Source organism: Nesoenas mayeri (genome assembly GCF_963082525.1).
Source record: "Nesoenas mayeri genome assembly, chromosome: 23".
In the NCBI taxonomy this organism is placed as follows: Eukaryota; Metazoa; Chordata; class Aves; order Columbiformes; family Columbidae; genus Nesoenas; species Nesoenas mayeri.
The window spans coordinates 4,866,906-4,970,154 of NC_137574.1; the positions used below are offsets into that span (position 1 = coordinate 4,866,906).

Here is a 103,249-nt window from a genome sequence, read left to right on the forward strand (position 1 = left end):
CTCCCTCTTGCAGAGCACATTGCTGGGCTCCTAAAGGCACGATCCAACCCTCCTGGCTGGTCATCATTTGCATTTTCTACACACATACCTTTTATTTTGCTGTTAATAAACCCATGGACTAAATAGAAATTAAAACAAGAGCGAAAAGGAAGATAAATTATCCTGCTTGTGCAATAAAAGTCTCCTTCAAAAAGCTGCCGTGGCACAGAGGTTGCATCGGGGCTGAGTTACAATTCATTGTAATAGAGTTATAAAAAGGGCATCGATTGTACAGACAGCTCTCTTGGCTAAGAACAAAAATAACGCCAGGGCAGCGAGGAGTGGAAAATCCCCAAGCCTTGCTTGTCGAGGTGGGATGTGGCCAGGCAAGGGAGCAGCACGGAGAAGCCATTTGGCAAGCAAGGAGAGCCCCGTCTTCATGAAATATAGATAACCGGCCGCAGCTTTGGATGCTGCTGCCCCTTCAGCTGTTCCTGAACCCGGTACAGAGCGAGGGAGAGAGGGGGGGACCCGGCACAACAGACTAAACCCGGTGAGCGCGGGGCTGTGGGTACCGCAGGAAACTGGCACGGAGCAGATGTCTCAGAGGATAATAAAGCAGCCCTGTGCATGGTTTGGGAAGCTCTCCTGAACCCCAGACAGGCTCAAGGCAACTTGTAAGGAGATTTTTCCCTGTTATCCTTATGGGGGAGATGCGCCGAATGGTTTTACCCATTCTCCCGATGGATCTCCTGGTCCTTGCTCTTGGGCTGAAGCCCAAAGGGACTCGCCGTCCCAGCGTGTCCCAGTTACACCAGATGACAGATTGGAGGTTGTGAAGGAGCTTGGAGGAGAACGTTGCTTTGATCTTTTTTTGCTCGTTCTAAGGATTTTCCGATCCAGCTGTTGCAATAAAAATAGTTGAGTGACAGAATAATTATAGGATTGGGCCAGTAATTAAAGTCATGTCCAGGACTTCTGCAGTCCTGTGATCAGGTCATGCTGAACAAAGCTTTTTGAATTACTTCTTTAGTTTTCTGTCTAAGGAAAGACATCATTTTGATCTGTAGCCTTCATTTTTTTAAAGTGGTTCATTTCTCCAATTCCAGCTTGAAATGACTAATGGACCGGCTGGTTTTATGCCTTTCTGTTCCTAAGCACGAGTCTGACTTATGAACCAAATCAGCTGATACTGCAACCGGAGATTCAGCAAGGCTGAGATTTCTGGTGTCCTTTCTGTGCTCATGCCCTGATGCTTCACATCACCATCATAAAACGCTTTAAGCCCCTCTTGTAGCCTGGGAGGGAAGGTGAAAGGTAGCATGTATTTAAATAGCACGCATCCCTACATGCTGCTTAGAGCCTGAAAAGCAAAGAATATGTTGTTTTCTTTAAGTAGTGTGAAAGAAATGGCTGTGACACACAGGAGTAGGGTCCTGGCACAGATGCTTAGGAGATAACATGCATACGTAGGCGATTTTGCATAAAATGGGAGTTCAGAAAGGCCTGAGCCCAAGCACTGGTAAGCACAGGAGGCATCTAATTGATGCAATAGATTATATCCTACCTGTGGCCACAGGCATGGGGGCTAGAAAAGCAAGGGCTGTGCGTAGCAGGAAGAGAGAAATTTGCAGATAACTTGAGCTGCAAAAGGGAGCAGCAGGAACACGGCGAGTTTGGACTGAAAACATGGGTGGAACGATGTGGGAATGACCTGGGCGCTTGCAGCACCCGTGGACCGGCCAGGGAGGATGACACGGGCAACCGCATGTCCACGGAGAGTGGCAAATAATAAAATCCACGACGGAGCACACAGAAAATGCATCCCCGTCTTCAGAAGAGCCAACGCCGAGGCTGCTCCAGGGCCCCTTTGTCTCAAGGGGATGTGGGTGCATCAGGAACAATTCGCCACCGTGCTTGCATGTGTAGGTGGCTCCCGGGGACGGGCAGTGCCGCGAGCCCCCGGCCATGCACAACACAGCCCACATTGTCACGGCTGCTCCTCGCCCGGGGACAGGGACATGTCCCCACCACAGGGGGCTGGAGTAGGGGCACAAACGTGCTTATCTGGGGATGCTGCGAGTGGTGATGCTGCCTGATGTCTTCAGTCTGACACCCACTCGACCCAAAACGGCCCCTGCAAAGGGGCAGATGAGAACTGTTCTCCCCAGAATATTGCTTAATTGTTGCTCCTGCTCTCATTGTACAACACAGAAAAGATTTGATTCCTGCCCAAAGAACAGAACAAGCCCTTCAACCTCATTTCTGCAGCCTCCTGCTGGGGTGGGCAGAGCCTCCTGGGGATGCTCATGAAGCCTCTGAGCTGGCTGGACCCAGAACTGACCTGAAATCTGGGCCCGTAACATTCAGTAAAATGACAAAACAGGTCAAAATCTCACACAAATAGTTGTGAGGTTGTGATGCCATCAAGCAGGAATTTGGCTACTTAAATATATTTCTCATCCAGCATTGAGCCTGCACCCAAGCACCAAAGCCACGTCCCTGCTCCGCTTTCTTCCAGCTACAGACAAGACACAGCTATGAGATGGACTTGGATGCCTTTTTCCCCAAATACTTAACCCAGAGTTCAGACATGTTTTTCAGCCCCATCGGTGCTTTCCATGTCCCTTATGACCTGTTGCAACATCAGTTCTCACAAGCTGTGTGTCAGGGTTGAGAAATACATCCCAGACCTCGGCCCAGACCTCCCTCAAGATGCATCAGATACTTTTGTAAGTATATTTTTCTCCAGACAAAAGCATTAGCATCCCCAGGATATAACCTTTAAAATTAGGGACTGCTCCTCTTGGCAAAACCCAACCAAATATCCATACAGCACAGGGCACATGTGAAATCAAGATATGGATGTGTAACGTTAACTCTGTGCGCTCCAGAGCCTCCCTCCTCTCTCTGAGCAGGCGCTGGAGGGGAAACAAATCAATGCAAGAAAGACAAAAAAGGGATGGACACCTGGGAATGATGGAGACACCCACGATGGGGCTGGCACTGCCTCCTGGCTTTGCAGCGCCTAGGGACACCAAGCCAGCACCGCGGGCTGGGAACCAGCCTGGCAGAGCTGCAAACCTTCACAGTCAGAGAGAAAAGAAACTTGGATTCTCCATTTCTCCACGCACAAGTCGATTTAACATGTACATTGCTTCCTCCCTGCCTTGAGACGGGGGAAATCTCTCTCTCCCACAGATGGTGGAGAGCTGCGCTAGCGAATCCTTGCATCCCAGCCCCGGAGCATCCCTGCATCCCCCCAGCGAGCCAGAGCTCCCATCTGCTCGGCACCAACAAGTTTCCAGTTGGCTTCGATCGGCAGGGCCAGGAGGGGGAAATTGCCCATCGCAGGCTCCCCCCACCTGCAGAAAGGGGCAGGATGACGCTGCTGACATGCTCCGCTTATTAGCAGAACATGAACCACATGCAACGTATGGTTCTCCCGCTGAGCTCCAGGCTCCCCCTTCGCAGCTCCGCAGCTTTGCTAGAGGGCAAATGATATGTCAAAATATCTCCTCTGGCTGCAGAAATGCAGCCGTCAGTGAGAACCCACTCCAGGCCAAGGCAGCAGAAGCCAGGACACCAATATCCCCCAGGATGGTTTGGCCAAAACTTGGCTCTTTGCCATAATTCCCCAATGTCCCACTGCCCTTACGCAGAATCACAGAATAGACCAGGTTGGAAAAGACCTCAGAGATCATCCAGTCCAACCCTTGGTCCAACTCCAGTCCATTTACTAGATCATGGCACTAAGTGCCATGTCCAATTTCAGTTTAAAAACCTCCAGGGACGGTGAGTCCAGCACCTCCCTGGGCAGCCATTCCAATGCCTGACCACTCTCTGCACAGAATTGCTTTCTAATCTCCAGCCTAAACTTCCCCTGGCAGAGTTGCAGCCCATGGCCCCTTGTCCTATTGCTGATGCCTGGGAGAAGAGCCCAATCCCACATGGCTAGAACTGCCCTTCAGGTAGTTCTAGAGAGTGCTGAGCTCAGCTCTGAGCCTCCTCTTCTCCAGACTAAACAAGCCCAGCTCCCTCAGCCTCTCCCCATAAGGCTTGTGCTCAAGTCCCTTCCCCAGCCTTGTTGCTGTTTGTCCCACCCTGGGGACACTGAGCAGAGCCCCAGGACTTCCCCACATGTAAAAATCACACTGGGAAAGGGCTGAAACTCATTTCCTTCTCAACAGCTTAATGAAATGACACCTTCCGGAATAACGATGGAAACAAATCCCTTCCCTGCAGCCCCACGCCTGTAAAACGACCACGGGCATGAACTCAGATGGAGGGATGCAGAGCAGACACAGAAATGGCAAGCAAGGGGAACCTCTGGTTGAAGTTAAATAAAATTAAATAATTCCACAATGAAGAACTGGTTTTAATCAGCTCATTAGGTCCAGCAGGACGCTTTCAGTAGCAATTAGGCATTTATCCTTATTTACGGTTGTAAGAGGAACAGTAAAACTCTAGCAGCTAGTGTTCCCAAGAAGATTCCTATGGCACCATTTAATGCATTTCAAATGCTTAATTAATACTGATTAAATAGCACAGAGCAACATTTCCACAAAGAGAAAACCCTTTTGGTTTCAGATAATGAAAAACATTGATTTAGAGGGAATATATGTCATTCCTTAACAGTGACTAAAGGCTTCATTTTGCTCCTGCTCCGTTCAGGTTCTCTATGGGCTCCCCCCATAAACATATCAGATGAGTTTCTGAGTTGGTGACTTCCAGGCCATCAGTCTACACCTCCTTTTTGTTTAGCAGTGATGGAACCTTCTGTCACATGCAGATGGACACATCCACACACTTTTTGGTGTCCTTGGTTGTACGCAGACACACACCGGTCAACGCGCAGCTGCATCCCTACAAGATGCATAAGAAACCATTCAAAGCAAACGTTGCCTTACAGCGCAGAAGTTAGCGGAAAGGAGGAAAGAAGCTATCATCAACAGGCAAAGAAATGATCGTGAAGATGGCAAGACATGATGATTTGGCATTTCCATCTCGCAGGACAGCCGGCGGTGCGTGGGGAGGGCAGCAGCTCCCACTTGGGAGAGAGAAGCGCTTTGTGTCTGTTCCTGAGCTTGGGTACAGCTTTCACAATTGTTCTGGGAAACAACTGTCAGAGCAAACACCAGCAAACTCATTTGCATCTCCTCTTCTCCCCCTTAAAAAAATCAGCATACCCATCCTGGCAGCAATTAATGCTTCAGACCTATGTACCCTCTAGCACAGGCAAGAAGGAAAGTCAGGCTCATCACGGGAAACAGGTCTTAGGCTAAAATTATTGATGTCCTAGTGTCTATCAACAATAATTATTGATGTCCTAGTGTCTATCAACAATCATTTTCTATACCCACTGTAGCCCCAAAAGTGTCTCCAAATGCATCTTTGCTCCTGTCCTCTGAATAAAATGACATTTCTCAAGAGATGACCTACAGCAGAGCTTTGCAGAGACAAGCGCTTTCAACACCTTCACTGCCAACCCTCTGTAAAACTCCAGGCGGACCGATTTGTTGGGGATAACTGTTGATACAGTCCCCCCGTTCCATTTGCAGCACATCTTTAAGAAAGACATTAGGGAACACCCACCTAGGCTGTTTCCCACAGCCCCTGGCTTCTTGTCTCACTCCTCCACGGGATTTTTGCCGTCTGCTGCATTTTCCTTTCACTCCCTGTCCGTCTCCTGCCTCGCATGTGGGTGAGACCTCAATCCCGAGCCCCGCAGGCTGAACGCATTTTAAAAGAACCAAGAAAACACAAAAGCATTGAGAGAAAGCGCCGTGATGTCGCCAGGAATGAGGATGGCTTCCCAAAGTGTGACTTTAGGCACGTGCCAGGAGGAGCCGCGGAGCATCGATCAACCCCGCACAGGGCACAACATGGGAAATGGGAACAAATCCATCCAGCCCCTGAGCTTTAGAGCTGATGTCGGCAGTAAGGAGATTTATATTTTAGCTTTTTTAGCTACCAACCAGCCAGCGCTCACCCAACGTTCCCCCTGCAGCATCCTCCAGTCAGCACCAGCTGCACCCAGGCTTCCATTTCAGAACTATTTGACAAAAATGCAAGAGGAAAGGGATAATTGCACTCGCTGTTCAGAGCCCTGGCTGCGTTTTGCAGCATTTGAGCGCAGACAGCGGTTCCGTTTCCAGGAGGTAACTCATACCCACGTGTCATTACCGAGAGCACCGATAACTCCGGGGATGGACTTGTAATCTATTGTGGTCGTATCTCAGCACTACATAAATCTGAATTAATTTATCATCCTGTCCTTCTGGTAATGTAAGGAAATACTGCCATTCTATTACACAGAGGGACTCTAGTCCGGGGAGGTTAAGTGTTACCCCAAGGTCAGAGGAAAGATGTGACATGTGTGGGAAATGAGCCGAGATCACCAGAGCACTCAGTTTAATCAGAAAATACCATTTAACCTTTACAAACCGGTCACAGTCAGAGGAGAAAAAGTAAACCCATGAAACTTTCCATAGACGCTGAGGTTGTGGCCATTGCCAGCCGGCACATCACCCGGTGCCGCGGCCCCGCGGCAGCTGGGAATTGGCCCCGCGACAGCTGATCCGACGGCTGCTGGGACCCGTGGGGCACCGGGTCACACCGGCCCCACTAATCAGCTTCCCACCCTCCCCGGGAGCCGCTTGTTTCCGCGTCTTTTCCTTTCATTAGTAAGAGTGAGAAGCAAGTAAGGGGGAAAAACAAATCATTGGAGTTGTCCTTGGTAGAAAACAAAGGGGCTCCAGAGCATTGTTTCGGCACAGGCTGCATCTTGGGCTGCTGTTGTGGGGGGGCATGATGGGATATTTAAGGAATATGAGGTGGGTTACAAGCTAATAGGAAAAAGCAGTCAATTTTCCTTGTTGTTTTGGGGGAAAATATTTAACAACTCTCCTTATATTGCAAACTGTTTGGAAGAATACACAGTCGTTTATTTGATTAGGGTGTCACTTTGTTTAAGAGGGACAAGGATGGGAACTGGTGTGAAAAATACAGATTAGAGGCCAAGACCATATAGGATGCCCCCAGGTTCTTGGGTCTCTGCCCTCACAGCAAAGCTCCTTTCCCAGGCCACCCATCCCACGCTGCTCGGGGAACGCAACACAAATGTCTGTCCCCGCGGTGTCCCCCGGCCACCCCTCGCAGGAATGGCAGCATCTGGCCCCTGGTGATTAGCCAACTGTTAATCACGCGGAGCAATGGCTATAAACAGCAAGCGGAGGACAGTTTGTACAGCTCTGGAAAAGCCGCCTTTCCCCTTCTGGCTCTCGTGTCTGCTCAGCAGAGTCCAGACCACAGCACAGGTTCATCCCCAGCATCCCTGAGAGCTGCTCTGGCCCTGCCCAGAGCCAGTGTCCCCAATTCTCTGGTTCCAATGGCCCACAGGTGACGCTGGGGACATGGATGAGCTGGGGGAGCAGTGTGGAGGAACCACGGGGGGACCCAGGAGAGCCCCGGTCCTGCCTGCACCTCTGCATGCAGAGACTGCTCATTCCGTGGGTTTTCCTTCCTAAGCAAGTCACCCAGATTTTTTACGTAGTGGCTGGAAAACAATTGCATTAGTGCAGACTACCCTCGATTTTATTAAGCTGAACACTCCCTCCATCAGGGAAATGCAGTTATTTCAGCAGCACAGCCAGAAGAAAGGTGAATACTTCTGGGTTTTAGGCTTGCAAAGCAGAAGTATGCACTCTAGGGCAGCCATCCTAAAGCTGAGCAGGCAGCAAGGCCAGGCTGGGGGCAAAGCTGGGCTTTGCCAGACCCGCTCGCAGTCGTGGGTGATGCTGAGGGTGCATTGAATGGGTGCAATTATTCAAGTGCTGAACATTCCCCGCTGGAAATTATAGTATTCAAAAGTGAAGGATTCAAGCCTAAAAGCTATAATTTCCATGAGGTGCTGTAAGCCCAGAATTAAAGCTGGGACAAGAGCTACCAGCAGGAGCAAGGAGAGTTTTCCCTGCAAGAACAGGAGGCAGAAATGGCACAGAAATGCAACCATAATGGGCGGCGTCACAGGGCGAATCCTTCTGTGCCTCCTCCGAGGGCTCGGGGAACAAAGTGGGACTGTGCGGCCGCCCACCTGCGCAGGAATGAAGCTGGAAATGCCACGTCCCCAGCAGGAACACGACACAGCCCAGGCTGGTGGGGATGCTGATGTCCATGGGGACCCACCTGCTGCAGCCCCACGGGGGTTTCCCTGGGCTCAGCTCCTCCTTTGCAGCCTCCCCCATCCTTTTGGCTGCTTTTAGCACCGCTCCCAACCCATTCCCTTCAACCATCACCCCCCCGGCAGGTCCCCAGACGCCGTCTGTAACCGGATCAAACACACAGGTGTCACCGACAAGGCAAGAACACGCCTGCTGATGATTAATCCCGTAAGTGAGCTGTATTTACAGACAGCAGCTCTTCCCCAGAGCCCTCACGCTGTTGTATCACCTTACAGCGAATGGTGACCAGACACCGCATCCTCCATCCACCACCCTTGGACCTCCAGGGCCACATCCTCACCCTGGGTACCAGCGCAAACCCCCAATAAATCTCCCCAAAAGCATCACTGGAGGTAATTAAGCTGCTTTGCTCTTCCCAGACACAGTCTTGCAGCGCATCTGGTTCCCACGTTCTGCAAAACGCCTTTGACATTTAATTTCGAACCCCAGGCGCTTCGGCGGTGGTGATGGAGCAAAGCAGCAGCAAATCTGACGTTTCATCCCTGAGCTGTTTGAGGTACAACCTTTAGATGAGACTACGAGCACAGGACGGTTTGGAGAAACAGGAGGGGAATCAAGGAAGATGGGGCAACCCTTTAAAACCTCCTATAAAAGTGGAAACAAATCTGGAATTCCGCTGGATTTGCTTTTGCAAAAATGCTGCGTAACAGGTTTTCCTTGCCCTGTGCACACTCAGATCCTAATTACATGTGGGGAATCGTGGGGAGATCATTACCTCTCCTCTACACTCCCTTAATGAGCCACATTACTAATTGATGGCTGGGAAATCTGATTGTCAATGAATGCCCACCTGCCATAGCTTCCCAAAAAATTGTACCAGACTATTCTACATTCACAAAGCATGTCTTGTAGTGATTTTCCAAAAAGGTCTAAGCAAGTCCCACAAATCCACATTTTCAGCTAGTTTTCCACAGGAAAAACCCTCTCCACACTGCCTGGCTTTCTCTGGTCACATTTTTAAGTAGCTTTTTCCCCCAACATAAGCAGCTGATGATAGCTGATGATGAATAGTCCACGTGTCTCCAGCCACCCGCATGTAACATTTCGGTGGTCCCATCCTGTCCTCGGATGTAAAACATTGACAGCCCTCAGCGACAGACGGCACGTTGAGCCCGGCAGAGCAGAGATGCTGTGAAATCACACGTTATTTATTACCCTGAGCTCAAAACCAGAAGGGAAACACCATTCTCCAGCATTTCTCAGTGATGCCTTCACAACTTTGCCGGCACGTTTTCACATTACGCTGCATAAAATTCTCACCCTTTGCAACACGGTCATTAATATTGTCGGCACAGTCACTCCATCTGCCTTTTGAGCCCCCTCCAAACCAGTAATAAGTTAATTGGTAGAAGCATTTGGCTTCTACATAATGAAGCTGGCACAGAAGCAGCTTTTAACCTTCAGGACAGAGTACAGCACGCAGGATAGGGATTACTGGCTGTGTTTAAATTAAAAAATCATTTAAGGAAGGCCAATGGTACCTGGGGTGGGTTAGAAGGGGGTGGTCAGTAGGTCAGAGAGGTTCTCCTGCCCCTCTGCTCTGCCCTGGGGAGACCACACCTGGAATCTTGTGTCCAGTTGTGGCCCCTCAGTTCCAGCAGGACAGGGAACTGCTGCAGAGAGTCCAGCGCAGCCACCAAGATGCTGCAGGGAGTGGAGCATCTCCCGTGTGAGGAAAGGCTGAGGGAGCTGGGGCTCTGGAGCTGGACAAGAGGAGACTGGGGGGTGACTCATTCATGTCTACAGATATATAAAGGGGGAGTGTCAGGAGGATGGAGCCAGGCTCTTCTGGTGACAACCAGTGACAGGACAAGGGGCAATGGGTTCAAACTGGAACACAGGAGGTTCCACTTCAATATGAGAAGAAACTTGTTTGGGGTGAGGGTGTCAGAGCCTGGCCCAGGCTGCCCAGGGGGGTTGTGGAGTCTCCTTCTCTGCAGACATTCCAACCCACCTGGACACCTTCCTGTGTAACCTCATCTGGGTGTTCCTGCTCCATGGGGGGATTGCACTGGATGAGCTTTCCAGGTCCCTTCCAATCCCTGACATTCTGGGGTTCTGTGAATCATTTTGGTTGGAAAAGACCTTTAAGACCACCGAGTCCAACCCAGCACTGCCCTGGGCAGCCTGTTCCAATGCCCAACAGCCCTTTGGGGAAGAAATTGTCCCTAATATCCAATCCAAACCTCCCCTGGTACAACTTGAGGCTATTTCCTCTCATCCTATCACTTGCTACACAAACCAGCATCCTACAAATCCTTGTAAATACAAATCTCTCACTGACAAGCCTGGAGGCAGGGTAAAACTTCACTAGATAAATAATGGAGTTAAAACTAAAGCAGAAAACAAAGAAAAGGAAAAGGTCAATATTTAACTAGCCCACTGTCTCCCACCTCATCTAAAATTCACCCAGCCGAGCTCTGCATCATGGAGGTGAACTGCTGCAAACGCTAAATCCAAAATATCAGCCTAACAGCTATTAAAACATTATAGTTGACAAGAAACAAGGGGTCAGGAGAAGGGATTTGGAACCCAGAGCTCACTCAGCAATTTTCTAGAGCTCTGCATGGCAAAGTTTAAGCTGCAATCTGGTTTTGGTTTTCTAGTAATAGACTTCAATGCGTTTCCCTCTCCGATACTGGGGGAGTGGAGAAATGATTCCAATGAGTAAGGAGGGAGCTCAGCACTGCGCAGCCAAAGCGTCCCAGAACCTGGCCAAAAATACAACAGAACCAAAATAACCACGACCAAACTGAAACAAAGCAAACAAAACTCCCCACCCCCCAGAACAACCAACCGAACACCAAAAACCCCCACAAAAACCAAACCACAAGACAGTTTCCAAGCTCCTTCTCTTCATCAGCCCAGGACAGAAACGCGGAGCGTGTTCCGTGTTGGCTGAAGTGATGCGGAAAGCAGTAAATGATTTTTGTGTGGTTTTGGAAAGAGTTTCTCTCTTGTTTTTGATTCCTAGCACAAACTGCTGCCTTTTTCCAAGCACCATTATTCTTACACTGAAGGAGCTGTGCGAGCTGGGGTTTTATACAGCGGCTTTACAAGTGGAATGGAACCCAAAGGAAAGCTACACGTTAACTTTGCTTTAAAAATTAGACTAAGCTTGAATGTCTTAAATGCACACCAAGAACCACGTGGAGCTGGATTGCTGCAAAGGGAAAAGAATATATACAATACACTGATGCCAAAATTCATGGTAGTGAAGGTTGGTTTCTTCCACTCTACCATAGTCATGCACTAATCCCATCAAGAGTTAACGGCACTGAAGAACCTAACCCATTTAGACATTTCCCCACTTTATGACTTTGTTAGTAGTGTTGATAAGGCAAGCATACGCTTCAAAGATAGCTACATTAAAATATCATCTCTCCCCAGAGAGATTTTCACAGCTCATTTATTAAACCCCCTCAAAGAACAGAGCGGGGAAAGCCGCCTTCAATTGTTTTCAAGCCATAATAAGCAATGAGAGAGTTTGGTTTTGCCTTCCAGCCTCTCTGCTGGTTCCGTTCCTAACCAGCTGCACTTCAGGGCAATGCACTTATCCCATGAGCAGCTTTACTTCCAAACCAGCGTGAACAAAAGGGGTAGTGAGCCACAAGTCCCATCACTTCTGGGCTGACCCTGTATCCCCCCAGCTGCATCTTTATACCCAATTCAACCCAACTCCTGGCTCACGAGTTACACTCTTATTTAAGGATGGGATTTTCACGCTCATTTGCATGCAAACCCGTGCTCGGTAATACAAAATGGTAAAGCAACATCAAAGAGAAGCTGCTAAATTAATGTACACTGTGATTAAATTACAGAAGACATACCCATCGTTAACCAATTGACATGATCAATGCTTTCTGACCACCTGCAAAATGAGGGGATATTTTTCAAGTTTTAGATCCTTCTGCATGACAAGAGGGAGACAGAAGATTAAATAATACATTGCTTAGAAGCAGAGTGCTTAGTTTATATTTAATAATAGATGTATTGTAGGTAAGAAACAAAACAATTATAACTAACATCAATTATTTCCTAGTACAGATGTACTGTATGTCAAAATTTCTAAAAATTGTAATTAATACGCAATAATTGTGTCAATATAAGCAACGCAAGAGCATCCAGTCATTGGAGCACTTATGGAGGATGATCCCCAGAGCTCCACAGTGCTGATAAAATAAAGATGATGCTTAACAATATATGACTCTGCTGTTTCGTTTCTTTCTTTGTTTCAACATCAGAAGGTAACAAGGGGCTTGGTCCTAAGCAGGACCACTTGTTTTTTCATGCCTGAATATATATAAAAGCAGCATCAGCATTTTCCAGGTGCTCTGGTCGGCACGTTGCTGCCTGGCAAGTGCAACCAGCAGGGCTGGGAACTCGTCTCCGAGTGTTGGGCACCGCCAGAGAATAAAACACATTTGGAAAAACCCGATGGCAACGTTGCTTTTCCAAACGCAGAGGAATTCAGTCCGTACCATTTCAGACATGGAAAGATGCCCAAATTCTCCCCCCCGAGAACCTCAGCCCCCTCGCACTTGGCAAACGCTTTGTGAAGCAACTGGGGAAATCACAAGCCTGTCAGAACCCAGCCCATCAAAGGAGCTTGAGAAAGCCAGAAATGTGTTTTCGCTGCTCATAAACCACTCTTTTTTATCATCTCACAATTACAAACAGCTGTTTATTTTGCTGGTTAGCTCTTTTAAAGCATTCTTCCCAACGCATAATGAAAAGTGTCAGGCGTTTTCCAGGAATTTTCAGAGCAGAGAAAGTTTGGCACTCCGGTATTTGAGAATCACTGAAAGGGGGCAATTAGCTTCAGAACAAACATCTATTCTGGGTGGCAACCTCAGGATCCTTCCCCTGGCATCCCAACAGGCAGCATGTGACGAGCGGATGCCGAGCAGCCTCCCTCCTGCTCAAGCATGCATACAATTCCCATAATATCTACCTCCCAGCCCTGCTCCGGGCTCAGAAAGCTGCTCAAAACCTGCAGGCATCTGTAACCCTTTGTATGCTTTGCATATTTTGAGAAGGCGGCAGAGGAAGACGAGCAAAGCCCCACGCCAGGTGTAGTTGGAGGTGTAGTTGGAGGTGTAGTTGGAGGTGTAGCTGGAGGTGTAGCTGGAGGTGTAGCTGGATGCTCGCTGCCCACTGCAGCAGGAATGGGGGTTCTCCCCGAGTCTGCCCCACCACCGAGCAAGCGGGATCAAACACACAAGTCGCCACGACTGTCAATTTGGGTGGAAAAGGGGAGGACAAACCCACTGCAGAAGGACCAAGAGGCACAAGCACATCGGGGAGGCAGCGCCGAGCGGGGCTGAACCGCCAGCATCTCGGCAACCAGACAAAGAGGATTAAATGACGGGGGCATCAAATCAAATCAGCCCCTCAGCCAGCCCAGTTAGGAGGTTTCCACTGTCAAAAATCTTGAGGAACGCAAGAGGGGTGAGCTTTGATTTTTGGAAAAATTAGGATTTCCATGAAGGAGGAACAAACCCTGCAGGAGCGAACCCTGTCCGGGAACACGTGGGTATGCACCCCAGGCATTTAGGGTGTCGCTGAATCGCACCCCCAGATCAGAGCAGGGCGGTTTGGAGCTATAAACATCCTCACAACGGGGCCCACATCCCCATCAGAGCCCTTTTCGGGGGTCACGAACCCCCAGAGCTCTCCGCGGCCGCATCCCCCGGGAGCGCAGCCCTGGCGCGTGGCCATGGCAACCCGCGTGCATGCGCAGAAACACCCGCCCGGGCGAGAAAAGGGGGGGAATCCACTACCCACCTCAAAAATTATTCATGAGAAATTAGTGAGAGCTACAGCGAACCCTCTGAAGCGTGTTCCCCACCAGCCCTGCCCGGGAGCGGGCGGGCAGAGCACCTCCCTTCTCCATTCCCCTTGCCAAAACGCTGTTAATTTTGTATTTAAAAATAGGGCCCTTTCTTGCCATGTCAGTTCTGAAGCATCAGTTTGAGCACCTTTTACATTTTGGTGGTTGTTCTTCATTAGAAGAAAAACCTTCTTGCATGGAATCTCTAAGCCGTTGGCCACCCCACTACTGCTTTTATATCCCACTGCTGCTTTCATACCCCATTGCTGCTTTCCTACCCCTTCTCCTACCCCTCTAGTTCAGCTCCCATTGCAGCCTAAGCCCCAGCAGAGATTTCTGACCCCACTGCGATTCTACTTTTTAAGTTTATTTTGTTGTTACTCCCAATGCCAAACCTTGATCTTGCACCAAAATGTAACCTGAGGCTGGGCGCAGAGCCTGGCAGGGATGCTGCGGTGCTGTGGGGAGACAACCGGCCTTTTCCCAGCCCTTTTTCTGCTTATTTTCATCTCAGCCCCCTTCCTGCACCCCCGTGCCGACCATCCAGCGAGGGACAGAGAAATCCCGTTACTCACTGCAGTAAATAAACTGACCTGGACAAGAAAATACCCACTCAGAATATATAATACGTTGATTCAATTTAAAGGACCATGTTCTGCCACAATTATGTGCTGGTCGAGAAACCAGAAACCTCCTCACCATTCCCACCCCACCAGAGCTCAATAAGCGTTTCCCACTGGGAATTGCAGCCGGTTCCCCCTGCAGCTCTGGGAATTCTACCGTTCCCTCCAGAGCACGAATTGCTCCACGCTACACGCCCAGGAGCCTTTACCCATCCAACAGCCTCATTGCAACCATTTTATGCTAATTATTTGCTATACAGTTCTATGCAAATTCTTCCTACAGAGAGAGAGATGCATGGAAATGTATTTGCCATACCCTGAGCGCTGGCAGCGCAATCAGCTCCTTGCATCAGCTTCTCTCCCCCTGGTCCCGCTGTTAATATAAAGCCCTCCTGCTGGGTCATTGCTGGGTGCAGGGGATCTTGCCACACGTTACGCCCTTTTCTCCCCAGTTCCCAGCAAATTTACTGCTAGATATTACAGGGTGACTAATGGTTCTTGTTGCATCTCCACCAGCCCAGCGCAGCGTGGAGCCCGGCGGGTATAATTTTGACTTGCCTTTCAATGCTGGGGCCGTACTGCACAATTATGAGGGTTGAAGGAAAGATGCCAGGACAACAGGAGGATGAACACAGAAGAGTTGAGCTTATCCAGAGACTTCAGGTTTTTCTTGCCCGAATTCAGATGCTTCACAGGCAGGAGAGAAGCTGAGACTTGAGCTACATGTAGGGGAGAATGACCTGCAGGTAATTCTGGGTCCATGAAAGAGAATCCCCCTAACAGATGTCTGCTGGAGTGTGTTCTGGAAGCAAACACCGAAACGCTGTTGTTGCTATCAGGGTCTTGAGGATAGGTTTCCCAGTCAATCCTGTGAGAGGTTTTCACTTTAATCAGATCAAATGACAGCAACAGACAGGTACCACTGATGTATAGAACTCGACACAGCATCTCCAGAGCAACGCAGCTGCAATTACACCCAAACCATCCGACCATATGGCCTGTGTCGAAACCCGGAGAGCTCAGAGAGCAGCTTTCCTCTGGAAAAAGAGCCTGGATTTGTGCGTGAGCCACTGCTGGGGGCAACGGAGATGCAATATCGTCCTTGTGCTGCACAGCTCACAAATCCACCTGGGCGCATGGAGGAGAGCAGGGAGGCAGATTTCCAGGTCACCAGCTCCAACGTGCTGTTTTCATCCCTCCGAAGCACAAAGCCCAGCCCAGCGGGCTGCGCTCTCCTCCGTGCACCGAGCTTTCCAGGGCCTGAGAGCCAAAGCATCTTAGTGCAAGGAGGGTTTGTGCAAAGCGGAACAAAGCCAGCCATTAAATAGTAATGAAAGTGCCCAGCACAGTTATTGGGAGGAAGATGACACTAATCACCTCCCCAAGGAGTTCAACTCCATCGTCTCCATCTCCTCATGCCCAGAGGCTGCAGGGTGCTTGAGTCTTCTGCCATCACCCTGGGGCTGCCTGCAATGTGCTCTGCTTGTTGCCTGCACCCTGGGGAGCACCCATAGGTGCTTTGGAATAACCTCCTTCACACACCAGCTTGGACTCAAACAAACCCACAGTGCAAGGGGAGCTACAATCAGCTTACACCCAGATTACTGCAGAGCCACCAACTACTTTTGCAAGAAAAAGCTTATTAAGTAATCCCAGAAGTCAGGATAGCACTTTTACATCTTGCCCTAAAGCTCTCTGGATTAAAAGAGGAGCATCCTAATTAAATCAAAAGGTACATATGTTTCTGCTGAACGCTGGTATTTACGCCACCGCCTCCCCCCCGCAGAAGAACGGGCTGTTTCCACCCGAGCACAGCGACAGCGTTATTCAGTTATTCAGCTCCATCTCGGTGACAAGCGGCCCCGAGAGCAGAAATTAAAGGGTTAGATGCATGTGTCATCCTTGCCTGACTCTGAAAAGGACAGAAAGCAAGAAAGTCAAAAGACACACTGCGATAATAGAGATCAAAACCCAATTAACTTGCCCTGGGCAGCATTCAGCCGAGGAAAATGAGGCAATGGGAGAGCAAAGGGGGGTCAGGGTGCAGGCGGGGTGAGGGTTCTCAGCTGCCAAAGCAGGACGAACACACATGGATGGAACCACTACAGGGCTCAGCCCCAAGGTGACTCACACGGGGACACACGGGTCAGCCCTCAAGCAGGACACCGTACCAGACTTTCCTGCCCATCCTCTTGCAAACATCTCAGCATCCACGGCTTTCACAGAAAACCACTTCAACCACCACCTCCTCACCAGTCACTGCCCGGGCAGAGAGCCGCCTACCTTTGCCTTTCCCATTTAAGACACGGGTTTTTCCCCCTCCAGAGCTCGGGTTAAGGTTTCTCTGTCTCCTCTCTCCCCAACGCTACGTGTGTCAGGGTGCTGGGGAGGATGCGCTCAGCCCCTGGCAGAGCTACGAGCCCCGCGGCTCTGCCAACATCCCCGGCCCCGGCGCGGACCCAACCTGCCTGTAATGAGCCCAGAAATCACTGGGTTTCAGCCCAAGACCCTCTCCCTGTGTCCCCCCACCCCCCGGCTGCATTATCTCCAGCCCACCCATCCCCATGGGCCAGGGAAGGGGAGAAGGCACAATAACTGTTATTAATAACTCCAACTTTCTTCTCCCTTCCCTCCCTGCTCTTGCTGGATTTTCCCTTATGAATAATGCAGGAGCTGTGGTTCAACACTGCCCACTCTGTCCCCCACTCTGTTCAAGTGCCAGCCAGGGCCTGTCCCCATGTCCTGGGTGCCAGCACCGCTGGTACGATGGGGTTTTGTTCCCAGATCCTTTTGTTCCAGCCCCACTGGCAGCAGCAGCCGGGGCGGCGAGACAGACCCGCACATCATGCGGCAAAGCTGAGAGCAGAGATCTCCCCGACAGACACTTCCTAGCCAGGGATTTGTAAGTATTTCAACCAGTGTTTCAGCACTATTTTCTCCCTCTCCAGCAGCAGCATCTCCATTTTACAGCTATGGAAACTGAGGCAATAAAGGTACAGAAGAATGAGGAGCATCGCAGGGAGCCGCATCTTCTACTGCACTCATTCAAGCGACTCTCAGATTGCTCGGGTACCAACTCTGCTGGTACCAAACTAAAGTGAGGGGGAGTGATTTAATTAAAGCACAGACCCCTCTTTGACCTGTAGCCACAGCCCTGATACGCCCCAAATGCAGACTCTGCCACAAACATTATTTATTGCAAGGTACAAGATGAAGCCTAAAAAGTGTGAACCCCTCCAGTTTAAGAAAAAGAAGCCAAGGAGGAGGCTGGTTGAGAGGACACGCTTTGGACAGCACGGGCTTTCCTGCCCTTCTACCAGCTGGGGTGGAAAACAATGAACATCCCCTTTGAGCTCGCAGGTCCTGATCTTGCAACGCAAAAAGCACAAAGCAAGCTGCTGAACCAAGCTCCAAACATCTCCTAAGCCCTGCTTGCTCCCAAACACAACATGTCCTTGAGCATCCGTGCCCGGTGCAAGGTGTCCTGGTGTCCTGCATTGTGCTGGGAGCACACGGCCAACCCCTCAGCCCCCCAAACACCCACCGGGCTGTGATCCATCCATCCATCCATCCATCCATCCATCCATCCATCCATCCATCCATCCTCTCCCACCACAACACTCTAACACCCCCCGAGCAGGACCCAAAACGCGGCAGAGCGCAAGCAAACAGAGCAAAGCCGCTGCCTGGTCCCAAACCCGCCTCGCTCCAGCCGTTGTGCTGAATCACTTACTGCACTGCCAGCACGGCTGGAGGGACCTGCCTGGAGCCCTGCGAGGCTCATTCCCGAGATGCAGCGCCAGCAGCATCAGTTGCGCGTTTAACTCCTGGAGCATCGCGGCACACCAACGGCACGCGGAGCCAGGGAGGGGATAATTACCTCCCAGCAGGTTTCAGCAGAGCCCAAACTGTATTTCCCTGCTTATAATTAACAGCATCTCTTAACAGTTACATGCTTTTCTGCCAAGCAGGCTGCAGGTGTCACGAAAGAAGCGCTGTCCCTATGAGTGAGGCTGCTGGGGTGCACGGGGACCCAGGCGTGGTGGGAAAAGGGGGAAATCCCAGTGTGAGGGGGAGGCAGACGCGTCTCAGCTCCTTCCCCCCGCGCCGGCAGCGTGGGTTGAACAGCCAGACGTGAACAGGTTTTCCTCCTCGTGTCCCCCGTGGTGCAGACAGGGTGACTCAGAGCATAGGGAGGGCAAGGCAGAGGAAAATAGAGGGTGAGGAGAAGGGCAGAGCGGGGCGAAGAGCGGGGGGAGAAGGGAGCAAGGATGCCGGAGCTGGGGAACACGAGGTCGTTCACATCTCTGCACTGAGAGCCAAAGGCTGCGGCAAATCCTGCACCAAGCGGGCGTTAGTTCCCATATGGATCCCCAGTCCCCATTGCAGGGCGCTGCTCCTCCTCCCAGTAACACCAGTATGGATGCAGCGGCCAGCCCATCATCACACAGAGCCTTTAATAGGAAGGGAGAGCTCACCGGCACAGCATCACCAGAGCTTCCCAAGGGACACAGGATGGGGTAAGCAGGACAGACTGCACAAGGACAGACGGACACGGAGATTTTTCCTTCTTGAACAGAGAAACGGGAGCTTTCTCTCCTCCTCAAACTGCTGCCCTGCTCCAAAGACAGCTTATCGCAGAGCTGCTCCGGGCTGACACCTCCTCCGGGGTCACTCCAAACGACTCGTCACTTCCAGATCCATCAGAAGGATGGAAATTATTCCACATCCCAGCTCTGACATGAAAAAGTTCCCCAAAATGTGAACCTCAAGCCCTTTTCAGGCTCACTCGCCTTCATGGTGCGTCCTGTGTCTTACTGGTTTGCCCAATAGCGAGATGCAGCTTTTAAAGAGCCAAACACAAACTATTGAAGAGAGGTGACTTCATTAAAAGCAATGGGCACACTCTGCATATGGATCCCAGTTCCACTGGTAATTAGGAAACAGATGGGGGAAGGAGAGGAGAGAGAGCGGAATCTTTGTTAGGTTAATTGTTTGAAGTCACTAAATGAAATATAGGTGGCCTGATTTCCCTGGAGGATCATATACAAACTTCAGGATAGATTTTTGCTGAGAAGAAAAGCGGGAGTTTCCCAGTGAAGGACAGCAGAAGATTACGACTAATCAGGCAAGAACAGAAGCGATAAACTCAAGGCAAAAAACAAAGCTCCCCTTTTGTCGCTTCAAATGAGGCACCGACCAATCTGATCCACAACTTCATTATCATCTTATTAAAATGCTCTTTCCATTTCCCTGATTAAATGGGTGTGAGTAGCAAAGTGTCTGTGGTCTTGGCTGCCCTCCCGGGGGGTCCAAACCCCAGGGACAGTTCGGGTGACACCTTTTTGAGCAAGCTCTTCAATTCTCTTGCCTCCCCAAGGTGCCCTCCAAGGACGCACCTTCCTCCCAGCTCGGATGTACCCAGAACCTGATATTTTGGAGCTAATACAGCAACATCTCCCTTGTTTTCTGGCTCCTGTCTCCCAAGTGTTGGATATTAATGTTATATGCCAAGGGATATGTTCTTATCTCCATCAACAAGAGCACACAATCCACCCCACACTGCTGCAAAACTTACCCTTTAGTAGTAATTATTGTTCTAATAACTTCAAACCTCAAACAGCTAATTTCAGCACAAGCACAATGAGACTTGGTCTCCACAACCCCCCTCCCCAAATCCTTTCTCCCCCACAACAGGGCAGGGTAACCACCGCGAACTGATCTCAGTTCGACTCTGCTCTCTGTATTTCTCATTAACCCAGAGTAACTGCCGAGATAATTACACAGTCTGCCTTGCTGATCCGGATTATTGAGATGGGGCAATGCCTAACGGGCAAGCCAGCAGGTCCAAACGGATTTCAAACCACTAGAAAATTAGAGCCAGGCTGGAAGGGAGAGGGATAACTGATCCAATGCAATGGGACAATGAGGGCAGGACCAAGCCTTGGGATTTGAAACCATAAGCCACGTTCCTACTCAATGATTAGTTACTTCTCTCTGGTTTCCCCTGCATTTGGGCAATGCCTTCCTGTTGAAATTAAAACATGATCCGGCCTCTTGAGTAAAGGTTAAATAGATAGAAGATCTGAGTTTAAAAGCTGAATTACTTCCAATCTGCGTAGATCGCCGAATGCAGACCTGCAGCTGAACTGTCACGATACCCAACAGACTAAATGTGATGCAGGGACAGGATGGAGAAACAGCGGCGGGAGCGGAGAGCTGTGGAACCAGCATCGCTCCCCCAGCGCTGAGCAGCTGCCGGGGGGCTCAGCCCCAGATCTGGCACTGGAGTGGGGGAAGAGGCCGATCGGGCACATCTGGATGTGATCTTGCCCCACCTGCCCCAGGACTCTCTGTATCTCACGCTGCCTTAAGGGCTGATCATCACAGAACCCGTCCTCCCACAGGGACATCAGACCTCCCAGCACTCAGAGCCACCAAACTGTGCCGGTTGCCCTGAATTGCCAGGTCTGGCCTTACTGTGGTGCCCAGGCTGGTGAGAACACAGCAGGTTGGGCTCTGCCTGCACCTCTCTGTGGGATCTGGGTGGCATTTCCCCATGATGCCCCCAAGACGTTACCCTGCAGAGCCACCAACCTTTGCTGAGCACCCTCCATCCTGACCTTTACTCCCCCAGACACCCACACTAGCACCATCATCCTCCCGGCACAACAGCAGCCTGAGCTCTGCTCCCCCCGCTGCTCCAGACAGCAGCAGGACGCTGCCAGCACCGCAGGCTGAAAATCGTCCCGTCGGATGCTCGGATGCTGTCTGCTCCGTGATGGACAGACCAGACGGCGCGTTACGGAGACGCGGAGCGAGAGATGCAGAGCCCGGCAGGAGGCGGCGGCCTCGGATGTGCCATGGAAAGCAGCGGCGGGGGGTCAGAAGCAAGGCTGGTCGCCAGCAAATAAATAAATAAATACATAAATAAAATCAACCCAGCCTGAAAATGAATCAAGTCACCGGGGATTAACTCAGTGCAATATCTCTATTGCTTTATGTTGGGGACAGCACAAGCTGCAGGCCATGGAGATGGGGAATAATGAGGAGGAATAAAAGCTCCCCAGGGAAGGTGAGCCATGTTCTCTTTTCAGGACCCTTGAAATCCCATTGATTGCTTATAGGCTTACACCGAGCAAGAAGAGTCCACTGGAGCTGGTTCTTTTTCCCCCACCAGAGAAGCCCGAAGAGGCTTTTAGAACTGGGCATCTTTCAGGGATAATGGGGAGGGGACGGGTTTTGGAGGCCCCCAGGTCAGCAGTGATAGAAGGAAACCCCTGAGCTCCTTTTGCAGCCCAGACTTGGTGCTTTATCAGGGACTGAACAAGCCCAGGGCAGCAGCCAGCAAACAACTCTAACTCTGCATTAAGCGCCTCTCCAGGAGGAAGATGCTTTTTATCTGCCTGATTAACACTTGAGGCTGTATTCTAAAAACCTCCAAAAGTCCCAATTAACCGTTTGGTGCATCTTTAACTTGCTCTTGAAACATTCTCCTCTGCTTCCAGGATCCCATCTGTAGCTGGTTTTCATTTCAACTGTATTTTCCAGCTTAGAAACTCATCACGAAACCTCAGATTACATTGCACATACACCCCCTGGCTCCCAACCAGAGGCTCAGCTGCAGGGCAGGACCCTTTGCACCCAAGAGGCACCTGAGAAGGGGGTTTCAGCCGCTGGCCACAGCCCAGATGTGCACAGAGGTGCTGAGGTTGTGGTCAAAACAGTGGGATGAAGTGATGGTCCCCGCTACTCCCTCCCTCCACCTCTATAATTAGCGATGGGGCTATAATTAGCCACGAGCACTCACTGATGGCGACCCAACTCCAAAAGCCTTTCTTTTGCCCTCTAGAGCCCCGTGCCGAAGATGACGATGGATTTGTCACAGATCGCGATTCAGAAATAGAAAGCCGGCAGCACACGTTGCTCCGAGCAGCGGAGGGGGGTCCCTCGGCACCGACACAATTAGGATTTTAGTCAAGTGTCAGATTCACTCGCCCGAGACCACGTTTATCTCCGAGGTCCGTCCCCACCTGCAGGCTCGCTGGGAAGGGTTTGCCCAGGCTGAACCCAAACCCTCACACCAGCCCCACGTGGCATCTGGCCAGCGCTGCCCACCCCATCGCGGGAGGTAATTGCGCTGCAGGGCTCCATCTGCCTTCCTGCATCCCAGCAGCTGTTCCGAATCAATAGCAGGAGCATTGTCAGCACAGCTCCGCAAACCCCTCCTTACCGGACAATAGGCAGCATCAAGCACAAGCTGCATTTCCCTTGTAGAGAGGCATTTTTTTGCTCTCTGGCATGTAACTTCCATGTACCACATCCCCACCCTTTGCCTGCTCTATTTTATTCTGCGAGAGCTCGTTCTGATTGAGAACCAGGATTTATTGCAAATTGATTGACATATGTTGACTTGAACCAGGCAAAGGCAGTGATTTAATACCTTCAACAGCCCGTGGAGTAAATAGTTTGTGCTTACCCAGGGCCTCAGGGTTTATTGATGAGGAGAAAACACCTACCAGTCCCTGCAACATGGACAGTCCTCCTCACCCACATACAGGGAAACTGAGGCAGAGCATCTAAATGGCTGGTTCAGGGTCACAGCCTCCTGGTAACAGAGCTGGCATTGGAATAAAGACTTAAGGGTTTGTCCTACAGGATATTTTTAATAAGGTTTTATCTGCATTTTAGGGAGTAATCCTGCAATAACAACCAGAGGATGAAACTGGGTCTTGAAACATGGAGAAAGAAGAAAAGCAACACTTGGAAAAATTCTCTTTTCAGTTGTTTCGCTGCTCTCTTGCTGCTTAATCCACCTCGTTGCTCAGCCGGGCTGTGTCTGGAGCACAGCCCTTGCACACCCCCAGCATCTCCAAAAAGCCACCCCCGGCATGACATTAATGCAAAGCACTTTCCAGCCTCCAAAGCCTTAAGTGTGAGCTCCGCGGATGCTCTGCCACCGCAGGCAGCCCAAAGCCATCCTTAAGTCCAGACACAGCACTCCTGCCTAAGCACGTCAGGGATTAGACACTGAAAAGTTCGTTAGTGCCATTTCCCTGCTTATCCGGTGTTACTTGCTGGTCAGCTGTGAGGCCACCGTCCGTGGCTACGCTGAGTGGAAGTGACACGTTGCTGCTCACTGTGTGTTGCTCCAACGTGGAGCTGACACCGCGTGTGTGCTGGCTGCCTCAGAGAGGAGCATGATGCTGATCGCTGCCCATGATACCGAACAGGAGGGCGATGCTCATCGCTTCCCATGATACAGATACCAAACAGGAGGGCGATGCTCATCGCTGCCCATGATACCAAACAGAAGGGTGATGCTGCTCACTTCTGATGATACCGAACAGGGGGGTGATGCTCATCGCTGCCCAAGATACAGGACAGGAGGGGGATGCTCATCGCTGCCTGTGATACAGGACAAGAGGGGGATGCTCATCGCTGCCTGTGATACAGGACAGGAGGGGGATGCTCATCGCTGCCCGTGATACAGGACAGGAGGGGGATGCTCATCGCTGCTCATGATACAGGACAGGAAGGGGATGCTCATCGCTGCCCAAGATACAGGACAGGAGGGGGATGCTCATCGCTGCCTGTGATACAGGATAGGAGGGGGATGCTCATCGCTGCCCGTGATACAGGACAGGAGGGGGATGCTCATCGCTGCCCAAGATACAGGACAGGAGGGGGATGCTCATCGCTGCCTGTGATACAGGACAGGAGGGGGATGCTCATCACTGCCTGTGATACAGGACAGGAGGGGGATGCTCATCACTGCCCGTGATACAGGACAGGAGGGGGATGCTCATCGCTGCCCGTGAGACAGGACAGGAGGGGGATGCTCATCGCTGCCCATGATACAGGACAGGAGGGGGATGCTCATCGCTGCTCGTGATGGGGCCGTGCTGGGCACTGTGGGTTAAACACCCACAACACCAACCTGCTGCATGGCTTCCACTGGTGGAAACCAGACACAGAGCAACCCCCAGCGGGACTGTGGAACCGGGACGTCCCCATGCTCCTCCCACAACTCCTGGCTGTGGTCACACATCAGCCTTTTCCACAGAGGCTGAGTTTTGGCTGCCAATACACCCTCACATGTGGAGTGATATCCCACACCCACAGACCAAAACCTCGCGGGAACTTCAGAGTTTCTCCTTTCCTTCTTATCTGCTCATTCGGCGGAAGGAGGTTTGCTCCAAAGGGTCCCTGCCTGGCTGCCTCAATCCTGAATCACATCAACGCTCCAATAAACCACCTCAAAATACTTCATCATCATTTACCTTCAATTAACGTAGCTCTAAATGCACGTGCTGCTACCCAGAGGACCAGCCGTGAAGCACAGAACTTTCCAGCCACCTATCAGAACAGAATCAGCAAGCTGCAAATGTGACATGATTTTCTTCCCATCCAAGGAATCTCCGGTTGTCCACATGTTGCCAATTCCCACCTTGACATCAGCAAATGGAAGCCTACCTCATAAAGCACACGTATCAGCACTACCCCAGCACACCGGTATCAAATTCTACAAGTGAGACCACATTGAAGGTGAAGCTAAACAGGAGCTGAGCTGGCAAAGATTTCTTAGGACAAGGAAGGAGAAGATCCCGCCACGGTGCTGGGAGAGGGAAGCGCCGTTTAAAACCAGGCACTGCTCTGGTAAAGCCCAGATTGAGTGAAGACTAAATCAGAGCTGACAAGCTGACATTTGAAAATGCAATTAGCTGCCTTGTAGAGCCACCTCATTTTGTTATTGTTAATTATATGTTTTCTCTGTCTAAGAGGCAATATACTTATTTAAAATGCATTTTCAGCCTCTCCTGCTTTGCCCAGTCCCTTCAACCAAGAGCAACTGTCCTTCCCCCACCCCAACCGTAACTCACAGCCTTACGGTGGGGTTGATTTTCACAAAAGGACCACGCTATCGTATATTATATAACTGCCATTATAAACCATTCTTGGGGAAGCATCTAGAGCAGCAAGTGAATTCCCAAGATAAGGGGTGCTTGGGAACTACTGGATGTCAAGGATAGAGCATAATTTGCCATTTATGCAGTTCCAGGGAACTACCATCCCTCTCCAGAGGTGACAATCCCAGTCACCCCCCCAAATTGAACTAACCTGTTTCTGCAGTGCTTGATCCAAGCTCTGCAATCAGAGATGTGTTCATTCTTATACTAGCCCTTAACTCCTCTCTTAATTACAATAAAGTTGTCTTTTAAACCTATTACTGTGCATCATGGACCAGGGCTATTTTAGGGACATAATTTATGTTTGTTTGTCTCACAAGGTGAGTGAGGGGGAAGGAAGAAGCATCACAGCTGAGCAAACACAGCGATCTCCTGGGTAAAAAGCCTGCCAGGAACATTTAGGAAGCACAGGCTCTCCAGTTTATCCCCTGGCGCTCACAGGAACCCATCCCACCTCCATCCCCAAAGCCAAGCTCTCTAGAAAGGGTGGTCTATTGGGAGAGGAAGGTTAGAGCAGCAAGATAGGCAAGGAAACTGGAGCCGGTGGAATACAACATGAGAGCAAAGCCTGTTGTCCTGGGCTCAAGCCAGATTAGCCTCACAGCTGTCACAGTGGCCAGGAGAATTCAGACGAGGTCAACCAAAAATACATAGTCAGGGACCCAGCTGCTGATATTGCTGGAAAATGTTATAAAACCCCATGGGCCTTGGCATCCGAGCTGTCAATAAGAGATGTCGGGCTGTGATACGTAATGCAATCTTTTGAAGGACGCTGCTACCGTACACATTTTTGCCTTGTAATAAATGCAGCCCATGTGTTTTGTATAAATACACGTATGGATTGGCCTTAACTTCAGCTTTTCTGGGCATAAGGGAGGGAGTAGTTACTTTTCACAGAAAGTTCAGGCTTAAGAGGTTTTACATTAGAATCCAAATTCAGTAGACAGAGTGGGAAAAGGAAATAGGATTATCAATTCAAGCACGTTGATTTGATACGGTTTCCAAGAGGTTGTTCTCCGTGCACGCTCATATACACACCCTGTTGCCCTGAAAATAAGGCCTACCCTGAAAATAAGCCCCAGCATGATTTTCAGGATGCTCGAAATATAAGCCCCACTCCAAAAATAAACCCGAGTTACAGTTCATAAAGAAAGTCAATTTAAATAGTGTCCAAGCAGCTATACATGTAAAAAAGTAGAATTAATTGGCAATAGAATTCAGCAGGACGGATGTGACAGAATGTGATGACATGACTGTATTTGAATAAACATTGATTTTTTGTTCAAGAATAAATGTAGAAAAATAAGACATCCCCTGAAAATAAGCCCTAATGCATCTTTTGGAGCTAAAATTAATATAAAACCCTGTCTTATTTTGGGGGAAATAGGACAGCTTCACTACAAAGGGCATCAAATCCTAGCTAGCTACAATATTTTGAATTTACACTGAGAGAAGTAACAATAAGCCAAGATTTAAGTCTCTGGACACACAGCAAGGCTTGCAATTCAGCTACAGACAGACTGCTCAAAATGTCAGCGCCAAAACCGTGGTCTGGAGCATGCCAGATGTGTCATGAAAGGAGGGCTGGCCTGAGAGGAGCTTCAGGGGTCCCATGTATGCTGTCACACGTGCACGGCCACAAAGCCTCGGCTCTGTCACCCTCCTCCCTCCCACTTGCCTGCACACATCTGTGAGCACGTCACAGGGACCCGAACAGAAGCCAATGAGCTCGCAACAAGCAGCCTTTGTTGCTGGGTCTGGGAGGAATGTGAAAGCAAGATTTCACGAATCCTGACACCATTTAAGTGACAGCGAGAAAGAGAGCTTTTTCTATGCCCTTAACTCAATCAGGGGACAGCTCAGCACACAGATGTGTCTTTATCAAGTGCAGAGCCACGCCGTGCTGTTGGGCGTCTTAGTGACTCTCCCAGCGATCACAAACAGGGCTGTGTAACTAAACGCGAGGCGGCTGGTGGTACCATACCCTACTGTGGAACTGTTGAGAGTCCGAGGAACAAGATGCAGGCTGGCTCCAAGTACTAATCATCTAAATTGCTTGAAGAAGAGCGACATTTATCACCATTCACACACTGCAGCACAGGCAGCTCCTCATTAACTGAGCAGACTATGTGTAAAGCTTCCAGGAGCAAGTCAAGAGTCAGGGCTGGTCTGTGCATTTTCAGTTCAGGGGGTGTAATTTCCTTCCCTCCCTCCTGCCTCGAGGCTGTGTGAATATCCAGGAAAAAATGCCATGAATATCCAATAAATAAATGGTGTAAATATCCAATAAAAGCCACTTCACAGTGATATGAGGATGGTCAGTCAACCTTTGTACATGAGAAATGGTTCTCAGAGAGGGAGCAGATTGCTTTGCTCCCTCCTAGTCAAAACCCTTAAGGTAACAGGATCCCAAAACAATTCTGTTTGGAAGGGACCAGAGAAGGTTACCTAGTCATAGAATCATTTTGACTGGAAGAGACAATCAAGATCATCGAGTCCAACCATTAACCCAGCCCTGGCACTAAACCACATCCTTAAGAACCTCACATATATATCTATACATCTATATATCTATCTATACATCTTTTCCAACCGTCTGCTGAAGGCAGGATCAGCTACAAGGTCACACCAGCTTATTCAGGGCTTTACCCAGACGGGTCTTTAAAATACACCGGTGACCCCCAGCCTCTCTGGGCAACTGGTGCTACTGCTTGACAGCCACGCTGGAGAGAGCAGGGGGGACTTTTCCCTCCCACCTTGCATCCTCTTGTTTCAATCCTTCTCCTTAGCAAGGCCAGAAGGAGCAACAGGGGGATCAGCAGCGCTGGGAGGGGTCGGGACCCCCCCAAATCCAGCGGGGCGGCGCTTCAGGACCTTGGAGAGCGGCTGGGCTGGGGGAAGCTCCTGAAGCTCCTGGTGGGTCCTTCCCCCACCCCAACCACTCATTTCCTTAAAATTCCCCGAGGTTTTCATTCTCCCTTGCTAATTCCAAGTAAATCACCCTTTAAGCATCTCCCCTCATTGAAATCTACGCCCAACGCATATTTATATCTCGCGTGGAGTGAAAACTCTTTAGAAAAGCGAGGAGCACGTGTCCCGCTTGTGCGCTCAACATACGCAGGTGGCATCAGGACACCTTGCAATTTAAACATAGAGCCTGAATGCTTGCTCAAGAGCACTGCTCTCTGGGTAACCCCTGGAGCACGACAGCCGATTTTCCTCCTCGAAGAGCCACAATTTAATATAAATTAAAAACTTAGCATATTAGGTGGCCCCCTCAATTTTAGAGGCACTGCATTATCTTGTAACTTGGAGCCTCTTGAGGTTAATGCAATAACTAGGAAAAGTAAGTGCTTCATAAGAGAAAGGGGATTTCGCTACATTTTCTGCGGATTCAAAGAGAGTCCTCTCCATCTCGCAGCTCACACTGCAATTGCCAGGCCTGCCCACCCATGCCAGGGCATTTCAGGAGGAATATAACATGCAGGTTGACAGTGTCATCCTTGCTGTGATTTAGGTGGTCTGTAGGAACCCATCACTTCCCATGCTGGAAGACAGGAAAACCTACTGCCAAGGAGGCATGAAGTAGTAGAAAACCTGCCAAGAATTCAAATGAACCTCCAGGTTCACCTTGCACCAAGCCTCTCCGTAATGCTCAATTTAACTAGCCATCTGTAAGGACCAACGTTTGTTTCCAAAGGTGGGAAAGCAGCAGCTGGGGCAGCCCATGCTGGTGTTTATCAGCTATACCTCTATCATGTTTTGAACATGAGGTTTGGTTTTGGCTTGGTTGGTTTGTTTTTCTCCCATGACAAGGAACAGCAGTGTCCATTGGAACAGGGCTGGCAGGAGATGGGGCCACCCTGGACTGCATAGGCCTCCGTGTATGAAGTTGTCAAACCCTCTCAGATCCCACGGGTGTCACTGGGACTGGAAAGTGCTCAGTACCATGCTGGATTAATGGTACAAAGCGCCCATTTCCCAGTGCTGATGCTTCTCCAGCAACCTCAGAAGTCAGCAGCCTTCAGTTTAGACTTAACTGAGTGGCGGAGGCAGAGTGATGCTAGCAAAGGGTTTCCAGACGCTGCTTTTTGAGGCCAAGTCCCCATTCCCTGGTCCCAGGACCTGTATCCTGTGTGTGCCCAGCTCACCAGGACACGATGCTTCACTTTCCTGTGCCCTTGGGCTGTTCTCTGTCAGCCACATCCCTACACCAAGAATCATAGGACCTGGTTATCACCAGCAACAAGAGGATGGGATGAGTTCAAAAGGACTCTGAACTCAGGAGCTAAACGGGCAAGACCTGTCCCTGAACAGCATCCATGGGAACTTCTACCTGGTTTAGCCACAGAAACCATCTCTATTTGTTCAGTTGTTAATCCTCCTCCTCCTATCTCATTAACTAGGAATGGTGATCCCTATAAGCAGGACTGAGGTCTAAATCCTCCTCTATTTTAATCCATAATAACACACCATGGTTTCTTACAGATCTGGATTTAAAAAAAAAACAAAAAACAAAAAATGAAGAATTATTTAGCATAACAACAACTTCAACCAAGTTCATTCTGAGCTGCATCTCCAAAATTATGCAACAATTATCCTGGACAGCAAAGGTAAAAGAATGAAGATATGACTTACTCCAGCAGGAGGAGGAGGGGAATTTAAAAAGTCATCCAACAACATTTAAAATAAGGGAAATGATATTTGAAAGGAGTTACCCAGAGGGCAGGGAGACAAGCTAGACCTCTCTGACAAGATTTGCTAGAGCCCTTCAAAAGCTGTAACTGAATACAGCCCTTGGTTTGAGCTGCCTGCTCCATTTTAAGATCCAAGGGAACATTTAGATAAGGGCAAATAGAACCCAAGGAGTAATAAAAATCCAAAGGGGAAATAGCAGAGTTTAGGTTTCTTTCTTGAAACACAGATATGAAGAAAGAGACCTCATTTCTCACTGTTATTATTAAAGACATTTGCCCAGCTTTGATGCTTGTGCACTGCAGAAAGCCTTTGTGGTGGCACTATGCCAGCAGCACCATCGATTTTATACACAAGACCCATGAAGATGAAGACAATTAGATCACAGCTAGGCAAATAATTCATTATGAATTAATACCATTTGAGAGCTTGGGATATTTTCCATTTAATCATTAGCTGGGAGAAGAGATGATTGGATTGACTGACTTAGTTTAAATCAGATCCCCAGTCACAGCCAAGACAACACAACTCGGGTAACACTGCGGCCCAGAAAGACTTATTGAAGATGATGTTGGAGCTTTGTTATTACAATCACCAGCACTATCATACAGCTCTAGCAAGACAAAGCCAGTCCCCGGGTCTCAACCCCTGTAAGCAAAGTCCATTTTCAAATTTAACAACTTGAGCCTATCCTCCGTCAGCTGAGAAGACCTCCATGCATTATTTATGTTGTGCTCACATTACAGCTACACAAAAAAAGAGGAAAGTCAGCGAGGGCCCAGGCTGAAGCTGTTAAATAGAAAGGATGAGATGCTGAATTTGAGCAGCTATCTTACAAGGTAGGCCATGCAAAGAAGTTTTCTGGGAACAAAGCAGTCGGGCTGAGGGTCAGTTTAGCTGTCTGCCAAAGGGGAGACATTTTACAGGAACACGGGCAACAATAAAGGAGCCGTTAAAGTAAAAAAGGAGTCGTTAAAGGAGTCGGCATCTCAATGAAAGTCACTGGATTCTTGCTTTTGTCCCCAGTATCTGCAGGGAACGCTCCGGAAATACCGACGGCACCGCAGTATCCATCTTAAAACAGTCAGGCATCTGGTCTGTATTTCAATATTCGAGTTTTTCCTGCAATATCCGTGTCCCCCTGCCCCTTCCCACCGCAGAAGGACACAGCCCCGCCTGACTTTCAGAAGTGCCCCACAGCCATCCCAAGGACCCGACCTTGAAAAGCCATCTCAAAGACAGCATTGAGAAGGAAATAAAGGGAAACCCCTCCGAGCAGTGAACCCCACATGCCTCCTCCAGTTTTAGGAGAGAAAAACCTCCCTCCATCCCCGTGACCCCCCCACATCCTTGCAAAGGCCTCACTGGGATGCCATGGTGCATCTTCCCCCTACCTTGTCCTCCAAGAAGCAACTAAGGCCACGGAAGAAGATCCCACCCTGTGCTCAAGCCCCACGGTACCTCTGCCAGGACTGCCCCCCAGGACACGGCCCCGCACACGCAGCCCGAGTTCCCTTCAGCCTCTGCAGCCCATTTCGGAACATTTGCCGGAGATGGGGAACAGCTGAACCGCCCGTACAGCCGGGAGTACAAATGATTCAGCACTTTCTCCACCTCCAGGAGCTTGATCGATAGCAGCGAGCTGCTCTGCAGGCACAGCCGGAGCATGCGGGTCCAAACCTCGGCAGCCGCTCAGCGCTGAGGCCCAGCCAGAGCCAACGCAGCATCGCAACCCAGGGGGATGGATTTGGAGAGCCCGGTGGATGTATTTTGCCAGCCCAGGATGTTTCAGACGGAGAACACGAATCCGTTCCCAAATACGAGAAGCGGGGTGAAGCCTCCCCGCAGAGCAAACCTGCTTCCCCACGAGCTTTTGGGGATCCACATGCCCCAGCACACCAAGGTCTGTACCTGGGCTGCGCTTCCCTTCCTGCACCCCGTCCCCTCCCGGACTGACACATCAAGATTTTATCCCATCCAAAGCCACGATGTCATGACGTAACATCAAAAATTGCCGTCACATGCCCGAGCCCGGTACCCAGCTTCCCCCCACATGCGGCTCCATCCCGCGGACAAAAAATATGGGGTGTGGAGGTGGGAAACCCCGCAGGCAGCGGGGTCCCAAACCCGCCATCAGCCTGCGGGGCCGATCCCCCCGCATCCCCAGCCGTGCCCCGGGGCTGCCGCGGCTGGCCCGACCCGAGCATCCCCCCGAGGGCCGCCCACAGCCCGGTACAGTCCCCCCCCCCGCCCCGCTTACCGCTCCGGGAGCGCCGGGCTCGCCGCAGCCAGATCCGTGCGCCGCACTGCGCGCTCCCGGGCGCGGCCGCGCCGCACTGCGCGCTCCCGGACGGGCGGGTGAACGCGCCCCGGGAGGAGGCCGGGAGGAAGGCAGGGGCTGGCGGAGAGGGGGCGGGATTCATTAGCGGCGCCGTTAATTAGCAGCAGCAGCAGCAGCAGCCCCTTAGTGCGCTGCCGGCCGGCACCGGCTCTGTCGCCCCTGAAAGTTCGCGTAGACACGAAAAGCACAAAGCGGGGTGAGAAACCAGGCGGGTCCCGGACTCTAAAGCCCAGCTCAGGTTTCTTTGGGGCAGGAAAGGACGAGGCTTTGCTGAGCGCTGGGTCACCCGGCTGAGGAGCTGCGGAGGAGCTCCAGGTTACAGCACGTTTTGCTGTCCCCCCACCTCAGCAGCTGTCGCCCTCGGGGTGTCTTTGCCAGACTGGATGTTGCTGAAGAGGAGCAGAAGGTCATAGTGTTGGAATTTACTGCAGGCAGCCAGGAGTAGGGAAAGAACAAGCTGGCAGGAACTGGCAAGGACAAGAAGTGTGAGTGCAGCCATTCCTTAACGAGGAAATGCTGATGAACTCAATGGGAGTTGAATGAAACATCTCACCTTGTCAGGGAGCAGCAGGAGTGGGGCTGCTCCCCAAGAAAGGATGAGCTGGAGGTCACTTGGCCACAGGCAGTGCCATCACTGGAAGAGGCTGCCCAGGGAGGTTGTGGAGTCTCCTTCTGTGCAGACATTCCAACCAGCCTGGACACCTTCCTGTGTAACCTCATCTGGGTATTCCTGCTCCATGGGGGGATTGCACTGGATGAGCTTTCCAGGTCCCTTCCAACCCCTGACATTCTGAGATTCTGTGATCACCAGCCAGGGAGCTGGGCCAGGTTGGCAGAGCTGGGATTAACAGGGGCCATGGACAGCCCCAGGCAAGGTGAGATGATGAATAAGGTGCTGGGTCCAGCCAAGGTCTTCAGTCAGGAGCAGCAGGAGATGGGACTGCAAGCAGGAGAAGCTGCACATTTGAGGTCCACAGAGGAGATCAGGTTGGAAGGAAGTTACCTGCAAACTAGGTCTGAAGTCTGTCCATAAAATAAAGCCAGGGCAGACCTGAAGGCACATCAACCTACAACATTGCTGTTGCTCAAACGGTCCTCCTGGGCCATGGGCAGAAAGTGTGGGAGGAGGTCCCAGGTGAGGCTGATCAGAGCAATTAAGGGATTTTGATGCCCTCAGGACCATGGAAGACCTGTAGCAGTGAGGGAAGCAGGACCTTGGGTTGACTGCTTGAGTGTTCAGCCTTTCCTCAGCCAGTGCAGCTTGTGCCCAGCTCCCTGCTGGGGGCCTGGCCATCTAAAGTCTTCAGTGGGAGAGGCAGGACCTGACCCAGCCCTCAGGAGCAATTTTCCGTGTTGTTGGGACTGGAGGGGAGCAGGAGAAAGAGGCGGCAATGCAATGGGGGAACGTAACTTTGGAGCAGTCAGTTGGGATGGAGCTGCTCCTGTGTGCTGCTCATCCCTGTCCCTTTGGAAAGGGTGACAGAGGAGGAAGAGGGTTTTGCTCATGTTGAGGAGGTTGTTAAACAGAGAAGAGTTTTTTGTGCTCTGAGGTTGAACTTCTGTGGATCTACTCATGAGTAAGAAACTCAACAAGTGGTGCTGAGCAGCTGGGGGAGCATTAGTGTGATTTGGGGGTGTCGTGTTAAGATAATTAATTTAGCAGAAGTTAAGCCCTGTGCAAGGCGGTGGGGCTGAACTCCTGAGTGATGCAAATAAGCTCAAGTCAGCACTACAAGTCTAATTGTGCTCAGCGACCAGCCTGGTGTGGAGATGAGTAGTACAGTGTATGCTATAAGTCTGAGTGCACTAACGCTGAATTTGCACAATTAGATTCACAAATAGTGCAGGACAGTTGCGATCACTGAATCTACGCACTGCACAGATTCACAAATAGTGTAATATAATCTACACGGATTCACAAATAGTATAATATATACTCTAGATCTGGGTGCATTCAATGAGAAATTCTCAGGACTAGATCCACAAATAATGAGGTTTATTAAAGCAACAGGTGCAAGTTCTTTTAGATGCTGTTGATAAACACATTGTCTGCAGAAACACACTTGCAAAAATACACTTTAGTTGAAATAAGATGTTAGTTACAAGAAATAAGTACTGATACCATATACCTATACATTCAAAGATGACTATATAGCGCTATTAATGTGATTACAAATACAATCTTGAAGTCTCGGTGTCTTGGGGAAGACGTGATATAACTAAGTGTGCAAATGTTACCCAAGAGCGGCCTCCTGAGGGCAGAGAAGATAGGCTCAGCCTAGCTGATCCCAGGCTCGGTCATGTTATGGTGTTCCCTTGACTTCTCAGTGATGGTGTCTTTCCCCCACCCTTCCGCTATTTTTAGGGTGTTTTGGCTGTTTTCTATGTTAAGGTGACTCTAGTAATACATAGCTTTGTTGTGGATTGGTTTAAAAATCCTCACCTCGATTTTTAAGGTCCAAACCTCACTACCCATGCTTGAAGGTAGGCTGGAGGCAGGTATCCTTTGAGATGGAGGCGTGTTTTGGAATTATAATGAGCAAAGTTCATCTATCAGAAGATTTTCTGGCTCAGTAACTAGCACTTTGGACAGAAATGAATACTTACCCTTTTTAATTGGCAGCAGCTATACCTTATCTTCAAAACTGACAGCAGCTGAACCATCTGGTTGTAGCACCTGTGCCTCGTCAACAGGCCCCCTTGATATCTTCATATCACTCCGCCCACTGTATCTTTTAATTGATACTACAATGAGCTTCATCAGGTGCTACCAATTAAGGATGCAGGCCAGGTGTGTGGGGTGAAACCACAGAGCAGGTTTCTTCCCCTCTGCGCAGCTGCCTTACATGCTGAAGATGTGGATATAGCTTTATTCTCAATTAGTGTAGCCTTGATAATTAGTTCCAATAAGGGGTGCATGGATGAATTAATGAGGTTTTTGTTTCCTCCCCATTTTGTAGCAGGCAAAGGGCTGTTCCTGTGTCCCAGCAGTGTGGTCAGGGCTCTGCCAAGCCGGGGCAGCGCTTCGCTGTCGTGATAATCTCCTGGTTAAGTAATTTGCCTGATGAGACTTAAATGAGGCATAGAAAAGGGGTTTCTGCTGCTGGGACACAGTGTTTTGTAGGTTGTAGTGGTTAACCAGAAGTGGAGATTTGCATGTTGCCTTGTTAAAGGATGTGTAGCCAAGTGTGTGACACTCCAGGGACGCTCTGATCCCTGGGGATTTACTAACAACTAAAATATGATACTTGGGGAAATCTTTCCCAAGCCACAGAGCCCTTGGGGTCTCTGTGGCTCCATGTTAATCGTATTTACGTGTCCTCTTACTCCCTTGGCGTCAGTAATTTGGCAGGTTTTTGGCTCTAAAGCTTGTTTGCACCACGTGCACTGTCTGAACTTGGGCTGAACTAGGCTGCAAGTGCAATTAAAGCACAACTGTGATGAAGAAATCCTATTTTAATCTGGGAGAAAGAAGCTGCCCAGCGCAGCTGCTGGGATTTCCAGGAGGCCTCCAGTTCAAATGCCTCTCCTGGTCCCTTACCTGCCCCTCTAGGGTGTGGGAGGAAACACTTGCTGGAGCTTGTGTAGCTGGAGACTTGAGCAATAATTTGGGAAGCTATTCCTGCTAAATAGGGCTCAGAAGCAGCTGTTGATAACATATTCTGTAGGTTTGCCTGTCATCAAATTTCAAATTACTTTGCTCTATGTTGCTAGAACTAAAGCAGATGTGTATTTTTAAGGCTTCTATCTTGTTCTGGACATGACTGCCATGTGGGGGGTGGTTGTTCCTACAAAAACACTCACTATAAACCCCCCCCGTGCACATTTGGGGTGTCTGGAACTGAAACCCATGTGGGGCTCAACCTCAGGAGCTGCATCAGTGTCTGGAGCACCGTGTGACAGCAAGAGGGACAAGCAGGTGGCTCTTGGGTTGGAGACTCTGGGCGGAGCACGAGGGACATCAGGGCTACGAGGACATGAGTTGTGCTCTGCTCTGTGCTTGTTGAAGAGTCAGTGCTTCCCCTGTGAGCGGGTGTGAACTTGTGCAATAGAGACACACTGCATGTGGGCTCTTGGATGAACCCGTCATCAGCTCAGGAAACTGCCAGGAAGAGGGAAGGAAGAAATTTAGAGCATTTTCCTTGTGGGTCACTCGCAGGAAAAGGGGCTTTGGGGTCTGTGCAGGTGGGGGTCAGCCCCAGCAAGGGAACTGCAGGTGAGAAGGATGAGGCTGGACCCAGCTCCAGGCTGGTGGCTCTGTGCAACTGAAAGGACTTAAAATCAGAGAATCATTTTAGTTGGAAAAGCCCCTCAAGATCATCGAGTCCAACCATAACCCACCCCAGCACTAACCCATGGCCCTGAGAACCTCATCTATGTGTATTTTAAACCCCTCCAGGGATGGTGACTCCAGCACTGCCCTGGGCAGCCTGTTCCAATGCCCCACAGCCCTTTGGGGAAGAAATTGTTCCCCAGATCCAACCTCAACCTCCCCTGGCGCAACTTGAGGCCGTTTCCTCTGCTCCTGGCGCTGGTTCCTGGGGAGCAGAGCCTGACCCCCTCTGGCTCCAAGCTCCTTTCAGGCAGGGGACGGTCACTGCCCTGGGCCTGCTGGCCACACTATTCTTGATGGCACTCTGGCCAGAGCAGGACAGGGGTCCGAGGGAGGCAAAACTGGGTGTGGTGGAAGTGATGAGGAGACAACCCATTAATAACCTTCATTTAATTTTTGCATGACATTTGTGTGTGTAGAAATGTTACAGGCTTGTTTACAATACTGAATAACATCTGCGTTGCTGTGTGTGTTAATAGCAAAGCCCTTTATGTCGGGTACAATACAATCACTTCATAATTTTTTTAATATAAAATAAATGCTTAGAAATACCAACTGTTATTGCTATTAAATTCCTGAGTTATGCTGAGAACATGTTCTCTTCACCTTCATTAGATGCTCCCCGCTACCAGCAGTGTCTGCTCATCAGTCATGAAGCTCTGCGGTGTGTTATAAAGGGTTTGTCCGTGCAAGCTGACAACTGCACGCAGGGAAATTTTCTATATAGGAAAAAGGAAAGAAAATTCAATTTAGCCAACTTGCTGCTGTCTTGGTGTGGGCAACTTCAGGAGGAAGATGAAAGACTAAAATGCAGATTGACTCCAGAACTGTCAGCCTGGCTCCCAAGCTGTTCTCCAGGACTGACTGTATTGTTTTGCCTTGCAATCCCTATGACTGGGACAGATACTGTGAGTGAAGCTGGTTAGTCAGATCATAGAATCATTTTGGCTGGAAAAGACCCTCAAGATCATGGAGTCCAACCATTACCCACCCCAGCACTAACCCATGGCCCTGAGAACCTCATGTCCGTCTGTCCAGCCCTCCAGGGATGGTGACTCCAGCACTGCACTGGGCAGCCTGTTCCAATGCCCCGCAGCCCTTGGGGGAAGAAATTGTTCCCCACATCCAGCCTCAACCTCAACTGGCGCAACTTGAGGCCGTTTCCTCTGCTCCTGGCGCTTGTTCCTGGGGAGCAGAGCCCGACCCCCCCTGGCTCCAAGCTCCTTTCAGGCAGTTCAGAGATCAGAAGGTCTCCCCTCAGCTCCTGTTCTCCAGCTGAACCCCCCAGATTCCTCAGCTGCTCCCATCACACTTGTGCTCCAGCCCCTCACCAGTTCTGTTCCCTTCCCTGAACTTGCTCCAGCACCTCATGGGCTTTCTTGGTGTGGGGGGCCCAAAACTGACCCCAGGATTCAAAATCAACACTCCCACCCAATTGGTGTCATCTTCAAACTGTGCTAACATAGCAGGGGCAGGTTCTGCTGAGGAAGAGGGGGCTGCTCAGTGCTGTTCATGCTCTCCCAATCTTGATGATGGACAATATAACACAGCCCATCCTGCTTCATGTCAGGCTATTCAGAGCTTGAAGAAGAAGAGCGCTTAATGTTTATTTCACTTTACCTGAAAGTCACGGATATAGGTGAGGAAAAAGCTGAGGAAGGAGAATGCTAACGACCACTCTGAGACGGTACTGATGATGTGAGCTGTGTAGCCCTGGGGAAAAAAGAAATAAAAAACAGTATGAAAAGTTCCTCTTGAACCTACAATAGCACAAAGAGAGCTTGCACGTGCCACATTCTGCACCCACAACTGTTCCCTTTGGAGAGCAAAACTTCTGAGCATATCTGAGCCTCCAAGAATGATGTGCAGAACTCAGCAGCAGAGACTGACCAGGAGAACATCTGCTCCTTATGCTTTAAATAAAAGGAAGGGTGGGAAAAACCCTCAAAACCAGCATGTGTGGTGTTTCCTCCAGTAAGTGCCACGCTCCAGCAGTGCCTGGAGAGGAGATGGGCAGAGTTGTGAAGACCCATGAGCCTGTTCTCTGTCCTACCTGGGACCCCTCACCGCCCAGCACTTATCACTTCTCTGGCAGCTCTTTCACTTGTATCCTTTGGCCTTTTTCTCCTCCTGACCCACCAGACACCCACCTGGTCGCTGTCAGGAACTCTGCTTGGCTGGCACATGAGATTCATTATTTACAGTTATCATGTAACAGTGACCAGCACAGACCAGCCTGGCTGATAATTTAGCAGTTCAATTACTGCCCCCAAGCGAGATTAATTTAAAATAACACTTCAAGCTGCAACTGTTTTGGTCAGAGCTGTATTGCAGCAAGCAGCTGCACGTTGGCTCGAGGAATAAAGCTCCATTGGCCTCCCCTGTCCCCACCACAGGAGGTGCCCAGATGCGCTTGTCACTGCAAATCATGCAGAAGGTTGTTGTTCTCTGTTTATTCTCTCCACTCAATCGCTTACTTCCTCCTGTGGGTCCCAGTGCAACTTCTGCACTAGATTCGTTCCGTACAGGCCGCTGTATAAGACAACCGAGGAAACAAACACTGTGAAGAAATATGTTAAGGAAGATTCAAGACCAAGAATGAGTGACTTAGAAACTCCAGACTCGGCTCTGGCCTGTGTCAGGATGAGGGTGTAGGGAGATCTCTGTGTGTTCTCCACAAGGTCTCCTCAGCGCTACAAGCAGTAGTGGTGACATGGATGCTTCACATTGTTCCTTTCAACTCACTGGTTGTGTTCATCTGACCGTAACTAGTCCCTTGAAAGGTGAATTCTAATTTAAATTCATTATCTTTGTATGTGGCATCTTGTTATACCTCCTTGATCAGCCCCAGCATCCTTACAAAAGCATTTAAGCTATGATCAAATGTGAATACTTACACAGCATTTGGAATTTTTTTAGTGGTGTTTTCCAGGCTTTTCGACTTCTCAGTCCCCTTAAATTCCTGATCTGTGGGTTACAGGTTGGAACACCACAGCATTTGCAGCAGAGAGGGGTAGCAGCTCAGTTTGCTAAGGCTTGGTAACTGCCCCAAGACAATGATTCCCCATTCGATCACAGACCTGGGCTCTTTCTAGGGCGGTCGAAATGTCCATTTTTCAACATCTTGCAGAGGCTACATCAGTGCTACTGCCTTTGTAAATGAAACTTGGAGCATTAAGTTATAGAATATGTGATTTCCATAGGATTAAGATATTAACTTCGTTAATGAGATTAAACATCAAGAGCCTCCTGATGTGGAAGATTAATTTTGGTGATGCACAAGGCTGAACTTACTGGCACAAACATGTCTTTGAGAACCCAGACTTCCAAAGCTTATTAAAAAATTGACATGAGTGGTCCAGGGAGCTTTGGTTACTGATCTGAATGCCAGATAATAAATTCTCTGCTAATTAATATGTGCAGCTTTAGTAGCTGTTAGTTACTTGACAGAGTTACTAGTGCAAAGGAGAGAATTTAATCATCGTGATACAAAAACAACCTCCTCTTGTTACAGAGCGAGTAATTAACTGCTTTGCTCCGTGTTGGCAATCCTGCTGTTTTGCTCCAGCAGAGGATCATGAGCATTTTTAGGTTTCCTTCTGTCCTCCTGGACCAGTTACAACCATTTCACCTGTGACTTCTGTTGCCATCTTTCCCTTATTACATTATGAAATGCTAGTTTAGAAAATAATGACAATTTCCGTTTTCTTTGCCTTCTATACACATATATGTATATATTGTTATATCCACAGCTGTCTTTACTTCCCCATAATTTTGGTTAGGCCACGCTGGTTTAGAAACCTCCACAGATTTGGGGCTTGTGGGCTTTTTTTGGCAACTGTAAAAGGCTCTTAACGTGCAGCAAGTTCATATTGTTCCATTTTAGTCTTCCCCAATTGTATTTGGCTCCTGACCACTCAAAGATGAATATCTGCTTCTTTGCTAGCACCAAAAATTTCTGTAATTCTCTAAGTTTAGATTATTTCTTCACTTCATTTCAAGCCTTCTCAGCAGGCAAGGATCCTTCTCGCTTCATTAGAGATAAACAGCCCATACCTGACTATCGCTTCTCGTCTGACTCGGACAGATTGTATAATCTTGCAGTAGCAGGAGCTCAGCAAGATGCTCCGTCAGTGGGAAATGGGGCATCTGGTTTAGTGTCGGTTTTGGTTGCCAGCCTGGAAATAAGTGAAATTGGTGAGGATTAAATCAGTGCCCTTGATTCAGCTGTAAGGAGGGACAACATTTAAGCACCGATTTTTGCACTCATGTCTTTGCAATGTAAATCTGAAAGCTTTAGCACTGTAGTTCTGTTTGATAGAAACTGAGTCTTAGTTTTCAAAATACAATGTTTAGGCCCATCAGGGCGAGCAGAGGAGCTGCTGCCATTCAGTTTCCTGATCATTAAATAAAAGGACTTTCTTTTGGGATGGGTTTGCTCATATTCCTGTAAAACCCAGAGCTGCTTCCAGCACTCAGAATTCACAGCTAAGGGAGGCGATGGATTCCAGAGCCGAGGGAAGGTTGTAGGGAATGCTGGTCAGAAATGCCTTGTCTTCTGAACTCCAGATCAGAGGTCAAACATCTCCTCTGACTCAACCTTGGCAACATGCTCCAGAATTGTCCCTGTGACAAATGCCAGCACTTCAAAGCTGCTCTGGGAGCTGCCGGCAGAGTGCAGCACTGCTGCGCATGGCTTGCTGAGTAGTGTTTTATGCTACATTCTGTATTTCTATTTTAGTTGTACCCAACTATAAAACTTGTGGCAGCATTCCTGTCACCAGGGAACTGACACTTTTATTTCTCACCTGGCTTCTTTCCCCCCATTAAACACACCATCTCTTGCGTACTCTTCCCTTTCTCCCCATCCTTCAGAATCTACAGTCAGAGTTCTTTGTGATAAACTCTTATTTTGCCACTTTCAGCTTCCTGTGTGCAGGAGGAAAGGAGAAGAGGTGCTACCCATTCCTCTTACCTTTTTTTTAAATTAGCCAACAATGCACTTGTGGGTGTAACCTGATGGTTCCCTTTTTTCCTAAACTTCCCAGGCTGCAACACAGAATATGAATAAATAGCACAATACGCGCTGTACATGTAAAGCTCATGGGCTGCCTGTGGCACAGCCTTTCACCTTGGTAGGTTAAATTAACATAGATGCAAATACTGTCATTTGTGAAGGCTGTTCTGTTTTTATGGTGCTGATGCACAGCAAAAGGATACTGCTCACAATGCTTGAACAGCACCAGAGCAACAGGGTCAGGCGGATCCAAAAGATGTCTTTGCTGTGGACTTCTGGCTGCATCAGGTAGGACAGGATGGTCTGAACCAGCATATAAACAGCCCCAACTCCAAACGTCAGGCAGGCTCCAAGCACGTGGACGTAGTACAGAATACATTTCTAGGGAAAGAAATTGCTCATTACATTGCTTTTCCCTGGCCCTGGTGCTTCTGCAGCCTCTAGTGGCTAAAGGCACTGACACAAATCCCCCAAATCCAGCCGGTAATTAATATGACGAGGCCGGCAAACGCACAACTGTCTTGCGTGTAACAGCCAACGCTGTAGAATGTGGCGCTGCTGATGGGGCGATATGTCAGATATCAGATTTTTGTTAAACCAAAACATAGTTGTAGTCTTTTAATCTGGAGCTGGTGCTTTCAGATCTCCGCTAAGGGGATCCAAGAAGAGTTTGCTTTCTGCAAAACTTCCGAGTTTCTTAATGTTTTGGAATTTCATGAGTGGCTGCTCACAAGTCCCAGTGGATAGAGCAAATAGGGAATGGGCAAGAAATTCTAAACCAAAACCATGTTTTTGTGTTTTTTTGTAGAGAATTTGACAAAACATTTGCCCCCAAAAGTTTTGCTCTCAGTAAAACCCCCGTTTTATCAGATATCTCAGTAAACAAACAAACCCTGGACAGCTTCAGAACATTGCAAGCAAAGCACAAACCTGGAAATTTGCAATAATGCAAAGTCCAAAACAGCTCATCAATCCCAGCGTAAGGCCAATCTTGTTAAGCTTGATGATCTTGGATTTGTCTGGATTCAAAGCATAAACTTGTTTATAACGGACATACACGGTAGCCAGGCCTGTTAACGAAGAACCCAAATGCAGTAAGATTATCAGCTGAGGAGTAGATTGTCCTTTTTTAATTAAAAATATGCTGAGTGACAGAGGCAACTATTTAAAACACAAAAACTGTCTTGAGACTTAAACAGGAAAGCTGAGAATCTAGAAGTCAAAACTGAAATAATATAACGGTAAACAAGTCAACTTAATAGATTTTTCAGATCTCTTTCACTTGAAACATCTACTAGATTACATTTCCCCCTCTCCGTAATTGCAGAACCATGTGACTACCTTGAATTTCCACTTCTATTTCTTTTACTATTCACTGGAATGTTTAAAACACATTTTTAGCCTTCTGGAATCTGCAACTGTCGTGCTGGCTTTGTGGAGAACATCCCTCACACACACTTTCCTCTGAATTGTTTGAGAGAATTAAGATTCATTGCTTAGAATTTAGTTTTTGACTGAGAATTACGGGCTGTCTAATGATCTGAATAAGGAAATTAAATTGTTTAAAACTGTGTGCATGCCAGAACTGTCTCCAGTTCACCAAGGACAGCTCTCTATACTCACCCAAGAAAGCCGAAATATTTAACATGATCCCAAATATGCATCTTTCAGGTGGTATTGTCCCTGTATCACTGGAAGAGATAAATGAAGTGATACGTATCTATCTATACTAGAAATACTTACAATGCAACTTATTACAAAGGAACCATAAGAAACAGGTTTGAAAAAACCCTTCAGATATTTTTCACCGAATATTTCATTACTCAAGCTATACTGTGCTAGTTGCTGTAGAAATAAGCCTGGTAAAGACACGCTATCCTTACAACAAGGAATTGCTTGACTTTGATTCCATAAAAGGTGAATAAAGAGTATTAGAACGGGAAAAAGGAATAATCTGGAAAACTGAAAGACCAACACTAAAGTCATATGTACAGCTTCGATGCGACGGAGTTGGGAATATAGATGATGATATGGATTGACTGGTACAACCAAATCTGGTGACAGCACAACGCTTTACTCTGGACAGCAGGTTGGAGATGCACTCCCAGCTTTCTCGTTCTTCATCATTTTAAGGACATATTCAAAGAGCTACAACTTAAAGGTTAGACTTTTGCACAAAACCAGCTTTAAATAGAGTTACAAATAACTATAAAGAGCTAGAACTGGAGCTGTTAGGTAAGAACTGCTGCTTAAAGTTTGGCGTAGGGGAAGAATTCCCAGGAGTGAGAGGCCAGTTTGATCCTACAATACGGTGTGAATGTCACTGACCTGATGTAGGGCACCAGCGGGTCGACGTGGTGCAGGACGATCGCGGTGATGTATGAAAACACAAACGATGCAGCTGACCAAACCACCAAAGCCACAGGCAAGATGGAGAGGCCTTGCTGAAACCACCACATTTCAGTGCTGGCTTCTAACTCCAGATGCTGTGAGGAATCAAATTAAAAGGTTTACTGAGATTTCTCAAAGGTTTTGCTATTTTTCAGGCAAGGTGCATCAAGTGCAGCAATTTGATCTTGCTTTCAGTCCTGTCCTGCAAACCCAAAGTGAACATTTGACTTCATGGCACAGAAGCAATCATAAATAAGCAGAAATAATATCTCATATCTACATTATCCCTTGTTATATTTCATTAAATTTTTCCCTGCCCAACTCTCCAGTCTGTCCGGGTCTCTGGATGGCAGCACAGCTTCCAGTGTCAGCCACTCCTTCAGTTTGGTGTCATCAGCGAACTTGCTGATAGTACACTCTATTCCCTTACTCAAGTCAAGGTAGATCATGTCCACCGCTCTGCCATCATCTATCTATCTTGTTATGTCCTCATAAAAGTCAATGAGGTTGGTCAAGCACGACTTCCCCTTGGTGAAGCCATGTTGACTGCCTCTAATGACCCTCTTATCCCTGATATGCTTGAGATGGCACCAAGGAGAAGTCGTTCCATCAGTTCCCCAGGGATGGAGGTGAGGCTGACCGGTCTAGAGTTACCCGGGTCCTCCTTCTTGCCCTTTCTGAAGGCTGGAGTGACATTTGCTTTCCTCCAGTCCTCAGGCACCTCTCCCAATTTTCCAGGACTTGGCAAAGATGATGGAGTGTGGTCCAGCAATGACCTCAGCCAGCTCCCTCAGCACCTGCGGGTGCATCGCATCTGGACCCATGGATTTATGGATGTCCAGATTGCCTAACTGCTCCCTAACCCATCTCATCAACCCAGGCAAGCTCCTCCATTGTCCTGCCTTCCTCTGGGGCCTCAGCGGTACGGGGCTCCTCAGGACAGCCCCCGGCAGAGTAGACAGAGATAGTTTGGTAGCAGAAAAAGGTGTCTAACAGAGACAAAGTGAGTTAGAGCAGAGTGACAGAATTAAAGGTGCTTGCTTTCTTACTCTGCTTTCATTTTTAAGCTAAGTATACCATTTGTCCTCTAATGTAATGCAATAAAAACTAGTGAGGAATATAACTTCACAATCCCATCTTTTGTATGAGTAAATTGGGAATCTGAAAGAGAAATGTGTATTTCACACTGTGTTCTCTGTTACTGATGTCATGAGCCTGGGCCTGTAAATCAAAACTTCAAGCAGTCAGTCTGAGGTTTAGATTTTATGTTTCCTTTAACATTTAAATGTTAATTGCACCTTAACTTTATTTCTGAGCTAATAGATTTCTGCCTGAAAACAAATAAACAAACAATATGGCACATACCTGAGAACAAGGGCATCAGAAGAAATGTCACCTCAAGGGGAATCCAAAGTCATCTTTGTGGTGAAGTTCCACATTCGCTTCATTTTTTGTTTTTCTAAATCCTGGAGATATAAAGGAAAATAATTAAGATGTGAGGTATTCCTATATCTCTTACTCTACAGTATTTATTTTCCTTCTTAGCATCTTCTATTAGTTACTGCTGCTGACTGGACATTGGATTAGAAGGACTATTGGCCTGACACAATGTTTTATATATGTTCCAAGTGGTTTAAAGAGTGAAACTTGTGCATAGTGGGATGACAGAAATGGAGAAAAACAGGTAGTTAAGACTTTTTGATATATACGACTTGCCTACACAAAGATTTAACTTCAAATGAGAAGCTTTCAGGAGAAATAAAAAAGAGTGCAGCTGTTTTAATGCAATTAAAAGCTGTGCATACGATCGCTGCTTTCATGTAGGGAAGAGGACAGAGCATGGAGTCTTCCTGTTTCATTGTGGATGAGCATCCCAGGGTGGTGCTGATGCTAAATTAAATATGTGGCAGGAAAGGTGCTGAAGCAACCTGAATTGAATCTTCTCTTCACATGAGCAGCTGCCATTTCCAAACACTGGAGAAGTCAAGAGAGGAGACACCGTGCTGTGTTCCTGTCCGCGGGTGATATTCCTAAACTTGCACAGATGTTGGTAGCGTTCACCTGTTGGGATTATTTTCTTGCCTACGCAGATTAATTTACCTGGATTAAGGTGAGGTTAGGAAAGCAGAACAGATATTCCCAGTTTCCCCCTGGATATTGCTCTTCACGCTCTCTGCAACTGCCTGAAAGGAGGTTGGAGCCAGGGGGGTCGGGCTCTGCTCCCAAGGAACAAGCACCAGGACGAGAGGAAACGGCCTCAAGTTGCGCCATGGGAGGCTGAGGTGGAATCTTGGGAACAATTTCTTCCTGGAAAGGGCTGTCGGGCATCGGAACAGGCTGCCCAGGGAGGTGTTGAGCAGTGTGGCAGCTTCATCTGAACCTGAGAGCTCTGGAGAGACAAAACTTCTGACTGTAACTATCTGCAGGCTGGTGCATCCCAACGGTGCAAGGACTAGAGCTGCTTTGGGCTCTGCCAGAAAACTGCCTCTCTGCTCCTCTTATTTTCAGAGACATAAACCCCTGACAAACTCCTACACATTTTGTTTTGTAATTTTTTTTCCCCACTAAATTCTCTTTCTTGTTTCTTGTCAAGATCTTCCCCGAATTCTTCTCATCTCCCTTCATCTTCCTTCCAAATTTAATTTTCAAGAGAAATCAAGTATGTTTTCACGCAAACCGTATGTACCAAATATGGGCTCCGTTCTCTACATTTAAAGTGCCGTTTACTCGAAGCCGTTCCAAACTTTGCGGTGCTGCAGAGACATCATGTCACTGCCAGCTCACAAAGCTCTGACCACGGAGCATCTGGGCAAGCTCAGGCGCATAAAGAAGCGTCGCAAATCACGGGGAGGGAATTGCCTTGCAATTTGCCAGCTGGAAGGTCCTAAAATAATTTATTATTAACACCTCATCCTGTCCTATTGTTTTCAACAATGAGCAAGAAAACACACTCAACCTCCCTGGTTTTTTTCACAAGGTTCTTTGCCAACTGATTATACAACAGCAAAGGCTAACGTCTCTTCTCCACAAAACTGCAATTTTCTTTAACATTTATCCTGATCTGCAGGCACTTCTGTGTCCTAAGGGGGTTTTTAAGCCCCAGATTAAGTATCACAGATCTTTCCTGCAATAGCCATTATCAAGAGTAACTCAAGGAAGTGTTTCAGAAACAAAGATTTTAACCATCCCCGAGGTTTTTATTTAAATGCAGGAAGTGCGCAGCAGCGTTCCACACATGCTTGAGCGTGCAGAATAGAAACTACACATGAAAACGAAAGGTGGCCAAGGCCATTAACGGCAGCAAGTTAATGTTAACTAGAGTGATAACGCTGAGAAGGCAGTCGAAAGTACAAATGGAAAAGGGAAATTTCTAAACTAACGCTGATATCCTGACTGTCAACCTGCCCCGTCCCTGTTTTCTCAGCAAGATAAAGCTGTGCTAAGGGATACTCCCTTTTTTTCTCCAGTCAAACCCACAGACGCTGTGCTGAAGGAAGACAAAGCAATTTGTGCGCACTCCTAAGCAAACACAAAGGTTGGGCAGGGCTGAGTCAGAAAGCGACAGAACGTGTCCATTTGCGCAACTTATCAGGGTCAAACTGATAACCACAGTTAAAGGTTGCTAATCCTCAAAGGAGGAGAAGCAAATAAGTAGGAAATGTGTCACCTTCGTTGTTCCCACTGCAGGGTAATGACAGATGACTCATTTTCAGCGTTTTCTTGGGACAGGCACCAAAAGTCGCTATGAAATCTTTTGGATATGGGGGTGAAGTTTCAAAGAGAGCTGAGGATCTTTACGCCCCGGCTGAGCCCCTGTTACCCAGCAGGGAAGCAGCAGGATGGCCCAGCACCAAACCAAACACACAATCCCGTGACACGAGGGTGTCCTGACGCCTGGTTTAGAAACCTGGCCAGTCCCCAGCACGTCCTGCGGCTCCCGAGGAGCTCGGTGTCCACGCTACCTGTCAGTCCAACCTGTCTAACCAGGGAAATCACCTAAAAATACACACCCTCCAACAGGGGAATTGAAGGTACCGCAAGGGAGAGGGGCTGGAGGTGCCTGGGGGTTGTTCAGGGAGAGGGAAAAGGCACCAGCATTTGGGGGAAGTTTAGGGGAGCGGATGGGCAGAAAGGAAGGGGAGACGGAGGGGGAAAGGTAGGGGAGACTGAGAGGGAAAGGAAGGGGGGACGGAGGGGGAAAGGAAGGGGAGACGGAGAGGGAAAGGAAGGGGGGACGGAGAGGGAAAGGAAGGGGGGACGGAGAGGGAAAGGAAGGGGGGACGGAGGGGGAAAGGAAGGGGGGACGGAGGGGGAAAGGAAGGGGGGACGGAGGGGGAAAGGAAGGGGAGACGGAGGGGGAAAGGAAGGGGAGACGGAGGGGGAAAGGAAGGGGAGACGGAGGGGGAAAGGAAGGGGGGACGGAGAGGGAAAGGAAGGGGGGACGGAGGGGGAAAGGAAGGGGAGACGGAGGGGGAAAGGAAGGGGAGACGGAGAGGGAAAGGAAGGGGAGACGGAGGGGGAAAGAAGAGGGAGATGGAGGGGGAAAGGAAGGGGGGACGAAGGGGGAAAGGAAGGGGGGACGGAGGGGGAAAGGAAGGGGGGACGGAGAGGGAAAGGAAGGGGGGACGGAGAGGGAAAGGAAGGGGGGACGGAGAGGGAAAGGAGAGGGAGATGGAGGGGGAAAGGAGAGGGAGATGGAGGGGGAAAGGAAGGGGGGACGGAGGGGGAAAGGAGAGGGAGAGGAAAGGGGAGGCCTGAGGGCAGAGAGGTGGAAGGACACGGGGGCTCGATGTGGTCACTGGGAGCCATGGGGGGGTCGCTGCGGCAGCAGGGACAGCGGTGGGGTCACTAGGGCTGACGGGGGGGCACGAAAAGGGGTGACAGGAGTGGTTGTTAGGGGAGGGAAGGGGGATACCTGAGGTAACCGGGGGTCTCGGGGTTGGGGGGTGGGGGGGGGTGTCTCCCTCTCCCCTCCCCCCACATTTACCTCAGCCGCTCCCGCGCTGTCCCCGCGCCGGCCTCGCGCCGCCCCGCCCCTCTCCGCCAAGCCCCGCCCCCCTCGCGCGCCGCCGCTCCCGCCCACCTTCCTTTCCGGCCGTCGCAAAAGGGGCGTAAAAACGTCGCCCGGTGTGTGGGGGACTGAGGTAAATGCCGGGTGTCTGTCGGTGGCGGGCGGGAGGTGAGGGGATGGGGGTTGTTTTTTGGGCTTTGCGCCTCCCTCCGAGGCCAGACGGGGTCCCCGAGGGAAAGGGGCGATGTGTGGGTGAGTGGGGAGGTCTTTGAGGTCGGGCCTGGGCCTGTGCTGCGGGCTGGGCCGGGGGCTGGGGTGTTCCCGCCCGGCCTGGCGGTGGGTGGGTCTCGGCCGCCCCGGGGCTACGTCCTTCGGTTGTGGGGGGGCGGTTGTCTGGGTTGAGAGTGGCCCTTGTCCTCCCTCCCCCCGCCCCTTCCCCGCTTCGAGTCTTTGCCAACGAGCGGCCAGGCCTGGGTGAAAGTTCTGTGCGAACTGGCCAGTGTGGGGTTGGTTGTTTTCGAGTTTTTGGTGGTTTTCTGCCCTCGGGGTGAGCGACCTTTCGGGAGAGGGGAAAAGGTGATAGTTTTCTGCGTTGGAACTTATTTTTCTGGTCATTCGGGACAACACCCACAGGCACTTCCTAGGTGACTAAGTGTGGTTTCCTGATAAATGAGTGAGTGCAGGTCTGCCTGCTCCCAACCTGCTGAGTTCCTGCACAAGCAAAGCCTTGTTTGCTTGTCTCTCCTCCCGTCCCTCTGACAGTGTTTTCCGAGGCTGGCTTTTCACTGTTGGAAATTGCCTTAATTAAGCTGTGGAGCATGGAAATGAGATCACTTGTCCTTATGTCACTATCGACCTTTGATGTACCCAGCTTATCTTCCCTGACTAGTTGCTCACAGCTTTAGAGAGAGCTGTCATTGTCCCCTCTTGTCCCCTCTCTAGCTTTGTTCTGCTGGACTTCACAAATAGTTTTTGGTTTGTTTTTGGGTTTTTTTTTTCCCCTTTTCTCTTTGGCTCTTATAGTTAAATGGCAAACTTTTCTTTTTAGTCTCCTTTCTCTACTGCTTTTCCTCTAGTTTGTGTGGAGAGTTACATGTTTCTAGTCACCTGCCATTGAGGGAGGTGGAATGTTGTGAGGGTCCTTGTTCATGCTGGAAATGCTGTTTCTGCCCCTGAGTTTTCTTTTCACAGCTGCCTCGTGCTGTTGTCTTTGACCAGATAAACCTCTCTAGCTGCTGCATGTTTCCTGCGTATTTTAAAAGTTGAATTGACAATAAACTTTCACCAGAGCTAGGTGAAATTTAGAGAAGAGAAGAGCTGCAGCAAAACTGAAATGAGGAACTGCGATTTAAAAAAAATCGAAAATGAAAAACCAAACACACTTATAGCTGCCTTTAGGTGGTTGCTCAGCTTTACTAATGATGCAAAGCTTCCTCCAATCAGTTAAACTACCACTGCAAATGCAGAGAAATCTTTAGTGACATCAGTTGATAAGCTGAAGTGGTGTCGGGCTCTTCCGTCCGGCTCTGCTGTGAGTGAGATTGGAGGAGACCGACTGTAACATAAGTCAGTGCTGCGGTGTACGGTTCTGCTGCTGCTGAAATTTAGGCTGCTGGCTGCAGGAGATTTGCTTCGGTAAGCGGCAAGGAAAGTAAACAAGTGCAACTTGCTATTTTATAACCGCATTGAGAGCACTTGTTTCCTGTCTTTCCCTTGGTATTTCTCCGAATATCCTTTCTAAGGGAGAACTCTTATAAAATCATCTTGGTTTGCTGATGGTAAATAAAACTCTTGATGTCTTAGAATCTCCTTTGTGCTCTTCACCTCCAGTATGTCTCAACCCTTTATGTTGCAGGATCTTATGATTCTCCGTAACAGCTGCTACCTGCCAAATAAAAATTCGGAGGCCACCCAATCCATGAGTGGGCATCGAAACATCAAGCGGCGATGTGGGGACTCGCACCTGGAATCCCCCGCGGTCTGCGGTCACGGTCCCGCTGCTGGCTGCGTGTTAAGCAAATTAGTCCAGTTGCCAACGCCTCCCTTGTCAAAGCACCAGCTGAAACGGTTAGAAGAACACAAATACCAGAGCGCCGGCCGATCCCTGCTTGAACCCCTCATGCAGGGTTACTGGGAATGGTTAGTTGGAAGAGTTCCAGCCTGGATTGCCCCGAATCTGATCACCATCATTGGACTGTTAATAAATATATTTACAACTCTGCTATTAGTATATTACTGCCCAACAGCTACAGAACAGGTAAGTTATGGACCTCTGACAATCTCTGCTTGTGGCTACTCTGATCTAGTAGCAGCTGGCACCATTTTCTGGTGCGTTCTTGTCTTTGTGGAGAACTGTTTCTCATTGAGCAGCTTGCAGTTTTCATATATTTAAGCTATTCTCTATAAATATTTGTGATGTGTGTGCACGCAAAAAGAGCACGGATGGATTTTGGGATCAGCACTCTGCTTGCTGAGAGAAACAGCAGCTCCTTTGGCCAGTGTGGAAGGACCTGCTGCATGAAAGCTGCAGCCCCACAAGACTTAAGTATGTGGGCAGACAATGAAGAGATGGATTTGCAGCTGTCTTGCATGGTATAGGGAGTTTTTGCCTGTTTACATTCTCTGTTTGCAACTGGATTGGTCACCTTCCGCTTTCTGATCTAGTGTTACCACATGCCAAGAAGCGCAAGGTGACTCGACTGGCAGCGAGCTGAGGCTGCCCCGTGAGCCCAGCTCGAGTTGCACCACAGCGAGGAACTTGAGCTCAGACGAGGGACTGAGCTCCAAAGTGGTGCAGCTTGGGAGATCAAGGCAGGCAGGTGTAACTAAACCCAGCTCACTAAAATAAAGGAACCTGTGTGGCAGTTGGTCAGATCGGGACTTTGGGTACAGCGTGTGATGAGCTGTGGGAACACAGAATTGCCCTTGTGTGTTGCCCGAATCGTCAGTGAGATGAGAAGGCTGCATGAAAATCAGTAGCTTTATTCTTTGTTCTGAATGCACTAAAAGCTCCTGACCTGTCCTCAGGAGAAATGTCTGAAATTCCTGTTTCAAGGATATAAAAATCTTTACAAAGCATTCCAAGGCTTTTCTCTCTCACTAGGGTTACCTCACGTGGCACTTGAAGACTCTTGATTTTGTACATGGGAAAGGTTTTGTTGCTTGAATGTTGAGTCTTAAAAGCTACTTGTACCTGTATGCACTGAAAAAGAGAATTATTTGGTACAGATGCTGTATTACATATCAAGTAGCTGGAGAATGTCTCCAGCTTTTAAAATACCTGAACTCCTTCATAGCCAAGTCTCCCAGGTTGGGACAATGCTTTGTAGTCAAGTGGAATCAGGTTGTTTCCACCCAGGCTCTAAAAACACTCCATGTAGGTTGGTACATGCAACGCTTTGTATCCCAGTTCCACATAGGTAGTAAAGGGATGTTTGCCTCTTCTAGAGATCTGTTGAAATAGTCTCAGAATACCTTGTGGAATTCAGCAGGTGTAAGATAAAAAGTGAAGATGAAGTTTAAGCAGAGAGTACTCAGAGCAGCTCCTTCCTTTTTCACTGTGGAATTGTTGTGTGACTTTTGTTTAACTTGCTATTAATTCTGATCACAGAATTACGTGGGGGCCAAGTCTCTGGAGAGACTTCACCCTGTCTCTATGTCATCAACTTAGCAGCTACACCGAACCAGAACATAATTTATAATTTAGAGTCCAGTTGTATTTTGGTTGCTAATTCAACTTGTGAAGTAAACCCTAAGCTACGCTCAGAGCATCAGGAAGTCGCAGCGTTCGCTGTTGGCTGCTGTATTAAACCACCGTTCCGTGTTTAACAGTTTTAGGGTTGCTTTGTGCTAAGTGAAGGGGCTTTTCTCACTTCAGCTGTAAAATAACTTTCTGCTGAGGCAGCTTTCGACCTGATCTGATTTGCCATATGGCACTGCAGCCCATGTGCCAGCACGGCGGGGAGGCTGCGGCGTGCTGCTTGAGCTGGGAGCTTGTGCTTTTAAGTGTCAAAAACTGTCTGGGAAAGAAAATGGGGAAGCACTATTGCTTTCAGAAGTAAATTGTCTTTTCCTTGTAGCTCTGTCTTAGTTCTGCTTTTATTTGTCTTTTCTTTTTTTTTCCAAAAGTGACTTGTCTCTTGCTGTTAATGAACAGTGCAGCCCTGGGACTGTCTCTGTCACAGCCTCACCGGTGGCCAAAAAGAAAATGAGACACCAGTATTTCTAGTGACTGCTTAGTTGAGGAGAGTCCAGCCGGCAAAGTGCTGAGCAATGGAGTGGGACCTGGATATTTTTAATAAATAAATACAAAGATCTGGATAAGAGAGGGAACTGTGAAATCTTACGCAGATGCAAATAATATCTAAGTGGGAACACCTACACTCGTAATGAAAATAGCATATAAGAAAGAGTCAGCAACCTTTTTATTTTTTAAAGTTTATAGAGGGAAGATTGCATGATGCTAAAAGGTAACTTAAACCTTGCGTGTAAAATCCATCTGTAAGAAATAGAAATATCATCATGGAATGGAATTCTGTAGCATCTAAACCTTGTCTAAATGCAATTCTCTACTTCTGGGGAACACATTTCTCCCTTACCTCTCTTTTCACAGAATCCCAGAACATTAGGGATTGGAAGGGACCTGTAAAGCTCATCCAGTGCAATCCCCCCATGGAGCAGGAACACCCAGATGAGGTTACACAGGAAGGTGTCCAGGCGGGTTGGAATGTCTGCAGAGAAGGAGACTCCACAACCTCCCTGGGCAGCCTGGGCCAGTGTTCTGTCACCCTTACTGAGAAGAAGTTTCTTCTCAAATTTAAGTGGAACCTCCTGTGTTCCAGTTTGAACCCATTACCCCTTGTCTTATCACTGGTTGTCACTGAGAAGAGCCTGGCTCCATCCTCCTGACGCTCACCCTTTATATATCTGTAAATATTAATGAGGTCACCCCTCAGTCTCCTCTTCTCCAGGCTCCAGAGCCCCAGCTCCCTCAGCCTTTCCTCACACGGGAGATGCTCCACTCCCTTCAGCATCTTGGTTGCCCTGTGCTGGACTCTCTCCAGCAGTTCCCTGTCCTGCTGGAACTGAGGGGCCACAACTGGACACAAGATTCCAGGTGTAGTCTCCCCAGGGCAGAGCAGAGGGGCAGGAGAACCTCTCTGACCTACTGACCACCCCCTTCTAACCCACCCCAGGTACCATTGGCCTTCCTGGCCACAAGGGTCCAGTGCTGGCTCACGCTCATCCTGCTGTCCCCAGGTCCCTTTCCCCTACGCTGCTCTCTAATGGGTCATTCCCCAACTTATACTGGAACCTGGGGTTGTTCCTACTCAGATACAAGACTCTGCACTTGCCCTTGTTCTATTTCATTACATTTTTCCCTGCCCAGCTCTCCAGCCTGTCCAGGTCTCTGATGGCAGCACAGCTTCCAGTGTCAGCCACTCCTCCCAGCTTGGTGTCATCAGCAAACCTGCTGACAGTCACTCTATTCCCTCGTCCAAATAATTGAGGAATATATTGAATAATCCCGGCCCCAGCACTGCCCCTGAGGCACTGCACTGGATACAGGCCTCATCTGGACTCTCCCCCATTGAGCACGACTCTCTGGCTTCTTCCCTTCAGCCAGTTCACAGTCACCTCACTCCCCGCTCATCCAGACCACGCTCCCTCAGTTTAGCTGTGAGGATGTTGTGGGAGACTGTGTCAAATGCCTTACTCAAGTCAAAATAGACCGCGTCTACCACTCTGCCATCATCCATCCATCTTGTTATGTCCTCATAAAAGACAATGAGGTTGGTCAAGCACGACTTCCCCTTGGTGAAGCCGTGTTGACTGCCCCTAATGACCCTCTTATCCCTGATATGCCTTGAGATGGCACCAAGGAGAAGTCGTTCCATCAGTTTCCCGGGGATGGAGGTGAGGCTGACCGGTCTGTAGTTACCCATGTCCTCCTTCTTGCCTTTTTTGAAGACTGGAGTGACATTTGCTTTCCTCCAGTCCTCAGGCACCTCTCCCATTTCCCAAGACTTGGCAAGATGATGGAATGTGGTCCAGCAATGACCTCAGCCAGCTCCCTCAGCACCTGCAGGTGCATCCCATCCGGACCCATGGATTTATATATGTCCAGATTGCCTAACTGCTCCCTAACCTAGTCCTCATCAACCCAGGCAAACTCCTCCGTTGTCCTGCCTTCCTCTGGGGCCTCAGCGGTGCGGGATCCTCAGGACAGCCCCCGGCAGAGTAGGCAGAGGCAAAGGCGGCATTCAGTAACTTTGCCTTATCTCTATCTTCTGTCACCAGGGCACCTACCTCATTCATCAGTGGGCCTACATTGCCCTTTTGGGCTGGTTTGTGTAGCTGTGTTGCTAAAACCAGAGCATGGTGCCAGCTCTTGAGGCAGGATGAACTGTTTTGTTAAAACACAGTAGCAGGAACAATGCAGGTGGTAGAAAGAATATATTGATGTGTCACAAATGAGTCATGGTTGTGTAGACCAAACGCAGCTAGACTCCAGAGCTTTTCAAGAGCCAAGTCAGCTTGATTAAGCTGCTTTGCTCTATTTCGTCTTTACTGGCATGGTCTGTAAAATAAATGCTCGCTTTCTTTAGTGTGTTAAATGCAAAGACTGCAAAATATCCAATAATATCTGTTTTATGGCTGTGTAAACTGAGACAGACTAATGGCAACCCTCTGGCTTTTGTGGTCATAGTGGTTTAAGCTTCAAATACTGAAAAAGGCTTGAATTGTAGACCTTGGTCGACCAGAGAATTTGGTATAATTTTTATTTCTGTGGAAATAAAAATTGCTATCCAGGATGTGAATATTAAGGGTAATTAACACAGATTTGGCAAAGCTGCTGATACCTGATAATAGAAAAAATGGTGGTTGTTGGAGGTGCTGTACTGCAGAGCTCTACACATCTTAGAAAATGTAGAAGTTAAACCTGAGAGCTCAAAGTTTGAGCACTTTGCAGTGCTGTAGTTCTCAAATGCCGCTGCAGGCTGGTGATAGCATGTACTTGGCAGAGTTGGAGTATGTGACACCTCGCTGAGGCCTCGTGAAGATGAGCTTCATGTTTGTGGCACCATTGCGTGTTTTAGGGGCTAAGAAGGTTTTTGAGTTTCTAAATCACGCGCACAACTTACACATAATACTGCTGGAAAGAGAAGCAAGATGAACTTCATTGTGCATGCTGTACAAGAGTGTGAGATAGTTCAACTTCAGGCTTTTTTACTGTCATTGACTTTTCTTTCTTAGGCACCTCCCTGGGCATACATTGCTTGTGCATGTGGCCTTTTCATCTACCAGTCCTTGGATGCTATAGATGGGAAACAAGCAAGAAGGACGAATAGCAGTACTCCGTTGGGAGAACTTTTTGATCATGGCTGCGATTCGCTTTCCACAGGTATTGTCATTTTTAATTGGAGTATGAAGATTAAACGGTGGTTTTGGGGATTGGATCTGGAATACAGAAAAATTCTTCTGTACTGAAGAAGAAGGCAACTGAAATCATTGAATGTGTAGCTTTTCAGTCAGCCTTTCTGTAGACAGTGGTCTTGATCAACTGGATGTCTTCTTATGTATCACACTGAAAAAGAAAATTAAGCATGTGACTAATTTAATCAGAGTCAGCAGTCTTCTGTGTATGCTTTATCAGAGTCTTGGTTCTAAAAACAAATCCCGTAAGAAGCTGTCAATTCTCTTCTCTATTATTTTAGATTGAATCTATATAAAGCGATTGCAAGGCAGGTATGAAGCCTGAAGAGTGGAACAGTAGAAATCTTGAGTTTAAGATTAGAATGAGCAAGATGAGTTCCTAGGTATGTAGAATTCATTGAGCCAGCCTAAAACTTAACCCTGTTGCAAAGGAATGATCAGATGGTTTTGATTACTTAAATTCTAAAGGTCTTAAGGAAAGCATAGATACATTATGAATCTTCAGTGACAGACCTTGGATTTTCTTAATAAAAATTCAGATAATGGGAAAAAATATGTCCAGCAATTCTTGGATATATGAGAAAACCCCCAAACTGTGGCCGCAGGTTCCAATTGTACAAATCACTTAAGTCCCTTGATGCCTAATCTCATTAAGCTCAATAAAAATGTAGGAGACTAAGAAACCCTCAATATTGAGGACTTCTGACAACTGATACGAATTTAAAGATATAATTTTACAGTCTGTACTTTTAAAATGGAAGTGTTAATCTCTTAGAAATAAACCACATCAGGGTACATTCGCACTGTCTCTTTGGTGTCGTTTATAGATTTGTTTCTGGTAAGGATCTTTACGCACATATACACTTGATCTTTTTACTATGTGCCTGATTTTCTCCTGCAGTCTTTGTGGTTTTGGGAACTTGTGTTGCTGTGCAGCTGGGAACGAACCCTGACTGGATGTTCTTTTGTTGTTTTGCTGGAACGTTCATGTTTTACTGCGCGCATTGGCAGACGTACGTCTCTGGAACGTTGCGCTTTGGCATGTAAGTACCTTGGCTGAAAATAAAACTGAAAGTTAGGCTACTTTCCTGTCTAGCTGCACTTTGTGATTGTAGTTCAGATCCTTAGAGCAGTAATAAGTTGTTTATTGTCATATATGCACATTAAAAGCTTGTGATGGCTATTCTGTGTTGGATCCGCAATTAATACTGAATGTTACTTAGCTTGTTTTAGAAGTGATATAATGTGCTTTTGTCATATTGGTTCATTGGGAGCTTCTGTTGTGACTTCCCTTATTTATTTAGGTTTAAAGTACCTGGTGTTTCATCCCCCCAATGTAATGTTTTTGTCAGTTGGTGGCAGTCTGGCTACAGTATTCAGTTAACTATGTCTTGATATTGCTTGACTTGGGATGATATATCTTCACTATTAACCATAACTCTTAAAATACAGTGTTTTAATTGATGTTGTGCCTACAGCTTAAAGTTCTGATTCCCTTTTAGTTAGTATAGACTGTGGTTTTGTCAATAATGGGACCAAAATTGCGATGCTAAGACAATCAGCGGCTAAATTGCCATTTACTGAATGTTACAGGGCCCTGATAACCCCAAGGAACACGAAAAAATCAACCTTGGCATGTGCTTGACTTTGCAGATGCAAGTATCAAAAACCATTCAATTTGCCTTTGTGCTGCAGACAAATGTGTAATTACTCCTGGTATTAACTGTAACTTTTGCTTTTCGTTCTTGTGAGGAGTCTTTGTATTTTGGGGACAGCATTTTGTAGCTGATACTGTTGTTCTGCATGGCCTTCTGTTATGAAAATTTGATGATCCATCAATATGAAGCTAATTTAGAGGAGGCAATAAGCACACAGATACATGTGTATCATTATGTAGGTAACGGACAGCACTGCGTAGTAAACATATTTGTTTCTTCATTCGCCTCGTGTCATAAGGTTAATAGACTGCCAGAAGCTGACATTCATTTCTATGGCAAAAACTGAGATTATTTATCCAGATAATTGATTCTCACTGTTTGCTACTAGTTTTCTGCAGATTTCATCTCACCAATCATAAAACTGAAAAAAAAAGTCTATATTTTATCTATCCTTTCAGATTCCCTGGAGTGCGCAGGCTTAGCTGTTCTTACTGTGGAATAAGTGGAACTGGAGACAGTTGTTGGAAGGAGCCAAAAAAGTCTTAGTGCACAGGAGCTTTTTCCTGTCTGTGTGTCCCACATAGGAACTCTGTCAAAAATACACTGTGAAGGGTAGTGATGTCTTAGGAAATGTGACAGCATTTCTAGCTTGCCTTCCATTCCAAGGAAGCAGCAAAGAGCACGCAGTTGATTATCACTTATTGTATTTCTGTGATGAGATTATGTCCAAGATCTTGTATTTCATTACAGAGATAACTCAATAAGCAAACTGGAAAGGGCTCAGAGAAAAGCAGCTGACCGCTAAAGAGAAAGATTAATATTTTAAGCCTTACTCACAGCTCAAATTTAAATGTATAATCAATTTGGCTTGCTGAAAAATTCCATTGTCTTAAAAAATATATATAAATCAAATTAAGTGTGTGCTTGTGGAGCAGAATGTCTGATTCGTCTCCGCTGTCGCTGTACCAGCCGTGACAATTCACTGACCTGTACAGAAGGCACTTTGTGTCAGTCTGGCTGCAGAGCAGGAGTGTTCGCCCTGAGGGAGAAGGAAACAGCATCGCTTCTGCTAAATTCCTGCAGAACGTTGCAGGTGGAGTAGGAAAACTAGGAGTTTAATTGTGCCCAATTACTGAATCAATCAACTACGCTGGTTCTCTTTGTGCCCACTGACAGCTGTGGGGAGCTGCCCTGCGCTGCTCCAGGAATAATCAGTTGAGATGGTAAAGTCCTGTGATCTGTCTGCATCTTTAACTGATTATTTTAATTAGATCTTGGCAGCTGATGTGGACTTTAACCAACTCAAGTTGATTATTGAAAAGAGCTCAAAAAAATAGCTAGAGGTCAGTATTGCTTAAAAATTCCCGGGGAGGAAGCAGGAAGTATCTCAAAGCAAGTTGGGCTGGTTACGGTAAAAGTCACTATAGTAACATCAACAGTGCAGAGGCAGCAGGGAACAGCGTGAATAGAGCTGCAGGCACAAGTTTTGTTTAAAAACAAACACCCAATCTGAGAATGGGCTCATGAAAGTGCAGGAATATACAGAAGAAACTAAAAGGTGGTTCTGAATTGCAGGAAAAATTTGATATTGAAGCAGTCCAAATAATTACTTTGTTCTCTCGTTTTACAGCCCAGTAACTGGTTTATCTGGATTGTGGACTTGCTGGGCTGCAGTATAGAATGAGCTTTGTTTCAGGCTTAGTCTTGTCTGGGTGCAGCCGTGCCCTAACTGGGGCATCTCAGGTTTGGAAAAAGTGAGTTTTCTTCTGCATATCACAAAAATCAACCTGGCCAGCCCCAATGGGCTTCCACATGTCTGTGTGGAAGCAGATCTGTTATTTTAGGAACACGGTGCAGAAACCAGAGCATTGGAGAATGTGGTGCACAAACCCTGAAGGGAATCTGCCTGCCTTTAGCTGGAGCCCAATTGGAATTACTCGCTCCGACTCTTCCAAATCCAGACTTATTCCACTTGGATTCAATCCTGCACCTGCTCAAGGTTTTGCCTTCAGGAAGGATTTTGGGAGACAGCTGTGTTTCTGCAGGTTTGGTGCTGTATTCAGCCTCACAAGCTCAGTGCACAGACCATCTCAAGTCCAGGGTAGTTGAAGTGAAGCTGTTGGTGTCTGTCAGGGCTGAGCTGGGTTCTGCACTGCAATTTGAGTGTCTTCTTTAAGAGATACGACACAGCACTGCACAGGTAACGACCTTGTGTGCTTGGCCATGCCAGGCTGGGGGGAAAAGTGTTAAATCATATTTTAAAAATCCAGTGGGCATGTATCAGGGGTCTACTCAGAGACATGGGAGTACTGCACCATGGTCTCCAGCATTTCTCCTGTGAGTTATTGCATTATCTGGTTTATTCCAGCCTTTCCTAATTGAAGTTCAGGAAGTTTGCAATAGTAGATATTATAGCAGGGTGTGTATATACAGAAAGATAAAATATTTTGAGTGGGAAGGGACCTTCCCAGCTCCCCCAGTGCCCCCCCTGCCATGAGCAGGGACATCTGCACCAGCTCAGGTTGCTCAGAGCCCTGTCCAGCCTGGCCTGGGATGTCTCCAGGGATGGTTCAGCCACCACCTCTCTGGCCAACCTGGGCCAGGCTCTCACCACCCTCAGCACAAACAGTTTCTTCCTCATGTCTGGCCTGAATCACCCTCCTTTAGTTTAAAAGCATCACCCCTTGTCCTGTCACAACAGCCCCTGCTCAAAAGTCTGTCCCCATCTTTTTTATCGGCCCCTTTTTAGTACAGAAAGGCCACAATAAGGTCTCCCTGGTGCCTTCTCCAGGCTGAATATATGCATTTGTGTAAATATATATACACACAAGGAGATGGAAATTAGCTTCTAAGGATCACTCATAAAGCCATGGCAGTAAACACTGTGAGGAGGGATCAGTTTTTACCAGCTTTCCTAGAACTGAGAAGTTAAAAATGTTACTTCACTGTTTGAATAACAGTCCCTAGAGAAAGCAAAAGAATTCAGGCTGTCTAACAAAACACCCATTATTGAGGAATGCTGGAGAATTTGGGGGAACATTCTTGTTCAGTGACACTGTAGCAGTTGTACATGTGCAAGAGCCCACTTGACAGTGGCTTAGGAAGAGAAGAAGGTTAATTTGGTTAATCACCCGAGCCATCTTGCCAGTTCTACCCTCGAGGTATAAAGGAGAGGTTAGTAAATGACGCTGTATTTCAGAAGGCAGCTAAGCGAAGCCTTCCTCTTGAGCAGTTAGCAGAAAAGGAGTTAGTGTGCTGTCTTAGGTCGACAATTTACACCCAATATCAAAATCTAGAGGTGGAAGCCTTCCAAGTCAAAGTTTAGCACGTGGAATTGCTCTTGGGAACAGCTTCAGGATCACAGGACTGTGGTAGGAGATAAGGCAGTAATCTCTGTGATGACACGGCTTAGAAATTTCCATTTCATGAGTTTTTTTTCCCCAATACTTCTTAAAGAACTTTAACACCTCAGGTGTTTGCAGAGGAGAGTTTGAAGCTCAGCAGAATCTCTCTTGATGTCAGGGGGGAATTAGTTTCTCAGCACTTGCAAGGCGCGTGTGTTGAGGGATTGTCGTAGATGTTAAGTTTGCTCCTTTCAAGCTTCCTCCTCCTGCGGACTTCAGTACTCATTGCCTTCTGTCAGCATTTCTGTAGCTTGGTGTGTGTCATATAAATATGTATAAGTGCCTTGCTACAGCATTACTATGTACAGGTGAAATTGCTGAGGGCTGTCAGTGATGAGGGTTTTTTTTCCACATCATGATCCTCCTCCTGTCCCTCTCAAGTCTATTGAGGGTGTTTAAAACCAAGAACCAAGTGCTCACGTGCAGCCTTTACCATTGAAAAGTGTTCTTGCTGCTCTGTGAAACTGAGCTTCAACATAATAGCCACATGCTATTATGTTAGTATTCCTTGTTATCTGACACGTACAACTTCTAATATACGTTAGTGAGCAGCAGAAGGCAAAAAATTACATATCGTCTTCAGTGTATTAACACAAGCAAAGGAGAAAAGCTTCTAATTTTTGGTATTGCTTTTACCTCAACATGAATTTCCTGTAGCTGCAAACAGTTTGAATTCATGTGCTTGTTTCTTTCTCCTGTACAGTTTGCTTTATTCATGCTGTTCATATTTCATGAGAGTGAAAACGCTGGGTTGGAATGAGTTAAGACTAAAATCCATTATAACCTTTAAGCATTTAGATTTCTAGCATGTGACTTTAACCCTTTTTTCCCCTCCTCTCGTGTTGTGATGATGAACGTTCCTTTCTTGCTGCAGCAGTTCCCTTAAGAAAACAATCCTTTCGAATCCCGCTTGGATTCGTAGTTTGTTGCCCGGCCTGGGTAATCCTGCTTGCATGCTCGGTAGATACGGATAAACCAGATGGAAGAACCATCATTTCTCAGAGCAGAGCGCTGCTGTGCGGGCTGTTCAATAGTAGACGTATCCCCTTGAGTTTCTCAGCATCATCGCTTCTGTTTGCTGATGAGGCAGGAGCGTTTTCTTTGTCTATGTTTTGCTGCATTGGGCTGTTGGAAGGAATTCTTTGTGGTGGGGAGGAGGAGGATGGTACATAAACACCCCCAGTATTTTCATACAATATTCAAAAGCTGCACGAGATCAACTGTATCGATAGTGATTGACTTGATTTCAGAGCAGTGTCCGGTATAAATATGTTTCCTGTTCTTGTTGGTTTTTTCTTTTTCACTTTGAATTCAATCCTTTTAGTTCACTCATCTGGATAAGGAAAGAACCGACTGCAGCCGTCTCTGAACTCTGAAACTCGATTCCTTTTAAAGTCTAACACCTTGTTTAATCAAACACAACCTTTCAAGTATTGCTGATGGAATATGCTCAGTAAATTAGCACTGACAAGAGTATATTCTGGATGCATGACTAATCAATTTGTGTTAATTGGTTGAAGACTCTTCCCAGCTTGACAAGGAGAGCCCAGCAGAGCAGGCAGAATACAGAGTAAGACATATCACCCCCAAGAGCCGAGCAGAGTGAAGCACATGCCAAGGTTAAAGGACCTTTTTAAGCTTTCCTGGTTAATACTTAAAAAAAACGAATCCATGTTTGAGTTACAAATATCACTTAAAATAACATTGGCAAAATAAAAAGCAAGAAAAGGAAAAGAAGCTGCAGCTGTCCAAAAGTACCCGTTAGCTGTGTTTGCACAGCTCTCTTCCTGTATTGCCTAAAATAGCAAATGTCACCTTTTCTAATTACTTACCGTGTGATGCGCTGTGATAATTAAACCGAGACTGTTGATTAGACTGAGATTCACTGTGCCCTCTCACCAGGCGTGGGACTGCGCAGCGATACTGTATTTCTATCAGTGCCACCACTACTTTGGGTTTCTGATGTACCTTTTTAATCAATTGGCACGTTACTGGCTGGCACCCTGCAGGCTTCTGTTCCAGGCATGTTTGATAAGCACTGCAATAAACAGGGTCTCTGTTATGGCTGAATCTTTTATTGCTGAAATATATATTATATATATTTTCTTTTTAACTAGATGGTTTGATGTAATTTTAGTTTTATCACATTTTAAAATATTTTAGTTAGCTGTAAAGCTACATTTTGCCATCAGAATTGCGTGTGGTACTTGTGGCTCTGGCCACAGCATATTTTTTTTCATCTTTGTCAGGAATGAGAAACAAATACACACAGAGCAGAGCTCGGTTGCCACTGAATGGGGGTCCAGAGCTCACTTGGATTATTTCCTTGCATTATTTGCCAAGGAGCTGCGTGAACAGGAGGTGAAACTCACAGCCTCCCCTGAGAGGTGGCAAACTGAAGATGCAGTCTGAGCTTTTGCTCTACAAAAAATACAAAGAATTCACATATTCAGTGTCATTCAGAGATAGGAGTAGGGAGATGAGAGGTGCTGGGTTGGGTTTGATTGTGATTTCGTGAATTTTATTTGCTGTGACTCGGAGCAAAGAACTTAATTTTGTTTCCTCGTGCACACACCCATACAGAATCACAGAATGGACTGGGTTGGAAAAGACCTCAGAGATCATCAAGTCCAACCCTTGGTCCAACTCCAGTCTGTTTACTAGATCACGGCACTAAGTGCCATGTCCAATCTCAGTTTAAAAACCTCCATGGCCGGTGAGTCCAGCACCTCCCTGGGCAGCCGTTCCAATGCCTGACCACTCTCTCTGCACAGAATTGCTTTCTAATCTCCAGCCTAAACTTCCCCTGGCAGAGTTTAAGCCCATGGCCCCTTGTCCTATTGCTGATGCCTGGGAGAAGAGCCCAATCCCCACCTGGCTAGAACTGCCCTTCAGGTAGTTCTAGAGAGTGCTGAGCTCAGCTCTAAGCCTCCTCTTCTCCAGACTAAACAAGCCCAGCTCCCTCAGCCTCTCCCCATAGGTTTTGTTTTGAAGTGCTCCTGTAAATTGTAGAAGCTCTGAATGGATTTTTGAATGCGTAAAATACTATGTGTGTTACAATATTTTTGTTAATTCATTAATACTCTCATTAATCCCCTTCCTCTGAGCTACCCCTTTAAATTACCTCAGTACCACGCAGTAGTTGTCTGGATTTTGTTGTTTACACTGCTACTGAAGATCCATTTCAATGGTTCCACCCAAGTGCCCAGGAAAATGTTTTGAACTGTTTCTTTCCCTCGCGCGTAGATTTGATGTTACGGAGTCTGTGCTCTGTACGGTAGCGATGCAGCTCCTCACGGGAACTCTGGGGCCCTGGTTCTGGAACTACACGGTAAAACCAACATTAACGCTGCTGCCGATGGCACGGGCTGAGCAGAGACAGCACCTTTGTCATGCACATAATACTCCATATATGAAAAACATCTTCCGAATAATATTAATAGTATTAATACCATGTTTTACTTGAAAGCAAAAACCTGCCCATTAAACAGAGGGGAAAAAAAATATGCTTATAAACACTTCTTTTTATTTTGTTATAGTTGTGGCTTTACCTAAAAGCCAAGTGGGGTTGTGGAAGCAGCTTTGGAAGTGCAGCTGGACAATGATTTTGTTGGAACTGCTTTGGCAAGTTGTAGAAATCTTTGTTGCTGTTTAATTATCTTTCCACCAGAAAAAAGAATTGCTTGGCTAGTTCAGGGAGCTGGACACAGCGCAATAGCTTTAAGTCACCGGTTATGGGGTAAAAATGCCTGGTTTGAGTTTCATCTGTGTAGTCTCGTCGCTGAACTCTACTTGTTTCTTCATCTTTAAGTAACTTCATTTCCTGGTTGTCTTTATTTTCAAAATGCTTTTCCTTCTGTCTGTGCTAAATATATGTCTTTGCTCTGCTTTATATTTCTTTAGAAAGGACTTTCACTTCCTTATGTCAGCTCTTTTAATAGAGTGTGTACAGATGGGTTTTTTTCAACCCCTCCATAAATCGGTATCATTAAAAGTAAGTTGGGTTCCTTGATATTTCTTATAGTTGCTGGATTATTAACCAGGGGTTTCCCTTGACGTATTTGAGGATATAAGGACAGGTTTTGATTGCCTCCTGAAAACTGCATCAGATTTTACATAAAACTGACTTCTTTTTGTTGTTCACATAGCTCTTGTCAAACTCGCATTGATATGTGGGGATATCTGGAGCAGCCGCACTACCCCGGTGGGGGGTGCCTTGATGGGGCGGTTTCGGCTCCGCCCCCCGGGGCACGACTGCGCCCCCCAGTGCTTCAGCTCCGCCCCCCGAGAGATGCTCTGATCTTGCACCCAGTAGAAACAGTCCCTGAACACTAACCAACTCTCTTGGGCCCCTTTACCTTCAAGCAGTCTTGCCCATGGGATTTCCCCCAGCAATTGCCTGAAAACGCCAAAGTTTGCCCTGCTGAAATCCAGGGTTGCAATTCTGCTTGCTATCCTGCTCCTGCCACAGGAGATCCTGAACTCCACCATCTCATGGTCGCTGCAACCAAGGCAGCCCTCAACCTTTACCGCTTCAACCAGCCCCTCCTTGTCAGTGCGGATGAGGTCCAGCAGCGCACCTCTTCTAGTCGGCTCCTCCACCCTTTGCATCACAAAGCTCTCATCAAGGCACTGGAGGAACCTCCTGGGCTGTGGCTGCGGCCGAGTCGTCCTTCCAGCAAACATCAGGGAAGTTCAAATCCCCACCACAACCAGGGCCTGTGATTGTAAGGCTGCTCTCAGCTGTGTGTAGAGGCCTCATCAACTTCCTCACCCTGATCTGGTGGCCTAGAATAGACGCCCACAATAGTATGACCCTTGCCAGCCTGCCCCTTAACTTTCACCCATAGACTCTCAACTCGCTCCTCATCCGTGCCTGGACAATACTTAATGCATTGTAGTTGCTCTCTCACATAAAGAGCAACTCCACCAGCACTCCTGGCTGGCCTGTCTTTCCTGAAAAGGACACAGCCGCCCATGACCACATTCCAGCCATGTGTGCTGTCCCACCGTGTCTCCGGAACTGCCACTAGGTCATAATAGATTAAAGCGTTTTGAAATGCGTGCAGTACGATCCATTGCAGTCTCACTGCAAAAATACAAGAAAATGCTGCTTGCAGCTCTGCTGGCTTGTGGATTTGGGCAGACGGGGAGTGAGGGGCAAAATGTGCATTGCAAACCTCACAACTTTATCTGAATTAAAACACTTAAATATTCTTGTTTGCAGCCTTTAGTTCTCAAGGGAGCTGGGGCGGTGTTGTTGTTTGACTTAGTCCCTGTTTGCTGCCTTCAGTTCTGTTATTCTTTCCTAACATCAGTTTGCTGCGGAATCATTATTTTCAGGGTCATTTGGGGTGTTTTTCCCAGCCTTGCGATTCGATGTTCTGTCTTGGCATTTTTAGCTTGTTCAACTATTGAGGCTACGCTCTTTGTTGCTTTGTCTGCTCTTGTTCCTTGCTCTTTGCCTGGATGCTCCTGCTGATCTTCAACTCAATACGGGTCTTCTGTTTGTTTTCTAGAAGATGAAAAAGCCCCTGGTTTATTTGAAGAAGTAATCTTTGGAACTCCGCTTTGTGTTTGAGGAACTGCTACAATAACTTTCCATCCCTCTATTGTAGCGCGGGCAGGTCTTGGGGGAAACGGGTTCTTTCGTTTTCTTCATTCCATAGGAATTAGGGATCCGCCGCATATTGTGCGCTGTGTCTCTATATCATCCTAGCAACATAAACTGTTTGGGCAATGCTGACGTGGCTCAATTTGTCAGGAAACATCGGGCAAAAAAAAGTCAGGTTAGGGGAAGTGTGGCTGGAGCGATTGCTGAAAATATCCCACTTAAGAGGCTTTAACGAACCCCCTTGAACTGCAGAATTCACGCGGCTGGTTATTGCCATTTGGGCTTTTTGTAGCATTTACGTGAGTAAATAAATACAAACACAAGGAGAAAATAGAATCAGACTTTGAACTGGCTGGTTCTGTTCTTGCTTTGAAATATTTTTGCTTTTCCTAAATGTCTGCTTATGGCACCAGGTGGCTTGTTCTGTGCACTAATTAAATGGGGGACGTGCAGCACCCACTTTTGATTTCCCAATGTTGTGGGTGTTTTTTCCTTGTGGTACCTATTTTTTTGCACTGAAGCTAAAAATCCTTTCCTACTATTAGTCGATCAATGATCCGCTACTGCAGTTTGTGTTTGCTACAGTAATTCTCACAGGGAGAGACACTCCAATGTGCAATGAAAAAATAGTGTACTATTTCTGTAGCATTTAAGCAGGAATGTTTTCACCCTGCTTTGCAAATAATTTCCCTAGCTATATATATATTTTTCCTCAAAAGGCCAGTGTGGGTAGCACAGAAAGGCCTTTTAGTGGATCTCCATCCAAACCAAGCGAACGGCTTTCCCTGCAGTCGTGGTTCTGTCTTGTCACCTTATTCAATACCTTCCCAGTTCTACCAGAGTTTAAAACAATGGGGGAACTGAGGCAATTTATGGATCTTTTTATTACCAGCGTGTTTTATCTTGAAACGATTCATAAATACAAGTTAATCATTAAAGCAGGGGAATGAACGTCCTCTAGATCACCCGACCTGTTAACACTTTCCAGGTAGCGCCTTTGCTCAGTGTCTTTCATGACAAAACCATCGATTCTTTGTTTCCTAACTGCATTCTTTCACTTTTACTAGGTTATATTTTAAGGGCTGTTCAGGGCTTTGATGAACGCTGGTCACAGTCCACTTGTGCTGCATTTGGAAGCCTTAACACCCGGTATTTTCCTCCCTTCCCTCCCTTGTAAGTCGGGAGCTGCAGAGTCACTTTGACTCAGCAGAGTCTCATTCAGCTGCCAGAAGAGGCAGCTCAGCCCTTCGCCGCCCTCTCCTTGTGCTTACATCAGTCCAGAGGCCACACAGAAAGGATAAGGAAAGCTGATATGCTAGAAGTTGGGACAGGAGCCTCGCTTTTCTTCTCCTTTTTTTATTTAGGTCATTTTAGCCAAGGCAATTTCGCAATGCAGTCGACGGCGTCAGACCGTAGAGCTGGCACAAGGGAGACAGTGGGACTGAGAAGTTGTTTTTCAGCCGGAGGAAGAGTGGTTGGTGTTTAGAGAGACCGGGATGACTGCTCCTTTTAGCAGCGGTGTGGATTTAGTCCATGTCAATGCTGTAGTTGCACAGTCATTTTCAGTTCAAAGTACATGAACAGTGTGGCTCTTTTCCCTTTCACCCAGCTTCTCTTCCCGGTGCTGTCCCTTTGTGTTGAGCTTTGAGGAGCTGCATTCCTGTATTCTTAGATTTCGAAGTAGTGGCCATTTGACATTCTGAAAACAAACAAAAATCACTGGATAATTCCAGCATCAGGCATAACTTCACAGTTACAGAGCACGTCTTTTAAAACATCATCCAACAGTGATTTAATGAATGCAGGTGGCAAGAGGATCCCCTGTAGGTATTACAATGTGTTCCCAGTTCTTTTTCATCTTTGGTATTAAGAACTGACTCTTTAGGTGATAGTTCAGGTGTTTAGTTTCTGAGTTGGTCTGACGTCTTTACCTTCTGTGTTAACAAGCCCTGTAGTGTTATAAAACTTCTCTTTATGTAGAATTGAAGTTAAGGCTCCTATTTGTTCTGCAATAGAAGATTCTTATAATAAATCAGGGAGGAGTTTCTAACCAAATATACTTGCAGGTCATTACTGAACCTTTTCCAGCTGCCTGATGCCATTTTCATTGGAGTTGGGGAGGGCAGAACTACAGGCAACGGAGCAGAGGTTGGACTGTGGCTGTGTAAATAAGATGATCCAGGTGCTGCTTCCATGGGCTTGATTTGGCTCTTAGTTTTGTGTAAGAGTTTGTCTTTCAGAATACCGCATCTTTTTACAGTCTGATTTAGTTCTTTAATTATAGGACCTTCCTTAGTTTTGCATTAAGATCACTGCTGCCAAAAGAAACCTGGTTTACTGTCCAAGGAAAACCATAAACTTGAGTTACCTCCGCTGGTTCTTAGTCACAGTTTCTGTGAGCTTTCCCAGTTGCTTTATATTCTTTTAGATCACTGATAGAAGTGGTAAAATAGGCTCAAACACATTCCTCTTGAACCTGTGTGGCTTCCCAGAGCCGCTTCAGCCCTTCCTCGGCTGCTCACGCTGAAAACACATTTCTATGCTGACTCCGAAAGCGAGGAGGAAGCAATTTGCATTAAAAATCAGATGGTTTCTCTGTCTCTTTTCTTGCATGGCTGAGCATTTTTCTTTCTTCTTGCAAGGTGGTTCATTGGCTCCATTTATTTGTATAAGGACTGAAAATCTGGTTTTTTTAGGATATTCTTTCTTCTTTGTGGAAATTACCTTTTTTTTTTCCAAGCCAGTTTTCATTGCCTTATAGGATTGTTATTGAACAAATCACAGAATCCCAGAATGTCAGGGGTTGGAAGGGCCCTGGAAAGCTCATCCAGTGCAATCCCCCCATGGAGCAGGAACACCCAGATGAGGTTACACAGGAAGGTGTCCAGGCGGGTTGGAATGTCTGCAGAGAAGGAGACTCCACAACCCCCCTGGGCAGAAACAGTCCCTGAACACTAACCAACTCTCTTGGGCCCTTTTACCTTCACGCAGCCTTGCCCATGGGATTTCCCCCAGCAATTGCCTGAGAAGGCCAAAGTTTGCCCTGCTGAATTCCAGGGTTGCAATTCTGCTTGTTATCCTGCTCCTGCCACATGAGATCCTGAACTCCACCATCTCATGGTCACTGCAACCAAGGCAGCCCTCAACCTTTACCGCTTCAACCAGCCCCTCCTTGTCAGTGCGGATGAGGTCCAGCAGCGCACCTCTCCTAGTCGGCTCCTCCACCCTTTGCATCACAAAGTTCTCATCAAGGCACTGGAGGAACCTCCTGGGCTGTGGCTGCGGCCGAGTCGTCCTTCCAGCAAACATCAGGGAAGTTCAAATCCCCCACCACAACCAGGCAAAAATAAACCCCGAACCGTTATTCTCTGATACCTACCCAGTCAATAATATCAACAGCATTTCTGTAACCGCAAAGCAAGAGGAGGTTTTGAGTCTTTTAGTTAAAACTGTATTACTAGAGATAAGGAATATGCCCTAACTATTTCAAACTGTCTCAAAGGACTCTTTTTGCTCCTGTACCCCAGTATGCGATAATATTCTACAGCTTCATCTTAGACACATGCAAGTCCCTCCTTTTGATATTTCACTTGCATTTTCCTTTCCTTTTATTTCTGGAACTGATTCGTTTCACTGTTTCTCCCTCTTGCTCGCTCCGAGCCTTTTGCGTGCTCTTTAAAACACAGTCTTAAACTCAGTCTTATCGCTAAGCCTTTCCTTCTGGTGCTTCTATAAAACATCCTGGCTGCACTAGAACCAGGCGTGGTTTCTATTTTACTGCATGTCGAGCCAGAATTGGGTAATTTTAGCAGTGCAGCCGACTCTGCCGTTTGTATTTGCATGAACTCTTCAGGGATTCATTAAAATTTGCTCTTCAGACAGATTATTCCTGTTAAAAAAATAGGATGGGGATTAAAAAGATCTCTCCTGAATTTTTCTCATCTGAAACCGATTCTTTTTTTTGGTGAGCAAGGTTAAAACTGAATATTCGTTAAGAGTTCCAACAAAATGGGTTTTTATTGCACTGTGAAATAAAACAGAAAGCATCGCACACCACGGCCCTTCATTTTATTAAACTCAAATATATTTTTGCTTTTTAAATTCTCTCTCCATGTTGACACCCTTGTTTGCCTCCGTATTATGGAGTTGCGATAGTGTGCATGATAGAGCTGCTGAGCTTGCAAATAACTGCCTCGAAATTGCTTTGAATAATTTTGCTTTTCTTGGCTTTTTGTACCTAATCAGAATTGATGTGACTGAAGTACAAATCTTCATAATAATCATGCACTTACTGGCAGTGATTGGAGGACCACCTTTTTGGCAATCTCTGGTAATTTTATTCATGTTCTTATTTTAATCCTTTTTAATCATCTCTTAGACACCTGGAAGAACCACCTGCATAGAGCAGCACAGTTTAATTTGTGAAGAGATGGTCTCGCTTTTCCTCATCAATGGAAATATATATTCTCAAGTATAGGTTGCGTGGCAACAACTGCACGTTCTGGTTTTACCAGAGTTATTAAAACAAGGTTTTTATTTTGTATCTTATATTTGTGGGTAGAAAGCTCCCGAATTTTGAACAAACTTAAATTGGCACTGACTTTTTTTGAGAGATGGGCAAAACTGGAGTGAGTTCCATTTAACAATCTGGATCAGCAACACAAGAGGATTAAATTGGATTGAGAGGACAGGGGAAATTTTTGGAGAGCGGTTCACAGAATCCCAGAATGTCAGGGATTGGAAGGGCCCTGGAAAGCTCATCCAGTGCAATCCCCCCATGGAGCAGGAACACCCAGATGAGGTTACACAGGAAGGTGTCCGGGTGGGTTGGAATGTCTGCACAGAAGGAGACTCCACAACCCCCCTGGGCAGCCTGGGCCAGGCTCTGCCACCCTCACCCCAAACAAGTTTCTTCTCAGATTTAAGTGGAACCTTTTGTGTTCCAGTTTGCACCCATTGCCCCTCGTCCTACCGTTGGTTGTCACCAGAAGAGCCTGGCTCCATCCTCCTGACACTCCCCCTTTCCATATTGATCCCCATGAATGAGTCCCCCCTCAGTGTCCTCTTGTCCAGCTCCAGAGCCCCAGCTCCCTCAGCCTTTCCTCACACGGGAGATGCTCCACTCCCTTCAGCATCTTGGTTGCCCTGTGCTGGACTCTCTGCAGCAGTTCCCTGTCCTGCTGGAACTGAGGGGCCACAACTGGACACAAGATTCCAGGTGTGGTCTCCCCAGGGCAGAGCAGAGGGGCAGGAGAACCTCTCTGACCTACTGACCACCCCCTTCTAACCCATCCCAGGTACCATTGCCCTTCCTGGCCCCAAGGGTCCATTGCTGGCTCATGGTCATCCTGCTGTCCCCAGGACCCGCAGGTCCCTTTCCCCTACGCTGCTCTCTAATAGGTCATTCCCCAACTTATACTGGAACCTGGGGTTCTAATTGGCTTTAATGGGGCTGAGAACGATTATCTGTATAGAGAAAAAAATTATTGTGTGGGGGTTTTTTCCCCCTGTTTTAGGCAGTAAGCATCCTAATTGAGAAAGCTGTCGTGGACTGGCTGCATATCCTGATATGCATATATAAAATAATAATAATACTAATAAATTAGGCGTGCCAGGTGGTGTCAGCTGGCAGTTTATGGACTGTCATTAAGTTGATTTTATGTTTTTGTTACCGAAGCCACGTTGAGCTGTTGAAATTGCATTGCTCAGAGAAAAGCATATGTGCATCCATCAATAGAATAGGTTTCTGGACATCATCTCTAAAGCGTTGATTTCCTGAAGGTTTTGTATGTGTGTGTTTACTTGCTAAATGCAATTCTGAAGGTGGGTAAAGGAATCTTGATTTGCACTAAAACCAAGAGATAGTCAAAAATTCCTGGAATGTGCCACCCCAAATTGACGAAATTCTAATCTGCTTCATATAACTAGAGAAATGAGCTCTAACATTAAAAAGAATGCCTAGAAAAAGGAGCTAACTTTGGCTACCTCAGTGTTGCTACGTGTGCTTTCAGGTTTAAAAACCCCAACTTCCCAATTAATTGTATCAACTGCAAAGTAAATACCATCTGGAGAGAATGAGCGTGGATACAACTAATTCCAAAAATAAAATAAAGATGAGATAAGCCAGTTTATTGGTGCCAAACTTTTCCAGAGAGGTTGATGTGGCCGACGTCCCCGCGTGGTGATTATCCTACATTATAAATAGAGATTTCACAACTCACGTTCTTGGCTTCCTTGTTGAGTTTTGAAAAAAGGAGGAAAAAACATTGGCAATGGGAAATTTTCCTTTTTCCTTCAACTTGGGAGATTTTGTTTAGAGGGAAATGTTATTTACTGCATGCAGAGCAAAATAGAGCACAAAATGGATCACAAAATATATCCTACAACTCCTCCTTACCTTTCCCAATCCTGTAATGTTACAACATTGTGACAGCAAAATTGGTGGTTTGCTATTTGTGATTTGTTTCAATCTTGGCGGGGAGGGGGGGGAATAATGGGATAAAATGCAGTTGTGTACTCAAACATTCCACTTTCTTATGCTACCATGTGAAAAGCAAAACCAATCTGGATAGTCGAAATGCAGAACTGTGTATTTTGGCAATTATTACTTTCTTTTTTCCCATGAAACGCCCTGTACCTGTGCTGGCTCCCTTCTCTCTGTCAGTGTTGATTCTCTTTAAAATGCATTAAAATGCCATTTGCGAGGCCCCTGCAGCTCGGTCATTCATGTGGATGGTGAGTACGACTGCAGCTGTGACCCTTGGTTGGAAAACACACTGATTATCTAGAGGGTTTTTGCAGTTGGAAGTGCGAGAATCACTGCAATCGCTCGAGTCTTATTCCGCGACGTAACCTTTAAAAGCACGAACACTTGATGAATATGAAGCGAACTTGCTTTTGGCTCGCTCTGGGTTTGTTATTTCCCTTGCAGATGTGACTGAGGCGTAGATCTGTACAGCTGGATCCAGCCGGGTGAGAAGTACAACCAGGATACTACAAGTTGCCCAGCTGGCTGTGGGAGTTGGGAATAGGAGCAGCCAAGAAGAGTTTGTGTCCTTGCTGTTCTCTCATGGATATGTAGGCTCTTATACACTTCACTGCTGCTTCCCTGAGCCCTTTGCTGTGCTCTTTTTCCTAATTACATATATATATATATATTTTAATCCCAATTCAGGCTGCACAAAACTCTTCACGGTGTCTAGTCTGGATGCGTGACATTAATTTTCTATCAAATTCTTCTGGACTTGCTTTACCCAGGCTCTAGCAAGCAGTTGTTAGTCCATTCTTGTTTTTATTAACATGTGGGGTTTTTTTCCCAGGCAAAATTTGGAATGCTCCCTTTCTGAGGGTGTATCTGTATTCAGCAGCTTTTTGTGCAGTGTAACCTTCATCTTCATTTACCTGCAAAACGTTGGCCTTGTGATACGCTGCATTATTGATCACAGAATCCCAGAATGTCAGGGGTTGGAAGAGCCCTGGAAAGCTCATCCAGTGCAATCCCCCCATGGAGCAGGAACACCCAGATGAGGTTACACAGGAAGGTGTCCAGGCGGGTTGGAATGTCTGCAGAGAAGGAGACTCCACAACCCCCCTGGGCAGCCTGGGCCAGGCTCTGCCACCCTCACCCCCAACAAGTTTCTTCTCCAATTTAAGTGGAACCTCCTGTGTTCCAGTTTGCACCCATTGCCCCTCGTCCTACTGTTGGTTGTCGCTGAGAAGAGCCTGGCTCCATCCTCCGGACACTCACCCTTTATATATCTGTAAACATTAATAATGTCAGTTCAGCTGTGAGGATGCTGTGGGAGACTGTCAATGCCTCACTCAAGTCAAAGTAGACCACGTCCACCACTCTGCCATCATCCATCCATCTTGTTATGTCCTCATAAAAGTCAATGAGGTTGGTCAAGCACGACTTCCCCTTGGTGAAGCCGTGTTGACTGCCCCTAATGACCCTCTTATCCCTGATATGCCTTGAGATGGCGCCAAGGAGAAGTCGTTCCATCAGTTTCCCGGGGATGGAGGTGAGGCTGACCAGTCTATAGTTACCCAGGTCCTCCTTCTTGCCCTTTTTGAAGACTGGAGTGACATTTGCTTTCCTCCAGTCCTCAGGCACCTCTCCCATTTCCCAAGACTTGGCAAAGATGATGGAGAGCGGTCCAGCAATGACCTCAGCCAGCTCCCTCAGCACCCGTGGGTGCATCCCATCCAGACCCATGGATTTATGGATGTCCAAATTGCCTGACTGCTGATGCAGCCTTGCAAAGTTCTTCACACATCTGACTTAAGGTGAAACCGCCACAGCAAGGTCAGAATAATTGTCCAGACTGTAGCGATACATGTAATACCAGACAAGATACTTGCCTGGTAGCATCCTCTTATTTAAAAAGCCATTTTGTAGGAAGATTTTGGAGTATAATTCCTCCTACTCAGATATTTTTTGTCCTTTTTCCTCCATGCCTTTTGCCTTTGGTGCTTCCAGCTTTTGGCCTCGCTGCTTCCATTTTGTATGCAGAGCAATTTAGCAGATGTTGCTTTTTTATATCTCTCCTTAGACATTCCTCTGCCAAATTTCCACATGGAGCTTTGTTTCCCATTATTTCTACCAGATAAGTGCAGTCACTGCTGCAGCTAGCAGTGGAAGCAAAAAGCAAAGTGTTAATAAAGCAAAACTGGCCAAACTGGATGTTATAGCAGCGCGGTCTCAGCCTTCTGCCTTTCCTGAGCATCATTCTCAGATGCTTTAGTAGCAGTTTAGAGTTCATAGGGTGTTTTTCCCAGCAAAATCCCCTTCTCCTTGGGCAATGTCAAGCTCAGCGTCGTGGGACTCCTGTATGAAGCTTGCCATTGTTTTCTTCTTCTTGTAGAAGAGCAAATTTCACCCCATTTTGTAAATATCAAAGTATCATTAGTGAAGCAGAGGGCAGCAAAGGGACCTTCCTTTGTGAGACTTAGAAGACCTGTGGCTCATAACATTAATGAATTATTACAGTTAACTCCAGTCTGTGGTGATATATGCTTTTTGTTTACTTCTTATTCTTCCTTTACTGTCTTTCAGAAAATGGTTTTTGATTGAACAGTGCAGCATGAGCAAGGGAGAAATAGGTTTGAGTGTCATGAAATGATGCCAGGTGGCCAGAAACCGCAATTCGTAGAGGTGGTCAGGGTGCTCACCTGCCTACGGGGCCTGATGAGTTAAAGCTGCTTTTCCCTCTTAATTGTGCCTGAAAAGATGGAGAAACGTTATTGAATGTGATAGGAAGCTAATGATCAAGCTGCACGAAGACTGTAATTGAAGAAAAATAGAAGCAAATTGATCTCATTAGGGCTTCAGCGTGTAAGTGGACCCCTTGCTGTTGGGGAGCCAAGTGTCTTTGTGCAGCTGAGTGTACGGCTGCAGATCCTCAATTAGGACACTGTGAGGTGGTTTTTTTGTAGTTGTATAGATAAAACATAACTAAAAGTTCTACATCTGGAGCACAAGTGTGATGGGAGCGGCTGAGGGACCTGGGGGGTTCAGCTGGAGAACAGGAGCTGAGGGGGAGACCTTCTGATCTCTGAACTGCCTGAAAGGAGCTTGGAGCCAGGGGGGTCGGGCTCTGCTCCCCAGGAACAAGCGCCAGGAGCAGAGGAAACGGCCTCAAGTTGCACCAGGGGAGGTTGAGGTTGGATGTGGGGAACAATTTCTTCCCCAAAGGGCTGTGGGGCATTGGAACAGGCTGCCCAGGGCAGTGCTGGAGTCACCATCCCTGGAGGGTTGGACAGACGGACATGAGGTTCTCAGGACGTGGGGCAGTGCCAGGGGTGGACTCAATGATCTTGAGAGTCTCTTCCAACCAACATGATTCTATGATTTGGGGCAGCTGTGAGGTTTACAACCATCTTCAGAAAAGGTGACCAGTGCATTTCTCTTCCATGTCATAACTGGGTGATTTAGCCAGCAAGTTCCAGGTTTCTGTCCACTTGCCTGCTTCTGATGGCTCTTTTCAATTAACTGGAGACAGGTCCAGCTGTATGGAAAGCTTGATGGAAGGACGATTGGAAAAATACATATTTCTCCATGCCTTGTAGAAATTAAAAACTCTTTATAACAAAGAAAGAAACACAAATGTGGTGTTGGAAAGTGGAGTGTTTGAGTGCACCAGAAGTGTTAAACCCAATTTTAGTTTGTTTTTGCTTATTTTAACTTCTTATCTCTTTCCCATGAAGATTCCAATCCTGAATATTCAGATGAAAATATTCCCGGCTCTCTGTACTGTCGCAGGAACCATATTCTCCTGTACAAACTACTTTGGTGTGATCTTCACAGGTGGAGTCGGCAAGAATGGATCCACTATAGCAGTAAGTACTTTGTTCTGCCAGTTACTCTTCAGGATTCTGTGGCTTTTCAGCTATGCTTTTAGTTTTTATTTAAAATAATGCCTCCTATGTGCGAAAGGAGGGAGGAGTGGCTGACACTGGCAAGTGTGCTGCCATCCAGAGACCTGGACAGGCTGGAGAGTTGTGTGGGGAAAAATGTAATGAAATATAACAAGGGCAAGTGTAGAGTCTTGAATCTGGGCAGGAACAAGCCCAGGTTCCAGTGTAAGTTGGAGAATGGCCTATTAGAGAGCAGCATAGGGGAAAGGGACCTGGGGGTCCTGGGGACAGCAGGGTGACCATGAGCCAGCACTGGGCCCTTGTGGCCAGGAAGCCAATGGGACCTGGGGTGGGTTAGAAGGGGGTGGTCAGTAGGTCAGAGAGGTTCTCCTGCCCCTCTGCTCTGCCCTGGGGAGACCACACCTGGAATCTTGTGTCCAGCTGTGGCCCCTCAGTTCCAGCAGGACAGGGAACTGCTGCAGAGAGTCCAGCGCAGCCACCAAGATGCTGCAGGGAGTGGAGCATCTCCCGTGTGAGGAAAGGCTGAGGGAGCTGGGGCTCTGGAGCTGGACAAGAGGACACTGAGGGGGGACTCATTCCTGGGAATCAATATGGAAAGGGAGAGTGTCAGGAGGATGGAGCCAGGCTCTTCTGGTGACAACCAGTGATAGGACAAGGGGCAATGGGATCAAACTGGAACACAAAAGGTTCCACTTAAATTGGAGAAGAAACTTGTTCCCGGTGAGGGTGGCAGAGCCTGGCCCAGGCTGCCCAGGGGGGTTGTGGAGTCTCCTTCTGTGCAGACATTCCAACCCACCTGGACACCTTCCTGTGTAACCTCATCTGGGTGTTCCTGCTCCATGGGGGGATTGCACTGGATGAGCTTTCCAGGGCCCTTCCAATCCCTGACATTCTGGGATTCTGTGAAATATTTTCCTTTCAGTTCCATGCTGGCTTGGGAAAAGCAAGTTAATATTGTCTGTGTGAGAATAGTAGCTTTAGGAGTCAATAGTTAAATTTTTTGAGTGGTTAAAAGTGCTCATTGTTCTTCAGTATTAGTTTTTACAGTATCACAATATGTTTGGGATTGGAAGGGACCTCAAAAGATCATCTAGTCCAAATTTTGGATTAGTTTTGTATTAATCGTACAAAATGGGTTATACAAATACCCACACCCCCAAAAATTCATAGAAAAATACAGTGCAAAAACACATGCAGAAGGAAATCTGTCAAGAGGATTGGTTATGGTTCTGATCCTTCTAAAAGATCTATATCACTCATATTACCAGTTAAAAAGTACTGGTGGAAGTGTCTGCACAAGTACCTTGATCTCGATGATCTTTCCCAATGAAAATGATTCTATCAATGATTCATGTTTCAGTAGAGATGATTGATTTTTGGAATTTTCCAAAAAGCAATTCTAATACTGTCCTAGTAATTATTTGCTACCTAGGAGGCTGGTTTAGTTGCTTTCTTGCTGGCACAGAAAAAGCGGTAGAAGTATCATTTCCTGTCCCTTGCTCGCAGTGCCAGCCCCTGTGTGTGTGACAAGCGTCAGAACTGTGCCCTTCTTGCTGCCTAAAACCTTCTTCCCTCCCCCAGCACCAGAAGGGTTCAACCACATTCTCAGCTGACGCTCACTCAGGTTTCACACTTTGTTCCTGTGTATTCAGAAAGACGTGTTTTTAATGCAATTTTGAACTAGAAACCACCCATTGCAATGCCACGTGCTTGGTTTATTGGTGTTTCTTTGCAACACGTATATTGTGTTAACCTAAAGCTTTGGCTTTATTCTCACTGTAGGGAACAAGCGTCCTTTCACCTTTTCTTCACATTGGCTCAGTGATTGCGTTGGCTGCAATGATCTACAAGAAATCTGCTGTGCAGCTCTTTGAACGCCATCCCTGCCTATATATACTTACTTTTGGGTTTGTGTCTGCTAAGATAACAAATAAACTAGTGGTAAGTGCGCCAGAACCTTTGAGTTTCTTGTTATTGCAGGAAAACTCTTTGTAGATTTTATAGTTGGCTGATTATTCCATTGACTAACTGCTTCTGTTTGTGCACTGAAGTGATACTTGTACTAATTTTCGGTAATTTGGAGGTGCAGCGGAGCCTTTCTCCTGGTTGAAAGGGAAGTGTAAACCTCAAGTTAATGCCAGTCAGTGCCAGCACAGCTTTCAGTTGCCCGAGTTCTGTTTCCCCCCCTTTCACAGCTGTTTATTCACATTTTGACGGTGTATTTGTGCACATGTGATGAGCTAGGCTGGAGCAGAGGGGGCTGAAACCCCCCTCAGATGTGGGTGCAGATGGGAGGAAAGTTTGGGAGGAGGTGACAGAGCTGCTGAGGTTTGGAACAGTTGCTCGGGGTTTAACTTAAACAATTAGAGAGAAATAGTGATTAAAATTATCACCAGCTTTGTACCAGGAGAGGAGAGAGAAGAGCCCCAGCTGAACAGCGCAAATTAGGGATTGAACACCCGCCGCCCCACACGGTCACAGTTCTGCAGGTTGATGTCGCATTGCCACATGAACTGGATCCGTGTTGCACATAACCATGGAAGAAAAGGTTATTTCTAAACCAGTTTATTACACGGTGACACCAACAGCTGTGCTGGTAGAAGTGAGGATGTGGTGTAAGATCTCACAGATGTAAGGTTTTGTTTCCAGGCTCAACTAAACCTTAAAATTTCCCGGTCTGCTTCCATTTTACTGTTTCGCTTCTGGCAGGAGGAAGAGTTTATAAGCTGGAAAATGCATTAGGTTTTATTCCTGTAGCCACATTCTTCGTTCTAATAAAAGATATTTTTCTGCAAACCTTGCATTGCATATAACTGCAGATTTTCATGGTTTAAACAGCATTGCTGCTGCTACTTAAGTACTCGATATATCTTACAGTAATGTGGCTTGAACCGGGACTTTTTTAGCTCTGTGTATTTTGAAATCACTCTACCTTGGCTGGCATAAGTTTATTTCTTAAACTTCCTTTTCTGTTTTTAATGTAGGTTGCACACATGACCAAAAGTGAGATGCACCTGCACGACACAGCATTCATAGGCCCAGCACTGTTGTTTCTGGACCAGTATTTTAACAGCTTTATTGATGAGTATATTGTACTCTGGATTGCCCTGGTAAGTACGGGCTGGCTTTGCCTGTCGGTAATTATTGCGAGGGTTTGCGTGCTCCTTCACAAACCCTGACTCACCTTGATTCGATGGGACTGCGAACCTACTTAAATATTTAACTAGGTTTTAAATAGAGTTCACGCAAGCAGAGGTGAACACGGTTTGCTTGGTGCATGGTTGAAACAGTTTTAAAGCCACGGAGCAAAAATCCAGAGCGTAGAATTGAATGTTTGGAAGATTTGTGTCAACGTCTTGTTAGCAAGCAAATATATTATCGGCAGTGCAAGCGTATTATGGCTGTGCCTTAAGCTCTTGAGTCACGTACATCTGTCATTACTGACAGCACCCATTAGGTGAAAACATCATATGTGTTATTGAGTACTCAAGTGTTCTCTACCACAATGTAGTGTTAACCTTTTAATAAAATTGGTGTTTTATGTATGGTTATCACCATTCAGAGTTAATGGTCACTTCACAGTATCTGTATAGCTACTAAACCAATTTTCCCCTTTCTGATTCTAGAATTAAGAGTCTGTATTCTTACAAAGCTGGAAGAAAGTTCAGCACATCTAGAAACTGCTTTTCTTCCCTGAGTGATGGTTTTATTTCCTATACAGTTGGAGATTTAATTCTCGAAGAGAAGACCCCAGTGCTTTTATCCTGAAAGAAATACAGGAGGTGTTATAATCTTGTCTTACACTTCACAAAAACATAGATCTAAGTGTGTGTATTTCTTTTTCTCTGTGCCAGATCCTTTCTCTCTTTGATTTGCTCCGGTACTGTGTCAGCGTGTGCAATCAGATCGCCACCCATCTGCACATCCACGTGTTCCGAATCAAGTCGTCCTCCGCACATTCGAACCACCATTAGTAAACGGGGCAAGGAGGTCCCCACGAGGAGAAATAAGAACGAGTTGGTTTTCTACATGAACAGATGCGAAGGCGTGTAGGAGACTTAAGGAAAAGGCAGATAAGAACACAGTAATTTATAATAATCAATGTTGTCTAACTTTTATTCTTCGTTATCAGTAACACTCCTTAACTAGTCTCCTGCCTGAGAGAGTGAATTCCAAGTCCACCGTAGTCAACTCTACATGTAGTCAACTCCGTTGGTTCAAAGCCCAGGAAAGCATGCAGGGAATAATGCTCCGTCTCTGTAATTACCTTGATTACGAAATAATCTATATATGGTGAATGGATCCCCGACAACTCCAGTTTCTAATGTAGTATAATTACAGCTGCAATACGACTTGCTTTTAATTTTAATATTTCATCATCTCTTAGTGAAATACTTGTTTAGTGTCCACTTGAAATTTATTTACTAAAGACCTAAGCTGGTAAAAACGGAGATATCGCACTAGCTTGTGTAGTTGAAGCAGCTGTCGAGGTTTGCGTCCAGACTCATGTGGTTCTTTTGCTTATGCGTTGCTGATAAAGCGGTTTCTTGCTACAGAATAATGCGTTGAACAGGGTCCTGCAAGCGGAAGGGATGGCCGGCATGCAAAATAGTGTGGTATCTTTGACAATTAATTTTATTTTTTTAAATAAACATTATCTAAAAAGACAACTTATTTCTCAATTTTCTTCAGTGGAAAAGACTATAAAAAGAAAATTTTACTGTTTACTTTTTTATGTATAAAACTTAAGCAAAATTTCCTTTCTGCTCTTAATAAATAAGAATTCTGAGAGCAACGGTTGTGTGTGTTGCTCTGTCCTGCTTAGACTTACAAAGTACAACCTGCCTGCTATTTAAAAAGCGGTTTGCTAATGTGTTTATGTATGTGTTATTGTCATTCCAGGATCTCCAAGAGCTTTCTCTGCTACATAGTGCAGTAAGTTTGGGGTGGTGTGTGTGGGGAGGGGGTTTCTTGTGTGCGTGTTTGGGGTTTGAGGTTTGATTCTATGCGGGTGCCTCCGGACCAGGATCTGCCGTGGATATCAGGGAACTGCTTGGGAATCGGTTGGTGGGGAACGCTCGGAACCCCGTGGCTGCAATTCCAGCCCTCTGAGCGTGAAGCGTCTTGAGATGCTCAGAAAACGCAACTGTCAACTGGGAACCCAGAGCCACAGCAGCACCCGAAGACACCTGCACGTGTCTCTTTTTTGAAGGAACTGAGCTCAACTGACTTTAAAAACATAAAACAGACCCTGACGACAATAAATCAAACCCCCACTTGGCTAAGGGAAGTGGTGACATGTATTTCCTGTGATACCAGAGCGATTAGAAAACATGCTCAGGAAGTGGAGAGAAAATTCACTTCCTTGGGTGACTGGAGAGCTTTTAAACTCCTTTTTCCCCCTCTCTGTGCTGGTCCCCATGTCAGGGTGTCATGGATGGAGAGGTTGGTCTCCCAAAGTTGTGTCCTCGCAGAGACACGGGACTGGACTAGAGACACAACACAGGAGGAGCGTGGATGTGGTTTGGTTGTCCTTGAACTGCCTGGCATTTGTCTGCTTGGGAGCAGCTATTAGGTTGGTGCAAAAGTAATTGCAGCTTTGGACTGTGGATTTTAAATAATTATTACTAAGCTCAAACACATGTTTATTAATCAAAATGGGAACCATTACATCAATGCGTTTTTGCCAACAAGAAATACATTTTATTCCTGTAGCATAAAAATCTGTGCTTCAGGATTCGACGAACTCTTGGAAAGTATTTTCTGCGTCCTACTGCTTGTGGAAGCGTTTTCCCTGCAAAAAAAGTTGTCGAGATGCTTGAAGAAGTGCTGGTCGGTTGGTGAGAAGTCCGGTGAATATGGTGCATGAGGTAAAAGCGCAGCTGAAGGCTTTTGGTTCCTACATCCTCAGGTGTTCCCAAAGGGTCCCTGCAAAGCTGAGCCTGAGGGAGAGTTGGATTCCTACATCCTCAGGGGTTCCCAAAGGGTCCCTGCAAAGCTGAGCCTGAGGGAGAGTTGGGTTCCTACATCCTCAGGGGTTCCCAAAGGGTCCCTGCAAAGCTGAGCCTGAGGGAGAGTTTGGTTCCTACATCCTCAGGGGCTCCCAAAGGGTCCCTGCAAAGCTGAGCCTGAGGGACCCTTTGGTTCCTACATCCTCAGCATGGACCTGGGTCACAGCTCTTCAGTGACCTGGAAATTGCATCCCAGTGTCTTCATACTGGGAGCATCTCCAGGGTGAGGGGCAGCAGCTGTCTGTCCAGTATCACACTTTTAGATAACTCATTTATTTAACCTTTTCACTTCATTTAGCTGGGTGAAGGTTGAATCTAGACAGTCCAGGCTGCCACCCTTCAGCTGGTGACCAAGACAAGGTCTGGAAGGATTCAAAAGCACCAAGGTCCTGTCTCCCCATGCACAAACCTTGTGTTCCTTCTCATCAGCATGAAGTGGGTTGAAAACTCAGTTGCTTGGAAAAACCCTCCCTGCAGTTTAAGTGTTTTTCCAGAGACACAAACAAGGAGAATCACGTTCTCAGTCTTCAAGACTTTAAGATCTAAGTTGCTCCAAATAATTAGTCACTGATACTTGAGACTGGTGAGGAACTGAAGTCTTTAAAGGGTTGTCGAGGACCAAACTTCTGTTTACAAAATGTGTCTAAACTGAAGCCTGTTGTTGTTCAGGATATTCAATCAGGCACCTTTTCACTGCTTGGAAATTTTAATGGTGTTCAGCCAGCCAGGGCAAAAAAATCCCCATTTCTATCTTGATCAAGTCTCATTGTTATCAGGGAATCGTTATTTCTGCTAACCCAAGCCAAAGAAAATGTTGCTATAGATACAAGTAATAACTGAACTTTACCCCTGGCACTTGCACGTTACAGCACTGTCTTGTGATCGTAGGTTATCACGGTTATGTTGGTAGAGCTGAGGCTGCTCAAGGAGCGAAGAAGGGAAACAGAATTTTTGTGGGCTCGGCCTGATCTCATCACATGCTCTTTCACTTTGTTGCGTTCAAGAGGCGCTCGGAAGGAAGAGGTTTTGCAACAGCAGCCTGTTGAGCTTCCTGGAACACCTGGGGCTGAGTATGTTCCCTTCAAAATGAACACAACCTGTTCTGTGCTCAGGTTTTCCCATATAACCGTAAAGGCGAGCTGGAAATTCCCACTTAGCGTTGGAGTGTTGCCTCCTCTAAGATGTTGTAAAGGAATTCTCTTGATTTGGCAAGTTTAATGCAGGAAGAAGGTCAAGGTGCTTCAGGGCCTGTTTCATCTGAGGGTCAGTTTTGTTTCACACTAGTATTTTTGTGCTTTTTCCCTCCTGCCCTGTGTGCACCAGGTACGTCCAGCACTGCTACACCCAATCTCTGAGTTTGGCATGGAGTTGCAGAGAAGTTTGATCATTTCGGATGAACGATGCAGCTGTTTTCAGAGGTTACAGCCAGGTGGGAATTGTTCAGAGGTAGGAGCCACATCTGTTATCGCTGCACAGCAACCTGGAAGCATTAGCGATAACAACTGCGCTGACTCCAGTCGGTTAAACATGCCCAGGACTATTTGCTGGCACCGCGGCCAGCTGGCAGAAGGTGACACATGCCATTACACGAGGCTTATCTTCCAAGCAGGGCAGCTGCAGAGCAGGAATTGAACCGCAAATCAGGAGTGAATCCTGAGCTGACTCCCAAACCACGCCTGGGAGTTGTTTGGACGAGCGTGAGTTAGCTAATGCTATGCTGGGAACTATGTTAACAATTCAGCAGAATAAATGAGCACTTTCCAGTTCAGGGAAACATTTCTTGGCACTGTTTTATTTACTGTTGTCGTCTTAGGTCAAGTGTTAAGGCAAATCTTGAGCAGGAAGGAGGATTTAAAAATATGCTGCAAGTTTTGCTGATGCGCTGCAATGTGACCCGAGCCCGGCTGGATGTGTCCACGCTCCCAGCAAACACCAGCTGAGTTTACCCCAGTGTCTCCCACCTACACACAGGTGGTTTAAGAGAAGCAGAATGAGCTCAAAGAAATAAGTTATTTAATTCGGCATCTGTCCTTTCAGCGCAGTGTCTTATTTCTTCACTGATTCTCAATGATCACAGGGGTGTGTGTACCTCATGGAATCATTTTGGTTGGAAAAGCCCCTCAAGATCATGGAGTCCAACCATAACCCACCCCTGGCACTGCCCCATGCCTCATCTCCGTCTGTCCAGCCCTCCAGGGATGGTGACTCCAGCACTGCCCTGGGCAGCCTGTTCCAATGCCCCACAGCCCTTTGGGGAAGAAATTGTTCCCCAGATCCAACCTCAACCTCCCCTGGTGCAACTTGAGGCCATTTCTTGTCCTAATGCCTGTTACTTGTGAGAAGAGACCAACACCTTGGTGCTCCAACCTCCTTTCAGGTAGTTGCAGAGCAATCTGCAGCCTGTCCACCCTCTGGCCATTAAAGGGAGAGCATTAAAGCTCTTGCCAGGTTGCACTGCTCAGGTGAGTAAGCAAGCATGATAATATGGAGCTGCTTTTCAATATTTAAGCCAATGTGACTCAAGGAACCCTTAAAACTTGCTAATCAGGAATGACATCAGCCGTACACATTTAGGAAACAAGGACAGAGCTTTCTTCCCCACCACCTGGAAGCTCTGAAGCTGCTGCTGGATGGTGGGGAGAGATGTCAGTACCAGAAAAGTGCCCGGTTGCTGTTGTTCCTCTGTACTTGTTTCTTTTTCAAAGCTGAAATGAGAGCTGATGCGCTTCCCAAAGCTGGGACCCTTCACTGGAATGGATTTAGGTCCCTTCTTCCATAACAACACTAAAAGGAAAAGTGCTTTAAGTAACTTAAGATAGTATCTCAACCTATTCTTTGTTCAGCCTTGAGAAAGGTGGCACCAACCCTTCTAATTCACCCTTGCAGACATCCGTAGCACTGGCTACATTTGAACACCTTTTTAATTTAAAGATCAGGTTTTGCGTAGCTCTGAATAACCTTTTCCTCTGGTGGGGATTAAGCAACCACAAAACACCATCCTTCATGTGACTTCTAATTCTCCTTTTCTACAGAGCGACTGCCAAAGCAAGGGCCGCTTCCCATTTTTCTCTATGTGATGGTCTGAAGGCTTCACAACCAAAACCGTTGGCACCTTCTCAAAACGGTAACGAAAAAGGAGGAGAAGGGGGAGGGAAGTGGCCTTTGATTTTACACACCAACACACGTGAACTTTTAAAAATGAAAACCAACCACAGAAACTTTTCCTGCAGTTAACCTGTAACATTCTCTCTACCCATGAGGGGCAACTTGTGAAGCCAGGGAGGATACCCACAGTGCCAACAATCCCCTTTTTTAACTAACAAATAATTCTTGTACCCCCCTCTGAACACACAAAGGGGCTGAACAAAACCAGACCAAACCATTTTCTTTCAGCGGGGCTGCGGAGTTTCACGGCTGTTCGGTTCGTACCTTCTGCCCAACTGCATTTCTGTCACTTGGGTCTGTGTGTGACCACACAAATAGTCCCTTCCAAAATAAATGACCTTTCCATCTGCCTTGCTTTCACAGAATCACAGAATCCCAGAGTGTCAGGGCTCGGAAGGGCCCTGGAAAGCTCATCCAGTGCAATCCCCCCATGGAGCAGGAACACCCAGATGAGGTTACACAGGAAGGTGTCCAGGCGGGTTGGAATGTCTGCACAGAAGGAGACTCCACAACCCCCTGGGCAGCCTGGGCCAGGCTCTGCCACCCTCACCGGGAACAAGTTTCTTCTCAGATTTAAGTGGAACCTCCTGTGTTCCAGTTTGAACCCATTGCCCCTTGTCCTATCACTGGTTGTCACCGAGAAGAGCCTGGCTCCATCCTCCTGACACTCACCCTTTCCATATTGATCCCCAGGAATGAGTCCCCCCTCAGTGTCCTCTTGTCCAGCTCCAGAGCCCCAGCTCCCTCAGCCTTTCCTCACACGGGAGATGCTCCACTCCCTTCAGCATCTTGGTGGCTGCGCTGGACTCTCTGCAGCAGTTCCCTGTCCTGCTGGAACTGAGGGGCCACAACTGGACACAAGATTCCAGGTGTGGTCTCCCCAGGGCAGAGCAGAGGGGCAGGAGAACCTCTCTGACCTACTGACCACCCCCTTCTAACCCACCCCAGGTCCCATTGGCTTCCTGGCCACAAGGGCCCAGTGCTGGCTCATGCTCACCCTGCTGTCCCCAGGACCCCCAGCTCCCTTTCCCCTACACTGCTCCCTAATAGGTCATTCCCCAACTTATACTGGAACCTGGCTTTAGTTCGATGTTCAACAGCTCTCAAAGCCAAAGCCTCCTGGTGCTCAGCCTGCTGGTTTTTCAGCGTTCCTGTAAAATCTCTCACTGTGTTCAATACTGCTGTAAAAGTTGGATTAAACTCTATTTTTTGATAACATCTACAGGCGCGCACATGCAGATCTGCAGCCAGCACCAGCTTCCCCTCCTGCGATATTTATTCCCCAGATGAGTGCATTAGGAAAGGAGGAGAACCGTAATTTAGCTTTCAATCCGCTGCAGGCATCACATGTCAGAGTCGGCGCTTCAACGAACTGCAAGGTTTTCAAAAGGCGTTGGCATCAAAACCAGAAACATGGAGGATGTCGACATGTTTTACTACTGGATTTAACAAATAACTTCCTCTCGACCCAAAGCTCTCGATCGGCTGTTTTCCTCCCCTACAAAACACAGCCCGGGGGCCTTCACAGTTTGCTTACAGCACAAATAAATAACCTGTCGGAAAGAAAAGAGTCTTTTTGTTTCTTTAAAGAGCTGAACTGAGCTGTAGGTGGTACCACCGAAGCCAGAGCTGGAGAGGAAACTGCTGAAATCCACCACAACTGCTCCTCCTGGTATTGAACAATCTTGATAGAAAACGCAGTGAAACAGCTAAGAATAGAAACCTCAAAAACTTATTCAATAGGATGTCACTCATCTGCAAAACCTACGCTTGTTTTAATTAGAAATAACTCTATTTCCTACTCATCGTCTTTTTTTATCTCTAACAATGACTCTACAACCTCTGTCGTCCTGCAGCCGGTTTCCCGCGTTCCCTCCCTCACTGCGTGAGGTCCCGATGGGGCCAAAAACTCCGCGCGGGGCCCAGCGCCGCGTGTTGTGGTTTGTCCCCGTCACCGGCAAAATGGGAAAAGAAATCACAGCCCGCTCACTCCCTCCCTGCCAACGCGTTTTCCAGCGCAACGATGCCCTGAGGGAAAAAAGAAAGGGTAGAAACTGGTGTTCGGTGCTGCCCACACGTCTCGTGAGTCACAGGTGGGAAGGAATCGGCAGGATCCAGCGTGTTCTGCCCTTGGCGCTGGTGGGGACCCGCTGGGTGCCAGCCCCGCTCCTCTGTCCCCAGGCCGGGCTTCAGGAGTCCCTTCGGTGCTTCTTCTGCTCGTGGTACTGCTTTATTTTCTGCTGGAAATACGCTGTGGATGAGAAAAGGTCGTTAGTGAAATGCACCCAGGGGCCAAACCATACTGGGTTATGCACCCAGGTGAAATGGGGGTCGGTGCAGTTCCACCATCCCGCTCACCTACCCAAAATGGGCTTTATTAATGTTAGCCTGAGTTTTTAATGCATGCGTTTGCTCCTGTCCAGTTTTTGTGTTTCCCCTCCAACCACCAAGAAAGCGGGAGACCCCAGGAATGCGAACAGCCAAGAAGGTGACGTGGATTGGGAATGTAACAAGAAAGCTGGGATTGTGCCATCCCTCTCTCCCAACCCCGGGCACACCCTGGTCCATATAAAGCCTGACCTGAAAGGGCAGAGAAAGCAGCAACTGCGGTAGTGCCGGTGCTGGAGTCCCTGGGGCTGGCGAGGGACCCACCAACAGCACCATCTGCCACTCGCTGCCATGGGGCAAATCCTGAGCCGGGACATCACTGACCACTGGAGGTTTTTTGGGTGGCTTCCTCAACTTCTGTCACCCCTATTTGTCTTCATTGCAGGCTGGGAGGGGGCTCAGCTCTGCCCAGTAAATCCCCAGAGAGGGGGAAGAACCAGCCCGGCTGCCATGGGTCCAGTGGCAGAGATGAGTCAGGGTTTGCAGCAGCTCCCAGCTGCTGCCTGCATCCCAGCCAAATATTTGCGCTGCTACTGGCATGTTTGTCGAAACACTGAGCTCTTGATGTCAAGCAAAAGATATAAATGAGCCTGGAGGTTTTTTTGACTGTCTGACATGCACAGAGAAATGCAGCTGTTGAGCAAACGGGTGCTACTCGCTGTCTAGAGCATCCTCAGCCTTGAGCTGCATCCTGCCCTGCGCACAGGGCAGGTCCTTCCTGGTTAAGGGAGCTCTCCTGGAGGAAAAATGGAGCCGTTTACCTTCCTGTGGGATCCTGCTCTTTTCCGCTTCCTCAATAAATAAGGAAAACATGTTTGTCTTCACGAACTTCTTCACAAACTTGCGGTTGGTCTTGGAGGCGATGGCTTTGCAGAAGGCTCTTTCCTGGAAGGTGCCCGAGCCGTTTTTGCTCCACTTGATGTGCGAGGCGTAGTGGCCGACCATCCGGACGAAGAACTGCACGAAGGCTTCGGAGACGAGCGTGTTCACCTGCTCAGACGCTGGAAGAGGACAGGGAGCATGAGGTGGGATGGGACCTCTGAGCATAGAAGGGACGGGTGTTTTTTAACCCCACTGGTTTGCAATCTCTGTTTGCATCCCAAGAAATTATTTGCTGAAAAGCCCCCCCTGCCAGTAAACCAAGATCAGACTAATTTTGCTGAGGGAGCACCAGCTGTGTTCGGTTTCCAGGGTGGTGGCATCTTTATGGGCCAAATAGTGGCAAGACCCGACTGTTTCAGCAGAATTAATTGTTCCTGCTCTCATGTTTTGCAGGACAGGGGAAAGGCCAAGGGATTTTTATCTTGTCATTGCATTTTATTGCAAATCAAGGCAGAAACATCCCAGGCCAAGTGTCTTTAGGAAACAGTTTTGCTGAGGACTCTGGCCATCTTGCATCTGTTTTACCATATATAAAGAGACACCCTTACTGTGTATGTTGTTATTGTTGTTGTGCCTGTTCAGAGACGTCAGCATCTCATTCTGCAGCTTGATGGGCAAGATCTCCTCCTCATCGCCGACCTGCAAGGCAAAGGGGCTGTGAAGCACCCGGCCGAGGTGGGAACCCAGCTCAGGTGGCTACGAGCAGCTGTTAGTGCAGCTCATCAACGGGGCTTTCTGCAGAGCTCATTAATTAATTATCATTGCAGGGTGATGCTGGGAGTGGGATGCCCAACATGTGGACCCTGCTGCTACCACTCATGAGAAGAGAGATGTGGTGGATTGAGACATCCCTTTCACAGAACCACAGAATCACTTTGGTTGGAAAAGACCCTCAAGATCATCGAGTCCAACTGTTCCCCCACCCCTGGCACTGCCCCATGTCCTGAGAACCTCATCTATGTGTATTTTAAGCCCCTCCAGGGATGGTGACTCCAGCACTGCCCTGGGCACCTGGTTCCAATGCCCCACAGCCCTTTGGGGAAGAAATTGTTCCCAAGATCCAATCTAAACTGCCCCCAGGATTCCAGGTTTGGCCTCCCCAGTGCCCAGAACAGGGACGGTCACTGCCCTAGGCCTGCTGGCCACACCAGTGCTGGTCTGAGCCTTGTGGGACATTATCCCTGCATGAGTGACACCAAGATGTCTCTTCCTGCAAAAGCTGCCGGGTCATGGGGACCAAAGGTGGAACGGGGCCCGTCCCAGTGTGACCCAGGCCAGGCAAACCCACCCCCACCCTGCAAAGGGCACCTACCGCCCGGAGGATCTTCCCTTCGCAGAGGTCGACTATCAGAGCCTGCAAGAGAGTGGAGCAGAAGCAGGTTAACCCTAGCACGGCAGCCGGGCTTCTTCCCACTCCTTTTATCATCATCCATCTGTGTGCGCAGCCCACCGGGGCAGCAGGAGCAGGATCGGTCCCTCTGAGCTGGAGGGACCCGGACAGGGAGCTGGGCCATCCCCCAGGGACCGTGTTTGCCCCAGGCTCAGTGGCTTGTCCGCACGCAGCCTTTCTTTGCTCCTGCAATGCTGGGACGATGCCACCAGCCAGCCTGGCCCCCAGGGTCATGGCTGTGGGTGCTGGGGTGGCCAGCAGCGCCCAGGAGACATGGAGGTGTCACCCCAGGTGCCAACAGGACATGCAAGAAGCCCCAGTCTCCATATTCCTGGATGAGAAAAGGGCGCAAGCAGAGCCTTTCACCCCAGAGCCAACCAAACCCAGGGTCACGGACTAATCGATGGCTCCATCCAGATGTTTCCCCTCACCCAGTTGAAATACCTCCTCCATTGGCTGGTCCAGGACCTGCTCCAGGTGCCGCATCTGGATGCCGACCATGAAGGGCGTGGGGCAGCAGACGGTGGCGAGCAGGCACTCGGGGACCACGGGGATGTAGGTGTGAGCCCAGGTGAAGGGGTAGAGGAGAGCGGCCACGGCGTGGATGCACTGCGACAGGACACTGCGGGACAAGGAGCCATCGCGGTGGCATCGCACGAGGTGGCACGAACCAGTACAGGGGAGGGGTGGACCTGCTGCAAAGCAGCTTTGCAGAGAAGGACCTGGGAGTCTTGGTAGACAAAAGGGCGACCATGAGCCAGCAATGTGTCCTCATGGCCAAGAACTCAATGTTTCTTGGGGTGCATGAGGAAGAGTGTGACCAGCAGGTCAGGGAGGTTGTTCCTTCCGCTCTGCTCTGCCCTGGTGAGGCCCCATCTGCAGTACTGGGTCCAGTTCTGGGCTCCCCAGTTCAAGAAGGACAAGGAATTACTGGAGAGAGTCCAGTGGAGGGACACAGAGATGCTGAGGGGTCTGGAGCATCTTTGTGATGAGGAGAGACAGAGAGAGCTGGGGCTGTTGAGCTGGAGAAAAGAAGCTGAGAGGAATCTGATCAATGGGATCAATATCTCAGGGTGGGTGTCAGAGGATGGACCAGACTCTGTTCAGTGGTGCCCAACGCCAGGGTGAGGGGCAACGGGCACAGACTGAAACACAGGAGGCTCCATGTGAACATGAGCAGAAACTTGTTTGCTGGGAGGTGCCAGAGCCTGGCCCAGGCTGCCCAGAGCGGGTGTGGAGTCTCCTGCTCTGAGCCATTCAAACCCCCTGGACCCACCTGTGTGATCTGCTCTGTGACCCTGCGTGAGCAGGGCTGGGCTGGGGATCTGCAGAGCTCCTGCAACCCCACCAGCCTGGGGTTCTGTGAAAGGGAATTTCACAGCTTGGAGGAAACATCCAACCCTGGCTCAGCTCTGTCCTGGAAGCTCTTTCAAGGTTGGGTTTTTTTATTTGTCTCAGTTTTATTTTTAAATAAACAGATCAGGACTCACCTCAGCTCCTCTGCCAGGAAAATGAGCCGTCGCTCCAACACAGCAGAGGCGAAAATGTGCAGGATGAGGTGGGGGCTGAGCCGTTGGAGCAGAGCCTGGAACTCCACGTGCTCCAGATGAGCGTCCACCGGCCGTGTGAGCTCGATGAGCTGCAAGGACGAGCCACCAAACCCCGGCTTAGGAGGTGTGAAGCTCCCCCTGCACCACCCTGGCCCCCCGAGACAGTGATTTGGGAGCAATTAATGACCCAGAGTTTGCAGCATCTGCATCATGTCCCTCTGCAAGGGACAAACCTCATCCTGTCCTGCCTGGAGATTTGAGCCGTGCGGCGCTCAGGGTGCAGGGGAAGGCAGCGGCGATGTGTGCCAGGGCTTTTATTTATTGGGGCACTGGATTTTTAGCTAAAATGCCTCTTTTCCAGTGCTCACAAGCCTCTGGTAGGAGACAAGCAGGGACATGTCCCCATCGGGGTATCTGACAGCTTGTCCGTGAGCAGCAGCTTCCAGGAAAGGGAGGAGGGATGAGGGCATGACTTCTGTTATAAAAACCACAAAAGCTTCCTCAAAAGCCTCTCTGGCAGCGCCAGCTCATGTATTCCCAGCTAGGATGGCCCAAAAGTGAATTATCTAGCAGATATTTGCAGGTGGTCTGTCTATTCTGTTGGCTTTGCCCCAGAAAAGTCTCCCAAATGGGGTCGATGCCCCTGCCAGGCTGGGGCAGCCGGTGGCCGCTGAAGGGTTAACAGGCCCGTGCAGCTCAGGACACAGTCCTGGCCCCTCTGTCCAGATTTTCAGGGGAATCCCCCTCCTCCATGGGCCAGGCCGCCTTACCACAAAGCAGCATCTTCCCAGCGAGGAGCACAGGGCTCGACCAGGCTCCACAGCCCATTTCCAGCACAAATCCTGCACTATCCCCAGCTCATGCAGCACCAGAATTCCCTTTTACCCCCTTCCCTGTTTTCTCACGGGTCTCGACTCGCTCCAGGCCCTGCCCAGAGCCCCAGTGCTCAGCTCTTTCGAAGAACATCCCCATCCGTCCTCCCTCCCCGTCGCCCCCGCTGCAGCCTGGCCCGTGGCCAGAGCATTGAGCAACCTGCGCAGCCCTTGCACAAGCCTCCCTGGGTGAAGAAATCACTTGAAATTCGATAGCCAGCTGCTGAATTGCACTAAAAAGGAGCGATATTGCTCTCAGACCCATCCTGGCAGGACACATCCCTGCCTTGCTCAGCACCAAGGTTATTTTGCCCAGTGTCGGAGCAGATTCTCCCCCTTTTTCCACCCCAGCTTTGCCACAAGAGAAAGCAAAATCAAAAGGAAAGGCTCTGCTTGTGCAAGCCTGGGCTGTGCGTGGGCAGGATGAGCCCGCGGGCGCTGTGCCGGATCAGATCTGCATTCCACAGGTGAGGGTTGGGCTGGCCCACGCCTGCGCTGTGATGCTGAACCACGCTGCCGAGGGGAAGCTGCAGCCCGTGACGCCCCACAACGGCCCCACAGCACCCCAACATTTCCTAATGTCCAATTTAAACCCCACATGCTGCACCCAGAGGTGCGAATGCTCCCCGGCCCCCCGCACGACGTGTCGCTCTGATGTAAAAGCTGTGTGAGAACCAACATGTTAAGAAACGGAGTCTGGGGAGGTTTTATGCTGGCAGCTCTGGCTGGTGAAGCTACGAAGATGCTGTTTTGCAAGGATGCAAAGATGGAGCAGCGTCACTTGTGGCTCCATCCTCATCCTCACTGCTGGCAGCTCCCCTCCTGGACCAGGAAGGAGGTGCCACTCCTGTTCATAGAATCATTTTGGTTGGAAAAGACCCTCAAGATCATCGAGTCCAACCATCAACCCATCCCTAGCACTGCCCCTTGTCCTGAGAACCTCATGTCCGTCTGTCCAGCCCTCCAGGGATGGTGACTCCAGCACTGCCCTGGGCAGCCTGTTCCAATGCCCCACAGCCCTTTGGGGAAGAAATTGTTCCCACATCCAACCTCAACCTCCCCTGGCGCAACTTGAGGCCGTTTCCTCTGCTCCTGGCGCTTGTTCCTGGGGAGCAGAGCCCCACCCCCCTGGCTCCAAGCTCCTTTCAGGCAGTTCAGAGATCAGAAGGTCTCCCCTCAGCTCCTGTTCTCCAGCTGAACCCCCCAGGTCCCTCAGCTGCTCCATCACACTTGTGCTCCAGCCCCTCACCAGCTTCCCAGGGCACAAGGCCTCCGGCAGCCCGACCAGCACCCATGGGTGCTGCAGGAGTGGAAGATGCTTCCAGAGATATCCCGAGCTCCCCACATCAGAGCAGTCCAGGAGGTGCCACTGAGCACCTGAGACCCCCACCAACCTCTGTGCCTGACTCGGGGATGAAGCTTTTAATGGTGACGGTTTTCCCTGGAGCTGGGAAGGGCGATTCCCGCAGGCCCTGCATGAAGGGGTAAATCACCGCCATGGAGATCTGGCGCCTCTTCTCCACCTCGTCCAGGATCTGGGGAGGGGAAACACGAGCTGTGAGACCCCGGCAGGCACTGGGGTGGCTGCCTGGGCCACCACCGCGCCAAACGGAGCCGCCACGTCCCTACCTTGGAGAAGAGCCCAAAGCAGCCCAGGCAGCTGATGATGCAGAAGACCTCGGGGAGGCGGGCACCACGGCCGGATGGCTGGAAGAGGATGGGGAAAAGGTTTGAGCATCTCTCCCCAGAGACCCCCCCCGGCCCCACTCACCCCCCACCCAAACACCCAGTTGCTCATGGGCGGATTTTCAGAGCTGGGGCTGAGGCCAAAGGTGCAGCTGATGCTGTAAAAGCAGAGGGTGCCCAGGGAAGGCAATTGAGACACCAAAGCTGTTCATCATTTTGGTGCAAGTTCTCTGCCATGTTCCCAAACTTTCCTCCCTGCCAGACACGTGTCCTCCGAGACATCCTGCCCCCCATCCCAGGGGCTTGTTCTGCCTCCTACTCAACAGGGACCGTCGGATGAGCGTCCAGGCTTCTTTTCCCTTTCCAACTGGACTATCCCTTTGCTCTCTGTGCCTTCAGCCCTCCAGACATCCAGTTCCACCACCCAGAGCGCAGCCCTGGATGCAGAAGTGGGTGGGTTTGCCAGGTTGGGTGGGATCCGGCGAGTCACCGAGCCATGATGTATGTCCCTGTGGCTTTACGTCCCTGTGGCTTTATGTCCCTATTTCAGCAGGCTGTGCATATATCAGCAGCAAAGTGCGATCTCCATTGCACCTCGCAGCCCCCAAGCTGGCCAAATCCATGGGATGAGAAAAGCAACCACTGATAAGAAGCCATTTCTGGGGATGGGGCTGAGGGCACCCAGCTCCCTGGCACCCGGTTGGGCACATGTGCAACCCCATCCTGATGGCGAGAGGGATTTGCAGCCGTTCTGACCACTATGGCCAAGGGAAAGGAGCCAGGGAAGCTGCAGGATGTTGGTGGGGAGGCACCTCCCAACCATCACATCTCCTGGTTGCATTTCAGGTCCACAGCAAATGCTGTTTTCCTCCATCCAGCATCTGATGGCAAGTGGCTTTCTAAGGCATGTCCCCAGAGCGGTGAGATGCTCACCAGCAGCCGCCTGCAGTAGCCGATCTTCCTGCTGCCGTCCACGTCGGTCAGGACGAAAGAAAAGGTTTCACTGCAAAAAAAGAGAGACAATATGTGGGGAGGGATGGCTTGTCCAGCCCGCAGCCCTTGGGGGTGGGAAACTGAGACTATGGATGGGGCAGGTACCTGGGGAACTCGGTGACGGGGGCCCAGTTGTTGCCGTCGGGGAAGCAGAAGAGGGGGATGGCTTGTAAGAGACGTTCCTCCTCCTCTTTCTGGCCCTTCAGCAAGTTCTCACGCTGGAACGAAGTGATGCCAAGAGTCAGGGTGATGGGGTGCCCATAGCCCCAAGGATGGGGTGGGAAGGGCCACATCCCAAAGCAACCCCTGGCTCAGATCGAAGCAGAAGGGGCCTGCACATCCCTGGGCAAGCATCTCTCAAAAATCCCATTTTTGACTCTTTTACCCTATGATGGGGCAAAGCAGAGGCGCCCCCAGGTCCCTCTGCAAACAGGGGGTTTCCTCCTGTGCCACCTCTCCAAGGTGGGATTTCACCACCGTGGTCTCCCCTTTTGTGACAGGAGACCAAGGAGCACCCCAGGATTTTCCTCCTGGGGTTTGCGGCCCTGGGCTCTGATCACAGGGAGGGACAGATGGTCCCAACAACCCCAACCCACTGCGGGCAAAGCCCTGGGGTTTGGGTCTGCAACCCCAGGGCACGGGGGATTTGTCTGTTCTCCTGCCCCAGCTCTAGTAATGGGGAAGGAGCAACAACTTTCCCTCTAAATTCAGAAAACTCATCTTCCCGAAAACAGGGGACTAAATACCTTCGGGAACTGGTAGGTTATCTTGGGTTTGTAACACCCATCTGACATCTTCAGTGACACCACCACCAGGTACTCGAAGAAAAACTGTCCGGCAGAATAGAAGACGGAGCTTCGCTCTCCTGGCTTCCCCGGCAGGACCCGCGAGGGGTTGTTTTCTGCAGCGGAGGCCTCCTCTTTTCCTTCTGTAGCCAAAAACACACCCCAAAACCAACAGATCAGGGTGAAAGACGAGGCCTGGAATAGCCCCAGTAGCAGCACAGATGTAGAGCTACACGCGGACTTGGTGCACAGGGTGTTTTGGTCCCTGACAGGGACACGTGGGCACAGGACACAGGAAGGAAAGAGAAACGGCTTTTTGGGGTCTTTTGGAGAAAATCCAAGTGCTGTCAGACACCCCCAGTATCCTTTGCCCCATCCCAGGGCGGGCAGAGGGATGCTCACAGAGAAACCAGCACGTGGGACGTGCAGAAACCATCCACGAGAAGGTGTGGGAATGTTTCTGCAGCACTTAATTCGCTTCCCTTAGGGGGGGAAAATAAAACAAAGCAGCAAAGAAACACCCCAGATCTTGTTTGAGCATCTCCAACAAGATGAATCCCAACCTCTAACTGCCAAATGTCGTGGGAACTACTAATTGCAAATGAGGGTTTTCCCTGAACCGCGGCTCCCAAAGCAAAGCAGGTCCTGAGGTGACAGCCCGTTTCTTGTTTGGCTGGTTGGGGAGGACACCTGGGGAGCATCAGCCTTCATAACCCGAGAAACTAGAAATAAGAGTGAAAAAGGGCCAAGCTGACATGGGGAAGGGCTGTGGGACGATGGTGGTGGGGCAGCGAGATGCGAGGGCTGGGAAGGAGAGGAGGGAAATGCCGGCAGGTGAGACATGCCACGCAAATCCCCAATTCCCGGCACTGAAACTTGGTCTTGGCTCAGATTATGGTTGAACCGAAATGCTTGAGCTGCTCCTTGAAAGTAAAACAAAAGTGTGGCTGGTTGAAATCTTTCCCTGCATCCTGGCGTTTGGTCCCAGGCTCTTTCGGTTGTGCCGCAGCTCGGCAGGACACCAACCCTGTCCCTGTCCCATCCTCCTCCCCACCCCGTGTATCCCCCAGCTCCGTAGCTGCCTCCTTTAGCCTGAAAACACCTTTGGAGCCTCCGCGCCAGCTCACTGGGAGCTGACGGGGGCAGCAAGCTTGTCTGAGGAGGTGACACTCACAGTCCCGACACAGGATGTCCCTTCCCAGGGACTGGAAGCACCTTTTCCAGCTCAGGGCGGGGAGATGCTCAAATCCACCCCCGCGTGCACCCCAAGGCTGCTCCACCTCCGCATGCAAAGTCCTTCCTCTTGGCAAGGTGCGATTCATCCCAAAGAGAGCCCTGCGCAACTGGGGGGCACAGGAGCACCCCGAGGGTGAGACCCGGCTGCAGGCACCTCTGGTTTGTCCTCGGCAGGGATCACCCAGGTGACAGCAAAACAAATTGTTCCAGGCCAGGGAGAAAAAGTTGACAAGATGCACTTTGCTTCTCCTGCTTCTCCTTGGGATGCTCCAGCGATGGCTTCAGCATCCCAGCCTCCCACTAAGGGGCCAGGATGGGAGGTTGTTGCTGGGGGATCTCCAAGGAGCTGGGGGGCAGCCGGTGTCCCACATCCTCGCTGGACACCGGTGTCTGTTGTTTCCCCGTCACAGATTGCCAGGGTAAGGTGAGAATCTGGTTAAATCCTGCCTATCCAGCCCCATCCTGTATTTCAGAGAACACAAGACGCTCTCAAGCAAGGGCTGGATTTGCATTGTGTCTATGGAATTTTCAAACAGCCAACTAAACCCGCCGCTCCGGGGAGGCTGGTCATGCCAGGGTGCAGATCTGCCCCTCACTGATGGACCCACACGCTCCCCAAAACACAACCTGCCATGCCAAGTCCTGCCCAAAGCGTGGCATCCCCTGGCAGTGCTCCCCTGCACTGGGTCTGCTTGCAAAGCCCTTGCTGGCAGAGCCTAAGTCCCTTGGGGACCACAAAACCCCATCCCTCGGCTATAAGACGAGCTCTAGGGGTGTATGGGACCATGCACCGCTGTGCAGTGTCAGATGGGTTTAATTTGGCATCAGAGCTCACAGCACATCCCCAAAGCAGCAGGATTCGCAGTCTCCTGGGGACACAAGCCACTGTCACAAGAGCTTTGGCCAATGACTCTCCCGTAGCCCAAGCATGGAAGACTCAGGGACCATCTCTCGGTTCCCCCAGCAGCGAGAGCATCCCCAGCGAGGAGACATGAGCCGGGGGACCCGGGCGGCTCACACAGCTCCTGGATGGGAAACAGCTGCTGATAATGTGTATTTTCACCCCTCCTTCCACCGGGCACGGAGAGGGCAAAGGCTGGTGCACCACGGCCCACGCAGCACCGGGGCCACTGGCATGAAAGAAGACATTTTCCTGCACAACCAGCTTCCCGGATCAGAGCGGGGTTTTGTTATCAGCCAAGCGCTGCGCTCAGCCCCACGTTTCAATGCTGCACAACCTGTTTCTTTCGTCCCGGTAAACTCCCAGGCTGCGGCGTGCCAAAAATCTCCCAGCCTGGTGGACGGTTTGCGGGGGTGTTCGGCTTCCCCAGCCGTGTGGCCACCCACCTGCCCCAGCAGAGAGGAAATGGCTTTTGGTTTATCGAACCTCTTATGCTGAGCTTGGAAAAACATATATCACACCCAGAGCACAAAACAGACCTTGCGGGGGGGATTGCAATGAGCCTGCAAATCCACCACTGGTTGCCCCAACCTGCTCTAAGGAAGGCCAGAAATACCCGATGATCCATCCTGTATCTGTAGAAAAGCTCACAAATCCCAAAGGACCGATTCCTGCACCATCCTGAAAGGCTTCACAGAACTGACCTTCCTCGGGGACATCGTGCCTGGGCTGTCACCGGCTGGACCTGGCGTGTCCTGGCTAGTTTGAGGGCTGGTGTGGCCACCTTGTCCGCGGCGCCATGCTCCGGCGTGCCCTGCGATGCTGCATTCGGTGGCCCAAGGGGTAGGGAGAACTCCCAGGGGAGTGGGAACCCCACCCGGGGGCTGGGGTTGTCTGTTTGGGACAGGGAAGGGTCCCAGGGGACGGGGTCCAGCTCCAAGGATGGGGTGTGCTCCTGCGAGATGGGGGGCACTACCGAGGCGGGGGGATGGAGCATCCCCAGGAGATGCGCTAAGTCCCGAGGCAGACGGTCCGAGCGGGGCTCTCTAGGGTGAGGGGACCGAGTGGCGCCTGTGCCGCTCCCCCTGTCCCCGTCCCGACGGTGCCACCCGGCGTGGCCGCGCTGCCCTGCCCGGGAAAGTCCCCGCTCCGCCAGCAGCGTCGGCTCCCGCAACCGCGGCCCCGATGCTGCCACCGGCACCGGTTCAGGCACCGACACCGATACCGACAGCGGCACCTCCCGGAGCACGGCGCTGTCCCCTCCCCACCCTCACCTCTGCGGCCGGATCGCCGCAGGCTCCGTCGGAAGAAGTTGCCGATGGACGTGGCCATGGTGGCCCCGGCGCGGAGCGGAGCGGCCCCGGAGCGGAGCGGAGCGCTCGGCTTCCGCCCGCCGCGCTTTCGCTTTCCCGGGGGAGGAGGGACGGGACGGGGCGGAGAGGAGAAGAAAGGAGGAGCGGGGGGGGCCGGGCCGCACCTGGCACCGGCTGGGGCACCGGGAGTCTGCCCCCGGGCACTTAGATACCGGGGAGGGGAGGGGGAGGTGGGACAAGCGGACATGGGGGTCCTGTGAGCATCGGGGGGCACCTGGTTCACAGAATCCCAGAATGTCAGGGGTTGAAGGGCCCTGGAAAGCTCATCCAGTGCAATCCCCCCATGGAGCAGGAACATCCAGATGAGGTTACACAGATTGTGTTGTTGTGGTGTTACACCTGGTTGTGGAAGAGCCAGGAGCGCCGAGCATGGGGATATGGGGAGAACTGGGCACCGAGAACACTCAGACACGGCGGTTCTGGAAACACCGGGAATGGGGGAGCCCGGAGCACCCCTGAGTATGAAGATGGCACAAGGGGCTGAGCAGGGGGAAGCCAGGAGAACCGGGAACGGGGATACTGGGAACACAGGGCAGGGGGAGCCAGGAACACCAGGCACGTTGTTTCCAGGAGGGACCTGGATACGGGGGTCCTGGGAGCATTGGGCACGGGGGGACCTGAATTGGGGGGATGTGCACAGGGGCATCCCTAGGCAGAACGGGAGCTGCACACACTGGGGATGGTCACAGCCTGGCACCCCCAATCCGGCATCAGAAGCAGGGTGGGAAATGGGGCAGGGACCCCGGGGACAAGGGGTGGGTTTGTCCCAAACCTCCAGCATCCCTGCCCCAGCCCTGCTCTGGCCTCCCCACCTCCTCCAAGCCCTTTTCCCGCTGGTGCCACAGGCACCGTGGGGCCGGGGTGACACTGAACTGTCCCCTCCAGGGGATGGAAGTTTTGGGGTGACCCCACTCTAAAACGTGATGGGGAGTCAGCCGAGCCGCCCTGACAATGTCACCCTGCTTTCATTTCCACAGCCATCGGCTGCGAGCTTGTCCTGGCTCCGCTTGGGAATGCCGGCTGGGTTGTGCTTCCCCTCGGGCTGGCGTTTGTCCATCAGGCACAGATTTATTCCCTGCTCAGGGTGACTCAGAGGCGTCTCAGCCAACTCTTGGGCTCGAAGCCGGTTGCCATCCGTCTTCGTTACGGGAAGGGAGAGCAGTTCATTAGCGCTGCGATACGGCGGCCGCCCCATCTCGGGCACAGAGCCGGGACTCCTGTGGAGCTGCTCGGCTTTGCTGGACCACTGCTCATGCTTTCACTGCTCCAGACCCACCAAGGAGGAAAGACTCTTTAAAACCAGTGATATCTTTTTAAAAAAAACCCTTTTCCCATCCTTAGCCTGTTTACACCCCTAATATTTCATTTGCTGGTTTTTAGGTAGTGCTTACGCAGTAATTAAATGCACAGAAGGGGCTTTGGGCACAGCTCTGGGTTATGTGGCTTTCAGGTGTGATGAGCTGTGCACAGTTCTCAGACCAGATTTCCTACACCAAATATACTCCTTCCACACTTTGCCACACATCCCATCCCCTTCCCTCCCTCCAGTGTGGGCTGGAGCTCGACGGTGGCTTTGCAGATAGTGGATGCTTTGGAAACACGTCCCCCATGGCTGCGTGTGCCCCTGACCCGGCCGCGATGCTGCTGCTCGGCAGGGTTATCGGGGAACTGCTGGTCCAGGAGATGGTTTCTGCCTCATCGTGAGTGGGTGGAAAAGCACTTCCCGGAGGAGAGGGCAGCGTGTTTGTTTGCACACAGGGCATGTTCCCAGGAGAAATTTCCTCTTGGCACGGATAAAAAGTAAAGGGTTTTCCCCCTCGATTTTGGAGGAAAATCCCTGCTTTCCTGGAAACCAGAGCCACTTGGAGAAAACATCTGCTGCCCTCAGCCGGGAGAAATCCCCACATTCTTTGATTTTTTTCCCATATACACAAATCTTTCCTGCTTTCTTCCTTTAAGGCTACAATCCTGCCTCCATCACACTTTGCCTCCGCTCAGGCGCCTTCTGTGCGGGGAAGAAAAGAGCCGTGTTCCCAGCCACAAAACCTCCCCGCTCCCCAGGAAACACTGTCCCTTTGTGCCCCTCGCACA

The 103,249-nt window shown here is 48.7% G+C and overlaps 3 protein-coding genes across 5 annotated transcripts; 1 reads left to right on the forward strand and 2 right to left on the reverse strand.

Annotated features, from left to right (window-relative positions):
* Positions 1-37,427: 37,427 nt before the first annotated feature.
* DRAM2 (DNA damage regulated autophagy modulator 2) lies at positions 37,428-49,455 on the reverse strand. 2 transcript variants are annotated; one of them, XM_080358310.1, is made up of 9 exons: positions 49,413-49,455; positions 45,791-45,891; positions 44,363-44,520; positions 43,658-43,725; positions 42,965-43,104; positions 42,238-42,415; positions 39,495-39,577; positions 38,638-38,730; positions 37,428-37,736 (listed from the first exon to the last, which is right to left on the reverse strand). In XM_080358310.1, exons 3-9 carry the CDS (start codon positions 44,491-44,493, stop codon positions 37,629-37,631), a joined length of 801 nt encoding a protein of 266 aa, XP_080214436.1. In that variant the 5' UTR covers positions 44,494-44,520; positions 45,791-45,891; positions 49,413-49,455; the 3' UTR covers positions 37,428-37,628. The 2 variants fall into 2 exon arrangements, with proteins under 2 accessions (XP_080214436.1, XP_080214437.1); XM_080358311.1 differs by lacking the exon at positions 49,413-49,455 and adding an exon at positions 46,526-46,680.
* A 98-nt stretch (positions 49,456-49,553) lies between these two features.
* On the forward strand, positions 49,554-82,721 carry CEPT1 (choline/ethanolamine phosphotransferase 1). 2 transcript variants are annotated; one of them, XM_080358375.1, is made up of 9 exons: positions 49,554-49,569; positions 51,292-51,693; positions 56,694-56,841; positions 57,775-57,916; positions 65,182-65,266; positions 77,756-77,887; positions 79,709-79,867; positions 80,911-81,036; positions 81,781-82,721. In XM_080358375.1, the coding sequence occupies exons 2-9, from the start codon at positions 51,298-51,300 to the stop codon at positions 81,898-81,900; spliced, it is 1,308 nt and encodes a 435-aa protein (XP_080214501.1). In that variant the 5' UTR covers positions 49,554-49,569; positions 51,292-51,297; the 3' UTR covers positions 81,901-82,721. The 2 variants fall into 2 exon arrangements, with proteins under 2 accessions (XP_080214501.1, XP_080214500.1); XM_080358374.1 differs by lacking the exon at positions 65,182-65,266 and adding an exon at positions 71,795-71,879.
* Positions 82,722-89,205: 6,484 nt separating this feature from the next.
* DENND2D (DENN domain containing 2D) lies at positions 89,206-101,117 on the reverse strand (the record flags this gene model as incomplete). Its single annotated transcript, XM_080358482.1, has 12 exons — positions 89,206-89,353; positions 90,252-90,491; positions 90,921-91,011; positions 91,685-91,726; positions 92,207-92,384; positions 93,253-93,401; positions 95,579-95,719; positions 95,814-95,891; positions 96,804-96,873; positions 96,969-97,081; positions 97,610-97,791; positions 101,060-101,117. 12 exons carry the CDS (start codon positions 101,115-101,117, stop codon positions 89,292-89,294), a joined length of 1,404 nt encoding a protein of 467 aa, XP_080214608.1. The 3' UTR covers positions 89,206-89,291.
* Positions 101,118-103,249: the final 2,132 nt, after the last annotated feature.

Bases quoted from the DNA above. Each gene is read 5' to 3' on its own strand.
- DRAM2 (XM_080358310.1), bottom strand. From the start codon at position 44,493: ATGTGGTGGTTTCAGCAAGGCCTCTCCATCTTGCCTGTGGCTTTGGTG. The intron at 43,105-43,657 runs GTGAGTATAGAG...CTTCGTTAACAG, and splicing joins AAATATTTCGGCTTTCTTGG to GCCTGGCTACCGTGTATGTC. The intron at 38,731-39,494 runs GTAAGCGATTGA...TTTTTTCCCCAG, and splicing joins ACTGGGACCCACAGGAGGAA to GGCTACACAGCTCACATCAT.
- CEPT1 (XM_080358375.1), top strand. From the start codon at position 51,298: ATGATTCTCCGTAACAGCTGCTACCTGCCAAATAAAAATTCGGAGGCC. The intron at 57,917-65,181 runs GTAAGTACCTTG...CCTCGCGCGTAG, and splicing joins GGAACGTTGCGCTTTGGCAT to ATTTGATGTTACGGAGTCTG. The intron at 65,267-77,755 runs GTAAAACCAACA...TTTCCCATGAAG, and splicing joins CCTGGTTCTGGAACTACACG to ATTCCAATCCTGAATATTCA.